The sequence below is a fragment of the Hyperoodon ampullatus genome (assembly GCF_949752795.1).
Source record: "Hyperoodon ampullatus genome assembly, chromosome: 16".
NCBI classification, from domain to species: domain Eukaryota; kingdom Metazoa; phylum Chordata; class Mammalia; order Artiodactyla; family Ziphiidae; genus Hyperoodon; species Hyperoodon ampullatus.
The window spans coordinates 60,170,157-60,314,335 of record NC_136929.1 but is presented as its reverse complement, the minus strand read 5'-3'; the positions used below and the strand labels follow the sequence as shown (position 1 = coordinate 60,314,335).

General features: G+C 39.5%; 1 protein-coding gene across 1 annotated transcript; it reads left to right on the top strand.

The window, feature by feature from the left end:
- Positions 1 to 48,787: 48,787 nt before the first annotated feature.
- KPNA3 (karyopherin subunit alpha 3) lies at positions 48,788 to 135,333 on the top strand (the record flags this gene model as incomplete). The annotated part of the gene is made up of 17 exons (XM_079721687.1): positions 48,788 to 48,856; positions 95,718 to 95,762; positions 107,663 to 107,752; positions 107,945 to 107,974; positions 108,062 to 108,114; positions 108,253 to 108,348; positions 111,604 to 111,689; positions 113,700 to 113,786; positions 114,152 to 114,321; positions 115,722 to 115,766; positions 128,679 to 128,810; positions 129,743 to 129,871; positions 132,116 to 132,220; positions 132,319 to 132,390; positions 132,550 to 132,712; positions 134,737 to 134,831; positions 135,235 to 135,333. The coding sequence occupies 17 exons, from the start codon at positions 48,788 to 48,790 to the stop codon at positions 135,331 to 135,333; spliced, it is 1,566 nt and encodes a 521-aa protein (XP_079577813.1).
- Between the last annotated feature and the right edge of the window lie 8,846 nt (positions 135,334 to 144,179).

The following is a 144,179-nucleotide window of genomic DNA, read 5'->3' as shown; positions in this document are numbered from 1 at the left end:
CCGGTGCACAGCACTGCATCTGTCCTTTTCTTTCTCCTAGAAACCTGCCCCTCACCCACACATCCCGTACTCTGTGCTGGTCCTTCCTCCGTCCTGGTCCTTCCTCCAGTGAAATAGAGCTCCATGCTCGCTCGCTCTCCACTGCTCTAATCCAAACCACTTTCTTTTGTCTAACTTCAACTTGCGTCTAATCCCTGGGAGAGCTTTTCTTAAAACTCAGATTGCAGGGCCCCACCCCCAGAGTTTCTGATTCAGTGGGTCTGGGATGGGGCCTGAGAATGAGCATTTCTGATGCTGCTGGAGTCCACACTTTGACAATCAAATAACTGTAATAGCCTCCACATGCCACTGAACTTCCCTCCAGTCCTTTCTCTGCATAGCAGTCCGAGAGATCTTTGCAAAATCTCAGTTGGATCATATCACTTCCTTGCTGTCTTAGTCTGTTCAGGCTACTATAACAAAATACCATAGACTGGGTTGCGTATAAACAACAGAAATTTATTTCTCACAATTCTCAAGACTGAGAAATTCACGATCGAGGTGCCAGCAGATTCTGTGTCTAGTAAGGGCCCACTCCGTTGCTCACAGATGGCTGTCTTTTCTCTTGTCCTCACATGGTGGAAGGGGCGAGGAAGCTCTTTTGTAAGGGCACTAATCCCATTAATGAGGGTGGCGCCTCATCACCTCCCAAGGGCCCCACCTCCCAGTACTGTCACATTAAGTGTTAGGATTTCCACATACAAATCTAGGGGGGACACAAACATTTGGTCTATAGCACTTGTCTGAAACCCTTCATGGCTTCTCATTGCACTTAGAAAGGGAACTGTGTCTGTCTTGTATCCCTTTGTGCTGGCACAAAGCTCCTTCAAAGTTCATGCCACCCTCCGATTGCCTTCATCTACAACCTCCTTGTTCCTTAAGGACTTGAGTACTGAGCTCACTATCTTCATTTTCACCAACCACTTCTGTCACTATGTGGGGAATGATCCATCTCACACTTTGGCCTCTGCGTTCCTGACCTCACCTTGAGTGATCTGTAGCTTTCCATCCTGGGGCTCATATGCTTGACCTTGTCGTCACTTCTAAGTCCCAATTTGAAGCCCCTCATTTCTTTTTTTTTTTTTAACATCTTTATCAGAGTATAATTGCTTTACAATGTTGTGTTAGTTTCTGCTGTATAACAAAGTGAATCAGCTATACGTATACATATATCCCCATATCCCCTCCCTCTTGCGTCTCCCTCCCACCCTCCCTCTCCCACCCCTCTAGCTGGACACAAAGCACCGAGCTGATTTCCCTGTACTATGCGGCTGCTTCCCACTAGCTCTCTATTTTACATTTGGTAGTGTATATACGTCCATGCCACTCTTTCACTTCGTCCCAGTTTACCCTTCCCGCTCCCCATCTCCTCAAGTCCATTCTGTATGTCTGGTCTTTATTCTTGTCCTGCCCCTAGGTTCATCAGAACCATTTTTTTTTTAAGATTCCATATATGTGTTAGCATACAGTATTTGTTTTTCTCTTTCTGACTTCCTTCACTCTGTATGACAGACTCTACATCCATCCACCTCACTACAAATAACTCAGTTTCATTTCTTTTTATGGCTGAGTAGTATTCCATTGTATATATGTACCACATCTTCTTTATCCATTCATCTGTCAATGGACACTTAGGTTGTGAAGCCCCTCACTTCTGACCACCTCTTCCTCTCCTTCTGGCTTATTGGTTCTAACGCTCGCATCCCAGCAATTCTCTGACGTCATCAAGGCCCATGATTCATTGGCCTTATCATTTTTTCATCACCCATCATAGCTTAGGTTAAATGGCATATTTTTAAAAGCACTTCCTTGTAAATACCACTAACTCTCAGCTGTCCCCTACTCTATTCCTATACCCAATCACCCAAAAAAGAACACCAGCTGGGGTGAGTGTTCTCACTTTAATTCATGGCTACAGACCATAAAAGTCCCTACATACTGCCCACAAATACTATATATTTCCCTTCCTACTTAAGCGGTGGTCCTGGACCAACGGCACAGACATCACCAGGGAGTTTTTGCACATGCAGAAGCTCAGACCCCACCCAGACCTACTGAATCAGGATCTGCATTTTCACAAAGTCCCCAGGTAATTAATTTCCGCATTAAATGTTCAGAAGCGCTGTCCTAGTGGTTTGCTTTCTGGATCACCAGAAATTCATTCATCATCTTTCTCTTTCTCCTCAAACCTTCTGACTCCCTGTGGCCCGTCACTCAGCCTCACACTTCATTGAGAATCCCAGAAGCAGTCATACTGAATTCATCTTCCCATCACATCTTCAACCTGCTTCCACATCCCATCTTCCCTCCCATTACAATGAGAGAAGGGTCCCAGCTCTGCTGGAGGCCATTGCCCTTCATTAGCCACTGGATTTCATCCGTCTCTCTCCTCCATCCCTGAATCATGAGATGCTCCTTGGCTACTGGACATGTTCTAGTTCCAGCTTAAAAGACTCTTCCCTGATCCCACATCCCACTCCTACTGCCCACTTTTTGGCTTCCCAGCAAATCACCCAGGTCCCCTTTCCTCCAGTATTCTCATGGCTCACTCTCTCTCTTTATTTAGGTCTTTGCTCAAATGTCGCTTCAGTGGAGAGACCTTCTCTGACCACCCTTTATAAAATCACACACACACACACACGCACACACACGCACACACACACACTCACTCTTTAATTATTTTTATAATGCTTATCTCCACCTGGTATGTTTTCTATTTCTTTGGTGTTGGTCTCCCCACACTGGAATGTAAGCTCCAGGGAGCAGGGTCTTTTTCTGTTTTGTCTGTGGCCGTCTCCCTAGGGCCTGACAGTCACTCTTGTTGCATAAATAAGGTCTAGGCTGGAGTGCCGCATGCCAGGAAGAGACAGAGGTTACCAAGAAGGGCCCTGGAAGGCCAAGACCTCAGAGACCCCTTCATTTGATAAGAGGTGATGGGACAAATAATATGTCTTTTTCATTCTTCATCGCTTTCTTAGGGTTCATTTATTGCAAGGATATAGAAATGTACTTGTCATGTCAAGTGAAAAAGAGGGAGACAGTTCTTATAAGATAAGCAGAGTCTCACTGAATCCCAGTGGGGAGTTCAGAGGGGCCTCAGCAAATGGAAGGTCAGCAGATGGCCTCCAGTGATTCATTCTCCCCTCCCTGTATTCCTGCCCTGGTGCACAGGCCCCCTACACTGAACAGGCCTGACCTGTGAGTAACCAACAGGATTGTGGAAAAAACAGTGTATGTGTGGCTTCTGAAGTTAGATCATAAAAGACACTGTCTTAGGTCACTTGCCCCAGGGGAAGCCAGCTGCCATCTCCCGAGGACACTCAGGAGTTCCCGGGAGAGGTCCACTTGGGGAGGAACAAAGGCCTCCCGTCCACTACTTGCCAACCTCGAGAGCAGCCCCCTTGGAAGTGGACCCTCCAGTCCTCCTCAAGCCTCTCTTGTCTCTGCCACTCCTTTCTCTGCTCTCCTGCTTTCTGTGGCCAAATACTCTGTTGTCCGTACCATTCTCCCACTTCTCTCTGCAGATGACCTTTTCTGCTTACCTTTTAACATACAAATGGCAAAACATCGTTGCCAGTTGTTGGTCTACATCATGGGGCCAACTTTTTTCTGTAAAGGGCCAGGTAGTAAATAATTAGGCTTTGCAGGTCCTGTGCTTTCTGTTGCAACTCTTCAACTTGACTCTGCCTTTGTAGTGCACAAACAGCCATGGACAATACCGAAGTGAATGGGTGTGGCCGTGTGCTAATAAAATTTTATTTACAAAGTCAGGCAGTGAGCTGTATTTGACTCCACAGTCATGGATTGCCTACCTCTGGGTCTTCAGGACATTGCAGCTCCAGGGCCCAGTACCATCTGATGGGCTACGTCTGAGGCTGGTGTCCACTGTTGGCAAATCAATTTTGGCCAGATAGCCGCAGTGAGACCTGATGGGTTAAGGGAGGAGCAGGGGCAAATTTTCCAAGAAAGAAATGGTGCTGATCAGGAAATAATGTGCATCTTTAGCACAACGACATTCAGTCAGTTCATTAGTGTTAATTGAGCAAGCATTAACTGACCATCTACATTGCCCTGAGCACTTTGACAGGATCTTAGGAATATAAAGATGAGTGATAACATGTTTCCCAATAATAGCCATTATGTATCTCATGATCAAATGTGCCAGGCTTGCCATTAAGTACTTTATACACATCGTCTCATATAACTGTCAAAGCAATACTATGAGGAAATTGAAGTTCAGAGAGGTTAAGTAACTTGTTTAAGGCTGTACAGTAACAGGGAACCAAGCCACCTCTGACTATAAAAGCCAGGGCTCTTAAACCTTATGACTCCTGCTATTCAGTGCTGCCTCTCAAGTTCCTTAAGAATTCTTGCCCTCTGAAGAGCTCATAGTTGCCTTAGACTTTTTTTTGGGGGGGGGGGGTAAATTCTCTATTTTTTTGTAAATTAGTTTTGAACCCTTTTTGCTGTTGATAAGACCAGTTATGTAATTATGGCCTCGACTGTTAATAGAGTGACTCTACAATTAAAAATGACATTGGAGGAAGCCCTGTTCGCTGGACAGAGCCCGCACCTGGCCAGCTTCCTGGCATTCTGATTTGTGGGCCACTTATAGCCTGGCAGTCATTGTGGTCCGCAGCTGCCATGGCTTATCACAAAGGCACATTTAGGATTATTGTTGAGGAGGCTGGGGATTCCGCCCCAGTTAGTTTCTCTTTGTCTCTCTAAACTCTCAGAAATTACAACATGAATAAACATAGTCCATTTGCATTATTTTTCAGCAAATTAGAAATCAAATTGCAGTGAACTAAATACGTAATTTCTCAGAAGAGGCTCCCTATTCTTCTAATCATGAAACATTTACTGTTTTTTACATTGCTTTTTCAAGGAGCCAGTTAGACACATTAAATTTTAAATCTTGGAGATTTACATCACTGTTTTTCTCTTCAGGTTCAAATCCACATTAATAATATCTACCAAGAAAAAAAAAAAAAACAGTAACCCAGAACACCATTATGTTTGTATTAACACCATTTTTGTTTCATAATTCTGAAGTTACAAATCAATAATAAATGATTATACTATATTGTTAAATTTTTTTAGATTTGACAGTGTAATCGTGGTTGTTACAAAACCAGAGGATTTATCTTGGAGACACTGTGGTAGATTGAAAAACCTGGCCACAGTACTTTGCAGTTCCTCCCATCAAGGGAAGACATCCACTTTCCCACCGCGTGTGTCTGGGCTGACGTTTTGATTTGTTTAGACTGATGGAATGAAGTGGAAGTGATGCCATGTGAGTTCGGAAGCCCAGACCTCCAGGGGTCTCATAGTTTCCACTTACATCCTCTTAAAATGCTGCCATTGCCACGAAACGAAGCCAGACTTTTGCATGATGAGAGATGACATGGAGAGAGAGCCACCACTGACAAGCCAGCACCAAGACCCCTGACAGTGAGGGAGGCCATCCTAGACCTGCCCACCCCACTCAAGCCACTAGATGACCACAGCTGCATGAATCACCCAGGGGAGACCATTAGAAGAATCACCCAGCTGAGCCCAGCCTAAATTGAAGAAGTGTGAGCAAATAAATCGTTGTTATAGGCCACTATGTTTTGGGGTGGCTTGTTATAACGGTGATGAATAACTGATACAGGCAAACATACTGAAATATTTATGGATAAAATGATATATTGTCTTGGATTGACTTAAAAACCATCTGATGGTAGGGAAAAGTTGGTGGAGGTATGTTTGAAGAAGATTGGCTGTCAGTTAATAATTGTTGAAGCTAGATGATAGATGTGTAGGGGAATTCACTACTCTATTCTCTCTCCCTTTAAAATTTTTAAATTTTCGGATATGTTTGAAGTTTTCCTGATAAAAAGTTTTTTTTAAATGAGTCAGTATTGTAATATTGTGAACCAAGTGGAAAATTACCTATCTAGTATGGTATAACTTACACTTTAATGTTGAATATTAGAAGACTTCATGTCTGGTCTCATAAAACAAAAATTAGAATCAAAACCAAAGAAATCAGGCTAAGAGGAAATATGGTGCAAAGAAAGGGCAGAAAACTTAGGCTGTTGGTTCTTGAGCCATCAGAGGCTGAATGAGTGCTATAAATGTGCATGGCTACCAAGTTTTAAAATGAAATGTTAGGAAAGAAGCATCGATCCGAACTCTTTTTCAGTCACCTGTGAGTCAGACTCTATGCTGAGTACTGGAGTTGTAACAGAGAGCTCATCCCGACCTTCTTGTCTGCCCTTGGACACACTGTAATCTCTTTAGCCCAGAGGTGGGAAACTCAATGCCAACGGCCTGGTCAGGTATGTACACAAGTGAGGTGGCTACAAGGGGGACGCTATGGCAGTGGGCAGCATGTGCTGGATGAGGACCAGGGAAACACCTACAAAGGTCACTGCAGCAGAGGGAGCTGGTTCTCCCACTAGCATCTCTCCTGTCTCACAAGAGACTTTTTATCTAGGCACCGGGCAGCCCGAAATAAAGACTGCATCTTCAGCCTCCTTTATGGCTGGGTGTGGCCATGGGATTGAGATTTGGACAGTGGTTGTAAAAATAATATGTGTGACTCCCAGGTTATGCCCTTTAAAGAGAAGTGTCACATCCCCTCCTTCTTCTCTCCCTTCAGCGCACTGCTGAGACAGAGTAGACATACAGACAATCATAACTGCCCCCAGGATGGCGGCTGGGCCACTCTGTGAATTTGGGGAGCCTTAAACATCTTTGCCTTTGTGGACCCCTTCCTCCATAAAAAAGTATTAAAAGTTATATTTTACAACTGCATCGATATAATGGCACATGTAATCCAGGCTGGATTCATTTTTATATATTCATTATTATAATACTCATGTTTTTCTTCTGATTCTAAACCAAATTAAAATTAAACATTTTTATGGACCCCTAAAAATATCACAGGACTTGGGCACTGCCTGCTGTGCCACCCAATGGGTAAGTCAGCCCTGGATGGTGGAGCAGTTAGAGAGAAGAGCCAGGGTCCTGGGGAGGGCCACGCCAGACAGGACCCTCCCAGAAAAGAGAATAAACATCTGCCTTTTAAAAATCAAAGTTATTAGGGGCCTCGCTGGCATCCATCTGAACCTGTATGTCTACTAATTGAACCCCGTTACTGGAGGCCCAGGAGGCTCCCTAAAGGAACTGACATCATGAAGGATGCGTAGGAATTGGCCAAGTGAATGGGAGAGGGTGAGGGAGGGCATTTCAGGCAAGAAAACAATTTGAGCAAAGGTTGGGAGGAGAAAAAGTGGAAGGAACTAAAGGATTTCATTATGGCTGGAGTTTAGGGTGCAAGGGTGTGTGTATGAGAGAGAGTGCTGAGTGCTTGGGTCCTTTGGTCTGTTCTTGGGGCCACCTCTGTGTTTGGACATGCCCTCTCATCTCCTTATCTCCAGTGCCTACTGGAGCCAGTGGAACATGAGTGACCAGGCGTCCACAGACAGGGGCTGTGTCCAAGAGGAGAGCATGTGTTCAGTTTAAGGGGCCACCACTAGCCAGCTTCTGCCATTGTCACATGAGATTGCAGGCCCAGGGTTGAAAGAGTTTCCACTTATCTAAAGAAACCAGAAATTTGATTTTGCTTGCAAAACTCCTGACTTATAAATGTAGGCCATTAACTAGGATTACAAACAAACAAACACTGTTTATGCCCGTCGGGATCCTGGGCTGATAGCTGGCACCCTCATGCCCTTCTGTGAGGCATCACCCTTTTCCCTCCTCAGTCTCCAGTGGGGGCAGTCCTTCAATGAAAGCATTTGGAATTGCGGGACAAGGCTGGATATGGAATCTTTAAAAGGCTAAAACAACCTTTTTCAAATGCTGTGACTCAGTTGGGGTTAGTACCACTGTTGATTCTTTTTTTTTTCCCCCTATTCTCTCCTTTTCATTTTTTTTTCCAATTTTTTTATTGTGGCAAAATCACATGTAACATAAATATACCATCTTAACCATTTTAAAGTGTACAGTTCAGTGGTGTTAAGTACATTCACACTGCTGTGCAGCCATCACCACCAGCGTCTCCAGAACTCTTTATATCTTGTAAAACTGAAAGTCTTACCCATTAAACAATTCCTCATTGCTCTCTCCCCCCAACCCCTGGCAACCACCATCTACTTTCTGTCTCTATGATTTTGACAACTCTAAGTAGTGCATGTAAGTGGAATCCTACAGTGTGCATTTTTCTGATTTGTTATTTCACTTAGCATAGTGTCCTCAAGGTTCACGCATGTTGTGGCATTTTACAGAATTTCCTTCCTTTTTAAGACTGAATAATATTCCATTGTATGTATATACCACGTTTTGCTTATACACTGATTCATCAATGGACTCTGGGGTTGCTTCTGTGTGTTAGCTGTTGTGAATAATGCTGCTCTGAACATGAGGGTACAAATACCTCTATTAGACCCTGCTTTCGGTACTTTTGGATATATACTCAGAAATTAAATTGCTGGATCATAGGGATTTATTTTTAATTTTGTGAGGTACTCCAAACTGTTTTCCACAGCAGCAGTACCATTTTAAATTCCTATCAACGTTGCACACGTGTTTCAATTACTCCACGTCTCCAGCAATTTTTTCTTGACTATAGCCATCCTAATGGGTGTGAAGTGGTACCTCATTGTAGTTTTGATTTGCATTTCCCTAATGACTAGTGATGTTGAGCATCTGTTCATGTGCTTCTTGGCCATTTGTATGCCTTCTATAGAGAAATGTCTATTCATGTCGTTTGCCCATTTTAAAATCAGGTTTTTGTTGTTATTGTTGAATTTCAGTTCTCTGTACACTCTGGATATTAATCCCTTATTAAACATATGATTGAGTTTAGTTTGTTCTTTTTCTAGGCCCTTAAGTTTTAAAGTTAGGCTGTTGGTTTGAGAGCTGCCTTGTTTTTAACGTAAGCTCTTATAAATTTCCCCCATATCACTGCTGGTGCCATGTCCCATAAGTTTTGGTACATTGTGGTTTAGTTTACATTTGTCTCTAAGTATAATTTTCCTTGTGATTTCTTATTGATCCATTAGTGTTTAAAAATGTTGTTTAATTTCAACGAATTTGTGAATTTTCCAATTTTCCTTCTCTGCTATTGATTTTTAACTGTACTCCATTCTGATCATAGAAGACACTTTGTATAATATTTGTCTTTGAAAATCTATGTGTGGGTGTCTAACATATGATCTATTCTGAAAAATGTCCCACATGCCCTTGAGAGGAATATGTATTCTGTTGTTGTTGGATGAATTGTATGTCTGTTAGGTCTAGTTCACTTACTGTTTTTTAACTCTTCCATATCCTCAGTTATCTTCTGTCTAGTTGTTCTATCCATTATTGAGAGTGAGGTACTGAAGTCTTCAACTATTGTCATAGAACCTGTTGCTCCCTTCACTTCTATCAGTTTTTGCTTCATATATTTTGATGGCCAGTCATTAGTATGTAAATGTTTATATTATTTTATCTTGATATATTGAAAGCTTTATTAATATACAATGTCATTCTTTGTCTCTTTTAACCTTTTAAAATTTAAAGTATATTTTTTCTGATATTAGTATAGCCACCCCTGCTTTCTTTTGGTTATTTGCATGGAATATCTTTTTCCACCTTGTCACCTTCAATATATTTATGTCTTTGGATCTAAAGTGAGTCTCTTGTAGATAACATATAGTTGGATCATGCTTTTTTTTTTTTTTTGCGGTACGTGGGCCTCTCACTGTTGTGGCCTCTCCCGTTGCAGAGCACAGGCTCCGGATGCGCAGGCTCAGTGGCCATAGCTCACGGGCCTAGCCGCTCTGCGGCATGTGGGATCCTCCCGGACTCGGGCACGAACCTGTGTCCCCTGCATCGGCAGGCAGACTCTCAACCACTGCGCCACCAGGGAAGTCCTGCTTTTTTTTTTTTTTTTTTTAATTTATTTATTTTTGGCTGTGTTGGGTCTTTGTTGCTGTACGCGGGCTTTCTCTAGTTGCGGCGAGTGGGGTCTACTCTTTGTTGCAGTGCACGGGCTTCTCATTGCGGTGGCTTCTCTTGTTGTGGAGCACGGGCTCTAGGTGTGCAGGCTTCAGTGGTTGTGGCACGTGGGCTCAGTAGTTGTGGCTTGCGGGCTCTAGAGCGCAGGCTCAGTAGTTGTGGCGCACGGGCTTAGTTGCTCCGTGGCATGTGGGATCTTCGGACCAGGGCTCGAACCCATGTCCCCTGCATTGGCAGGTGGATTCTTAACCACTGCGCCACCAGGGAAGCCCCAAAATACCATATTAATGTTAGATATTAATAATAAAGGACACTAGGCACAGGTCATGTGGGAGCTCCTTGTACTATCTTTAGAATATTTCTGTAAATCTGAAACAGTTCCAAATTTTAAAAATTAAATATAAGGGCTGCTCAAGTGTAAAACTGTGTATCAGTTAGTTCTACAGGCATTTATTGAATGCCCTGTCTAGGCAGACCTGGGCTATAGGATCTGAAAACACAACAGATTCCTGTCCTCAGTAAACACACAGCCTGGTATGATGCAGGTATGTACCAATAAATACCAAATATGCAGTAATAGAAATATATACAAGGCACAAAACAATTTAGAGGAGGGAGTGATTGAATCAGAAGGAGAAAAATGTTACCCAAATAGGATTTGAGAAATGCATATGATTTTGCTTGAAAGATACGAGAGAAGAGGGACTTCCCTTGAGGGTCCAGTGGTTAAGACTTCGTGCTTCCACTGCAGGGGGTATGGGTTCAATCCCTGGTCCCTGCTGCATGGTGCAGCCAAAAAAAAAAAAAAAAAAAAAAAGGGTAAGAGAAGGGATATTGTCATCTAAGACTTGAACACTGAGAGGACAAGCATTCGACCTATATATACCTGAACATAAAAATGAATACACTTAAGTCCTCTCAGAGATCTGTAGCATACTGATCTCTGGTGCTCTAGTCCTAGAGTCAAAGTGGCTGGATTGAGATCATCTCTCCATCTCATACTGTTTGTGTATATCAGATGCATCTCCCAGCCTCACTTGTCTCTTCAGCCTCTTGTTTTGCCTCAGCTGCCATACATGGCCCACACAAGTCTACCACCTGCTACATAACTAGAGTTATGGTTTCTCCCACCATTTCCAGGCTTTGATAAAGTACCAACCCACAAAGCTAGGATCTAGCTTCCCCAGTGACTGCTAAAGAGGCCAGGTGACACCCCAGAAGTGTGGGGTTATTGACTCCCCATGGGGCAAATTTGAGTCAGTAGGAGAAAGACAGGGGAGAGCTGACAGCAAATGCTCTCCTCTTGTCCTTCCACTGGACCCTTTGCATTGTGGTTTTTCCATGCAGCCAGTGTGGAGGTCATTCCAGGAGCCCAAGCAGCTGCTCCTGCTGCAAGACAAGTTGAATTGCTTCATGGCTCATGGTAAAGTAGTAGCCAGTGTGGTAACACATCACCTGGCATTTGCTTCTCGACTTTCTCTGCCTCACTTCTCTTTCCCCCCACTCTCGTTGCCCTGGAATTGTACCTCCCAAGAGCATTAGCTCTTGGCCTTGACTTACTTAGATTCTGTGTTTTTCATAGGAAATTTCAGCAAGTTATAGTTTCTCTGGGCCTCAGTTTCCTCATCTGTAAAATGGAAGAAATAATAGTACCTACCTCATAGGGATAAAATGAAATAATTCACGAAAAGCACTTAGGTCAGTATTTAGCATATGGTAAGCACTTGATAGATCTGAGCTATTGTTATCTAGAGCAAGCCCTCAGTTTTGCAGCTGTGGTTTATGAGGATCAGAGAGCTTGAGTAACCTGCCCAGAATCACTCAGTGATGAAAAGCAGAATTAGGATGAGAACCTAAAGTGGTGTACTTCTTATACCTGAGTGGACTCAAGAACATAATGCTGAATATTAATGTTTACACACTAAACAACTAATTGACTTTATATTAATGAGCAGGTCTTGACCTTAGGTTACTGTCTCAACAGGAGCACAACAGACACATCAAGGTGTAGCATCCAGAGCCCTTCATCCAGGCATGCTCAAAAAGAGATCAGTATAATTTCAGGGAAACTGGGAAGGTTGTTACCCTCTAGAATCTTTTCTCATTCATTGTTTGCTACCTAAAATTCTACCTTCAGTATTTTTTTTCCAAAAGGTCTTGACTCCTGTTTATGCAAATTTAATAAGAAAAAATGGTACATTGAAGTTTTTAATCTAATAGTTATCTAGCACAACTGTTTATACATAGAAGGTCTTATGGAATAAATATTACTGAGTTAACAAATTTGTAAGAGTGCCTGTTTATACCCTGGTGAATATGTCATATAATGATGGTCCCATGGAGGATGGCTTATAAGAGATGAAGAGGCTCCAGAGTACTGAGAAATAGAGATTGAGGGAGATTTAGGAGGTACTATCAATGAAAAGGTGAAGATGGGTAAGCTGAGGGCCTGAAAATTAATGTTACTCTATAAATGTTTTCCTAGTGACAATAGCATAATTTTCTATTGCAGTACAGCTCTTCTAGATGTTATAGATGTCCAGGAAAAAGGAAAAGGAACTTCAGAGGTAGACTTTCCAACATGAGGAAACTCCCCACAGTACAGGAAGGGAGCAGGAAGGCACATGAAGAGGCAGTGACAGACCAAAAGCAGAAGCAATAGATAACTCAGTTCTGCTAACTGCTGCCAAGGAGGAAAAACAACAACAACAACAAAAAATCAATGATGAGTGGATATAATTTGGACAAATTGCAAAAGAACACAACATTTGGAGGCAGAGGCTTTGGGGGATTTTGGGTAAAGGACTTATTCTCCTGAATACCAAGTTAAAATAAGGATGATGATGATGATACAATCCTTAGCTTATTGGGTTACATGGATTCAAATCACCATCCTAATTTTTCTCGTCATCAGTCTCCAGTTTAGATATTGGAAACTCACTTTCCTTTCAAGTGTCCTTTTTCTTGGGATACCCTTTGCTGAAGTTTGTGTAGGACTCCTACTTGTTCCAACCGCAGGGCTGGCTCTGTGGGTCAGGATGATGCAGACCACTGAGGATGCCCACCTTCCAGCAGAGGGCTAGAAGCATGTGGCCAATAACTGGACACTGTTTTCATGTTATCTGATAAAAAATAGAAGGACACGTGATTGAGTAAATAAATGGGGGAGAGGAGACAAACTTCCCATGTAGAAATCCAAATAATCTATGTAGATACTCCACCCTCAAGAATGTGGAACATGGACTTCCCTCGCGGTCCAGTAGTTAAGACTTCGCCTTCCAATGCAGGGGGTGTGGGTTCAATGCCTGGTCAGGGAGCTAAGATCCCACATGCCTTGTGGCCAAAACAAAAAAACATAAAACAGAAGCAATATTGTAACAAATTCAATAAAGACTTTAAAATGGTCCACATCAAAAACAAAAAACAATGTGGAACATAACTCCCCACTCCTAAGTGTGGGCTGTGCATAGGGACTTTCTTCCAAAGAGTACAGTATGGAAAGGAGGGGGGATAGGGAGAGTAACTTTATTGTGGAGACACCTGACAAACAGCACCTCAGCCAGATGACCAAGGACAGCATCAGTAGTCAAAAATCATGTAGATAGTATGTACCCTTGATGTGATGTGATGAAAATAGCACTTTGCACCTGTGATCTTATTCCCCCAAACTCATAACCCCAGTCTAATTACAAGAAAAAAATCAGACAAATCCCATTAGAGAGCCATTCTACAAAATACCTGACCAGTATTTCTCAGTACTTTCCAATGTCATCAAAAATCAGGAAAGTCTAAGAAACTGTTACAGCCAAGAGGAGCCTAAGGAGACACGATGACTAAATGTAATGTGGTATTCTAGACAGAATCCTGGAACAGAAAAAGGACATTAAGCAAAAACTAAGGAAATATGAATAAAGTATAAACGTTAGTTAATAATAATATACCAATATTGGTTCATTAAATGTAACAAATGTGCCATATTATGTGAGATGTTAGTCACAGGGCAAACCAGATGGGAGTTATATGGGAAGTCTGTACTATGTTTGTAGTTTTTCTGTAAATCTAAAACTGCCTAAAAAATAAAGGTTATTTTAAAAGTTTAAAAACAGGGACTTGCCTGCTGGCGCAGTGGTTAAGAATCCACCTGCCAATGCAGGGGACATGGGTTCGAGCCCTGGTCCGGGAAGATCCCACATGGCACGGAGCAACTAAGCCCATGTGCCACAACTACTGAGCCCGCATGCCACAACTACTGAGCCTGTGCTCTAGAGCCTGCAAGCCACACCTACTGAGCCCATGTGCCACAACTACTGAAGCCTGCGCGCCTAGAGCCCATGCTCCGCAACAAGAGAAGCCACCGCAGGGAGAAGCCCACGCACTGCAAGGAAGAGTATCTCCTGCTCACCACGGCTAGAGAAAGCCCGCGTGCAGCAACGAAGACCCAATGGAGCCAAAAATAAATAATAAATAAAATTTTAAAAAAAGAAAGAAGAGAAACAGAACAAGTCAAAAAGAAAGAGATGTCCCAGTACAATATACAATTAATTGACAAATAAATTATAGGGATTATAGTTCTGAAAGTTCAGTGGAGGGAGAGAGAGCACTTCAGGCTAGACTTGCCAAGGAATATGTTATGGAAACAGTGGGTAAAAGACTGACAAGCTTCTGCTATTCAGACTAGTTCTAAGTAATTTGATTCTTTTTAAGCAGAGTAATTAGAGGGAGGGAGGAGAAATAGAAAGTCCCATAAAGGAACTTTTGAAGCCTTTCAACATTTACTCTAACCCCTTAGCATCAACTCCTCCCTAAATGGTATATGTGTCAGGATTTGCAGCGTTAATAATTGCAAGTAACTTGTATGTAAAGGATATGAGTAACTTACATTTCCGTTCCAAAGGCAGGGAATGCAGTTGTTACATTAGAGCTGCTCTGCCACACTCACAGTATCTTGCTATTACCAACTAATGCCAAAAGAATGGTTTTGTAATAAAATGATAGATGTATTCTTAAAAAAAAAACAAGATGTTTACAAATATAAATTGAACCAATTTATTTTATGAGTAATTGTAATATCTTGATTAACTGATGAATTGTTCTTTAAGTCCAAAGTAAGTAAAGTAAATAAACTTTAATATTATTAATACTAGTGAGTAATATATAAGTACTGACTTTACTGTAGAAATCTTAAGGTCAGGCTTTGAATGCAAAGGTAAGTTCCTTGTTTGTATTCTTTCTTAAAAAATTTTTTTATTTAAAAAAAAAAAGTAAAAAACCCTTGGCCAAGCCTCTATCTAGATTTCCCACAAGCAGAAGAAGCAGAGCAATAGCTACTTCTTCAAACAGCAATTAGTAATGAGGTAATTCAGGATAATGGAAGGAGACAACATATGAAGCCGCATGAGGCTTGGCATATCTTTTGTTTTGTTTTTTGTTTTGGGGGGGATTTTTTGGCATATCGTTGTACCTGCAGTGCCTAGCATAATATTCAGCTCTCCTGGTTCAACCCTAATCTTTTTTACCCTTTCTTCTCAATCTCTTTTACTGCCTGCTCTTCCATCTGCTCAATTAGGAATCAAAAGTGATATGGAAGAGATACAGAGAACTATAAGAAAATCTGTGTAACACTCCAGCAATATATTTGAAAATATAGAGAAAAATCAATGGCTTCCTAGTGAACTATAACTTACCAAAATTGATCCCCCCCAAAATAAGAAAATCTACACCAATCAAAACTCGTGGAAGAGATTAGAGGAGTGATTTCAATCTAACCTTTGAGAAAGCAGTGGGCCAGTAGACCTGGGTTCTATCTACCATTTGATGCAGTGTTACTGCAAGTAGCCAGTGATGAAATTGTTACTGTCCTGTAAAGAGATAAGGAGCTTATGCCAGAACATACATCAACATACTACTTGTCAAGAAAGTCTTGCTAAAAACAAACAACTGATTTTATTAATGGTGTCCTGAAATGACCCCTTTGAATTGAGTAAGTCAACCCAGGAAATATCAGAGAAGAGAACCTCTGGAGCAAAATGAACGTTTTGTATATTGGGATATATATTTTCAAATGAATATAGGCATATTCATTTGAATATTAAATGTGTTAAGGCCTTGTTATATTCTAAGCTGATGAGATTGGTATATACAGCAGTTTTGTACTTTGTATTGATGTTGTTGTAGGTTGGGGGGTAAAGGTAGTTTTTAAGAACAACTTTCATCTAGCCACTCAGAATTAAGCACTATTAGTATTTTGGGATATATACTTTGAGAAAATTCTCACATGTAAATGTACATGAGCCGACATGAGGCAGGGTTATTCTCCCCCAAATTAAATACTACACAAACTATTTTGCAATATGCTTTTTTCACTTAAAAATGTGAAAGACCTCCCATATCAGTTATAGATATACATTATTTATAATAATTGAATTATATTCTATTGGTTGGATGTATCATAATTTAAAAATCAGTTCCATGTCAATAATTTGAATGTCTTGGTTATTTTATTTTATTTTTTTTGGACCGCACAGCTCGGCATGCGGGATCTTACTTCCCCGCAACCAGGGATCGAATCTGTGCCCCGTGGAGTGGAAGCACAGAGTCTTAACCACTGGACCACCAGGGAAGTCCCTTAAACTTTTACATATTATAAATAGCATAGTGGAGAACATCCATTATGACCGTTCCAGTACCCCCCTCCTCATTAACTCTTCTAGAACTGTTGCAATGGCTTCATAAATAATATCATTTTGTCTGGCACACAAAAAAATAGGCTGAACTATAAACTGTACATTTAGTGACAAAGTTGATTTGCATTTTTGTGCCTGCAGATCACGTTTTGGGTAGCACTGCTTTAACAAAAAGATAATTGATGTGTTGTTTAAACTACAGTTAACCCTTGAACAACACGGGTTTGAACTGCAACTAAGAGTGGGGTGCAGTTATAGGTGGATTTTTAAAAATAAATTCATACTGTATTACATGATTCAAGGTTGCTTAAATCTGTGGATGCAGAACCGCGGATTTCAAACGACTGACGTGGGACTTGAGCAACCGTGGATTTTGGTAACCATGGTGGGTCCTGGAACCAATTCTCCCGAAGATTCCCAGGGATCAGGTATCCTTATTCCAGGCCATAGGGGAAAAAAAAAACTAAAAGTCTCTAAAACATGTATGAGGTTACCATAATCTTAAAATCCAATCAATATACTAACCCCCCCACCCCTGAAAAAAAGAAGCAGGAAAGGAAGGAAGAGAAGACCTCTAGGCGCGGGAGACCTAGCAGGAAACAAGGCAGAGGTCGGGCTCTGTAGCAGATCGATTGCATTCTAGAGGAGGGGGATTGGCTGTAACATGGAAACAAAACACTGACAAATGCTAAGAAGATAAAGTAGAGCAATGTGGTGGAGAGTTCCAGGGGTGGGGGAAATCTGCTTTAACTGCTGTAACAGACCTTTTTTTTTTTTTCTGCAAATCGACCCCCGTCTCTCTTTCCCTTGATCAATCCACAGCTTAGCACTTACCTCTCAGATTGTCACTGAGACCCTTTTGTTATCAGAAAACTGGGTTTACCTCTTGGTGGGTGTTGAGCCAATAGACACAACCAAGCCAAAGAGCAGGAGAGGGAAGGATTTATTACTTGCAGCGAGGAAGGAGAACACTTTCCCAACACTGCCTCCCCAACCGCAAAATTGCAGAAGTTTTAAGCTAAGGGTACGTGCATATTCAGGAGGGAGCTTGAGCAGAGAATTCAGCATAGAATTGGGGCAAAGGTTGACAGAGTCCAAGCTTTAGTTGATTGATTTGGAAGGGTCAACATCATTCCATCCCCCACCTGGGTGGGGGCCTTAATTCTTGCAGAACTTGAAGATTTATTGTTATGTATATTCCTTGAACCAGGACCCTGCCCCAAGGCTGCACTATTGTTTCCTTATTTGTTCATCCCCTCCCTTAAGATCATTAATTACTGAGACTTGTTCAAGGGCAAGCATTGTGGCCAGGCTTAGATCACAAAATGGCTTAGGCCAAAATGGGCTCTCTTATGTCAAGAAAACCATTCCTGCTTCTGTTTTTCCGGGGAGCCCCCCTAACCTAGCCTACACTTTAGCTTTATCCCTCTTCCCATCACATGATAGTTGCTAAAAAAAGATGCTGATTAAGTTGCACAAAGGGGGCTTCCCTGGTGGCACAGTGGTTAAGAATCCACCTCCCAATGCAGGGGTCACGGGTTCGAGCCCTGGCCCAGGAAGATCCCACATGCCGCGGAGCAACTAAGCCCGGGTGCCACAACTACTGAGCCTGTGCTCTGGAGCCCATGTGCCACAACTACTGAGCCCGTGAGCCTAGAACCCGTGCTCTGCAACACAAGAAGCCACTGCAATGAGAAGCCCGTGCACCACAACAAAGAGTAGCCCTCGTTCACCACAACTAGAGAAAACCCGCACACAGCAACAAAGACCCAACGCAGCCATAAATAAATAAATAAATAAATGTATATTTTTTAAAAAAAGTTGCACAAAGGCTCTCATCTGATTATAAGACTGAAGCAGTCATTAGTGTCTCCCTTTACCAAGGAGGACACTGGTTCAATTTGCCCAGAGTTGTTGGACTAATAATAGAGTTGGGATGCTAACCTGGGTCTTTCCCACTCAGTAACCCCATCCAGGTCACTAGAAATGCTGTTGATAGGAGGGGTAAATTGAAGGGCAATCCATAAACCATCAGTGATTTGGTTTTAACTAATATCTTTCCCTCCTTTTCTCTTTACCTCTCTTTCTCCACTCAAAGCTAATGGACAGCTTGGTTTTAACACGATTAAAGCAATTCTAAAACGAACAACCAGAAAGTAACAACTAGATTGAGGTTACTTCCCAGAATAAGATTTTATTTGGATTAACTCCCAAATTCAGGCTGACCTGACGCTGTGGGTCAGCCCCAGGATATTTCCCAAAGAATAAACCAAGTTCCTCTCTATTTCCCACTCCTCACCAAGATGGCAAGTACTGGAGATGAGATGTCACAGACTTGGGGATCTAAAACCTCCAACTCCTCCTCTCTTTGCCTGGGCTCTGAACCTCTGTGCATTCTCCCCATTCCCCTTCAGGAAAAGACAAACAGCCTTTTTTGAAGATGTGCACGAAGTTGACACAACCCTTCAAGACTGCAGAGGAGACTCCTTGGACAATCTTCAGACCTGGAGGTAACTGCCCTAGGCTTTCTAAATCAGCTCTTTCTCACCTCTATAATGGTATCACAGCTAGGGTGTAGTTTCCTAAGTGTCTGAGAGCTTAAGTACTTCACAAGTTCTTTCAAGTGCAACTGTCTCTGGGTGTGTGTTGACACCTTTTCCACTCTCCTTATCCCAAGCCTGCCCCCAACTTTAAAACCTTTCCCTAGGAGATCAATGTATCCCTCTAAAAGCACTCCCTTCTTCAATTCTCAACTACAAGTCCCCCTTGGAAGGCCAAGATCAATCAATCACATGAATAGTATTGATTTCCTAAGTGCTTTCTTTAGTTTTTTTTAAATTAGTTTTTGAATAGATGATTTGTGTACGTTCTAATAATTGCAAAACAACAAAAAGGTATATAGTGAAATATGTCTCCTTTCTCTATACCAATCTGTCACAGATTCAGAAAAGTTCTGTGCCCTCCTTTTTTTTCCCTTTATTTCTTTTACACAAATGGTAACATAATAAATACTCTGTTTCTCACCTAATATGACTAGGGGATGGGTCCACATCCATTCAGGTAGATTTGTCTAAAGGTTTTTGTGGCTCGAAATAATTGCATTTTCTGGATCGACTTGTTACCAAACAAAGTTCGTGTCCCCAGGGCACAGTGAGGCCAAATAAACCAAAACATCTGAGTTTGGAGCAGAGAAAGGTTTATTTCAGGGCCAAGCAAGAACAGGTGGCTCATGCTCAAAAACCCTGAACCTCCTGATGGTTTTGGGGGAAAAGTTTTTATAGGCAGAGTTTGGGGTGAGAGCTGCAGGGTGTATGGCTTTCTTCTCTTTTTTTTTTTGGTATTTATTTATTTGGCTGCATTGGGTCTTAGTTGTGGCACACAGGATGGATCTTCATTGCGGCACATGGATTTCTCTCTAGTTGTGGTTGTGGTGTGCAGGCTCTAGAGAAGATGGGCTCAGTAGTTGCCGAACATGGGCTCTAGAGCACACGGGCTTAGTTGCCCCGCAGCATGTGGGATCTTAGTTCCCCAACCAGGAATCAAACCCGCATTCCCTGCATTGGAAGGTGGATTCTTAAACACTGGGCCACCAGGGAAGTCCCTGTATGATTTTCTAATGATTGGCTAGTGGTGAGGCAACAGGGCTGTGCTCCAGGAATTGTGCTCAGCATCAAGTTACCATCCTCCACTGGGATGGGGCCTTAGTTCTTGCAGGAGAACTCAAAGATATTGTTACATAAGTTCCTTGAGGAGGAACCAGGACTCTGCCCCAAGGCTGCAGTATTGTTTCTTGACCGTTCCTCCCTTGTTTCTGCATCCCCTCCTTTCCCTGACTAGCAACTGTTTGAACCTACCCTTTGGAACTCAGGCACAGATAGGATTTGTACCTGGGAGCCCAACAGGGTCCTGCTTGGTTTCAGACTAGGAAACTGAGGTCAGGGACTCTTCCCAAACGTGACTTCATATATTGCACTGTCTTGCATTAGATTTGTGGGTGATACCTTAAGGGCAAAAATGTTTGATTAGCAACCATATAATCAATTTTTTGATTATAAGAGGCTCAAGGAGATAGCTCTGGTGAAGGAATATGCTCTCCTTGTATTTGACATGAAACATTAGGCTGAGTGTCAGGGTCCCCTCGTCCCCCCTCCCTACCTCCTTATAGTTTTGGAGGCTATAGGTACTTACGCCCAAGGCAAAGGGCCAGGTGGGGAATTAAATGTGTTCCACTAAAGGAGAGATTTGTCTCAATCTTACCTGTATCAAAGTGATCATGGTTTTCAATTTTATTTTTTTTTAATTTTATATTTTTTTGGCTGTGCAGGGCGTGTGGGATCTTAGTTCCCCCCCCCATCAGGGGTTAAACCCATGCCCCCTGCTGTGGAAGCTCAACGTCTTAACCACTGGACCACCAGGGAAGTCCCCATCATTGTTTTCAATTATCATGAATTTCCTTTAAGCTATTGACCTTTGTGTTCCCTGCGGAGAGGCTGAGGCAGTCAAAGGTTGGGGAAAAGTGGGGTGGAATGAAGATGTGAGGGGGAGGGCTCCCTGGTAGGAAGGCTGGTAGGAAGGCTAGTTCTGACGTGAAATAGGATGGGAAAGTGGGGGGAAGTGGATATTAGGTGCAGGCAGATTCCAGGTAGGGTGGCTAGGCGCCCCCACCCCACCCCCACCCCCACCCCCCTCCCTCCCTCCCCCCACCCCCCTCCCTCCCTCCCCCCCACCCCCCTCTCCCTCCCTCCCCCTCTCCCTCCCTCCCCCTCCCCCTCCCCCTCCCCCTCCCCCCTCTCCCTCCCTCCCTCCCCCCCACCCCTCCCTCCCTCCCTCCCTCCCACCCCTCCCTCCCTCCCTCCCCCTCTCCCTCCCCCTCTCCCTCCCTCCCTCCCCCTCCCCCTCCCCCCTCCCCCTCCCCCTCCCCCTCCCCCTCCCCCTCCCTCCTCCCCCCTCCCCCTCCCCCACCCCCTCCCCTCCCCCACCCCCGCAGGTACTGCCACGCCTCCACTTTTTTTTTTTTTTTTGCGTTAAGTGGGCCTCTCCTGTTTCGGAGAACAGGCTCCGCGGCCATGGCTCACGGGCCCAGCCGCTCCGCGGCATGTGGGATCTTCCCGGACCAGGGCACGAACCCGCGACCCCTGCATCGGCAGGCGGACTCAACCACTGCGCCACCAGGGAAGCCCACGCCTCCACTTTTAAGGCAGCCCATTCGACCTCACCTATCTGCTCTGAAGCTGCCCTACCTCCCCTTAACACCCAGGTGAGGGGAGCGTCTCCCCTGGAGTGGTGTTTCCCAGGAACCAAAAACATTTCTCTAACCCTGCCTAAGGGGATGCTCTGGTTTTCCAATGTCTGAGATGGCTTGAGTGTTACCCTGAAGATCAGAAACACCAGGCTGCATGCTCCCCACTCCGGTCCAGGTAGGATTGGGCCATATCATTGCCCTCCATCCAGTAAAATGTACCTGGAAAAACCTTGTCATATTGTTTACGATTTACTTTAAGATAAATCAGCATGGGGAGTGGGGTATGTATTTGTGTGCTGGTTTTGATTTATCCCCTAGGGATGGTTATTTTTTTGGCTGTGTTGGGTCTTCGTTGCTGTGCGCGGGCTTTCTCTAGTTGCAACGAGCAGGGGCTATTCTTCCTTGCGGTGCACGGTCTTCTCATCGTTGTGGCTTCTAGTGTTGCAGAGCATGGGCTCTAAGCGCGCGGGCTTCAGTAGCTGTGGCTTGCGGGCTCTGGAGTGCAGGCTCAGTAGTTGTGGTGCACGGGCTTAGTTGATCCGCAGCATGTGGGATCTTCCCGGACCAGGGATCGAACCCGTGTCCCCTACGTTGGCAGGCGGATTCTTAACCGCTGTGCCACCAGGGAAGCCCCAGTTACTATCTTTAATCCAGTGGTCATTTTACTTGACCCATCAGCAGCATTTAAGGCAGTTGCTCACTCCGTCCTCCTTGGAACAGTTTCAGAACAATATGTTCTCCACAGTTTCTGGCCGCCTTCCAGGACAATTTCTCAGCCTCCTTTGCTGGTTCCTCCTCTTCCCCCGGACCTCAAAGTACCCAAAGATCAATCCTGAAACTTTGTCTCCATTCTGTCTCCTCTCTTCTTGTTGTCTCAAGGGTTTAAGTGCCATCTCTGCACTGATGACTCCCAAGTTTATCTACCCAGGCAGGACCTCGCCTCTGAACTTGAAACCCTTCTATCTAATTGCCCAGTTGACAGCTCCAATATCTCACTGGTCTGTCAAAACCAACAGGATTTGTCCCTCAAAACCTGCTTCTCTCATTTTCTTCCCCATTTTGGTAAATGGCAACACCACTCTAAAAGTTTTGGTTTTGGCCCAAAACCCCCCAGACAAATAAAAACAAAATAACACAACCCTGGAGAGTTGTCCTTGACTTCTGTCTTTCACACCTCCTGTCTTACTCAGCTTAAAAACCACAGTCCTTACACTGGCCCATGAGGCTAACAATTGTGTGTGTGACTGAATTTAGTCCTGTTTCCAGACTTGGTGAAATAAGGGCGCAGGGTGAGCTTACATTCCCCACAGACCTCTCATTTTTGGAGGCTACAAATGTTTGCCAAAAGTGTCTAATAACTGAAAGACTGGATGGGCTAAGATCAGTCACAATAGCCTTATTTCCTTGCAATTAATTTCTTTTTTAAAAATTTTTTTGAAAAGAAATTTATTTATTTATTGTTTATTTATTTTTGGCTGTGTTGGGTCTTCATTGCTGCGCACAGGCTTTCTCTAGTTGTGGCAAGTGGTGGCTTCTCTTGTTGTGGAGCACGGGCTCTAAGCACGGAGGCTTCAGTAGTTGTGGCACATAGGCTCAGTAGTTGTGGCTTGCAGGCTCTAAAGCACAGGCTCAGTAGTTGTGGCACTTGGGCTTAGTAGCTCCTTGGCATGTGGGATCTTCCCGGACCAAGGATAGAACTCGTGTCCCCTGAATTGGTAGGTGAATTTTTAACCACTGCGCCACCAGGGATGTCTTGTAATTCATTTCTTTCTTTCTTTTTTTAATTAATTAATTAATTAATTAGGTTACACCGGGCCTTAGTTGTGGCACACGGGCTCAGTAGTTGTGGCACATGGGCTTAGTTGCTCCACGGCATGTGGGATCTTCCCAGACCAGGGCTTGAACCCGTGCCCTCTGCATTGGCAGGCAGATTCTTTATCCACTGGGCCACCAGGGAAGTCCTGCAATTCATTTCTTCAACAGCTATTTAATAAGCAGCTACTCTGTGCCAGACCCTGTTCTAGATGCCAGGGATACAGCTCTGAACAAAACAGACAAAAGTCTCTGCCCTTTTGGACTGTTCATTCTAGTGAGTAAATGGATGGTAGACAAAATAGCAACAAGTAAGTTACGTAGTATTGTGCTGGGAGAAAGCTCAGGCAGGGGAGAGGGGTGAAGAATATTGGAAAGGGCAGGGGGTCCGTGTTCTGTGTTGGATGAGGTGTTCAGGATGGTCTCACTGAGCAGGCAGCATTTGAATAAAGACCTGAAGGACACAAGGAGTGAGCAGCGGTGTTGGGAGGAGTGCGTGACAGGCATGGGGAACAGCAAGGGCAGTGACGTGACCCTCAGCAGGAGTTGCCTGCTCTGTTCCTTTTAGTGGCACAGTGAGCAAGGACGAGAGCGTGCTCGGAGTGAAGTCAATGAGGGTAGTAGGAGGAGATGAAGCAGAAGCGGGGCCAGTCTGGCTCTGGCCACTGAAAAGGCCTACTCACATGGCAATGCCAGGAGCAAGAAATACCCCTGGCACCCATCCTGTTTCACCTGTGGTCCCTCAATTCAATTGTGGTCACTAAAGGGAACCAGGGCTTCTGTGGATAATCACTGATTCCAGAGTTAGGGCAAGAAATGAACATTTTGTCATACTAGAAAACAAGGAAGCTTTCAGAGATGACTGTGTTATGTACCAAAGACTCAAGTCAGGAGCCAATGTAAAGAGACTCTCAATGTTCAAAGATGGAATAATTTGAGCTTCTCCAATGGATTGAAATTCATCAAATATATTAAAATCCATGAGTTTATAATTATACCAGAAAAAAAAACCTCCTCATAGGTCACCTTTACAGGTTGCTAGGGAACCAACTCATCACTCTAAAAACTGGTTTAAAAAGGGAAAGAATTGAGCATTTGTCTTGTCTTTTCTATATGAACTGTATCTCAGGATAGCTGAATTGTTGTTAAGGAAAAGTTCTTGTTTCAGAAGCTTTCCAGCTTGCAGATGAAGGAAGAATTGCAGAATTAGAATACCATACTTTTCTAATCCCTAAAGAAATAATAGATCTAAACAATGATCGTCAATGGCTATTTTTTTCAATGTAGATTGATTGATTGATTGATTGATTGATTTAGTTGCACCAGGTCTTAGTTGCAGCAGGCATGCTCCTTAGTTGCAGCTCGTGGGCTCCTTAGTTGTGGCATGCATGTGGGATCTAGTTCCCTGACCAGGGATCGAACCCAGGCCCCCTGCATTGGGAGCATAGAGCCTTAACCACTGCACCACCAGGGAAGTCCCATCAATGGCTATTAAAAACTATCAGGGGAAAAGCTTATGGGGTACTTTTAAATGAATGGATCAGGCTGGCAATGCCTGAGTTCACTGATCAATCCTAGCATCACAGAAGAGGAGACAATCAGACATCATGTGATGCTGATGTGATGCAGTAGGAGCTTTACAGCAGCAGCTATGAAGTACCCTTGTCAAAAAATGGAACCTGAACTAATCAAGATCTAACCAATACCTTTCAGGAAATACAGGGCTCGGGGAAACATGTTGAATGATGCCACAGGGATGCAGTCAGGAAAATGCAGAATGTGGGAAACTACAGAACAGATAATCCAGTTTCTCCAACAAATAAATTAAAAAGGAAAAAGAAAAAAAGGCAGGGGACCCTGTAAGTTAAAAAAGATGAAGAAGATATATTTACTGCAATGTATGGACCATAAAATACTAATTTTAAAAAACTGTTAATAAATAATGAGAAATTTGGAACATTTGAACACTGACTATTTGATAATATACCTTTTTAAGGTATGATAATGACATTATGGTTATGTTTTTTTTAAGAGTCCTTATCTTTTAGAGACACAATACTAAAATACGTATGGATGAAGTGATGTGAAATCTGGGACTAATTTCAAAATAATCCAGTTAGGTGGAGGGAAATAGGATTTCCACATGTTAATAATTGTTGAGGCTTGGCAGTTGTCCATTACACTATTTTCTCTGTTTTGTACTGTTTGAAATGTTCCATAATATAAAGTATATTGAAAGGGGGCGGGGTGGGGGACCATGTACAGAGGAGTCATAAAGAAAGACTTTCCATGACAAATGGGAATAATAATCCCTATTTTCCAACTGCAGGGCCAACAAATAAGTTATTTTTCAGTATAGTTTCTCCTTTAGTAACCAGTAACTTAGAGTAGACCCTAAAGAACTATTTCAGAGAAGATATGCCTCCTTTTGTGGACGAAAGGGCTTAAGAGTCAGTCCTTTTGTTTTGGAATGTGATTAGTTGCAGTGTGGGTAGCATTTTCAGGTTCCTCAGCAATAACAGGGCCAACGCTTGGCTGGAGGATGAAACCAGGAAAGAGACGTGGAGTACTCTGCAGCACCCTCCTGCTGCCCCTCTCAGTTCTTCTGCTGCGTTTGTACTGCGCTGCCACTCCCAGGAGCAGGGCTACTGTGGAAGGCCGGGCAGGCTGTGCACTGCACAACTCCAGGGAACTACAGAGCCTGTGTTAATGACGCCGTCTGCACTTCTGCAGCATGGCAGCTTCTGTCAGGAGCCTGGTCACCTCATGTCATCTCTGAGTTTAGACTCCTTAGTCCTAACTAGGGCTATTTCCTCAGGACCCTTCCTTTAGTCTCTGCTAAGGTCAATGGGTAATAATGGCGTAAATCATATTAGCTCTTTAAAATTGGTATTTCTCTGGTATTTCTACGAAAATCTTTTTTCCAGTGACAAAATCCCCATGTGTATTCATCAGGATAAGCTGACAAACAACTCCCAGATCTCAGTAATTTAACAAAGTTAAGGTTTATTTCTTGCTTCTATCACAGTCCAATATAGTGGTAGGAGAGAAAGGGGACCTGGCCTCTTGCTCTTTCAAGCTCCATCCATCCAGGGCCTCTGTCATCATCTCCAAAGTCCTTCACTGGGTCTGCTGCAAGGGAAGAAAGAGCATGAAAAGCCTTCTCCATCTGAATGGCCTCTGACCGGAGGCCACCATACAACCTTCACTCACATTCCATCAGCGAGAACAAGTTGAGGAGCAGAGTGCCAAGGAGGCAATGCTGATGCTTGGGAATAACCAGCTAGTCTCAGCCACACTATGTGAGGTAGCAAAGCCTTACTGCAGTTACATTAAGAAGCCTGTACTACAGAATACTGTAGAGTCCCTGGCCCCTCAGAGAGGTGAGGGAGAGGGAGATTTCTGGTGGGACACCTTCCTGATGCTTTTAAAACTTCATGTAGCTACATTCCTTAAGCCACCTGCCAGGTGATAATTGCTTTCAGGACAGGAAAATTTGGAAGAGGAATTATTCAGTTATATCCCTTTTACTAGCTGGAGGCCCAGGAGGTTTTAATTTGAGAGAGGGAATCCATGATGTGCTTCAAAGATTTGGTGATTCCCTGGAGACCATAAGTAAAGCCTTTGGTTGCAGGGTTTTTTGGGGGGTTTGGGGAGAAGGACCATAGTTTGGCACATAGAAGGCATTCATTAAATATTCCTTCTAAAAACTCAAAGAGGGCTCTGTATTACTCAGTGTTCTCCAGAGAAACAGAACCATTAGGATGTATAGATACAGAAATTTATTTTAAGGAACTGGCTTACGCGAGTCCAGAACCTTCAGGGTGAGCTGGCAGGCTAGAGACCCAAGAAGAGTTGATACCATAGTTCAAGTCCAAAGGCTGTTGGGCTGGAGAATTCCTTCATGCTCAGGGGAGGTCACTTTTGTTCTATTCAGGCCTTCAGCTGATTGGATGAGACCCACCCACACTACCGAGGCAATCTGCTTGACTCAAAGTCCACTTATTTAAATATTAATCTCATCCAAAAACACCTTCATAGAAACATCCAGAATAATGTTTGACCACATATCTGGGCGCTATGACTCAGCCAAGTTTAGGCATAAAATGAACCATCACAGGGTCCTTGAACCAAACAAAGGGTAGAGGTCAGGAACTACGGTTCTAAGAAATTTCCACCATTCTTCTTCCTTCCCTCTGGTCAGGCTTCAGTGCTCACCCCAGGTTCTGTGCCTAGCCCTAGAATAGGTTACTTATTTTGGCGGCATGTAGAAAATCCACCTAACAATTCCCTTCTAGTGGCTTCCTCCTGTTCCACATTAAAAGAATTGGCTCAGGAATTCCCAATTAAGCTTTAGAAAATGTTAAATAATGTTAAAGAAAGCATTACTTGGGATTTCCCTGGCAGTCCAGTGATTAAGCCTCCGTGCTTCCACTGCAGGGGGCACAGCTTCCATCCCTGGATGGGGAACAAAGATCCCGCATGCCACGTGGTCCAGCCAAAAAATAAAATAAAAAAAAGAAAAGAAAACATTACTTTTCTCCTGGGGAAAAAAAAAGTTATGACAAAACCTCCAGAAATATTGCTTAAGGAAAACACTTTAGCTTTCCCACCCTGTATATGTCAATGATAGTATGTCAGTGGCTACGGTATATATTTTTAATGCTTATATCTTACATCCCTGCTTCTAGTTAGTCATTGTTTGAATAAATCCTCCAGCAAAATGAAGTACCTCAAAATCACAGATTATTATTATTATTATTTGTGTGTGTGTGTGTGGTATGCGGGCCTCTCACTGTTGTGGCCTTTCCCGTTGCAGAGCACAGGCTCCGGACGCGCAGGCTCAGCGGCCATGGCTCACGGGCCCAGCCGCTCCGCGGCATGTGGGATCTTCCCGGACCAGGGCACGAACGCACATCCCCTGCATCGGCCGGCGGACTCTCAACCACTGCGCCACCAGGGAAGCCCCAGATTATTTTTTATTCCTTTGCAATTCTCTACAGTGTTGAAAATGCTACTGGCACAGGCAGGAACACCGATTAACGGGTGGTGTCGTCACGTTCTGTTTTATTTGACTCCACTCATGTTAAACCACCAGCTAGCCCTGGTAATAAAAATAGCCCAGATTTATCTTTCAGGATTATCACCCAACTTTGACATCTCTACCATGCTTCCACAGAAAGAGCTTCACATAAAGAAAACTGAGGCAGGTTTGGGAGAAGAATCATCTTACTTTGTGGCTATTTCTTACCATAGGTAAAGTCTGGTGATTTAATGCAGATATTTTCTCCCATCCTTCTCAACCTAACTTAAATTTCATCTGAAAGAGTCCAGTAGGTTCTGTCTGCAGGAAAAGGGCTCTTTCTGCCCCTGATTCTGCAATGGCCCCTACTTGTGCTGTAATGCAGTATGGCTGAGACCTCTGTTCCTTGACCTGGGAAAGAAAGGATGTTCTGTTTTGTAAAGTGCTGAGGGACGTAGATGGGTCAACACTGCTCTATTAATATAAAATGAGATTATTCACCAGCTGTTCTTTCACTGCTTTCAGCAGAGCCACTGAAACAGTTGCAAAATAGCAAAGGGTTCCAGATGGGAGCGGCCATTGTTCAAAATTCAGACAACCCAGTGGGCACGTCAGGTAATGGGCTTTGCGCCTGACTGGTGCAGAAATTCAGTAATACATCACGGGTTTTGCGTGATGGGTCTGTGCCATTGGGAAACCACAGCACCCTCCTTTTCCTTCCCACTGGCTTCTTTTTCCCCATTATTTTCCCCTTTTTCTTGTATGACCATAGATCTCCCTAAAAATCTGTTTGAGAGGAGTTACTAGATAAAGTAAAAACAAACCCAGTTAAGGAGATAGTAAATGTTGTTTTGACATAAACTTTGTCTTTTAGAGCCCATGATATGACCTACTATGTGTTTGATTTTCATACACTCATAGAACATCATCCAAGATGGGAGGGAGAATGCCAGGGAAAGGGATCTATCTGGAGCAGTGCACTCCTCAAGCTTCATGTGCACACGAAATAAGTGGCCATCCTGTGAAAATGCAGATTCTGATTCAGTAGGTCTGGAGAGGGACCTGAGAATCTACATTTCTGAAAAGCAGTCAGGGGATGGACAGCTCTTTGAGTGTCAAGGGTCTTGATTCGGTGTTTTTCCCATTCACATTTTGCAGCAAATCTTGCCCAAGATTTAGAAAATACAATCCAAAGAGGTGATCAAGGTGGCAAAATTGTTCTCCTTAAAACTAAATTCCTGGGACTTCCCTGGTGGTGCAATGTTAAGAATCTGCCTCCCAATGCAGGGGACACGGGTTCGATCCCTGGTCCGGGAAGATCCCACATGTCCACGGAGCAACTAAGCCCGTGCACCACAACTGCTGAGCCTGTGTGCCACGACTACTGAAGCCCGCGTGCCTAGATCCTGTGTGCCGCAACAAGAGAAGCCACCACAATGAGAAGCCCGCACACCGCAACGAAGAGTAGCCTCTGCTCGCCACAACTAGAGAAAGCCCTGCGCAGCAATGAAGACCCAACGCAGCCAAAAATAAATAAATAAAAAATTTTTAAAACTGAATTCCTTAATAAATACTTTGTTACAGAAATACATGTGAGAATAGAGCATCATACAGTATCCATTTTTTAAAAAAATGGTTCTCCTCCCCTTTCTACTGATGGATCATTCAACCTTGATTGTCACTTTTGTTGATTTTCTACTGAAGTGTAAGTACGGGATACCTATTCTCTCTTTGGATACAGTTTACTAACCTAAAACTACCTTTCCCACGAAATAATGTGTTTTTTGAGAATGAATTTCCTAGATAGCATCTTGATCGTGTGACAGGAAAGGTCGGAATCTGGCTCTGCCAATTAGGAACTGAGAGACTTTGGACAAATTGCTTAACCTCTCTGATCCTTAGTTTCTGCACCTAAAAGAATAAGTGAGGAGGGGAATTAAAAAATTAAAAAGAACATTTTTTAAGTGGGAAAATAGGACTATCTACCTCACAGGATTATTGTAAGCTTTAAAGCAAGATAATGTATTCAAATTACTTACTACATTACATGGAGTAAGTACATAAGCCACGTGAAGTGTTCCATAAACTGAGCTTCAAAACAAACAAAACCCTGAAGTTTACATTTAGAATTGCTAAAATGTTTTCCTGTAAACCATTTTGGAAGGAAATCTTTCCAAAACATTTCTTACCCCCTACCTTGTGTACAGTGTATTCTGAATCTAATTTAGCTCTTTCCTCATGACTCAGGGTCCTTGTTGTGAACATGAGTGACTGCACTGTCCTGGAACACAGGCATGACCTCAGTCAGGGCGATGATGATCTTGGTCTTTCTAACATCCACCCTCCTGCCCCTTCCCCGACTAGCACTCCCTCAGCCCTCTGTTCATACTTCCACAATAGCTCTTACCACACAGAGGCCAAAATTATGTTTACCCAGTTTTTTGGCCTCAGACCCCCTTTCTTGGGGCAGAGGCCAGGTCCTCAGTAAATGCTATTGAATGAAGATCTCCCCAGGCGCCACTTAAAGGGTTGGGTGTCAGGAACTCAGAAGCATGCCTTGTGTTCATTCAGACTCTTTAAAATGCCTCCATGTTCTCAGCAAAGTGCTAAAAGCACTGCTCTATTTTATTTTTTAAAGATAGCCAAAGACAGAAATTACATTCCTCTTTAGAATCTTGTAATGGTTTTTAATTATTGCAGGGCCAAGAAGTTATTTATCCTTCTGGTACATTTTAAACCCATTCATTTTTCATTCTTTGTTCTTCTTTCACTGGCAGTAAGGTCATTGAAGCCAGGCAGCCCTGGATTCAAAATGGATCTAAAATGTGGTAGTTGTTTGACTCTGGGCAAGTCACTTCAAGACTCTGCTGCTCAGTTTCTAAATCTGTACAATGGGGTAATAACAGTCTGCAGAATTGCTGTGTATATGGAGATGACAGTAAAGGTATTTCCAGAAGTCCTCTTGGGGAGGCATTTTAACATCCTCTGCTTTGATAATCCCACTAGGGTTAAGGGCAGGGGTGGGACTCTAAAGATCCTCCCTGAGTAATACTAGATGGCGATGAACTAGACTTCCAGGGAGCATGGCCTGTTAACAGTCAGGCATTTTACTTTGCAGAGCACAGAAGTGAGCAGGATACCAAGCTGCTTTGTATGGCCAGGACTAGTGGATCACTTCTCAACAACCATTCTCTCCCCACACTTTGTCCTTGTTGCCAGAACCCACTTTCCAACTCTAGAGGCTAAAACCACCAATTAGTTACTACAGCCTGTAACCCAACCCTGGTGGATGAGTTTAAAGATAAATCTTCTGAGATATTTCTGGGAAACATTTTCCTTCCTGATTTAGGGTGGGAGGTAGGGGACATGAAGAGAAATGCTCCTCTTTCTATCTTTAGATGTAGTTATCTGCAGATATAATTCCTGGAGCTATGGCAGCCATCTTGTGACCGTGAGGGACAACTCTGAGGATTAAAAATCTACCTGCTGTGGATGGCAAAGGGAAAAGGCAGAAAGCACCTGGGTTGGGCGGTTGATGACATTGTTATGCCTCTGAATTAACCAAACCTGGAAATGATACCTCCAGCAATAATAAACCTTATTGTTTAAGTGATATTTAAGCTATATTTATATTACATATTCTGTTACCTGTTACTTTATTATACATTCAGCATAAAATTGAGGTGGCTGAGCCCTGGAGGTGGGAGAAAAAGGAGGAGACCTGCTGGTAGCACAGCAGGAGAGGTGGTCAGAGAAAAGCCACTTCTGTTGAGGATTTTGACTTCTGTTGGATGCGCAGTGTAGAACTCTGTTCCACTCCTTTAGGGATGCATCAGTAAATTTCACATTGCTTTCAAATACTTTTGGTGCTAATGGATTGTATGAGGGACTTGAAGAAGGGTTGAAATCTACATCAAGAATGGTGCTTGATGGGGAATTCCCTGGAGGTCCAGGGGTTAAGACTTGGTGCTTTCATTGCCGGGGCCCTGGGTTTGAGGGAACTAGGATCCTGCAGGCCCAGCGGCACAGCCAAAAAAAAAAAAAAAAATGTGCCTGATGAAAACAGAGACACACCTGGAAATAGCAGTACTTCTAGGTTACGTAAGGATTAGAGATCCTATCTGTCAAACATCTAGAATGATGCCTAGAATTTAGGACATATGCGATAAGTTATAGATGTTATTATTACCTTATATTACCAGTATTTTTTTTTTTTTTTGGTCTCGCCTCATGGCTTGTGGGATCTTAGTTCCCTGACCAGGGATTGAACCCAGGCCCTCGACGGTGAAAGTGGGAGTCCTAACCACTGGACCACCAGGGAATTCCCACCAGTATTATTATCTCAGCTCTTGATTTGCATCCAGAAAGGAGGCAGAAATTAGATGCTTATGGGTGGGGCTGTACTTGGGGGCACACCCAGTAGTAGGCTTTGAGAAGAAGCTCTGTGACAAAGGCTGTATGAAGACAAAAAGGAGCCAAGCATTGCTGGCAGGAGCCCTGGCAGGTGGGCAGGGAAGTCCAGCAGAGCTACTGTGACCCTACAGATGGGGCAAAAAGCTGGATCCAGAGACTGGAGGGAGAGGGAAATGGGGAGTTACTGCTCAAAGGGCATAAAGTTTCAGTTATGCAAGATGAAGAAGTTTGGGAGACCTGTTCACAGCAAGGGCATATAACACTACTGTACTGTAAACTTAAAAATGGTTAAGATGACAAATTTCATGTTACGTGTTTCTTACTACAGTTAAAAAAATAGGGAGGATCCCAGCTACTAGAACTAAGGCCTACAGTCAGAACAGGCTCAACAGAAGCTTGAGAATTGTTTGGACAGAGGCTTCCTGAATTTCCCAATGAGAAAATTACTGGAGATAGCCTCATCCACCAGAGGAAAGACAGCAGAAGCAAGAACTACAATTCTGCAGCCTGTGGGAGGAAAACCACATTCACAAAAAGAGAGACAAAATGAAAAGGCAGAGAACGTTGTACCAGATGAAGGAACAAGATAAAACCCCAGAAAAAACAACTAAATGAAGTGGAGATAGGCAACCTTCCAGAAAAAGAATTGAGAATAATGATAGTGAAGATGATCCAGGACCTCAGAAAAAGAATGGAGGCAAAGATCGAGAAGATGCAAGAAATGTTTAACAAAGACCTAGAAGAATTAAAGAAGGAATCAATAGCAGAATAACTGAGGCAGAAGAATGGATAACTGACCTGGAAGACAGAATGGTGGAATTCACTGTCATGGAACAGAATTAAAAAAAAAGAATGAAAAGAAATGAAGACAGCCTAAGAGACCTCTGGGACAACATTAAACACACCAACATTCACATTATAGGGGTCCCAGAAGGAGAAGAGAGAGAGAAAAGACCCGAGAAAATATTTGAAGAGATTATAGTCGAAAACTTCCCTAACATGGGAAAGGAAATAGCCACCCAAGTCCAGGAAGTGCAGAGAGTCCCAGGCAGGATAAACCCAAGGAGAAACATGCCAAGACAAATGGTAATCAAATTGACAAAAATTAAAGACAAAGAAAAATTATTGAAAGCAGCAAGGGAAAAATGACAAATAATATACAAGGGAACTCCCATAAGGTTAACAGCTGATTTCTCAGCAGAAACTCTACAAGCCAGAAGGGAGTGGCATGATATATTTAATGTGATGAAAGGGAAGAACCTACAACCAAGATTACTCTACCTGGCAAGGATCTCATTCAGATTTGATGGAGAAATCAAAAGCTTTACAGACAAGCAAAAACTAAGAGAATTCAGCACCACCAAATCAGCTCTACAACAAATGCTAAAGAAACTTCTCTAAGTGGGAAACACAAAAGAAGAAAAGGGCCTACAAAAACAAATCCATAACAATTAAGAAAATGGTAATAGGAACATACATATCATTAATTACCTTAAACGTGAATGGATTAAATGCTCCAACCAAAAGACACAGGCTCGCTGAATGGATACAAAAACAAGTCCCATCTATATGCTATCTACAAGAGACCCACTTCAGACCTCGGGACACATACAGACTGAAAGTGAGGGGATGGAAAAAGATATTCCATGCAAATGGAAATCAAAAGAAAGCTGGAGTAACAATACTCATATCACATAAAATAGACTTTAAGGAATGTTACAAGAGACAAGGAAGGACACTACATAATGTTCAAGGGATCAATCCAAGAAGAAGATATAACAATTATAAATATATATGCACCCAACACAGGAGCACCTCAATACATAAGGCAACTGCTAACAATTGTAAAAGAGGAAATCGACAGTAACACAATAATAGTGGGGGACTTTAACACCTCACACCAATGGACAGATCATCCAGACAGAAAATTAAAAAGGAAACAAAAGCTTTAAATGACACCATAGACTAGATAGATTTAATGGATGTTTATAGGACATTCCATCCAAAAACAGCAGATTACACTTTCCTCTCAAGTGCACATGGAACATTCTCAGAATAGATCACATCTTGGGTCACAAATAAAGCCTCAGTAAATTTAAGAAAATTGAAAGCATATCAAGCATCTTTTCCGACCACAATGCTGTGAGATTAGAAATCAATTAAAGGGAAAAAACCGTAAAAAACACAAACACATGGAGGCTGAACAATATGTTACTAAATAACCAAGAGATCACTGAAGAATCAAAGAGGAAATAAAAAAATACTTAGAGACAAATTACAATGAAAACATAATGATCCAAAATCTATGGGATGCAGCAAAAGCAGTTCTAAGAGGGAAGTTTATAGCAATACAAGCCTACGTCAAGAAACAAGAAAAATCTCAAATAAACAATCTAACCTTACACCTAAAAGAACTAGAGAAAGAAGGACAAACAAAACCCAAAGTTAGTAGAAGGAAAGAAATCATAAAGATCAGAGCAGAAATAAATGAAATAGAAATAAAGAAAACAATAGCAAAGATCAATAAAATTAAAAACTGGTTCTTTTAGAAGATGAACAAAATTGATAAACCATTAGCCAGACTCATCAAGAAAAAGAGGGAGAGGACTCGAATTAATAAAATTAGAAATGAAAAAGGAGAAATTACAACGGACACCACAGAAATACAAAGCATCATTAGAGACTACTACAAGCAACTCTATGCCAATAAAATGGACAACCTGGAAGAAATGGACAAATTCTTAGAAAGGTATAACCTTCCAAGACTGAGCCAGGAAGAAATAGAAGATATGAACAGACCAATCACAAGTAATGAAATTGAAATGGTGATTAAAAATCTTCCAACAAACAAAAGTCCAGGGCCAGATGGCTTCACAGGTGAATTCTATCAAACATTTAAAGAAGAGCTAACACCCATCCTTCTCAAACTCTTCCAAAAAATTGCAGAGGAAGGAACACTCCCAAACTCATTTTATGAGGCCACCATCACCCTGATACCAAAACCAGACAAAGATACTACAAAAAAAGAAAATTACAGACCAATATCACTGATGAATATAGATGCAAAAATCCTCAACAAAATACTAGCAAACAGATTCCAACAACACGTTAAAAGGATCATACACCATGATCAAGTGGGATTTATCCCAGGGATGTAAGGATTCTTCAGTATATGCAAGTCAATCAATGTGATGCACCATATTAACAAACTGAAGAATAAAAACCATATGATCATCTCGATTGATGCAGAAAAAGCTTTTGACAAAATTCAACACCGATTTATGATAAAAACTCTCCAGAAAGTGGGCATAGAGGGAACCTACTTCAACACAATAAAGGCCATATATAACAAACCCACAGCAAACATCATTCCCAATGGTGAAAAACTGAAAAAATTTCCTCTAAGATCAGGAACAAGACAAGGATGTCCACTCTCGCCACTATTATTCAACATAGTATTGGAAGTCCTAGCCACGGCAATCAGAGAAGAAAAAGAAATAAGAGGAATACAAACAGGAAAAGAAGAAGTAAAACTGTCACTGTTTGCAGATGACATGGTACTATACACAGAGAATCCTAAAGATGTCACCGGAAAACTATTAGAGCTAATCAATGAATGTGGTAAAGTTGCAGGATACAAAATTAATGTACAGTAATCTCTTGCATTCCTATACACTAACAGTGAAAGGTCAGAAAGAGAAATTAAGGAAACAAACGCCTTCACCATTGCAACAAAAAGAATAAAATACCTAGGAATATACCTACCTAAGGAGGTAAAAGACCTGTATTCAGAGAACTGTAAGACACTAAAGAAAGAAATCAAAGATGACAAAAACAGATGGAGAGATATACAATGTTGGTGGATTGGAAGAATCAGTATTGTGAAAATGACTATACTACCCAAAGCAATCTACAGATTCAGTGCAATCCCTATCAAATTACCATTGGCATTTTTTACGGAACTAGAACAAAAAAACCTTAAAATTTGTGTGGAGTCACAAAAGACTCCGAATAGCCAAAGCAGTCCTGAGGGGAAAAAAAGGAGTTGGAGGAATCAGACTCCCTGACTTCAGACTATGCTACAAGGCTACAGTAATCAAGATAGTATGGTACTGGCACAAAAGCAGAAATAATATAGATCAATGGAACAGGATAGAAATCCCAGAGATAAACCCACACACCTATGGTCAGTTAATCTATGACAAAGGAGGCAGGGATATACAATGGAGAAAAGACAGTCTCTTCAATAAGTGGTGCCAGGAAAACTGGACAGCTACATGTAAAAGAATGAAATTAGAACACTCCCTAACACCACACACAAAAATAAACTCAAGAAGGATTAGAGACCTAAATGTAAGACTGGACACTATAAAACTCTTAGAGGAAAGCATAGGAAGAACACTCTTTGACATAAATCACAGCAAGATCTTTTTTGATCCACCTCCTAGAGTAATGGAAATAAAAACAAAAATAAGCAAATGGGACCTAATGAAACTTAAAAGCTTTTGCACAGCAAAGGAAACTACAAACAAGACGAAAAGACAGCCCTCAAATGGGAGAAAATATTTGCAGACAAATCAGCGGACAAAGGATTAATCTCCGAAATATATAAACAACTCATGCAGCTCAATATTAAAAAAACAAACAACCCAATCCAAAAATGGGTAGAAGACATAAATAGACATTTCTCCAAAGAAGACATACAGATGGCCAAGAAGCACATGAAAAGCTGCTCAACATCACTAATTATTAGAAATATGCAAATCAAAACTACAATGAGGTATCACCTCACACTGGTTAGAATGGGCATCATCAGAAAATCTACAAATAACAAATGCTGGAGAGGGTGTGGAGAAAAGGGAACCCTCTTGCACTGTTGGTGGGAATGTCAATTGATACAGCCACTATGGAGAACAGTATGGAGGTTCCTTAAAAAACTAAAAATAGAATTACCATATGACCCAGCAATCCCACTACTGGTCATATACCCAGAGAAAACCATAATTCAGAAAGACACATGCACCCCAATGTTCATTGCAGCACTATTTACAATAGCCACGTCATGGAAGCAACCTAAATTCCTGTTGACAGATGAATGGATAAAGATGTGGTACATATATACAGTGGAATATTACTCAGCCATAAAAAGGAATGAAATTGGGTCCCTTGTAGAGATGTGGATGGATCTAGAGACTGTCATAGAGAGTGAAGTAAGTCAGAAAGAGAAAAACAAATATCATATATTAACACATATATGTGGAACCTAGAAAAATGGTATAGATGAACCAGTTTGCAGGGCAGAAATAGAGACACAGATGTAGAGAACAAACATATGGACACCAAGAGGGGAAATGGCGGGGCGGGGGTGGTGGTGGTGTGATGAATTGGGAGATTGGGATTGACATATATACACTAATATGTATAAAATAGATAACTAATAAGAACCTGATGTATAAAAAATAAATAAAATTCAAAAATTCAAAAAAAAAATAAAGAAAATTACTGGTTCCAGAGCTCAAGTTGAGGCTTACCCTCAACCTGCCATGTAGAAGTCAAGTTGCTTCAGGAGCGGTATAATACTTTAAGACTCCGTGCTTCCACTGTAGGGGATGTGGTTTCCATTGCTGGTCGAGGAGCTAAGTTCCCGTGTGCTGCGTGATGAGGCCAAAAAAATAAAAATAAGAATAAAAAAGAAAGAGTGGTATAATACTATGTGTGTATGTGTGTGGGTATGTATACATATAAAATTTCCTCCTCTCTGTGCTTGTATGTGTGCAGGTATGTATCTCCTTACCTTACTTAACCTCTCAGAAGGGCCTTGGGTGTCAACCTAATTTATCCTGATGGCTATGAGGAGCCTTCAAAGCAAGGGACTTGCTTTGGTCAATGGGATGTGAAAGGACATAGCACAGACACCATTTGAACTGAGGCTTTAAGGGCTATTGTGCATGTTTCCACCTATTTTCTTGCTCTTTGCTGTTCTGGCACAGGAATGGCATGTCTCAAATAAGAGCTACTCCTGCAGCCTTGGTCCCAGAATGTGAAAACACACGGAGCAGAAGCACAGCCTTCACCAATATGGCGGCAGACATGATAGCAGAATAAGGAGCACTGGTTGTTGCAAGCCACTGGGAGTCAGGGAGTCATTTGTTAGTTTGCTAAAGCTGACTAATACATCTGGAGAATCACCTATTGCCAACACACAGAAGCAGGAAAAATAATAAATCGTTGTTTTCAGCCACTGCATTTTAGGATCCTTGTAAGGCAAAAATAGATAACTGGAGCATCCTGTAAAGAAGTGATGCCAGCTTAATCCCAGGTAGGGTAGAAAAAGAAGATAAATTTGAGAAATATTAAAAGGGTATATTTGAAGTCTTTCAATCACTAATGATAGAACTCAAGCAAAAAATGGAATCTATTGGCTAAAGGCATGGAAAATGTTTGAGGACTCAAATGATGTCACAAGGTTGTTTCTCTCCATCTCTTGACTCTACCTTCCCTTGGTTGGGTTGGTACCCTGGACTCAGAACAGTGGATTCCAGCAACCTTGGGTACAGCATCTCCAGGCTCATGTCTTTCAAGGTTCAAGTTCAGTTTTCTACTGAGCTTCTTTTCTGGTCCTGCCCACAAAAGCCTGAGATCCACTCTGAATAGACTGGCTGAGGTCATAGCCCACCTCTGAGACAACCCCTATGGCTGGGGGGAGATGGCAGTGGCTGCAGAAGAGGATATGTATTGGTTATTGGGTCTTTCTTTTTTTTCTTCCTTTGGCCGCATTGCAAGGCTTGTGGGATCTTAGTTTCCTGACCAGGGATTGAACCCGGGGCCCTCAGCAGTGAGAGCACAGAGTCCTAACCACTGGACCACCAGGGAGTTCCCAGTTATGGGTCTTTCTGTTGAAACTCAACCAGGTTTTTTGAAATGAAAGTTTATTCAGTTATATAACTTAAAAAAGAGAGAGAGAGAAAATTTCATGAACTATTCCAACTTCAGGTGCAGTTTGATTTAGAGCCAAAACAATGTGACCAGGATTCACCTCTTGACTTTTAAAAATTACTGCCAGCTGAGATACTCTTCCTATTGAGGATTTTGAAAACCAAGGAGAATTGCGCTTGGTGAATAGACTACAATCAAGTGTTTGGGGTTTGGGGCTTCCCTGGTGGCACAGTGGTTAAGAATCTACCTACCAATGCAGGGGACAAAGGTTCAAGCCCTGGTCCAGGAAGATCCCACATGCTGTGGAATAACTAAGCCCAGTGCACCACAACTACCGAGCCTGCGCTCTAGGGCCCGCAAGCCACAACTACTGAGCCCACGCGCCACAACTACTGAAGCCCGTGTGCTCTAGGGCCCGTGCTCTGCAACAGGAGAAGCCACTGCAATAAGAAGCCCACACACCGCAACAAAGAGTAGCCCCTGCTCGCCGCAACTAGAGAAAGCCCACGTGCAGCAACAAAAACCCAAAGCAGCCACAAAAAAAAAAAAAAAGTTCTGGGTTCTTCTTTTTAATTGGTTTCTGCAAACATCCATAGCTATAAAATATCAGTCTTTTTTTTTTTTTTTTTTTGCGGTACGCGGGCCTCTCACTGTTGTGGCCTCTCCCGTTGCGGAGCACAGGCTCCGGATGCACAGGCTCAGTGGCCATAGCTCACGGGCCTAGCCGCTCCGTGGCATGTGGGATCCTCCGGGACTGGGGCATGAACCCATGCCCCCTGCATCTGCAGGCGGACTCTCAACCACTGCACTACAAGGGAGGCCCCAAGATATCAGTCTTGATGTATGATCATAGGTTTGTGAGTAGTAAGGAATTGTTCTTTGTTTAAGTTCATTATTGTTCCAGCTGCCCACAGAGGCAAGAGTGTAAAATGAATCCAGATACCCAAGCTTAGATCCTGGCTCTCACACTGATTAACTGTGTGACCTAGGGCAAGTCATTTTAACTACTCTGTGCCTCAGTGGATCCATCCGTAAAACAGGAAATGGTATTATCTACCTACCTTGTAGGATTGTTAATAATAAGTGTGAATCACTTAGAACAGTGCTTAGAACATGTTAAGTACTCAATTATTCTCATTTCTACAGTAAACAAATGGCTACTAATGAAGACAGGTTTTCAGAATTATGGCTATTTCAAATGGCAGGGCTTGGCTTGGTTCAGGTTTTGCTTTGGCAGTTAGTGACTGGAACTGTATCTGCTCATACTGTGGGTCAGAAAACATTCTTATGGTATTTTTCTATGTATTTTCAGTGTATTCTTTTGTCCCAGCCATGTTCCCATCAGTCACTGGGCTATAATCTTCTAAGAGAGATGACTGCCTTCATTGGGCTTCTTTGATATGAAAGAAAACCTGAGCAAAGCTCAACTAAATTCTAAGGAGAAACAAACTAAAGTTTTCTTTAATTAGAATATTTTGCAATCCAGCTTTGAATAGTAAGGACAGAGTATTGTCCTCTCTCTTTTTATCACCTCATTGCATAATCTTGCTTCTCCATTTTATTTTTCTTTGAGAAGCTTAGAAAAACCGAAATTTCCAAATGAGTGTGACGTTAGCAGTTCATATGTTGAGATGTAAGTTACCCATAGCTTCTCTTGGTTATTTTTGTTTGGGTTGTTTTGTGATTGATTGAACAATTGTCCTATGAGTCTGGAATTATCTTGGCTCTGGCTGATCGCATTCCTATCTGTAATGTGTCCCTCTGTGAGAGTGGCAGGGATTAAGCTCTGTGGGCACATTATCCACAGCTCGCTCTTTCAGTTTGGGATGCTGTTATACAAGGCTCCAGATTGATCTGAAAGTGGGGAGAGTGGGAGGGGCTGGAGAGATGCCGAGATAAGTTGAAGTACTTTCAAAAGTCCTGGAGTGGGGCTTCCCTGGTGGTGCAGTGGTTGAGAGTCCGCCTGCTGATGCAGGGAACACGGGTTTGTGCCCCGGTCCCGGAGGATCCCACATGCTGCGGAGCGGCTAGGCCCGTGAGCCATGGCCGCTGAGCCTGCGTGTCCGGAGCCTGTGCTCCGCAACGGGAGAGGCCACAACAGTGAGAGGCCCGCGTATCACACACACACAAAAAAAGTCCTGGAGTGTGCAACTAGCATGGGTTTTATCTCCAAGCTAAAGGGTGGTGGGGAGGGGGGAGTGTGAATTTTGCCTCACTGCTCTGCAAGCCAGACTTAGATCACCAATAGACATCCTGTTCAAATGCAGACATTTGCTGGACATGTTCCTGAATTAAATTTTAGGGATGGTTTGGGAATCAGAAATCTCCTGGGTCAATTTATGGGTTTAAACAGCTACCCACACCTTAGGTTTCTCCAGGGCAATTCAACTTGTTGTTTTCCTATAGAAGTTTGATGTCATAAATGAAGAAACAAACATATGTGTATCCGGGGATTTCCATGGCAGTCCAGTGGTTAAGACTCCACGCTTCCACTGTAGGGGACACCGCAGGTTCCATCCCTGGTCTGGGAACTAAGATCTGGCATGCCGTGTGGCACGGCCAAAAATTTAAAAACAAACAGACAAAAGTATCCTATGATGTTTTTAATTTTTTAAATCTTTTTGAATAGCCAGCAAGATTTATTGAGTACTCATGGTATGAAGAAAATATTGGTGTTGAATATTTGAGTCTCAAAAGCTTGAATTTTTGATCCCTAAGCATTAATAATAATAATAGCTTTATTAAGCAATTAAAATGTGCTGGGCATTAACTGACTACTTTACAGGTGTAGGTATTTCTGGCTCTACTTTATAATGTAAATAACTGAAGCTTTGAAAGTTTAAGAACTTCCTGTGGTCACAAATCTAGTAAAGGTTGGGAATTAAACACAGGCCTGTCAGTTGCTAAATCTGTGTTCTTTCTAAGGCAGTGCTGTCTCATGGAACTTTCTGTGATTATGTTCTATATCTCTGTGGTCCAATATGGTAGACACAGTATTGGTGGCTAATGAACACTTGAAATGACACTTGTGTGACTGAGGAAATCAGTTTTAAGTTTTATTTAATTTTAATTAAATTTAATAGCCGCATGTGGCTAGTGGTTGCACAGCTGTAGGACATCACACTGCCTGGTCTATAAACACTCAGGCTACCGTGATTTCATGCGTAGTGGATCTAGATATCGAAGAGAGCAAATGTGAACAAGTAGTTGGAGAAAAAGATAACCTTTCATCCAAATCAAAGTCATTTAAATTATAGATTTTAAAGGAAGGTAGACCTCAAAAGGCTCACAAAATTTAGGTAGGGAAAACTTCTTTTGGCAAGCTTCTATTGTATATTTTACTTAGGGATTATTAATATATTGACAATGTTGATTATAAGGGACATAGCAACTTGAAAACAGGAAAAAAGTTGTGCCTAGAACTATAGTCTTACTGCAAGATTCAGTTCTCTAGGCGTTTTCCAATCTAGGAAATCACGAATAACCCAAGTAGTAAGGACAGAAGAGTGTGTTTACAATCAAACTAATTAACCAAGCTTTTTTGATTTCTATTTTCAGGCGTCTCCTGCCTCCAGTTATCCTGTTTTCCGTGAATGGTTTAGAGCTGAATATTTACAAACTGGAGCCTTTACTGCTCAATATTAATAAACAGACTAGGCCTCCTACGAAGGGTGATACACAAATGAAACATAGGTGCCTACTTAATAGAAGTCTACATGATAGTCCCTTTTTTGTCTGACCTCTGGATTTACGGTTTGTCTGGATAGGTTCCAGCTCTGCTGACTTGATTGTAAAATCTCTTTTCACTAGAGACTAACCTTTCACACTTCTTTAATTCTTTCCTTGGTAACCAGTCTACCTAGACTTTTTTTTTTTTCTAACAATTGACTATAGCTTCAGTGTCCTGTGGAAACCCTTTCATTTATACTCGATGAAGGTAGTGTCTCCATGTGTTCTGGGCCAGAACAAGGCACATGGCTCTCAGATGCAAGGGTCCTGCAGGAGACAGGTAAGCTGGCCAGACCCTGCAGATGCCCCAGCTCCAGGCTGTGGAACTACTCCTGTCCCCATCTCTCTGTGCATCTACACTCAGAAAAACAAATTACCAATGTGGGCCCTGGAATCAAATTGCCTAGGCCCTGTTTCCTCGTGACCATGAAAGAGTTACTTGACATTTTTTGATCTGACCATGGGGAAGGAGTCCATTCATTCACTTGTTAATTCATTTATTCATTCAGAAAATGCATGAGATCCAGTTATTCTCAGCTGGGGAATACAAATATTACAAGCCATTTTAAGGGTTTCCAGGTGAGTGAGAGAGACAAGACTCAACACAAGTTGCAGCAATATGGAACAGTAGGTGAGTTCTTCTGAGGATCAGAGAAAGATATGGGTCCTGGTTGGAAAGAGAAATAACTAGGATGAACATAGCAATTTCAAAGCACTTCTGCACGCATTTTAGAACTTCTCACGAAAACCGACGATTCAGAATCCTCATTTGTAGATGAGAAGATGATTCAGGGAAGGTAAAGTGACTTGCCTGGCTTGCTCTGGTAGGAAGTCCGCCCTACGGTCTGAGTTTTCAGATTCTGAAGTTCTCTCCACTGTACCATGCTGGGAAAGCTTCAGGGAGAAGGTGACCTCTCAGGCTGAGTCTTTAAAGAGGGACCAAATTTGACAGGCAGAGATAGGCCAGGGCCTTCTAGGTAAGTGGAAAAGCAAAGATGTGAAAGCTTGAAAGATTAAGACATACTTGGGAAAGGGTGAGTAGAACATGTTAGCTGAAGCATAAGCTATGTGTAGGGGAGTCAGAAGAGAGAAAAGTGTACTGCAGTATGACTGCATCACACGTGGTCTTAACCCCTACGCTGAGGAGTTGAGAAATGATTTGACAATCACAGAGGGAGAAGAGTGTACTGAATACTGGGAGAAGAGGTAAAATCAGGAAGATCTGGGAAGTGAGTCAGACTGTTGTGGAGAGGAGGGGGGAGGCAGGGGAACCTGTTAGGAGTTATTGGGGGAGGAAGAGCTGGATTCAAGAAGTATTGAATGGTGAACTGACATGGTGACTGGGTGAGGGAGTTGAAAAAGGCAGGGAGTAAAGACGGTTGTTAGCAGGAGTCCCTGAAAGAATGTTTATGCCATGAGCAGAGTTGGTGGATTTGCAGAAGGAGTTGCCCTAGGGGGAGAATCCTGAGCTCCTTCTTGGATCTGTTGTGTTTGTGTTGCCTTCTGTGAATTGTCACCTGACTGTCCACTGGGAAGGTGGGTAGTGAGTCAGAGGAAGAAGAAAAGTCTGACTGACTGCCCAGGCAGAGGGGCCTTCCTTCCTGTCTCTGGTCTGCTCCCCACCCCCCTGCTCTTTAATGTAAGTGCCTGATGAATACAATGTTTGGTAGATGGTGGACACTCAAAGTACGTTTGGAAAAGAAATCCATTTGAAAGTTGTCAGAAGTTTTGGGACAAAGGCAAAGACTAGAGTGAGGGAAAAGCCACTAGAGTGGCTAATGGTGACAAGCCCCAAATGTGAGTCACTGGAGACAGTCACTTCCAAGAGATGAAGGACTTTGGAAGGCCTGGTGGGGTTTCAAGTGGTAGAAACCTGGTCCAGTTAAGAATGTGGAGGGACTCTGGAGTCAGGGTACTAAATGTGTGGATGTGGAAGTCACCAGAAATAATGGCAAAGAGTAAAACTGACTAAGTTAGAGCTGGGCAAGAAGGGACCCTGCTCTGGACCCTGCCCTCCCCTTTTTTTTTTTTGCTGCGCTGCGCAGCTTGTGGGATCTTAGTTCCCCAACCAGAGATTGAACGCAGGCCCTTGGCAATGAAAGCTCGGAGTCCTAACCACTGGACCGCCAAGGAATTCACGACCCTGCCCTTTAGAGGACCTAACTCTGGCTCTCTTCTGCTACACTCCTCCCCATGGGAAGTCCATGGAGCCAAGGGGTCATGCTCACTGGAACCTGTGCTCCTAGACGTAGCTCTGGGTACCAGGGCTCTGGGATTCCCTGTTCAAACGGCCAAGCCTGCTTCCAGGGCTTCTTCCCAGGCTTCTTTTCTGGGTCTGTTTTCCTGGGGGCACATGATGCCACAGTTTTGCACACTTTAGGCCTGAGCAGTGGCCAAAGGGCATCTCTTGAGGAGGGTAGGGGGATGTGAATAGAGCTTTGGGGGTGAGTGGGGTGGAGCCAGGACAGGGAAGAGAAGGGGAACAAAAAGTGGGCTGGGGGCTGGCTTCCATCCTTCTTTGCACGGTCACATTCTGAAGCAGAAGTCCAAGAAGTCAAGAAATTTAAAGTCAAACCCAGACTTCCAGGTTGTAAAGGAAGCGCATTTGTCAATGTCAAAGATTAGAATATACTTTGAGTTTGTAAGCTTGATTTATAACTTTTAAATTTTAGATATGTGACATGTAGACCTCTATTTGGGATCTTGCCCTCACACATTAGGAATCAGCAGGATCTTATAAGGATCTTATAAGGATCTTCATGCTGTGAGCCTTGACACCCATAACACGTTTGGGGTGATAACCTGTTTTATTGTCTGTCTACTCTGATAGATATGAAGCTGTGTGGAGGCAGGATACCAGGCTGCCTTGTTTACAAATATATCCCAGTGTTAGTACAACGACTAACCCATGATAAGTGCTCACTAAGTATGTCTAAAATTCTAAAATGGTAACTTACATGATTGGTGATAGCAAGTGGGTGAAGAGAAGAGGTACAAAGGGATAAAATAATCTGAAAAGAGAAGTTCTTGCTAAATTGTAATGGAGATTGAGCAACAGTCTGGAAGTTTCTCTTCAGTCAATCAGGAGGAGTGGCAAACATGCAACTTCTATCGCCTTAAGAACTAGAGTTGAAGTAATCTATTTATTCATTCTAAGCTTTAGGTGTTTTTTCTCCCCAGCAACTGAGTGTTTGGACCAGGATCACACAATGTGAGGGCTTGGAGTTCTTAAGTGACTGATTCCCTAAAGTCCAGTAAAAAATATAAATCGACATTTAAAAATGAAGAAAAAAGAACCCAGCTTTTTGGTTTCCCTTGAAAAATGGGACCTTTGTCAAGACCGGCCCACAGTCCAATATGGCAACAATGGTCTGAAGCCTTTAAATGAGCCTGTGTTTATCAACAAGCCACCACCCACCACTCACAAAAGTGGCCCAGACATAGCCAGGCCAGCAAAGGCCTCTTAATTCATGACCCCTGGACCTTGGGCTCTCTAAGTCCCCTTTGCTTTGAAAGAATATCTTCTTCAATCTCTTCATGGTTATATTTCTCCCAACCTTTGAATGACCTCAGTGTCATTTGAACTGTATTATAACATCGCTTGTATCTGCCAGAGATTCTGAAACTAAATTATTTCACATACATTCAGAGAAGCCCACCTGCTCCAGAAAGCAACTAGTAGCGTTATGGATCCAAATTTCCCGTGATCATTCCTACGATGACCCTAAAAGGAGATGCTAGACTGGAGAGTCTGCGGATCAGGGCTTGACTACTTCCTGAAGGCTGAGAAGATTATGTGTGGTGGCAGAACGGAGGTATTGAGGGCACATAAATGCAGGAACTGCCAGAGTGGAGGCTGCAGAACGGGGCTTGGGAGGATGATGAAGAAACAGACGCTAGAGCGCTAATCTGTTCAAGTATTTATTATTCACGACGTGCCAGGCACTGTATTAACAGAGGGCTTCAGCAGTAAACCTACCAATGTCCCTACTTTAACTGAGCTAATTCCGATGCAGTAAAGCCAGGTAACACACACACATAAACACATATATCACATACATACATATGTACATGTCAGGTGGAAATAAATGCTAATTATAAAACCAAAGCAGAGCAAGGGAACAGCGAATGAGGGTGGCTGCTATTTCAAGAGACTCCCCCCACCCCCCAACCCCGACCCAAAGAAGCAAGGGAACAAAGCACGAACCGTGGATTCGTTTCTAATTTTCTAGGCTACGGGGAGAGAGGTGCGTCTCCCAGGAAGCCCCGCCCCCTCCCTCAATGGGGCGCAAAGTACCAACTCCGGGGGAGCTCCTCCCACCCCACCCCGCCCAGAGGCGGCCTTGGGGGCGGAGTCTCGCGCCCAGGCGCTCAAAGCGCAGCCCGCAGAAAGCCGCGCGCTTAGGGTTCCCGGCATTCTCCTGGTTCTGTCAAGGCCGGGAGAATTATCCCCTCCGAAGAATGGCATGCTGGGAGCTGTAGTTTCCTGCCGCAGCTCTGCGTCTCGGGGGCAGTAAAAGCGGCTAAGTCTGGCTCCATTTCTGGCGCATGACTTGCAGCTCCGAGGGGTTGTGGGGAGTCCTTGCTGGGGGGCGGGGGTGGGCGGGGGTCATCCCGAGAACCATCGGGCACATCCAGTCGGCTAGCATCCAGGCCGGAGGCCGCCTGCGTCACGTGACTCAAGGCTCTCCAGGCTCCCGCGGTTCCTCAGCGCTGTTCCCGCCCCGCCCCTCCCGCCTGTCCGCCTGAGCCTCCCCCGGCGCTGCTGCCACCTCGCGCTCGGAGGCGTCACAGAACGTGCTCTTCTCTCCCCCTCCCCCTCCCTTCCCTCCGGCCCTCCCCCACCTCCCCCTCCCGCGCCGAGACTCGCCGCCGCAGCCGCCGGAGTAGCCGCCGCCGGAGCAGCGCGCAGCCATGGCCGAGAACCCCGGCTTGGAGAACCACCGCATCAAGAGCTTTAAGAATAAGGGCCGAGATGTAGAGGTGAGTGTGCTTCCGCGGCTGGGGCCCGCCCGGCTCGCCAGCCTGGCCGCGCCGGCCCTGAGGCGGCAGGGAGGGGCGGGGGGCCGGCGCCGGGCTGGTTCTTGCCGGCTCGCGGTGGGTCGGAGTTGGCCGCCGCCTCTCGTCATCGCGGCTAGGGGCTGGGCGGAGCGGGCGGCGGGACGCGGGCCGGGCTGCAGCCGCCCCCCGGAGCTGCCGGCGCAGAGACCTGGAAATACCGGGGTTTTCGGCCCCGTCACGCGGGCGCGGCCTGCTGTCGGCGAGGAAGAGGTGTGGAGCTGAGGCGGGGTCCGCGGGTCGGGGCCTCGCGGGCCGGGGATGCTGCCGCCCGGGTCTGTCGACCGCCTTACCGAGGGGGCGGCCGCGGCTCACGCCCGCTCCCCATGCAGCCTTGCCCGGCGCAGCCCCCTCAGTGCCTCCCGCGCTGCCGCACATGGAGCCTCGACTCTGCCGGTCCCCGCGCCTACCTTCTGCGAGCCGGGCCCAGGCGGGCGGTGGCGGCCCGCAGAGGGGGGTGGGGACCAGCCGGGTAACTGACTTGTCGGAGGGTGGTGGATGGGGGAGGGTAGGATGCGCCAGGACCGTTTTCTAATATTCCGGTGCGGTTCTCTGGAGCAGTCGTGCTGAGCTTTTCCAGCTCATACTCTCCTTACTGCTGGCATTTGGAGCAAGCTGAAGGTGGACAATAGTTTACCATCTATTGTGTGGAGGCTTTGGAAGAGACGTTGTTCTGACCTCCGCGCACAGGACCTGTTTTCTGAGCCTTTTCTTGTAGTGGGGGTGTGCATAGGGTGATCATTTCTTTGACACGTTTTACTGAAATAAATTGGATATATACGTTCATACGGCCTTGTATATATTTCTTGCTCCAAACTGGTAGAATTTCCAAATGATTGCAAAACTGTAAACAGTCATTGCGGTTACTCTGTTGCTACTCAGCATGTTGCCATTGTCTCATTAAGGTGACATTAGCAGGTACTATTTGCAAACTCGGCTTATCCAGGCAGCGCTAGAGGTCTCTCTGCAGCTACCAAAAGCAGTGTAGTTTAATGCACAAACTTCACTGGGACTCTCACCTCTGGATTTGTTAGGGGGAAAGTGTTCCAAGTCCACAGCCTCCTCTTCTAATACTAGGTGACATGATTTGCAGTTTTGTCATTCTTGCTAAGGGGCCATTGTGACTAAGAAGTGTGCATTTTATCCTGTCATAAAGAGAGAAGGTGGTGAGGGAAAATAATGCCAGTCAGCGTTCTGTTTTGTAGAAAAATAGAGAAAACACCGGCCATTTTTTGGAGCTATAAAATTACACACCAATTAGGAAATACTATGGAATTCCCATTTGATTGAGACAAATAAAGTTCATCTACCTCTGTCCTGGTCATGGTTAAATTTCTTTTGTGAGAAATATTGACACTTAGAAGCAAAAGTGAAACCTAGGAATAGCAACAAGAAATTTTGGAACTGCCTCTTGTTATTGGTCCACTTGATGATAGGACTTAAGTTTGAATATTGCTCATCAGTAATTGTTCTTGAAGCTAACCCCTATTATAAAACAAAAGTTAATGTAGTTTGAAAAAATACCTGTATTGTTTGTACAGAAGAACTAATTAACATTCTTTCCTCTCTTGGATACTGGTACAGGTTTTTGTCTTATTTTTTACCCCTATTGTTTCTGGTGGCTCAGTGATACCTAGTAAGGACTTCTGTACATAATAGGCACACAGTAAATATCTGCTGATAATCAGAATGTAACCAGTGACTTCTGGATGCATGCTTGCTAAGCCTTTCAGCCTGAAAATATTGGTGACATTACAATTCCCAGGATTCAGGAGGGTAACTAAGGCATGAAATAGCAGACATTCAAATGGTAGTTCCGTGTGTCAGACACTATACTAAGAGCTTCATGATACCTCTTTTAATCCTGTGACAACTTTATGAGCTAGGTGTAACATTATCAGCACTTTACAGGAGGAAAGTACTTTAGACGAGGAAACTCAAGACTGTGTGTACAGCCTGCACAAGGTCATGGAGTGGGTATGAGCATTCATTCATTCATTGTCTATTGGGTATCTAACATTGTTCAGTCTGTACCTCAAGGAGTTTACCTTTACAGTTCTGTAGGAGTGTAGGAAAGTAAACTGATAATTACAATGCAGTACATCAATAAGTGTATTCTGAGAATGCATGAGAAGATCCTGACTTGGAGCTGAACAGTCAAGGGAGATATTCTGGTTGATTCCTAGTGGATGAATGGGAGTGAGCTGACCCTGAATGAAAGAAAGTTGGCCTGGGAGAGGGAGAGAGCAAGGAAGGGGGCATTCCAGACATCAGGGAGTGGTAATTGAAGAGTCCTGGGGATGTAGGACTCTTCAGTTACTGCTGTAGTAGGATTGCTGAGAGAGAGGGATGCTAGAAATGTGACTAAAGGATGAACTGGGATCAAATCTGATCAAGTGACTTTATTGTAGAATTTGGTGTAACTGAGACTAGACACCATATCTAGTTTAGTCTTATCCATTTTAGAAACTATATGACACTAGAAACTTATGTTGCAGCTTAGCTCTGTGACTAAATAGCAGTGATTATCAGGCTATTTCAAAAACAGTGAGATGTACTTTGATGAGATAACATTCCTACTTTTTCACACATAGGATAGATAAAAGATAAAACATAAATTATATAGCCAGCTGATACACAAATAAGATGCTAGGCGCAAGAATAAAATACATATTTTCTAAAGAAAATAAAAGTGTGGGGTTATGCTAGGGAATTGTGAGTAGGGAGAGGGTTCAGGAAGAAAGTAGTTTCATAGTCATTCAGTTGGGAATAGCTTCATAGAAGAAAGGTTGGTGAATTTTATAGAAAGTATGGACTAAACTTGAACAGGGCACGTGAGAAATTAGTGAATAAAGATCCAGGTGAAAAAGAAGAGATTAGATTAAGGAGTGAAGAGGTGAGACTTCCAGGTGGCTTGTGGTGGTCTGAGAATATTTTTGTGGCAAAGAATTGCTTGGAAACTTCTTGATATAGAGATCTGAAGGAATTTATTCTAGAGTAGAGTTAGGAGGTGTAACATGATTACAGGAATGGAAAAAGGTGACTGGCAGTAATATCTAGAATTAATTCTGGAGGAATGGTACTGTTATCCCATATGTAAAGAGGAATTTTCCCAAAAATTGAGATCGGGGATGGTCCTAACATGGAATGAGGATTTGAACCTCCTCCTCTTCCGTTCTCTTCCTCTTCTGTGTGAAGCTCACAGGAGAGAAAAGGGATAACGCTTATCGTGAGGTTTATAGATGGAGGTAGGGGAGGGAGTAATTATCATGGACAGCAGTTCAAGGCTTGGGTAGGGTGAATGGATTTTGTAGCTACAACTAGGAAATACATAGTTCCATTTAGTAAATACTTAAAAATCAAACATGCAGGTAACTGCCAGCCAGGTCAAGTTTTTCTTGCTCCTGTACACTTCAAAGATATGACATTTTCATCAGTGACAACAAATAATTATTTGAAAATTCTTAACACTTACTGAATGTTTACAGTCAACCTGTACCAAGTACTTTATATGGATTATTTATCTAGTCTTCACAGTCCTATAAAGTATGTATGTATTATTATCCACATTTACTTCCAAAGAAACTTGAAGCCTGCAGTTCTTAAGTTACTAGCCCCAAGTCCTAGGGTGGTTTAAGTGGCAGAGCCTAGACTTAAAGTGAAGCCGCATGACACTAAAGCCAGAACTCTTGCTCACTATGCTTTACTGTCTCTTCACTGAGTGGAGCCTAAGACTTGACTTGTATGGATGCACATCTGAAGGTTAATGAATGGGGAAAATATTTAATAAATCTTGCCTATATCAGGGAAATTCCTATTTTTATATTTTAAAATCTTGCAAATAAAAACTTTTGACATCCTATTTATCATTTGATTTATTTACTTTCTATTTTTTCACTTTTGCAAAGTTTCCTTATTAGTAAGAAGCCAGTTCATCAGTTTCACTGAAAAATAAGAACCCATATCTTTGGCCTTAACACTTAAACTTCAGGCTTCAATTTCTAATACTAGGGATAAATAAATATCTTCTCATTTGTAAATTCATCTAGCACTACCAAACTTGCTTCTCTCTCTGGAACCTTTGTTGGTAAGAAATACTACCTAACTGTTCAAGCTTCAAACCTTATCCTTGACTTTGACTCCCTTCTTCCCTTCCTTCACTTTTCTGTGTTAGTCATCTGATGAGCCCTCATATTTTTACCTTTGTTACCAACCTTACCACCCTGCCCTAGTTTAGGCCCCTATCACTGTCTCCTATACAGGTGTGATAGTGCACCTGGTTTCCCTGTATCTTCCCTCCCCAGTGAACTTATGGATTGATCTTTCTGAAATCTTCTTGTGTTACTTCCCTGGCAAATCATCCCATTGCATTCAGGATAAAATTAAAAGTCCTTAGCATGCCCCACATAATTTCATAAAAAGGTCTGCCTTTTCTACCTCACCTACCGCTTTTCCTTATATTTCCTATATATTTTGTATTGCTATCGATGATAAAGTACTTGAGATGGGGCTGTAACCAATACGTTTCCTTCCCATGCCTTTATATATGCTGTTCTCCTGAATGCCTTCTTTTGCTGTCTGTTTGGTGGGGCTCACTCTGGCAAACTCCTTCTTCACTCATACTCTTTCATATATCTCTGGAACACCAAGATTGCAATTCTGCCATACCATGTCATTATAGTTCAAAAAAACCTTCAGAGGGCTTCCCTGGTGGCGCAGTGGTTGAGAGTCCACCTGCTGATGCAGGGGACACGGGTTCGTGCCCCGGTCTGGGAAGATCCCACATGCCACGGAGCGGCTGGGCCCGTGAGCCATGGCCGCTGAACCTGCGCGTCTGGAGCCTGTGCTCTGCAACGGGAGAGGCCACAGCAGTGAGAGGCCCGCGTACCCCCCCCCCCAAAAAAAAAAACTTCAGAAATTCTCCACAGGGCCTTTCCTGACTAATAACATACTTATTTACAATCAGTCCCTATTTTTTCCCTTCTCTCTGTGCTTTTTTCTAAGTGAGTTTTCCTTTACCTCTTTGGGATAGATTGCTGTAATGTACAACAAATTCTGTGTGTATATTGCAGCTGTTAAAGTATGTGGTCTCTGTCAAGAAGCCCACTCATGGTAGGGACCTTGGGTCATTTAGTGACCAGTATATAAAATTTAATAAATACTCTTTAAAAGAGACTAGATAATGTACTTGGGAGTGAAAGGTACAGTATTATTCTAAAATATTAATAATTTCTTTTGTTATTGACTTTATGGCATTGATACCATTGCCTACAGCCCTCCTTTGACAGTCTGTTCTGCTATAATGTATTTATGTAACATAAACTAATTCTTGCTTGAATGATAAAGAGGAATGATGTTAGTTCATGCAGAATTCATGTTGGTTGATACTTGATTTTTACCAGCACATTAACTGTTTAGCCCTCCCAAGTAGCAGCAGTTGAACACAAGTAGTTGAAGTACAGAAACAGTTGAAAATAGCAAGCCCAGGAGTATGCCTCTTGGCTCCAATTAACCATATGTTCTGTCTTAAAGGTGCTTATTGCTCCAACTATCTTGATATATTTCCCTCTTTCTTCCTAATTTTGCAGAACATGAAGTTTTTCAGGAATCTATACGTCATATAGCAGGTACACTTATAATTATCTTTTCTCAAATTCACTATCTGGACATATAATCTTTCCTGGTCCTTCTCCCTCATTGATTACTCTTTTTTGTTGGCTTTGCTGGCTCTTCTTTCTTCCCATTGATTATAGGCATGCCTTGGGATTCTGTCCACAACTCACTTCTTTATTGGCTTTTTCTTGCCCATATTAGCAGTTCCCTTAGTTTTAACGGTCATTTCAGTCTGGGGAACTTAAATCTGTTTTAATCATCTGCTGGAAATTAATCACATGAGCATCACATCAGCTTCTCAAGCTGAAAGTGTTTAAAGCCTTTGTTTTTTCTTTTTTCTGTTTATGGCATCATCACTCTCACTGTGACCTGAACTTGAAATTTGAGAGGTATCTTGGACTCCTTCCTCATCTTCCACATTCAGTCAGATGCCAGTCATGTAGCTTGAATCTCTGTGCTGTCTCTGGATTTGGGCCCTGCCTCTCTATTCCACTGCCTCCAGCCTACTTTCAGCCTTATTACTTATCATCTAGCAGTTTAAAAGTTGCCTCCAAAGTGGTGTTCTTCCCCCAGTTCATGAGATTTTTTAGTGAGCCTGATACCTGGTTATTTTTCCAGGTTCTGTGTCTGTCCCCCACCCCCCATCTCCACACCTTTAAGCTCTAGCAACAACACTGAACTTCTTATATGCTTATACATAATCTGGAATCCGGCCCTCCCCTGCTTGCCAATTCTGTTTCTATTCTCAGGGCTATCCTGCTGACTGGAATATCCTTCCCTGCCTCCTGTTGCATGGTTAATTCCTACCCCTCTTAAATACTCACCTCTGGATTTAGCTCTGAGAAATCTTTCTGAATCTCCCCTCACCGCCCCCCAGGTTGTTAGGAACCTTTCTTCCCTCACTGTGGTTAGATAATATATTTTTATTATGTTTTATCTGTTTCTCCTATATGTACCTCCATTACCTAGTTCTTAGTACAGTGGCTAGAACAAAATAAGCACTAAAATATTTCTTAAATAAGTACCTTCATTGTAAGTATCACCAGCACAATAATTTTCTTAAAGTATGCTTTTTAACTGAAACTTCTACTCTTTCAGTGCCTTTTTTTTTTTTTTTTTTACTGCTTCCCAAATCAAGTCCAAACTTTTTATTATGATAGGTAAAATATTGGGAGATTAAGACACATTCATAGAGAAATAATTTTTAAAATTTTCTTATATGTCAATCATGACAATTTACTCCTGAAGACTTAACATACTTCTCTAAAAAATAAGAGTGCATTCTTAAATAAATACCACATCACCCTGACACAATCATTTCCTAATAACAGCTAATGTAATCCACATTTAAATTTTCCCAGTTGTCCTTTAATTTTTTTTTTTTTTAACATTTGGTTGTTAGAACCATGATTACACAAGATCTGATCACATTTGGTTATATTTCTTAAGTCTCCTTTAAGAGACTCTTCCCACCATGGTTTTTTTTTTAACATCTTTATTGGAGTATAATTGCTTTACATTGTTGTGTTAGTTTCTGCTGTATAACAAAGTGAATCAGCTATATGTATACATATATCCCCATATCCCCTCCCTCTTGCATCTTCCTCCCACCCTCTCTATCACACCCCCCTAGGTGGTCACAAAGCACCGAGCTGATCTCCCTGTGCTATGTGGACCCTTCCCACTAGCTATCTATTTTACATTTGGTAGTGTATATATGTCCATGCCACTCTCTCACTTTGTCCCAGCTTACCCTTCCCCCTCCCCATGTCCTCGAGTCCATTCTCTACATCTGTGTCTTATTCCTGTCCTGCCCCTAGGTTCATGAGAACCTTTTTTTTTTTTTTTTTTTTTAGATTCCATATATATGTGTTAGCATACAGTATTTTTCTCTTTTCTGACTTTCTTCACTCTGTAATGACAGACTCTGGGTCCATCCACCTCACTACAAGTAACTTAATTTCGTTTCTTTTTATGGCTGAGTAATATTCCATTGTATATATGTGCCACATCTTTCTTCTTTATCCATTCATCTGTCGATGGACACCTAGGTTGCTTCCATGTCCTGGCTATTGTAAATAGTGCTGCAGTGAACACTGTGGTACATGACTCTTTTTGAATTATGGTTTTCTCAGGATACATGCCCAGTACTGGGATTGCTGGGTCATATGGTAGTTCTGTTTTTAGTTTTTTAAGGAACCTCCCTACTGTTCTCCACAGTGGCTGTATCAGTTTACATTCCCACCAAAAGTGCAAGAGGGTTCCCTTTTTTCCACACCCTCTCCAGCATTTATTGTTTGTAGATTTTTTTTTGAATTTTATTTTATTTATTTTTTATACAGCAGGTTCTTATTACTTATCTATTTTATACATATTAGTGCATATATGTCAATCCCAATCTCCCAGTTCATCCCACCACCACCACCACCACCACCCCAACCCCTGCCACTTTCCCCCCTTGGTGTCCATACGTTTGTTCTCTACATCTGTGTCTCTATTTCTGCCCTGCAAACCGGTTCATCTGTACCATCTTCTAGATTGTTTGTAGATTTTTTGATGATGGCCATTCTGACTGGTGTGGGGTGATTGTAGTTTTGATTTGCATTTCTCTAATGATAAGTGATGTTGAGCATCCTTTCATGTGTTTGTTGGCAGTCTGTATATCTTCTTTGGAGAAATGTCTATTTAGATTTTCTGCCCATTTTTGTATTGGGTTGTTTGTTTTTTTGATATTGAGCTGCATGAGCTGCTTATATGTTTTTCAGATTAACCCTTTGTTGGTTGCTTTGTTTACAAATATTTTCTCCCATTCTGAGGGTTGTCTTTTCATCTTGTTTATGGTTTCCTTTGCTGTACAAAAGCTTTTAAGTTTCATTAGGTTCCATTTGTTTATTTTTGTTTTTATTTCCATTTCTCTAGGACCCCCATGTTTTTTATTGTGGTAAAATATACATAATATAAAATTTACCATTTTAACCTTTTAAGTGTACCGTTCTGTGGCATTAAATACATGCACATCATTGTGTAACCATTCCCACTATCCATCTCCAGAACTTTTTCATCTTCCCCAACTGAAACTCTGTCCCCATTAAACTAACTACATTTCCACTCTCCCCAGCCCCTGGCAACCTCTCTTCTTTCTGTCTTTATGAATTTGACTCTTCTAGGAACATCACTTAAGTAGAATCATACAATGTTTCTCCTTTTGTGACTGACTTATTTCACTTAGCATAATATCTTCAAGGTTCATCCATGTTGCAGTGTGTGTCCGAATTTCCTTCCTTTTTATGACTGAATAATATTCCATTGTATGGATATACCACATTTTGCTTATCCATTTATCCACTGATGGATCCTTGGGTTGCTTCCTCCTTTCTGCTGTTTTTCCCCACCATTTAAAAAATGCCATTAATTTAGTGAAGAAGAAATCAGGTCAGTTTCCTTATATTAAGTCAAACCGCATGAAATGGCCATTTTTGAGGTTCAAAACAGCCAAATACCAGCAGTTTCATATGATTCAACCTATCAGACTGTCCTAATTACTGGATATGTCTTTCTCTTTGTAGTGTTGCTTAACTAGTTCCTCCTATTTCTTACGACCCTCTGAATTTTCTGTAAACTGGAGGTTAGTTTGAAAGGCTTAATTATCTTTAGTTTAAGTATTTTTGATTTAAAAAAACCTTCAATTGGTGATGCTGTGTGCTTCAGGATATATCCCAATATTGATGTTAGACTGATCAGGCGGTTCAGATGATAAAGAGTAGTTTAATGTCATGATGTCAGAGTTATCATATTTGGTGAAATGAATTTTAGTTGTTTGGGTGAAATATGATAAAGACTTGAATAACATTTGAAGTGAAAAAGTCACCTGACTTCTTGGGATCCAGTAAAGGAGTTAGAAAATGTATCTAGAAAATCTAACTTCAAAGTCAGTGATATTTTCTTTCCGTGACTGACAGCATTCCTAAGTTGACTTTTTGTTTTCTTAGCATAAGGTTTGGCTATATTCTCATTTCCAAGTCTCTATTCCTTTACCTTCAAAGTAGAGCAGTATTAAATATGTAAGGAGGATGTAGCTATACTTCGTCATTTTGCCATTAAAAACTTTGCCACAGCTTAGGATACGAACATTAACAATTAAAACATGGTAAAATGAATCATGACTATATTAACTTGGAATTAATCATTCTGAACTGTTGAGTTTTCTGGGTTATAAGTTTATTTGTTTACATACCAAATTTTCTTTTATTTTGAAATGTCAGTGTTTCTAAAAATGTCCTATGCATGTCTCTGCCTTCTTAAGTAGAATATAATTTAGTTATTTTCTTGGTTCTTGAGAATCATCGTTATGCATATGGCTATTACTTTTTGCTCTTATATAAGTGATGCCTTCAAGTTCTTAGATTTGTCAGAATTTTGGCCTTAATTTCTGTGCTTATGGAGTTTTTGCTCTTCATAATTTTTTTTGCCTGTCATTCCCTTGCTCTTAGTCTGTCAGCTTTTTCTTTGATATTGTCAGCATGTTTACCTGTAGTAGCTCCTTTCTTCCCTTTTAGTTTGTTGCTTCATATACAGTTTTTATCCTAGTGACTTAGATAACAGATTTATTAAACACTTATGTAGCATTTGCTATGTGCCAGGGAGGCATTGTTAATTCCAAAGACTGTAAATACGAATAATGCTGTCCTTGCTCTAGGGAAGTTCAGTTTGGTAGGAGAGACCGATATCTAAGCATATGCTTAATGTGCAGTATGATAAGTTCTCTGATATAGGTACATAATTTGCAAAGTACTATGAGAGCATGTAGAAAGGGAGTGACTATATCTGGGGAAATTGAGTAAGGTTACACAAAAGATCACCCTTGAGCTAGGTCTTGAAGGAGGAGTTTGCCAAGACAGAAAGAAAAATAACATGAATAACAGTGACTAAATCATGGAATGTTGAAAGCATAGCATGTTCTAGCAACAGTTGATATGGTGATCTTTTATCTGTTCCCCTTTCTTTTGGAAACAGCATTCTGATTTCGCCTTTGGAAGCTACTCCTCTTCCATTGGATACCTCTTGGTGGAATTTTTAATCTAAATGCTCCTGCTTTTTTTGGTTAATTAAAGTGCTTCACTTTTTCTGGATGGTACAAAATAGGCCCATCAGATGCTGTCCCCTGGCATTTAAATCTTGAATGAGCTGATACTGGGACCTAAGTGATTCATCCTGGCAGAAGTACTGTGAAGAAATCTTCCATTAATTCCTGCCACCTAGGTCTTTGGAGTTGCTTTCCTCCTGATTTTTTCATAGATCTGATTCTTTAGATTTTCCTTTGGTTCTTTGAATTGTGCTGTATTTTTCCAGTAATTCTCCTGTCTCCCCGCTTCCCCTTGTATCTTAAATTAACTCAGATCTGTTTTTTATTGTTTGCAACATATCTCTAATTTAAGGTGATGACTGTCCTGGTTTGGTTAGGACTGAGGGAGTTCTCAGGACACAGGACTTTTCAGTGTTCAGACCAGGAAAGTCCTGGGCAAACCTTAACAGATTGGGTACTCTAACTGAAACAGTTCGGAGTAAGGATAACAAGTTTTGGCATCCAAACGTTGTTCAAATGGAAATATTCAGTATGCAGCTGAAAATAATGTGTGCAGAACTAGCTTGCTTCAGTTATTTTACTCAGAAGTTATCTGAATTCTGAACTAAGTGTGGGGGATAAAACAATGAAAATAATGATAATCAGTGATTATCAATATCAATAATCAATGATTGTTGAGCACTTACTGTGTACAAGGTACTCTGCTTATAAGAATAATCTTAAATAATCCTTACGAAATTGCCATTATACAGATGAAGAAAATGAGTTAAGTAATTTGCTTAACAATTTATTGACTGGAGATGTATTAATACATCTTTTGTTACCCTAACTTTATCAACTGGAGATGTACCAATACCTTTTTAGAGAGTGATACGATTAACATCACCATGCAAAGTTTTTAGAACTTAAAATTCATCAAGGTTTCATTATACAACTTAATGGTTGTTGTTATCATTCACATTTTGCTCCATTAGGTTTTTGTTCCAACCTTGTGTATATTATAAATGCAATGTACCATAAAATTTTAAAAAATGACGCATTGTGAAATTTTGAGTGAAGAAGAATTTTTCAGCTGAATTTTATGCAGGTACTTTCTCTGATTGTCCGAGCAGCATAATACTGGTGTCTCAGAAGATGATAGTTCTTCAGAGTATAGTTCTGATTCAGACATGTGAATATTAGATGAAAAAAAGGCAAAAAACCTTAGTTATTGATTCTGATATGGAAATTGAAAATGAAACTCATGGTGCTGGAGAATGCTCCTTTGCTTCTACCGAAGAGTGGATTGAAGACGACATTTCACGAAAATTAGAAGACTTTATAGGCGTGTCAGGTGTAGCTTTTTTTTTTTTTTTTTTTTGCGGTACGTGGGCCTCTCACTGTTGTGGCCTCTCCCGTTGCGGAGCACAGGCTCCGGACGCGCAGGCTCAGTGGCCATGGCTCGTGGGCCCAGCCGCTCTGCGGCGTGTGGGATCTTCCCGGACCAGGGCATGAACCCGTGTCCCCTGCATCGGCAGGCGGACTCTCAACCTCTGCGCCACCTGGGAAGCCCCTAGGTGTAGCTATTGAATGTAATAACCCACAAAGTGTTAGTGAAATAGCAGAATTAATTTTTGGTAATGACTTTGTTGAGTTGGTCACTTCCCAAACAAACGTGTATCACCAACAGAATGAAAAATCATATAAAAAGTATGATAAGGCTTTACAATGAACTGATGTAACCAATAGTGAAATGAAGAAGTTTCTTGGATTAATAACTTTGATGGGACAGATAAAGTCACACTGGAAAGAATATCCCGACTGGTCCCTTACTTGAAACACCTATGTTTCCAAAGATTATGACGAGAAGAAGGTTCAAACAAATAATGACATTTCTTCACTTGAACAATAACTCGGAAACTCCTCTTCCTGCAGACAGAATTACAAAAGTTAAGCCTCTTTTGGATTATTTTCTACCAAAATTTCAATCGATTTATATCCCCAAACAAGAGCTATCACTTGAGGAGGCAATGATAAAGTGGAGAGGATGACTCAGATTCGAAGCCTGTAATGCTGGAAAACTTACAAAATGTGGAATTTTGGTCAGGGTGGTTAGCGAAAGTGAAACTGGATATATATGCAACCTTGAGATTTACACAGGTGAAGGAAAGAAACTGCAAGAAACAGTATTGTCGATCCTACAACCTTATCGCGGTTCATGGCACCATATTTACCAAGACAGTTATTACAATAGTATGTCCACATCTGAAATATTGTTGAAAAATAAAATCAGAGTTTGTAGACTATAAAAGAGAATTGTGGTCTTCCAAACCAGTTAAAGGAGAAATCTAAAAATCTACAGAGGGGAGAAATGACATTCTTACGGAAGGGAGAAGTGATTCTTCTTATATGGAAAGATGAGGCTAGTCTGCATGGTGACAACTATTCCTGATGCCTCCGTAGCATCTACAGGAAAGGAAGACAGGAGGACTGGCCATCAGATAACTAAGCCCACTTCTATATTAGGTATAATAAATGTATGAAAGGAGTTGATCAATCTGATCAATACCTGGCAAACTTCAATATCCTCCAGAAAACTCGAAAATGGTATAAGAAAGTGGGTTTCTATCTGAGCAATTGCGGTTTATTCAATGCATTTAAAATTTATTGTAGCCTTAATGCACAGAATAAAGTGACTTACAAGCAATTTTTGTTAGCAATAGCTAGAGAATGGGTAACTGACCATTCTGGTGAATGTAGTGGTAGTCCCACACCTGGTCCTTCTTGTGGCATTTCTAAAAGAACCCCCCACTGGGACTTGCCTGGCGGTGCAGTGGATGGGACTCCTGCTCCCAATGCAGGGGACCTGGGTTCGATCCCTGGTCAGGGAACTAGATCCCACATGCATGCTGCAACTAAGTTCGCATGCCACAACTAAGGAGCCCTGGAGCCACAACTAAGGAGCCCACGTGCTGCGACTAAGGAGCCAACGCAACCAAATAAATACGTAAGTAAATATTTAAAAATAAATAAAGAAATAAATACAAAAGAGCCCCCTACAAAGATCCACCTTGTCGACTATCAGGTAAAATAAAAGAACATATTTTAGAGGAAATAATATCCCCAGGACTAAAAAAAAAAAATGCCGTCAGAAAGTGTAGAGTCTGTTCTTCCAGGGGAAAGTGCAGTGAAACACAGTATGTTTGTAATAGATGTTCTGTTCCCCTGCACAGAGGTGCCTGCTCTACTGCCTATCACACTCTAACAAAGTATTAGAATGCTTTAGTAAGACATGTACAAAGTTGTTGCAAAAAGTTGTTTACAAAGTTGCAAAAAAAAGTTGTTGAGGGCTTCCTGGTGGCGCAGTAGTTGAGAGTCCACCTGCCGATGCAGGGGACGCGGGTTCGTGCCCCGGTCCCGTAAGATCCCACATGCCACGGAGTGGCTGGGCCTGTGAGCCGTGGCTGCCGAGCCTGCGCGTATGGAGCCTGTGCTCTGCAACGGGAGAGGCCACAGCAGTGAGAGGCCCGTGTACTGCAAAAAAAAAAAAAAAAAAAAAAAAGTTGTTGATATTTACTCAAACATGGGTGTTTCAGTATTCACTTAACAAATTGCTGGCCTCAGGAGTTAGTTTCTGCAAAAATACCCTGGTCAATAATTTGTTAAGAACATATAGCCAGGAAGAGGCGAAACTGGCATTCAGTCCTAGATTTCCTACTTTAAAATCCTGTGCCCTGAATAACCATTCTCCTACTTTGCCTCAGGGTCGCTGCTCAAGGAAGACTAGTCTGGAAATGATGTAAAAGCAAACAAATAATTACTATAATGGAATTATGTAGAGAGTACAGTGGGCACATAGGGAAAGAGCGTGGGTGAATCAGAAAAGGCTTCATGGAGATGATTGTGCCTAAGCTGAAGCTAGAAAAATGTGTAGTTATTTCTTTGGTAGTAAATCTTGGGTGGGCCTGGAAGTAAGAGACAGCATCATATGCTCTGGGGAACTAAATTCATTCAGTATTTCTTACAGGTGGAGTGATTAGAAAGTTGGAAAAGATAGGCTGGGGCCAGATTGTGAACAAGCTTTACTGTGGGGAAAAGTTTAAATCGGGAAGTGGGTTTTGTGCATTGAGAACTATTGCTTTGGTTGTACTGTAGGAGATACACTGGTGAGGGTGGGAAGAAAGCTTGGGAGGAACAGTTAGAAAACTCTCAGGGGTCTTAGAGATGGATGGTCTGACTAATAGCACTGGCATTGGGGGCCAACAAAGGCAGGAAGTTATCAGAACTATTTACTTCGTATGTTTTACCTTCTAGAACAGAGGTTAGCAAACTTTCTCTGTAAAGAGTCATAATATTTTAGGCTTTGAGGGCTGTACTGTTTATGTCACAACTGTTCCACTCTGCTGTGAGCATGAAAGCAGCAAAAGACAATAGGGAAACAAAGCTTATTTACAAAATCAAGTGGAGGGCTGGATTTGGCTCACAGCCCCTATTTTGCCTACCTCTGTTCTAGGATGATGTGGCCAGTGGTGAAGGTTTGGAAAATAGTTTAAACAGTGATTAGAGCATTTAAGAGAATATAGATAAGGGCTCGTAGGGGTAAGAAGAAAAGAGGACTAGGAGGAAAGAACCCCAGAAACCACATCATTTTAGAGGACTAGTGAGTGCCACTGAAGAATGAGTCTGTAGGAAGCTTACAGCAAAGAGTCGCATCAGAACTTTAGGGGAGGGCCTCCCTGGTGGCGCAGTGGTTGAGAGTCCGCCTGCCGATGCAGGGGATACGGGTTCGTGCCCCGGTCTGGGAGGATCCCATATGCCGCGGAGCGGCTGGGCCCGTGAGCCATGGCTGCTGAGCCTGCGCATCCGGAGCCTGTGCTCCGCAACGGGAGAGGCCACAACAGTGAGAGGCCCGCGTACCACAAAAAAAAAAAAAAAAAAAAAAAAAAAAAAAAAAAAAAAAAAAAAAAAGAACTTTAGGGGAGGAACTTCCCTGGTGGTGCAGTGGTTGGGAGTCCGCCTGCCAATGCAGGGGACACGGGTTCAAGCCCTGGTCCAGGAAGATCCCACATGCTGCGGAGCAACTAAGCTCGGCACCACGACTACTGAGCCTGTGCACCTAGAGCCCGTGCTCCGCAACAAGAGAAGCCACTGCAATGAGAAGCCTGCGCACCACAACGAAGAGTAGCCCCCCGCTCGCCTCAACTAGAGAAAGCCCGCGTGCAGCAATGAAGACCCAATGCAGCCAAAAAATAATAATAATTAAAAAATTAAAGAAAATAAAATTTAAAAAAGAACTTTAGGGGAAAAGAGTTTCCTGAAAAAGGGATAACAGTTGCAGCATTAAATGCTGCAGAGGAGAGGTATGATGAGGACCTGAAATAAGCCGTTCATTGTGGTTGGGGGCTGGTGATTAAATGGAAAACTCAGAGAGTGGTGGAGGCTGGGAGCTAGGTTATAATAGGGTGAGGAGTGAGTCAGAGTTGAGGTAGTAGATGGAACCAGTCAGTAGAAACTCAGTTTAAAAATTTGGTACTCATGGGAAGGAGGGACCACACGTTAGCTTGAGGAGGAAGTATGCTTAAAAGAATTATTTTTGTTGTTTCTCAGTTGTTGAGAAGTATGGGATCGACTACTGTTTGTGAAGAAACTGGAGCAAAACAGACTTAAGGACCTGGCTAGAAAAGGAATAAATGATTGAGCCTGGAATACTGGGGAGCTGTTACGGATGTGAAGTAAGAGATATATGTTGTGGTTAGGTTTTGAAGGGGTCTCAGTTGGAAAGGACTTGGAAGAAATAGAGATAGAAGTAAGGATGGGCTGCAGTAGGGTATGGAAACTGGAACAGATCATGCCTGATGGCCTCTATTTTCTCTGACAAAGTTATCTCCAGAGAATAAAGAGTCTAAGAGAGGTAATACTTGAAGAAAAGGTGTTTGGGGGAATGCAAAATATCTAGGAATGAAGGCCTAGCTGAGATAAGTACAGCCATCCCTTGGTATTGGCGGGGAATTGGTTCCAGGAGCCCCCTTGGATACCAAAATCTGTGGATGCTCAAGTCCCTTTAAAAATGATGTATGTAATACAATGAATACAGTTGGCCTTTAGAATCCAAGCAGACTGACAGTACTATATTGTTATTTTGGTAATGGTTTTGAACAGTTTTCAGTTCATTGCATCAGATTTAGCTATGAAAGCATCATGGATTATAGTTAGAATTGTTAAGCCAAGTATAAAGTGTAGAAATCATACGCACTTGAATCATTAAAAAATTGAACTAGCAAGATGCAGAACTTTAGTCCAAACCCTTTTTCTCACAGATGGTGGAAACCGAGGGCATAGAGAAATAATGAATATTGTCCACTCACCTAGTTGATAACCAGGTTTTCTGATTCTAGTACTTGGGTAACACAGCACACTTAAAAAGAAAAGCAATATTTTAGAAAACTTTGAAACATACAGTAGTAGAATAATACATGGAACTCCTGTATACCATTTTAAAACAGTTATAATTTTTGGCCAGTCTTGTTTCATTTCTATTCCTACCCACTGTTACCCTTCCCTGGAATATTTTGAAGCAAATTCCAGATATCCTGTTTTATATATCAATATTTTAACATGTATGTCTAAAAGGTAAGTCTGATTCTGACACTAATTCCAGTGTGTGGATTTTTTTCCCCACACCAAGCAATTCTCCGACACCAGCTGGGTTTCCTACAGTTCAGCTAAATTCTGATGCCACCTACCTGGAGATAGCGTCAGATTCCATGGGTTAAGGGTTCAGTCCTACAAGACTGCTCCCCACCCCCACCCCTGCCTGCCTTTGATCAACTGGCCATAAACCTCCTTGTGTTGAGTTACTTTGGCTCACAGAACCCAGAGAAACATTTTGCTTACTAGATTATCAGTTTATTATGAAAAGATACAACTCAGAAACAGCCAAATGGAAGAGGTGCATAGGGCAAGGTATGGGGGAAAGGAGCAGACCTTTCATGTTCCCTCAGAGCGCACCAGTCTCCAGCATCTCCGTGTATTCACCAACCTGGAAGCTGTCCAGACCCTGACCTTCCGAGTTTTCTTTCTTTTTTTTTTTTGCGGTATGCGGGCCTCTCACTGTTGTGGCCTCTCCCGTTGCGGAGCACAGGCTCCTGACGCGCAGGCTCAGCGGCCATGGCTCACGGGCCCAGCTGCTCCGCGGCATGTGGGATCTTCCCAGACCAGGGCACGAACCCGTGTCCCCTGCATCGGCAGGCGGACTCTCAACCACTGCGCCACGAGGGAAGCCCCCGAGTTTTTATGGAGGCATGATTGAATAAACTGTGGGCCATTGGTGGTGGAACTCAATCTCTAGCCCCTCTACCCTCCCCCGAGTTTGGGGGGTGGGGCTAAAAGTTCCAACCCTCTCATCACAGGTCTGGCATCCAGACCCCAACCTTAGGTTACCCGAGATGATCCCAAAGTTGCCTCATTAACATAACAAAAGACACCTTCACTGTGCTCTACACTTAGGAAATCCCAAGAGTTTTAGGAGCTCTATACCAGGAACAGTGGACAAACACCAACTGTATATTTCATATTATAAATCACAATATTATAGTCAGACATATGATATTATTATACTTAAACAAAAAACCCGGACCAGTATTTGTCATGTCGTTAAATACCCAGTTAAAAACACACTTTTGATATGAAATTTCAAAGTAAAAATACCCATTATTATACCGCACATTTATAGACCAAAAGGAACCTTCTTGGTCAGTTGTTTGGGGTTGGGATGTGACATAGGAAATTAATAAATATTTTTAATAATTTTTTCCTCTCTCCAACTAAGAAGAGAAGAAGTAAAAGAATAATCCTGTCTCTCTCAAAATAGTTGATGATAACAGGTAGTTAATTTGTAACTTCCAAAGATGGTATACAAATTATTATAGAATGAGGAGACTTTATGGAAATAAAGCCTTTTTGAAATGAAGATGAGTAATAAATGCTATACATTGTAAGAAAGATGTTAAAACACTTTGTGTCTCTGAAACAGCTTGATGTATTCCAGTTTATTATACCTTGACTGTAAAAATACACACAACAAAAAGTTTTCTTATTAAATGTAGAAGCGTTAAATTATAGAGACAAAGTGGGACAGCAATGAATTTGTGTTATAGACCCTTCCTTTGTTGAAATAGTGTATACTCTTTCTTTGCATTCCCTATCTTAGAATTGCGAAGGGTAAATATCCAGTTTTCCAAACATCTTTGTGATGTTTTCAGAGGGTATTCAGGTAGACACTGTAGTGATTTTTCTTTATTTAAGATAACAGTAGAGAGACAGAGGTAGAAAGCTGAACAGAGTATGGAGGAAGGTAGCTGGACAGACATGGAAATAATTAGATTGTGTAGTACATCTACATGTTCCTCTCAGAATTCAAATGTGCAAGAAAAAAGTAGGTAGCATGAAAAGGATGATCATGTTAACTAAGTACTGGGCTATATATAGACGGTAGAGATGCATACGTAGATGATAAACAACCTAGCAGCTAGATGTTACACGATATTAATCTGTGTAGCAGAGAGCCATGGACTATACAGGTAGTATCTTTGTAAATTTGAACTAATTTTGTTAATTTGAATCTAGTTCCATGAATATCATATATATGTATCTTGGTTTTGGAATAATGTATAATTAAGAACATTTATTGAGGCTTTTTTTCTTTTTAAACTTTGTAAAAATTTTTCATAACTTTAGCAACTGGTGTTTTAAACAAAAACACAGGAAGTAGATAGAATATTTGGGGAATGGTGCTGCATGACATTAATTTGTGTACTAATTCATATTAGTTAATTATTCACTTCTTACTTATACTTCTATTTATTCTACTTACTATTAAAAATTAAATATTTTAAAGGGGAAGAGAAGATGAAAATACAAATCATGATTCTAAATAAGAAAAATTTAACATTCAGATATATTCACAAATTTTGGGGAGAAGGGTTATAAACTGGTAATTCCTAGTTAAGGTCCTCATACTGTTTAATGATAAAATGCAGATTTATTCTTGTATGAGAATAAATTCTCATTGCCTGAAATCCTTCGGTAGAAGTGACAGTGATTTAAAATGCTTCCTTATTCCCCTTGGACAATTTAAAGTTACTGTTACGGACTGTGGCTGGTAGCAGCAGTGTTTTCAGTTTTGTGCTGGATTCTGGCAACATTGTTTTTGATTGGAATAAAGGAATTGATACTTGGATGTTAGAGTTCTATAATGGTTGGACATTTTCTTTTGTTTTCTAAGTTTTGTGAACGTGGGGCTAATGCAAACTAACGTTTTTGTGTATCCTTTGAAACTTTGGGAAAGTGGAATATTTGAGAGTGTTGAGCTAAATCAAATTTTGGAATAGAGAGGGAGAAAGTACATGGTCTGTACAATGATTATGGTAAAGTTCAAACAGCATTGTCGGTGAACATGACTCAGCGCAACTTCAGATTTAACATTAGTTGTTCAAACTACCTTTTTTTTGTTATTGTGGAGTAGAGGGAAATAAAAATGAATGAAACAAGATCTCTGCCTTCAAGGGGTATTTAATCTAACAAATAAATACAGCTATAGGTAACTATAAGACAGATTGTGATTGTTTAATAAAAGTAAAGGTGGTTTGGGAACATAGAGCAGGGACAGGCCTTAAAGATTTGACAGAGCTTTGTAGTGGAGATGACATGAACTGGGAGCGTTTCATGGTTTGAACAAGAATTGTAGGTTAGATATATGTATAGCAGAAGCAATTTTTTTATTAAGCTAATTTCTTGATGACAGTGTATCGATGACCTTCCCTCTGGTTTGCTGCAGTGACCCAGAGCATTAGCACGAGGGTCTGTTAGATCAGTGTTTCTCATCTCATGTGTTGCCCTAGGGGTGGCCAGCCAGGGATCTGGGTGGTGGAGCCCTTGTGGTCTTGTCCCTTAATCTCAGTGTGCTGTACCAATATTTGTGTGTGTGTATTGTGCGTGCGCTATGATGTGAAAGAGGCTGGGAAGCGCTATTTCAGATGACTTCATACTTCTCTTCTGGTAATAAGTTCTTTAGTATATTGTTTAGCTTTTGTGAAAAACAGCTAGAATATTTTCATAATAAGAACACATTCTGGATAAATTGTATTAGGTACCAGTGCAGACAGAATCTTCTAGTAAACCAGACATTAGCTCCATGCAGTGATTAGGGGGCCCTACCAGGTTTTTTAATTCTCAGATTTCTATTTGTGAACATGATGGCATTAAGTGAGGATATGATGTTTGTGGTCATGGCTACACTTTAAATATAATGTGACCAAAATATTCCTCTGTATGCTTTTCTTCTGGTAAACATAGTAGGTACTGGACCTATTTCTGAGAAAACTATACTCCTCTCAGCAGAACAGGTACTTGGGAGGAAGGGAAGTTGGGCAAATTTGCTTACAGTAGGAACAGCCTTGAAAGGAAGTCCAAAGGCCCCTCCCAGCAAGAGGCAGAAAAGGGAGAAGCAGAAGACAAACTTAGTTTATAAGTTCTGAGTTTATAACGCAGAAGAAACCAGGCATCTGGACACCCAGGCCTAGGTGTTACAGGAGTGCCCTAGTTGTGAATGCTGCCAACTGTTGAATTCAGGATATAGCTGTAGATTGGGGGGGCTAGTATGGCTTGAAATACCACCACCACCCCCACCGCCGTTGTACTGAAGAGGAGAAATAGGAGTCCCAGCTTTCTTCTATCAGTGAAGGGGACTAAGATGGTGGTAGCAAAGGGATAGTTTTGGTGCTACAGACTTTCGGAATATGGTTACTTTTTGTTTGTTTGTTGTGGTTTTTGTTAGTGAAGTAGAAGATATCTGGTGTCTTGGTACTATAGGATCTTAAGGAAGGACTCAGCACCTTCCTACACTTCTTTTTCAGTTCCTCTGCCTAGTAAACTTCAGTAATGTCATTTTGGCTATATAAAAGTACTGTAAATAAAATCACTTTGTATAAAGTAAATAAGCACAGCATTAAGTAAGTGTCATATAAACATTATTGTAAGTTTTATTTATTTATAACACTGTTATGGGTTAGTTATTGATGGCTTATAAATTTTTTGAATTACAGGGAATATTTATCAACTGCTACAGTGGTGATAAGAAACACAGATCCAGTGCACAATATAGTATTACTAGGAGAAAAAAATTAGACTGTTATTGGTAATTATATATTATAGAAAAGTAAATCTTTGAAGCAATTTAATTTAGGAAGGGTTTTAAATAATTTGAGTACTTCTCAGTAATGAACTGATTTTAAATTACAGGGGTAATACACATATTGATAATATAAATTCAAAGGAGAAAATGACACATGTCACCCACACCTGCCACCTCTCTTCCTGCAAGTAACAACTGCTTATAATAAACTTTGCTTAGGTATATTTATCCATTTTAAGTGTTTAGCTTGACGAGTTTTGACAAATAATTACTCCCTTGTAATCACCATCACAATCAAGATGTAGAATATTTCTGTCCCCCTCAAAAGTTCCCCCATGTCCCTTTAAAAAAATTAATTAATTAATTAATTAATTAATTTTTGGCTGCGTTGGGTCTTCATTGCTGCACGCCAGCTTTCTCTAGTTGCGTCGAGCGCGGGCTACCCTTCATTCTGGTGCGCAGGCTTCTCATCGCGGTAGCTTGTTGCAGAGCATGGGCTCTAGGCGTGCGGGCTTCAGTAGTTGTGGCACACGAGCTCAGTTGCTCTGTGGCATGTGGGATCTTCCCGGACCAGGGCTTGAACCCGTGTCTCCTTCATTGGCAGGTGGATTCCTAAACCACTGTGCCATCAGGGAAGCCCCCACCATGTCCCTTGGCAGTCAGTCCTCCTTTCCCCCCAGCTGCAGGCAAATACTAGTTTGCTTTCCATCATTATAGACTAGTTTGCCTTTTCAACAGTTTTATATAATGTAATCACAATACATACTCTTTTGTGTCTGGCTTTTTTGTTTGTTTAATATAACATTAATATCATTTTGTAAATCAAACTTCTTCTCAAGTGCGACTTAATACTGAGATATTGGGCTGGCCAAAAAGTTCGTTCGTTTTTTCTGTCTGCTGTTACAGAAAAACCTGAACGAACTTTTTGGCCTACCCAACATCTTTGTATTCCAAAATGCTAAAGGATGGTTTTCCTTCATTTCACACAACACTCCCCAATTCTTCTCTTAACGTCTCTGCCAGATGATCATCAAGTTTCTCCCATCAATGAGGGTCTCACAACCACAAGAGGCACTCATTTTGACAGTTCCAAATGATTTATAGTCCCTTTATGGATAAAACTAATACACAGTCTCTTCGACATAAAATTCTTTCCCCACAACTTCCTCCTGCCATTTCCAAATACTATACTCTGGATTCTCACATCATGAATCGGTTTTAATATCTACAAGGCAATTCCAAAAACACCTTTAAAAAATAAAAATAAATCAAGCGGGTAATTAAAAAAAAAACTAACAAACAAAAAACTATTGTTTTGTTTACTTGGAGTTAATTCTTTTAAATTGCCGACCCATATTCCATTGTATGAATATATCAAATTTGTTTATCCATTCACTTGTTATTGGATATTTGGGTTCTTTCTAGTTTTGCACACTTATGAGTAAAACTGCTATGGTATTTGTTTACAAGTCTGTGTGTGTGTGTTTTCTTTGGATAAAAACCTGGGAGTAACTAAAATGGCTTGGTTATATGGTAAGTATGTCTTTAAATTTATAGGAAACTTTGAAACTCTTTTCCAAAGTGGTTGTAGTATTTTACATTCATATCAGCAGTATGTGAGTTCCAGTTGCTCCACATCCTCACCAGTATTGGCAGTCCTTTAAATTGTTGTCATTTTAGTGAGTGTATAGTGGTGTCTTGTTATGGTTTTAATTTGCATTTTTCTCCTTTGTTTCCTTCTGAAATTTGTTAGTTTCACCTGTTACATTTAGGTTTATAATTCATTTTGAATTAATATTTGATATACTCTTAGATAGGGGTTGATGTTTTTCCAGCACTCATTGAATAACTTTGGTACTTTTGTTAAAAATCAGTTGATCGTATAGGTATGGATCTATTTCTGAACTCCATTAAGTTTTATTGATCTGTGTGTCTATCCTTATGCCATTACCTCACTGTCTATTGCTGGAACTTTATAGTAAGTCTTGAAATCAGCTGATGTAAATCTTCTAACTTTGTTCCTCCTTTCAAGATTGTTTTGGCTACATAACAGACATCTGTATATCATTCATGCAACAGCAGCAGAATACACATTCTTCTCAAGTTCACATGGAATATTCTACAGGATAGATCATGTTACATTAGGCCATAAAAGAAGTCTTAATAAATAAAAATAAATATTAAAATCATACTAAATATGTTCTCTGACCACAGTGGAATAAAATTAGAAATTAATAACAAAGAAACTTGGAAAATTCACAAATAATGTGGAAATTGAATAACACATTCTGAATAACCAGTGGGTCAAATAAATCGCAAGGGAATTAGAAAACACTTTGAAATGAATGAAAATTAAAACAACATATCAGAATTTACTGGATGAAGCTAAAACAGTACTCAGGAAAATTTATAGCTGTAAATACTTACATTAAAATAAAAGTATAGGGACTTTCCTCGTGGCGCAGTGGTTAAGAATCCGCCTACCAATGCAGGGGACATGGGTTCGATCCCTGGTCCCGGAAGATCCCATACATGCTGCGGAGCAACTAAACCTGTGTGCCACAACTACTGAGCCTGTGTGCCTAGAGCCTGTGCTCCGCAACAAGCCACTGCAATGAGAAGCCCGCACACAGCAGCGAAGAGTAGCCCCCACTCGCCGCAACTAGAGAAAGCCCACGCACAGAGACGCAGACCCAACGCAGCCAAACATAAATAATAAATGAATAAATAAAAATAATAAATTAAAACAAGTATAACTGAAATGAAATAGAAGAGAAAAACAATAGAGAAAATCAGTGAAACCAAAAGTTGTTTCTTTGAAAGTATCAACAAAATTCACAAACCTTTAGCTAGACTGATGAAAAAATTACCTTACAGAAATAAAACGGATACTAAGAGAATACTGTGAACAATTATAAGCAAGCAAATTACATAACCTAGATGAATTGGAAAAATTTCTAGAAAGATACGTGCTACCAAACTGACTCAAGAGGAGATAGAAAATCTGAATAGACTTTGTAGCAAGTAAAGAGATTGAATTCATAATCATAAAACTTCCCACAAAGAAAAGCCCAGGACCAGAGGCTTCACTGGTGAATTCTACTAAATGTGGTATATCCATTCAATGGAATATTATTCAGCAACAAAAACAAGTACTGAAATATGCTACAACATGGATGAATCTCAAAATCATTATGCTAAGTAAAGAAGCCAAACCAAGAAAAGGCCCACATATTATGATTCCATTTATATGAAATGGCCAGGCAGTCAGATCCATAGATACAGAAAGTAGATTTGTGATTGCCAAGGGATATAGAGTAGGGGTATGGGGAATGAATAATAAAGGGTATGTGGTTTTTTTTGTGGTAGGAAAATGTTGATGGTTGCGCAACTCTAAATATATTGAAACCCACTGAACTTACATTTCAAAGGTAAATTTTATAATATGTGAATTATATCTGAATAAAGCTGTTACTAAAGAAAAAGGCAAATTATGCTTAATACTAGCACAAATTACCTTACTTAATGAAGGCATTCAGAATGGAAAAGTGTATGTAATAAGATTAACATGGAGTTCTGTCTTCCAGTAATGCTGCAGTACCTTAGAGTTATTGAACAACTATAAACTCTGGACAAAATATATTAAAATTTTCACTTAAAGGTACTGGAGAGTGATCAAAAGCAGGCAGAAACTGGAGGCGAGCCGGGTAAAACATAACCATCTGATGAAATTTGTGAGTTAGTGGGTTTTAGTATGAGGGTCACTCTATAATTGTCCCACTTCTTGGTGCAGAATACTACAGCCTTATTGGCTCGAAGTATAAGAGTACAGAGTTCCAGGCTGACAAAACAGCCAGAAATCCTGGAAGATCAGGAGCTATAAAGAGAGTGAGGCCTAAAATTTGCATGTAAGATCTGCCCAAATGCTTGGCAATCTGCTGTATTATGCATGCACTTGTGTGCACACGTGCACACACACACGCACACACACATGCACAAATGCTGGGCCATTTAGTTTAAGTTGAGTAGTAGAACATTAATTCTATATAGATTGTTTAAAGTTAAAGATTCAAATTGTAATCCCTAGTGAGAAAACTAATAAAAAAATAAAAAGGCAAACCTAAAAGGCTAGTAGAGCAATCAAACAGAATACTAAAAAAAAATTGATTAACCTAAAAGAAGGCAGGCAAGTGGGAATAGAGAAACAGACAAAAAATAGATGAGACAATAGAAAACAAAAATAGGGCAACAAATGCCTAATTTCAGCCACATCAATAATTACATTAAATATAAATGAACTAAAGTACTCTAATTAAAAGGCAGAAATTGTCAGACTGGATTAAGAAGCAAGACCCAACTATATACTGCCCACAGTAGCTGCATTTTATTTTATTTTAATTTATTTATTTTTTGGCTCTGTTCAGTCTTCATTGCCATGTGCGGGCTTTCTCTAGTTTCGGTGAGCGAGGGCTACTATTTGTTGCGTGCACAGGCTTCTCATTGTGGTGGCTTCTCTTGTTGTGGAGCAGGGCTCTAGGCACGTGGGCTTCAGTAGTTGTGGCTTGTGGGCTCTAGAGCACGGGCTCAGTAATTGTGGCTTGTGGGCTTAGTTGTTCCGTGGCATGTGGGATCTTTCCGGACCAGGGCTCCACCTCATGTCCCCTGCATTGGCAGGCAGATTCTTAACCACTGTGCCACCAGGGAAGTCCCAATAGCTGCATTTTAAATATAAAGGTACAAATAGCTTGAAAGTAGAAAGATGAAAAATGATAATAGAGGTATGTACATTTTGGACCTTGATTTAGGTTATATATAAGGTAGATGTGTTTGCTTTTGGTACTCACATTGATATTTGATGAATTACTAAAGCATAAATTTGAATGAATGGCTTATATAGGTACACCTACTTTGTAGAGTAAATAACAAATCGTATTTCGTAGACATCATGAAGGACCAGTTATTGCAAGTACTTTCACTGTACTGTCCCAGGGAGATAGATCATGGTATCTTCATTTCTTAAATAAGGAATCTGGAGTTCAGAGAGTGAAGTGCTCAAGCACATTAAGTAATGTGCTCAAGATCACATAACTAGTGGCACAACCATTCAGGTACTCCTTCCGTTGCATCACCCTTGTAGCTTTAATACCTTAAAAAGGTACATAGAAGTATGGTTTTTTAATAGTTTAAGTCATATTCACTAAGGCTTATTTTTTAAGCCTTTGCTCTTTGAGGTATAATTAACATACAATAAACTGCACATATTTAAAGTACACGTTTGATAAGCTTTGACATATATATTCTCATGAATGCATCACCACAGTTAAGATATTGAATATATTCATAATGTGTAACAATTCTCCTTTCTTTATTTTGGGTAGCATTCTTGCATTAAATTATTTCCTGGTGTTGCTCTAAAATTTTAAATTCTTTGAAACATAAAGACCTATCTTCTCGTCCTGTCTTTCCAGCCCTCTTGTGTTAATCAGGAGAACTTATGTTTTAAAGGAATCCCATTGCAAAGTTATCTGTAAAGTGAAAAATCTCCTCCGTTTTTTAAAATGCTAGCTGAGTACTGGCGCAAAAGCAGAAATATAGATCAGTGGAACAGGATAGAAAGTCCAGAGATAAACCCATGCATATATGGTCACCTTATACTTTGATAAAGGAGGCAAGAATATACAATGGAGAAAAGACAGCCTCTTCAATAAGTGGTGCTGGGAAAACTGGACAGCTACATGTAAAAGAATGAAATTAGAACACTCCCTAACACCATACACAAAAATAAACTCAAAATGAATTAAAGACCTAAATGTAAAGCCAGACACTATAAAACTCTTAGAGGAAAACATAGAATACTCTACGACATAAGTCACAGCAAGATCCTTTTTGACCCACCTCCTAGAGAAATGGAAATAAAAACAAAAATAAACAAATGGGACCTAATGAAAATTAAAAGCTTTTGCACAGCAAAGGAAACGATAAACAAGACAAACAGACAACCCTCAGAATGGGAGAAAATATTTGCAAACAAAGCAACTGACAAAGGATTAATCTCCAAAATATACAAGCAGCTCATGCAGCTCAATATCAAAAAAACAAACAACCCAATCCGAAAATGGGCAGAAGACCTAAATAGACATTTCTCCAAAGAAGATATACAGACTGCCAACAAACACATGAAAGGATGCCAAACTCACTAATCGTTAGAGAAATGCAAATCAAAACTACAATGAGGTATCACCTCACAGCGGTCAGAATGGCCGTCATCAAAAACTCTACAAACGGGCTTCCCTGGTGGCACAGGGGTTGAGAGTCCTCCTGCTGATGCAGGGGACATGGGTTCGTGCCCTGGTCCCGGAAGATCCCACATACCGCGGAGTGGCTGGGCCAGTGAGCCATGGCCGCTGAGCCTGCGCGTCCGGAGCCTGTGCTCCATGACGGGAGAGGCCACAGCAGTGAGAGGCCCACGTACCGCAAAAAAAAAAAAAAAAAAATCTACAAACAGTAAATGCTGGAGAGACTGTGGAGAAAAGGGAACCCTCTTGCACTGTCGGTGGAAATGTAAACTGATACAGCAACTCTGGAGAAGAGTATGGAGGTTCCTTAAAAAGCTAAAAATAGAACTACCTTATGACCCAGCAATCCAACTACTTGGTATATACCCTGAGAAAATCATAATTCAAAAAGAGTCAGGTACCACAATGTTCATTGCAGCACTATTTACAATAGCCAGGACATGGAAGCAATCTAAGTGTCCATCGACAGATGAATGGATAAAGAAGATGTGGCACATATATACAATGGAATGTTATCAGCCATAAAAAGAAATGAAATTGAGTTATTTGTACTGAGGTGAATAGACCTAGATTCTGTCATACAGAGTGAAGTAAGTCAGAAAAGAGAAAAATACTGTCTGCTAACTCATATATATGGAATCTAAAAAAAAAAAATGGTTCTGAAGAACCTAGGGGCAGGACAGGAATAAAGACCCAGACGTAGAGAATGGACTTAAGGACATGGGGAGGGGGAAGGGTAAGCTGAGATGAAGTGAGAGAGTGGCATTGACATATATACACTACCAAATGTAAAATAGATAGCTAGTGGGAAGCAGCTGCATAGCACAGGGAGATCGACTCCGTGCTTTGTGACCACCTAGAGGGGTGGGATAGGCAGGGTGGGAGGGAGACGCAAGAGGGAAGGGGATATGGAGATATATGTATACGTATAGCTGATTCACTTTGTTAATACAGCAGCAACTAACACAACAATGTAAAGCAGTCATACTCCAATAAAGATGTTGGAAAAAAAAGTTAACCATAAATTCCAAAAAATTAAAAAAATAGAATAAAATGCTAGCCGACATCTAAGACTATGGATACAGTGAAATTTTGTCTGCAATGGAATTGGAATAGATTTTTTTTGAGCAGTTGAAATAAGTTTCACCTTTTTGATATTAGGTGTACAGTTAAACTTCTCCATCCCCTGCTATATTTTTTAAACTGTAGCTAGCAGACCAGTGGAATTTGGTAGAGAAGGTGTGAAGTTCCCTACTCATTCTTAAATATCCATACTAGACAAGACCTTTTTGATCAAAATGATGCTCATCTTGTGCTTCCCTGGTGACGCAGTGGTTAAGAATCCACCTGCCAATGCAGGTGACATGGGTTTGAGCCCTGGTCCAGGAAGATCCCCCATGCTGTGGAGCAACTAAGCCCATGCGCCACAACTGCTGAGCCTGTGCTCTAGAGCCCATGAGCCACAACTGCTGAGCCCATGCGCCTCAAGCCTGTGCTCCGCAACAAGAAAAGCCACTACAATGAGAAGAAGCCCATGCAGTGCAATGAAGAGTAGCCCCCACTCACTGCAACTAGAGAAAGCCCACGTGCAGCAACATATACCTAACACAGCCAAAAATAAATAAATTTACAAATAAAAAAATTAAAAACAAAATGATGCTTATCTTTCAGATATGATACCATTCAAATAGCAAATTTAATATAATTTAATGTTCTGATATTTAGATTCTAAGTTTGCTGCCCTTTTTTTTTTGAGAGAGAGAGCAGTGTTGGTACGTTTCAAGCTCATAAACTCTTGAGTCTTTGTGGGGGGAAATCGCTTAAGAAAAATGTCTTCTCTGGGAAATTTTGCTAATCCTCTCAGGCAGACCTATGTAGTTGGTACTTCCTGTGATCACACACAGTGTAACCCATATTTAAAGGATAAGAAAAGATTAAAGAACAAACCGTAGCCATCAGTGCGCTAAGCTGGAGTATGTATTTTAGTGAGATGAAATATGTGTCAAGACTTCCCTGGTGGCACAGTGGTTAAGAATCCACCTGCCAATGCAGGGGACACGAGTTCGAACCCTGGTCTGGGAAGATCCCACATGGCGCGCAGCACCGAAGCCCGCGCGCCACAACTACTAAGCCTGCACTCTAAAGCCCGTGTGTCCCAACTACTGAAGCCCACGCGCCTAGAGCCCGTGCTCTGCAACAGAGACCACTGCAGTGAGAAGCCTGCACACCACAATGAAGAGTAACTCTCGCTCGCTGCAACTAGAGAAAGCCAACGCAAACACCCAATACAAATAAATAAACAAACAAATAAATAAATAAAATATGTATCAGAATTTATGGCTCCTATGCAGCTAGGAAGCCCTTTTCAGTCTACATTCAGCTTGGAAGTTGTTCTCAATATACACGCAAGGAGCTATTAATAGCCTTCTACCATGGAGATGATTTAATGTTCTGGTATTTAAATTCTGTGTTGTTTGCTTTTTAATTACTATTACAGAAAGACTAAGTATTTCAAATTTTGAGCAGTCCCTCTAGCACAGGAAAAGGACAGGGAAGTCCTTTTACCCCAAGTTCATGATGCAAAATCATACAACGCTTGAAAAAGTAACTCTATTATAGGGCTTCCCTGGTGGCGCAGTGGTTGAGAGTCTGCCTGCCAATGCAGGGGACACGGGTTCGTGCCCCAGTCCGGGAAGATCTCACATGCCACGGAGCGGCTGGGCCCGTGAGCCATGACCGCTGAGCCTGCACATCCGGAGCCTGTGGTCCACAATGGGAGAGGCCACAACAGTGAGAGGCCCGCGTACCGCAAAAAAAAAAAAAAAAAAAAAAAAAAAAAGAAACCCACAGAATGCAGGAAAGTATTTGCAAATCATGTCTGATACGGGACTTGTATCTACAGTATATAAAAGACTCTTAAAACTCAATAATAAAAGGCCAACCCAATTCAAAAATGGGCAGTAGACTTGGATAGACATTTCTCCAAAAAAAATATACAGATGGCCAATAAGCACATGAAAAGATGCTAAATATCATTGGTCACAATGAGATGCCACTTCATGAAACCCACTAGGATGGCTAAAATAATAACAGTAATAACACATGTTGGTGAGAATGTGGCAAAACGAAAACCCTCATCATTGTTGGTGGGATTGTAAAATGGTATAACCACTTTGGAAAACAGTTTGGCAGCCTCAGAAGGTTAAACATTGAGTTACAGTATGATGCAGCAATTCCATTCCCAGTTGTGTACCCCAAAGAAATAAAAATATTTCTCCACAAAACTTATTCATGATAGTAAAAAAGTAGAAATAATCCAAATGTCTCTCAGCTAATGAGTGGGTAAATGTGGTATATCCTTACAATGGAGTATTATTCAGCAACAAAAGGAATGTAGTACTGATAAAAGGTAACAACATGAATGAACCTTGAAAACGTTGTTATGCTAAGTGGAGAAACCAGTTACAAAAAAACATATAATGTATGATTCTATTTATATGACTGTCCAGAAGAGGCAAATCTTTAGAGACAAAAAGTAGATTATTGTTGCATAGGACTGAAGTGGGAGTTGGGTAGAATGGGGAGGTGACTGCTAAAGGAAATAAGGTTTCTTTTTGTAGTGATGAAAATACTCTAGGGACTTCCCTGGTGGTCCAGTGGTTAAGACTCTCCGCTTCCATTGCAGGGGAGGTTGAGGTTTTTTTTTTTTTTTTTTTTTTTCTCTTGCAACATTTAGCAAGCCCAGCTTTTGGAGTGAGACTTGAAGTGACCCAAGGTTAGCTTTTTGCCAGGGCAACAAGATTGAAATACAAGGGGCAAAGGTGTTGAAGTATGAGGACTATGTAAGAATGAAGCAAAAACAGGAAGGGGTTAATAAATTGGGAGAAAGTCAAGGAGCTAAGAGACTAAAGTAATCTTTGTGGATCTAGGTCAGTCTGTCAAATGGCTAATTAATGGGAAATTGTTTAATGCCTTGATTGGATGTAGGGAGAGTTTTGCCACTAGGGTCAGAGATTCTTCAAATTAGAGAACATTGTACATAGTGTTTAAGGGAAAGTCTGGCCATTTCATATTAAAATGTTGACCGTTCCAGAGTTTTTGAATGAAATGTAAAACATCCAAAATTTATCCTGATTGGACTGGCAGATCTCTGGCTGGTTCTTGATGAAAGGATTGCTGGAAATTTAGAAAAAAAGAAGAACCTGTACCTGGCCAGCCTGTTGAACTGGGCTGTTTGAAGTATTGTTGAAGACACCAGGGATGTGGTCAGAGCTTGGTTTGGAGAGGAAAACTAAGCCAGCTGCTAGTCACTAGTGATTATAAGGGCACTGGTGACAGAAATGAGAATGGGCACAAGGTGATATGGTTAAATGGTATAAACCTTTTCCACAGCTGGGTGGAAGCAGTGGTCTTGAAATGGTATGGAGATAGATGCAACATTGATGCTGACACATGTGGAATATGGAAGCATCATTAATGATGATGAAGATAGCTAATATTCTTTGAGGACTTTCTGTGCCATGCACTGTTCCCATTATAAACATTTAACATGAATTTGACTCATTTGTCGCAATAATCCTATGAGGCACTGTTATCATTTCATAGAGAAAGAAGCTGAGGTAGAGAGACCAGTAACATTCCCAGAGTGTCATCAGCTTTGCGCGTGGGGGAGCCAGAATTTAACCCTAGACTGCCAACTCCAGAGCAAACGTTTCTAACCACTGTATTGTGCCATTCATTGTAGGATAGTGCACTCATGTAATTTGTACAATATGTATTCAGTGTGTGTTGAATAATTTACATTAAACCTTAGAAGAAAATTGTTCAATATAATTTTGGATGCTTTCTAATTTAATGATAATTTTGTTGGATATTTTATGGAAGAAAATATAACCTAGAGCAGTGATTAAGAGTGTGGTTCCTTGGGCCAGCAGCATCAACATCAGTATCGTCTGGGATCTTTTTTATTTTATTTATTTATTGATTGATTGATTTTTGGCTACGTTGGGTCTTCGTTGCTATGCGCGGGCTTTTGGGCTTTCTCTAGTTGCGGCGAGCGGGGGCTACTCTTCGTTGCAGTACGCGGGCTTCTCATTGTGGTGGCTTCTTTTGTTGCGAAACACGGGCTCTAGGCACGTGGGCTTCAATAGTTGTGGCACACGGGCTCAGTAGTTGTGGCGCACGAGCTTAGTTGCTCCACAGCATGTGGGATCTTCCCAGACCAGGGCTCGAGCCTGAATCCCCTGCATTGGCAGGTGGATTCTTAACCACTGCACCACCAAGGAAGTCCTCATCTCGGATCTTGTTTGAAACAAATTCTTAACCCTTACCCCAGACCTGTTGCTGAGAAATCTGGGAATGGAGCCCAGCAGTGTGTGTTTTAACAAAGCCAGTTTATTCTGATGCAGGCTAAAAATTTGAGAACTACTAACCCAGAGCAAAGTGTAGTATGAGAAGGTGAATGAGAGTTTGAATTAGACTGGAGTGATACTGAGATTGTCAGTGTTTTCTGGATCACATTCTTAGGACTGAAATCTGATGGGGAATTATTAGCATTAGTTTACACTCTGCATGTCTCCAGTTTGGTGTGTTGATGCTACTGGTCACAAGTGAGATGGGAGGCAAAATGTCAGTGGATCACAACTGTTGACAACTCAAATGCATGGTTGTATATCAGTAGTGCTATTTTCTTTCCTTTAAACATTTAAAAAATTTTGTAACATTTGATATACAAAAATAGATAATGTAGATATAAGTTTTGAAGCAATAATAAAAGAAATATCCATGAATCCAGTACTCAATTTGAGAACTAGAACAAAAGCTATCTCTCTGATTCCCACCCCTAGCTTCCTACCAGAAGTAACCCACGCCTAAGTAGGGACATTCTTGTTCAATTCTCCTGTCGCTGTACTGGCCATGGCAGGGCTGGGGGACTTGTACCCTGGGGGTTGGGCCTCTGTGTTGTAGTGAAAGTGCATGTATGACTCCAGAGCCAGAGCATGTATGATTTAATTCCACATATAAAAGAAAAAAAAAGTAAGCCACTGTCATAAATGTAAATCATTACTTTGCTTTTCCAGATTTACCATATATGTCTGTATCCTGAAATAACATAGCATTTAATTTTGCTTGCTTGTTTTTTTATATGAAATATTCATACTGTATTTATAACAGGAAAAGATAAAAAAATTTTTTTTAACATTTCTGGATTCATTTGTGTAGCTGTAGTTCATTCATCCTCATTGCTGAGCAATTATTGTCTCACAATTCATTTGTTTTCTTTTTAATGAACATTTGAGTTGTTTTCAAAATTTTTTGCTATTACAAACCAATGATGCCAGAAACCACTTATATATAGCTCATGATGAGTATATTTAGGAGTTTCTGTAGGATTTATACCTTGGAGTAGAATTGTTGTGTACTTGGGTATTTTTCATCTTTACTATATTTTGCCAGATTTTCTCCCCAAAATGGTTGTACCAACTGACATCTCACCAATTGCTCTACATCTTTATGAACACTCGGTGATGTTATACCTACTAATGTTTTGGCAATCTTGAGTGCAGAATGGTGGCTCACCGTGGTCTTAATTTGTATCTTCCTGAGTAATGAGGTTGACCGCCTTTTCATGTTGGCTATTATTGTTTTATCTTCTTTGAAATGCCTTTTCTTGTCTTTCTTCTGTCTTTTCCCAGTGATGTATGAGTACTTTGTATATTCCGGGTATTTATTAATTATTGTTCACGCTTCTAGTATTCTTCCGGTTTGGTTTCTTTTTTCACTTTCTGTGTGGCATCTTTCAAAGAACAGAAATTCTAAATTTTAATGAAGTTATTCTTCCGGTTTTAGCATTTTTGTATTCTGCTTAAGAAATCTTTCTCCACTTAGGGATCGTAAAGATATTTTTCTTTAAAAACTCACTGTTGCTTTTATAAATTTTCAAACCATCTAGAGTTGACTTTTCTGTATGGTGGTATAGTAGGTATCTAGTTTCTTTTTTTCCCCCACATGGGTAATTATTTGGCTCAGACCATTTATTGAACGGCCGGCCTGTCTTTTTCCCAGTGGTCTGCAATGCCATCTCTGTCATATCAAGTGTCCATGTATGTTTGGGTTTATTTGAGGGATATCTTCTATTGGTGAATTTATTTTCTACTCTAATCTGTATGTACTTTATAATATATCTTTAAAAGTTTGCAATTTTTAAAATTACAGCTAAACATAATTAATAGTAGTAACTTAGTATTAAATATCCAGTGTTCAGATTTCCCCAGCTGTCTTTTATATATAACACACATGCACACGTGCTAATGTATGTATAAATCACATTATAGTTTGTTTGGATCAGTATCCAGATAAGGTCCATGTATTGTGATTGGTTGATATATCTTTTAAATCTCTGTCAATCTGTAGGTTCCTACTCCATTTCCCAAGCCACTCCCCCTTCCCCTTTTGCCTTGTTGCTTGTTGTTGTTAGTGCAACCTCATGATGTTTAGTATGTCCTGTTCTTTTTATTTCCTGTAAGTTGGTTGTTAAACGTAAAGGCTTTGTACCCACCCTTCCTTCCTTCCTTCCTCGCTCCCTCCCTTCCCCAAGACTGATTTGTATGTGGTATTATATACTATAAAAAAACCAAACATTTTGAGATATAATTCACATACGTTTTCATATCTGCTCAATATGCTTATTTTTAGCGTATTCATACTAAATATGAGTTGTGCAGCCATCACCATATACAATTTTAGAATATTTTCATTACCACAAAAAGGAATGTTATGTCCTTTAGGAGTCCTTCCCCATTCCCTCCTCCCCCGCAACTAATCTTCCTTCCTTCCTCCCTCCCTTCCTTCCATGCAGCTAGGCATGTGGAATCAGGGATCAAACCTGTGCACCCTGCAGTGGAAGCGTGGAGCCCTAACCACTGGACCGCCAGGGAATTCCTTAATCTACTTTCTATCTCTATAGATTTGTCTATTCAGGACATTTATATAAATGGAATCATATAATATGTAGCCTTTTGTGACTGACTTCTTTCATTTAGCATAATGTTTTCAAGGTTCTTGCATGTTATTAGTATACGTGAGTACTTCATTCCTTTCTATTGCCGAATGATTTTCCATTGTATGGATATACCACATTATATGTATCTATTCATCAGTCGATGGACATTTATTTCCACTTTTTGGCTATTGTGGATAGAGTTGCTATGAACATTCATGTACAAGTTATTGTGCAGGCATATGTTTTCATATCTCTTGGGTATATACTAGGAGTAGAGTTGCTAAACCATGTGGTGACTCAATGTTTAACCTTTTGAGGAACACCCAGACTGTTTTTCACTGGCTACACCATTTTGCAATCCCACCAGCAGTGTATGAGAGTTCCAGTTTCTCCACATTCTCACCAGTACTTAGCTGTCTTCTTTATTTTATCCATTTTAATGGGTGTGTCGTGATTTTGATTTCTGTTTCTCTGATTGCTAATTATGTTGAACATCTTTTCATGTGCTTATTGACCATTTGTTTATCTTCTTTGGAGAACTGTCTATTCAGATCCTTTGTTCATTTTAAAGTTGTATTGTCTTATTATTGAATGGTAAGGGTCCATTTATGTCGTCTAGATACAAGTCCCTTATCAGATACATGATTTGCAAATCTTTTCTCATTCCATGGGTTGGCTTTTCACTTTTATGGGTAACATATAATTTTTATTAGGTGGGACATAATGTTGGGTTCTTTTTGTGATATTAGCAACCATTGATGAACATTGCCTAGATCCATTAATTTGTTAACTGTTGTAAAGTGGTGGTATTTAAATTCTACAACTCCTTCTTTATAAGAATTCTGAGTTTGAAGTTAATGTTCCGTCAGCACGTGGAAGATTATCATTTCACTGCCCTGGGGCTTCCATTGCTTTTCAGAAGTCAGCTTTGTCATAAATGCTTTGAAACATGAATGAACCAGTTGGTGGCAAATTTAGTTTTTATTGTCCCAGAGCTATTGTTTTGTATCACCACTTGACAGGCCAATTTTATATCCTTATATAATCTTCTACTTCCTTCTCCCCAAGTAAAATTTTTACATTTGCTTCAATTAGTGTATTTAGAAAAACAGACTGGGTAGCCCAAGGAACAAGTATATAAATATCTGTATTGTAGAGAATTTTAAAAACAGGCTTATTTAGGTATAGTTTATATATAGTATAATTTGCTCATTGTTAGTATAAAATTTGAATTTTAGTAAATTTTTCAGTTGTGCAGCCATCACCAAAATCCAGTTTTAGAATACTTCCATCACCCCAAAAAGTTCCTTCCTGTCCTTTTCTGAAATTATTTATTTATTTTTGTTATAGAGAGTCTTAACCTGGAGTTGACAGAGGCTTTCTGATGGCTCTAAAACTACATGAAATTATATGTAAACAATATGTTCTATAGGGCCTGTGTTTTTAAAAGGGCAAAATTTTAATAAAGTGTCAATTATACAAATGCAGGCTTCTCTTGTCTTTAGGGTTGACTGGGGATATACAAATTACTATGTTGAAAAGTTGCATAGAAAAATATGACTATGCTACCAACTGGATGCACATTTAGGTTCATAATTTTTTTTTAATTTTTATGGATTGCTTTTTCTTAAAGTTTAATTTTGTCATACACATATATAATTCATTTTCATACGGTTCTAAAGTCAAATGTAGCCTAGTTTCCTTGAGCTCTCTACCTTATTTCCTCCCTATTCCCATATATTTATGTGTAAAATAGTTCTATGCAATCTATTTTATGTATTTCTTTCAGTATTATTATTATTTTTTTTTTAGAGAAGGCTTTGGGTCTTTTTTTTTTTTTAATTAATTTTTGGCTGCGTTGGGTCTTTGTTGCTCCACGCGGGCTTTCTCTAGTTGTGGCAAGCGGGGGCTACTCTTCGTTGCGGCACATGGCCTTCTCATTGCGGTGGCTTCTCTTGTTGCAGAGCATGGGCTCTAGGCACGTGGGCTTCAGTACTTTGGCACATGGGCTCAGTAGTTGTGGCTCGTGGGCTCTAGAGTACAGGCTCAGTAGTTGTGGCACACGGGCTTAGTTGCTCTACGGCATGTGGGATCTTCCCAGGCCAGGGCTTGAACCCGTGTCCCGTGCATTGGCAGGTGGATTCTAAACCACTCCGCCACCAGGGAATCCCTTTCAGTATGTTTTTTGATATTTTAGAAGGTTTATATTTTTGTTATGGTGGTTAGTTAGCTTTATTTAGTCTCTTCTCTTTTAGTTATTATCTACTGCTTCCCTGTTTTGTGCATTTTGGAAATTGGTAGTGACCTCTTCTTCCCCTCCTCCTCAGCATCTGACGTAAAATATATCCTTTTTTTAGAAAGGTTTTTTTTAAAAAAAAGGTTTGCTTGTTTATTTATTTATTTATTTTTATGGCTGTGCTGCACAGCTTGTGGGACCAGGGATTGAACCGTGCCCTCGGCAGTGAAAGCACTGAGTCCTAAACCACTGGACCGCCAGGGAGTTCCCTTTAAAAGTTTCTAAAAATTGACCTTTATTTTGAGATAATTGTAGAGTCACATGCAATTGTAAAACACAATACAGAGAGACCCTTTACTCAGTGCCCCCAATGGTAACATCTTGCAGCGTTATAGTAAAATACTGATATTTATACAGTCAAGGTATAAAACATTTCCATCACCACAGGGATCTCTCATGTTGCCATTTTATAGCCATGCTCACTTCCTCCCATCCTGCCCTCTCCTCAGCCCCTGGCAACCACTAATCTCTTCTTCATTTCTATAATTTTGTTACTCCAAGAATGTTATATAAATGGAATCATATGGTATATAACCTTTTGGCATTGGCTTTTTTTCTCTTAGCATAATTCCCTGGAGATTCATCCAAGCTGTCGCTTGTATCAATAGTTTATTCCTTTTTCTTGTTGGATAGCATTCCGTGGTATGGATGTACCACAGTTTCTTTAAACTGCGAAGAATGTCTGGGTTCCAGGTTTGGGTTATTATGAATAAAGCTTCTATAAACATTTGTGTACAGGTTTCTTGTGAACATAAATTTTCATTTCTCTGGAATAAATGTTCAGTAGTTGCTAAGTCCAATGTATTTGCACGTTTAGTTTTTTAAGAAATGATTTTCCAGGTATTGTTTTACATTCCCACCAGCAATGTACGAGTTTCTCCACATCTTCCCCAGCATTTGTGTTGTCTCAGTTATTTAATTTAGCTGTTCTGATAGGTGTGTAGTAATAACTCATTTTGGTTTTAATTTGCATTTCCCTAATGGCTAATAATATTGAACATCTTTTCATATACTTATTTGCCATCTGTATCTCCTCTGATGAAACGTCTCTTCATTTCTTTGGCCTGTTTTCTAATTTAATTGATTGTGTATTCTAATTTTGAGTAAGAGTTCTCTGTATATTCCAGATACCAGTCCTTTATCATATATATGTGGTTTGCAGATTTTTTTTTTCTGTCTCTAGCTTGTCTTTTCATCCTCTCCACATGGAAGCTTCCTCAGAGCAAAATGTTAACATTTTGATGAGGTCCAGTTTACCAGTTATTCCTTTTGCGGATCATGCTTTTAGGGTCAAGTACTCTTTGCCTAGTTCTAGATCCTAAAGTTTCTTTCTTAATTTTCTTCTAAAAAATTATAGTTTTACTTTTAAACATGATTCATTTTGTTTTATTTTTTGTGTAAGGTATGAGTCTTAAGTTGAGGTTCATATATTTGTCTATCAATATCTACCTGAACAGCACCATTTGTTGAAGAGTCTTAACTTTCCTCCATTGAATTGCTTTCATACCTTTGTCAAAAGTCAGCTGAGCATACTTGTGTAGGTCTGTTTTGTGTTCTCTGTTCTATTCCATTGATCAGTGTATGTATTTCTTCACCAATATCACACAAGTGTTTATTACTATAGCTATATAATAAATCTTGAAGTTAGATAGACTGATTCCTCCCACTTTTTTTTTCTCAAAATTGTTTTAGCTATTCTAATTACTTTGGCTTTCTGTATAAACTTTAGTATTACTGGGATTTGAAAGCAATTATGCTAAGTCTGTATATCATTGTGAGGAGAATTGACATCAAGTTGAGTCTACCAATCCATGAACACAGTGTGTCTCTCCATTTTTTTTTTAGATTCTTGAATTCCTTCATCAGTGTTGTATCATTTTCAACATCTATATCCTGTACATGTATTGTTAGGTTCGTACCTAAGTATTTATTTTTTTGAGAGATTATTAATGATATTGTTTGTATTTTTAATTTTGATGCCCATGTGTTCATTGCTAGTATATTGCTGGAGGAATCAGACTCCCTGCCTTCAGACTATACTACAAAGCTAAAGTAATGAAAACAGTATGGTACTGGCACAAAAACAGAAATATAGATCAATGAACAGGATAGAAAGCCCAGAAATGAACCCACACACCTATGGTCAATTAATCTATGACAAAGGAGGCAAAAATATACAATGGAGTAAAGACAGTCTCTTCAATAAGTGGTGCTAGGATTTCCCTGGTGGTCCAGTGGGTAAGTCTCCGCTCTCCCAATGCAGGGGGCCCGCGTTTGATCCCTGGTCGGGGAACTAGATCCCACATGCATGCCGCAACTAAGAGTCTGCATGCCACAACTAAAGATGCACGCCACAACGAAGATGCTGTGTGCTGCAACTAAGACTCAGCACAGCCAAAATAAATAAATAAATATTTTTTAAAAAGTGGTGCTGGGAAAACTGGACAGCTACATATAAAAGAATGAAATTAGAACATTCTCTGTGTTTTTAGTTTTTATTCCCATGTGTTCATTGCTAGTATATAGACATACAAATTGATTTTTATATTTTTATCTTGTATCCTGTGACCTTGTTGGACTCACTTATCAGATCTACCATATGTGTGTGTGTATATGTATCTGACGTCCAGAGGCATCTGTCTTGTCTTGTCTTTTCTCTTCTCTTTTCTTTCTTCTTTTCTTTTTCTTTTTTTTGAAATCCATTAGTCTTTCTAATATATCATGGTATTGGTTTTTCTGGGTTGATTTCCCAGGTACATTGTGTGCTTTTTCAGTATTTTATTTCAAGTCTTTTAGTTTCAGGATATTTTTCCATTTAATTATTATCTTTATTGGCACTTTAATTCTAATAATTTTCACCTTCATTTCTTTTTGATTAAAATTTTAGTTCTTTGCACATTCTGTATCTCTTAAGCATTACCTGTTGTGTTGTGTTACTGTTCTTGGTTAGGTTTCTGAAATATTTTTTTATTTTATTTCAAATTCTTTCCTGATTTCTAGTACCTCATTACTGAGTTTTTCTAATTCTGTTTATAATGTTCTTTCACATCTTCTTTCATTCTCTAGGATATAATTTTTACATGTTTTGTTGGTACAGCTTTTTGGTAGTCTTTTAATGCATCATTCTGCTCCTTGTGTCTTATGGCATAGAATTTGACCGCAATCCTTTTATATTGTACACTTTATAATAGGTTTTCCTGAACTCTTTGGAGTGAGTGGGGAGTCAGGATAGCTTTGCTAGCTTTACCACTCTAGAACCCCTTCTTCTGTTTTTTTTTTAAGTGATTAAATTTTAAAATATATATATATTTATATATCTTCCTATTTTCTGAGATCTGGCTCTTGTTTCACAAACCACTTTTATCTGGATCTTCTCTTTACTTTTCCCCAATTGCGCATGTCTTTTTTTTTTTTTTTTTTTTTTTTTTGTGGTATGCGGGCCTCTCACTGTTGTGGCCTCTCCCGTTGCGGAGCACAGGCTCTGGATGCGCAGGCTCAGCAGCCATGGCTCACGGGCCCAGCCGCTCCGCGGCATATGGGATCCTCCCAGACCGGGGCACGAACCCGTATCCCCTGCATCGGCAGGCGGACTCTCAACCACTGCGCCACCAGGGAGGCCCGCGCATGTCTTGATCACTTAGAATTCTTCTTTTGTTTGTTTGTTTATAAATTTATTTATTCATTTAATTTTTGGCTGCATTGGGTCTTCGCTGCTGCACGTGGGTTTTCTCTAGTTGCTGAGAGCGGGGGCTACTCTTTGTTGCGGTGAGCGGGCTTTTCGCTGCGGCGGCTTCTCTTGTTGCGGAGCATGGGCTCTAGGCGCGCGGGCTTCAGTAGTTGTGGCTCGTGGGTGCTACAGCACAGGCTCAGTAATTTTGGCGCACGGGCTTACTTGCTCCGTGGCATGTGGAATCTTCTAGGACCAGGGCTCGAACCCATGTGCCCTGCATTGGCAGGCAGATTCTTAACCCCTGCGCCACCAGGGAAGCCCAGATCACTTGGAATTCTTTTCCCGGAAATTTCTTTTCAGTTATAGGGCTTTTTCCAGGTAGGGGGACTTAGCCCCTTGTTTTTGAGTCTACTCTCGTCATATTTTACAGTGCTAGCATGTGCAGAAGATCCCTTCCATTTGCAGTTATTCTCAAATTGCCTTTCTAAACTCTAACGATTCATGATTTGGGGTTCTCCTCCCCTCAAGTCCTTCAGTTATCCAGTTACTTTTGCTCTTCTGTTTCCTTCTGCAGATATGCAGAAGGCCCATGTGAGTCCTATAGTTGGTGATTTAACCAGATCCTTCTTGTATTTGAGAATTTGTGGGGTTACCTTGTTACCCAATCTTGTAGATTTTATCCATGGGGTTTTGGTTTGGCTGTCCGGGTAACTTTTTTTTTTGGCCGTGTGGCATGTGGGATCTTATTTCCCCTACCAGGGATTGAACCTGCACTCCCTGCATTGGAAGCAAGAGTCTTAACTGCTAGACCGCCAGGGAAGTCCCATCAAGAGGTTTTATTCAAGAGAATGGCAACACAGGTTTGCATTAAAAAAAAGAATGATCTGGGGCTTCCCTGGTGGCGCAGTGGTTGAGGGTCCGCCTGCCGATGCAGGGGACACGGGTTCGTGCCCCGGTCTGGGAGGATCCCGCATGCCGCGGAGCGGCTGGGCCCGTGGGCCATGGCCGCTGGGCCTGCGCGTCCGGAGCCTGTGCTCCGCGATGGGAGAGGCCACAGCAGTGAGAGGCCCGCGTACCGCAAAAAAAAAAAAAAAAAAAAAAAAAAAAGAATGATCTGGCTGCATTGTGGAAAACTGATTCAGTGCATAGAAGGAGACTAGTTAGGAGACTAGTAGTGATCCAGGTGACATGTGACATGATGGTGGCTTAGTCTAGGATAGTGGCAGTAAAGCTAGAAGGTTTGAATATTATTTTGGTGACTCCACTGGATGTTAGAGAATGAGAGAGTGAGTAGACATGGATGATCTCCGAGGATGGGGGTTCTTGCAACAGTTTGGATGGTTACACTGTTTCCTAATATTAGGAATATTCATGGAATTGTAGGGGGTGTTTTTTTTGGGAGGGGAAGATGGGGGAGCAGGTGTGATATTTATAAGCAGCTGAGTTTGAGGCCTTAAAATGATCTGTCCTCTAATCCTAAACATACACACGTGCACACATATTTTAATTCTTCAGCGAGCCTTTTCCTGACCCTCTGATCATGTCTCCTTCTGATATAGAACTTTATTATTTACTTTCCTATCTTAACTTTTAACACACTCATGTTACTGCTTATTATTACCATCTTTTCCCCTAGAACAGCTGCTGGCAAACTTTTTCTTAAAAGGAAAGATAGTAAATATTGTAGGCTTTGTGGGCCAAGAGACAAAAATTAAGTTAATGTAGACACAATATCATTTATAATGTAACCACTTAAAAATATGTGAACTATTCCTCTGGGGCCCTGCAAAAATAGACAGCTTGCCAGAATTGGCCCATAGGCTGCAGTTTGCTCACCACTGTACTAGACTGTAATTGCTATACTTGCCTTCTAGTTGCAGGCATATTGCCCTGGAGCATTTTGGTTGAATTTAGTAAATTTTTATCAAATGAGTGAATATTATACTTACAGATTTGAAGCCCAGGCGAGAGAGCTGAATAAAGATAGATATTTGGGAGTGGTCTTCAAACAGTAATTGAAGACATAAGAGTAGATGAGATCACTTGGGAAGAATGTAAGGGAGGAGAGGCCCTAAGAAGAAGCCTTTTTCTGTAACTTAAACAGAGAGGCGAATGAGTGATGACTAACTCAAAGGTACTTGTATCATAAATGGTAGTCAGTACCTGTTGCTAACTGACCTAAGCCATTTGGCCATTTACACTCATAGGTTCTTTTGGATGAATAGGAGGCCTTTAACTATATAGACAGGTGAGGGCAATAGGTGGTTTTCCTTAGAAATTTTACTATCAGTGAGTTACGTTATTTTTTTTTCTTTTTTTTTCTTTCTTTTTGGCCACTCTGTGCGGCTTGTGGTATCTTAATTCCCCAACCAGGGATTGAACCCAGGCCCTTAGTAATGAAAGTGCTGAGTCCTAACCACTGGACCGCCAGGGAATTCCCAGTGAGTTATAATAAAATAATAAAACAAGCCTTAGACAGAATTTGCTACCCATACAAACATGTATTAGCAAGCAGTCACAAAAAGTCATATAGCTTGTTTTATAGGTTTAGCTCATTTAGACTCTACTACCTTGTAATAAAACTTCAACCCTAAGCACATACCAGAAAGATCTGACTAGGATTAGCAGACAGAATCCTCCAAGATGGGGTGGGACACAGGATCAAAAGGAAGCTTAGACTCAGAAACTTCTCTGAAGACAGATTGCAGGGCTTGTCAGATTCTTAAACCGCAAACAGGTAAAAATCAAGACACTTGTACAGTGTTTCCAGTTAATCCGTATATCTTGAAGAATTCCAGTTCAGCAATATAAAATTATTTCCAACATCTCTTATGCTAATTAACAAACACATGTCTAAATTCAGATGTTGATATTCAAAACACTTACTAATTGGGAGCTAACCTCTGATTTGGGCACTTCACATGCTAACTAACCCCCTGTGAAGTGTGGATTCCTAATTTAGAGTACTTCAGAAGTTAACTCATCACTTCTATCCAAGCTGAAGTAGTACTTTAATGGAAATTACAGTGTAGCAGTAACTTGATCATATTTTGGAGGGGATAGGCTGCCTGGGTCTTTTTGTTGTGTACTATCTTATAACAATTTGTAAACAATTAAATGTAGTAGTTATTGCAATGAAAATACTTTTTCTTCTCAGCTCTAGTAACAATTGGGTTAGATGTTTATACAGGCAAATTTTGACAATTGGTGCAATTCTAATCTTCAAGTGAATAAAGACAGCTTTCTTTACAGAGTGATCAAATAACACTTCATTAATATTGATATTTGATTGCTCAGTATTTATTACAGTTTGTATGATTAATTTATACATAAAGCATTCTCTGTATTGATAGTGTTGAAGCCTAAATGCAGAAACATATTAAATATAGAATTCGATTCAGGGCTCTTTCTTTGTACTGTTGAACCCTATTAGTGATAATAGTTTTATCAGTGCATCATTCCATCACATTAAATAAATGTTATTAATTTGAATTTTGTTTGGCAGTTTTGTTTATATTTAATATATATCTATATTTAAGCACGAGTTTATATCTAGGTTAATATTTCAATATATTTAACAAAGTTTGTAATTTGGGTTCCATGGGATATTTTTTCCCTGCAAAGAGATTAATTTATCACTGCAGTTTAAGGAAACTTGACAGAGGTACCATAACAAAAGACTCATTAAATAAAATAATAGCATACTGCATCTAGCAGTATATATTAATAATAATAATATACCATGACATATAACCTTTATTCTGAAAATGTAACCATTTATCATATTTGTATGTGTAATAAAGTAATCCATTATATCACTATGTCAAGGGGAAAAGGGATATCTAGTCATTTCACTAATTCCTGTTAAGACATTCCTGATAGAGCCTCTTAGTAAATTGTAGAAGGATACTTCTTTATCTTTTGATACAAAATATCTATCCCAAATTTATTTTCATTTTTATGTGATTTTAAGGCCATGACAATGAGGCATTTACTTTTTTTAAACATGAATCGTTTGCAATAGAATACGTTAGTTGCAAGCATCAAAAATCAGCTCTGGCTGACTTAAGAGCAAAACCATAATTTATTAGAAGAATATGAGGTGGTTCAAAGAATGAGTTAATGAACACCAGGTAACTAGGAACACAGCAAGTTCAGGATATAGGCATGGTTCACTACCTTGTCCAAATGCTTCCTTTGGAAATTAATGTGCTTTTTTTTTCTTTCTTTCCATTTTGCTCTAGGTTTAGAGTTATAGGGGAGAGTTCTGCTGGCTGAGTTTAAGCTCATGCCCTGTTTTTGCTAGGAGAAAGTGAGATGCTTTAATAGATGGTTCCATCAAGACTGTACACAATGGAGAGTATATAATTCCCCATAGAAACCTGGGTGCAGTTAGGAAACGGGGATGGATCCTAGGCAGCCAAGCTCTACCTCCCACTCCCCACAAAACTAACCAACAGATATCCAGTAAAATAGACAGGAGTTTTGGCTTTTTAACCTCCTGTAGTTCATCATTTAAAGTCTAAAACGGATTAATCCTTAATCTTTAAAAATAGAATCTTAAACAAATTTAAATCTTAAATGTCAGAGGCCTTAATTTATGTACTAGCAGTATCAATATTTAGATACTTATAAAATTTTTGTTTTTCTTTTTAGACAATGCGAAGACACAGAAATGAAGTGACAGTTGAACTGCGAAAGGTAAGAGTGATTTGTGTTTAATAAAAAATAATTAGATTTTTTCTGATGTTAAAATTTTGTATAACTTGAATAATGAAAATACTATGGCAAATTAGTGGCCATCCCTAAAACTACACAGCATAAAAATATATCATTAAATAATTTATAATGGTATACATTTATAGAAGCTTCCATTTATTGAGTTACCAGGCACTGTGTGAAGTACTTTACCACTGTCATTGGAATTCTCACAACATCTGATGAAGTTACTATTGTTTTTTCTTAATAACCTCTTTCTGTGTGGGCTATGTGCTAGACAGAATTCCTCCACCTTCCTCATGTAAAAGTTACATGTCCTTGTTAAAGACACTTTAGAAAAATAAAGTAGAATAATCTTGTATCTTACCAATTGAATGCAACTATTGTTAAAATTTATTTTCTTTTCTTCCATTATTTTTGAATTACCTTCATTAGATCGTGTTTTCATGCAAGCAGATTTTATTTTAAGCAAATTTTAATTACCAGTTAACAGTACACATAATAAATTCTGTCTATATACATGTACATAAAAAAATAGATTTGAAACTTATTTCTAAATCTTTGTGTTTGTCTTAGAGTAGATTTTCTTGATCTAACTCACTCCTAAAACTCATATATTAAATTATCATCTTGAAACTTTTCAGTTTTAGAGAGAAAGAAGGTCTTGATTCTGAGAGTACACACTCTCTCACTGAGTCACTAGAATCAAATGGACCTGTGCATTTATTTACTCAATAAGTATTATCATACCCACTTTGTATTATTAATTTTTACTCAGCATCGATGTTATGCTCCTTGGTATAGTATATAGTTCCTGAGATCCATTCTCTTGTACCCCCTCTGCTGCATTTTTTATTAAATTTGAAAAATACTTGCTAATCCCATGTTCTTTCAACTCCTGAACTTCATGGATACTTACAGATTAACATCAGTGCAAGTTTTTTCAGCTCCTTGGGTCATTTGGACCAGAGAAGTGAACTAAACCTTAGCTTAATAAAGTAAGGTGAGCTCCTTGCCAGTCATAACACTTTGGACTTAGCTTATTTTTCTTTACTTTTTAACTTTTTATTAACATATCACACACCTACAGAAAAGTCAACACAACTTAAGTGTACAGCTTGATGAATTTTCACAAAGTGAACACATCTGTGTAAACAGCTCCTAGATCAAGAAAGAAACACTACCTGTATCCCAAGGCCCCTTCACAGTTTCTGCTTTCCCCCAAAGGCAACCATTATCCTGATTTCTAATATTATAGATTATTTTACATATTTTGCATATTTTGAACTTTATATAAATAGAATGGTGTGTATCCTTTGTATCTGGTTTTTCATTCATCATGTAAAGATCATTCTCTGTAATAGAGCTGATAGGAATAAAATTGGAATTAAGTAATTATTCATTTGTTGTTATCTCTTCACATTACACCAGCTCTCCCCAGATGTGAACCTTCACTTTCCCTTAACTTTTCATGCTTGGAATACAATTCTGAAACTTCTGTATTGGTCTTAGTATTACTCAGAATCCTCTCCTGTTTTAAGCTTTTTCACCCTTCTGATATGCTTATAAATCTAAGCTATTCACTTATATTTATATTTGGTGATTTGTTCCTTTTATAGTTGTACTGCCCTCTGTATTTAATTTATAGAATTAAAATTTCTTGCTTATCAGAGTACATCTTTTTAAATATTCACCTTGGTTTCTTTAGAGACCGCTTTCTTATCTCTCCTTTTTTTTTCCGTCTGGATAACATTATTTCCTTTCCAATTACTATGATTAATTCCTGAAAAATCCTTGTAGGAGGATCAAAATGAAATTAACTGAAGAAATCTCAAGCAGTTCCTTATTTCACATTTCAGAATTCCCTAAGTAAGCAGCAGAAAGTGACCCTTTCCTGAAACAAAGCCTATACTTCAAAGCTTAATTGATTTTGATATAATTCTCCAGAGGTGTGTAGAGCCCTTCAAAAGAAGATTCCTCCACTCTTTATGGTCAGAGTGTCTGCCTCTGATTTCAGCCTTGCTGTCTCTATTGCTCCATTGAGGAGACAGCCACAGCATTGTTATTACTGACATTGAGATTCTTGAAAATACAAGAACGAGAACTAGTTCCCAGTTTCTTAGATGAGCTCTACACACTTCTGTTAGATGGTAAGCTTCTAAAGTGAAGGTAGTAACCACGCTCCCTGACCCAGCCCCGACCCCCCACCCCAGTACTCCCAGATCTCTCTCCTAGCCCATCCCAAAATGCCCAGTCAAATTCTGGACATGTAGTTGGTACTCATTACATGCGCATGTTCAAGAATTTAATTGAATTATGATATCTTAAATTTTTACTTAAATTTAAATCATTTATTGAAGCTTTAAGAAAAACACTTTAGATATAGAACAGTGCTCAGAAGCACTGATCTGTGACAAGTCAGGGAGCTTGTGTCAAAATGTTAAACAAGACACTGCTTCCTTTACCACGGAAGTCTTTCTGCCTAAATAAATGAATAATGGAACTAAATGGTGTATTTATTTTCACAGTTGATTACTAACACAAGTTCCTTATCTTGCAGCAAACTTACAACAAATAGTTTGAGGACATTTAGCCAGTGACCATACTTTGAATAACACTGATACTGATCTATAAAAATTGAGGGTGAAATCTAGTTATTAATATGTAGTGCTTTACTGGCCTCAGACTCTTTTTGTTTGAACTCTTTTGTTTTCTTTTGTCTCCTTGATCTCTTGCATTCTTATTTAATTAGGCCCTTATGCATCAACATTTACACAGAAGTCTGTATTTCTGTTTTATATCATGTTGTAAACAGAGTTACATAGGAATTAAGTAACTTGCGTAAAGTCACACAGCTGAAAAATGGCAGAGCTGAGCTTCTAACCGTTATGCTATAATGCCTCTCAATGTGTAAATGTTTAAGTGAATAATGCCTTATAAATTGAAAATTGATCTAAAACCTGTCACTGGCATTTATAACTTTGGCACATTGTATTAAACTTGATATAATCTTCTCTTGGTGATTGATCAGTCAGATATGCCATAGTACTTTACTGTCATTAGATCTGGGATCGGGGCAGGTTGAGTTGTTACATAAAGAAAAACACCACCAAAATGCCCATTGGACTGATCAGATCCAGTACTTGTTTTAGTTGTCTGACTTAAGTAAAATATCTCTTTTTAAAAATAGCCTAAATTCCCCATATTAACAAGCTAAAGAGGAAGCGTCATATGATCATATCAATTGACGCTGAAAAAGCATTTGACACCCCATTCCTGATAAAACTCAACAAATTAGACATAGAAGGGGATTACCTGGACTTGATAAACAGCATCTACAACAAAACCCATAACTAACATCATACTTAATGGTGAAAGACTAAATGCTTTCCCCCTAAGATCTGGGAGCAAGACATGGATGTCCATTCTCACCACTCTTATTTATTGTAGTGCTGGAAGTTCTAGCCAGTGCTGTAAGTCAAAAAAAAGAAATAAAAGACATAATTTGGAACAGAAGAAATAAAACTCTCCCTATTTCTAGATGACATGATTATCTATGTAAAAAATGCTGAAGCATCTAGAAAAAAAGTTTCTAGAACTAATAAGTGAGTTTGCAAGGCCACAGAAAACAAGATCACACATAAAAGTTAATCACTTATTTATGCTAACAATGAGCTCTCAGAAACCAAAATTAAAAGCACAGTGCCATTTATAAGCACTCCAAAGAACATAAAATACCTTGATATACATTCAGAAAACATGTATAGGATCTGTATGCTGAATATTATAAAATGCTGATGAAAGAAATCAAATAAGACTTAAGTAAATGGAGAGGCATATACTGTGGTCATTGACTTAGTAAAGATGCCTGTTCTCAAATTTATCTCTTGTTTTCAAACTCTCTCCAAGGTTTTTTTGTAGACATAGACAAGCTTATTCTAAAACGTACATGGAAAGGCACAAGCTCTAGAAGAGCTAAAATAATCCTGATAAAGAGTAAAATAGGAACAGTTGCTCTACCCAATATTAAGGTTACTAGAATAGCTACAGTAATGAATACTGTGTGGTATTGGCAGAAGGATAGACATCAGTGGAACAGAGATAGAACCCAGAGATCAACCCATACAAAAACACCCAACTAATTTTTGGCAGAGCTGCAAAACTAATTTAATGGATGAAGGATAGCGTTTTAAACAAATGGTACAGTACTAGAACAATTGGACATCCATAGGCAAAAAGAAAAGAAAAAGAACCTCAACCTAAATCTCACACCTTATACAAAAACACAAAATGGATCCTAGATGTAAAAGTAAAGCATAAAGCTTTTAGAAAAAAATTTGGAAGAAAATCATCAGGATCTAGAACCAGGCAAAGAGTTCTTATACTTCACCACAAAATCGTAATCCATAAAAGGAAAATCGGATGTTAACAAATTTAAAAATTTTGCTCTGTGAAAGCCCATGTGAATAGGATGAAAATACAAGCTTAGAGACTGGAAGAAAACCACATATCCATTACAGGACTGGTATCTACCATATGTAATGAACTCTTAAAGCTCAGTAGTAAAAAAAACCCCAAACAATCCAATTAGAAAATGGGCAAAAGTTATGAAGAGACATTTCATTAAGGGAGATATACCAAGAGCAATCATGATGCTGCTGCTGCTGATTAATGCATCATTAGCCATCAGGGAAATACGGACTAAGACAAACTAAAAGCATGTATCAGAGTGGCTAAAATAAAAAAATAGTGATAATGCCAGATGCTGGTGGGGATACAGAGAAACTGGATCACTCATACATTGCTGGTGGGAATGTAAAATGGTACAGACACTCTGGAAAACATGCAAACTACTGATAGAAGCAGCAGCTTGCATGAATTTCCAGAGAATTATGCTGGGCAAAAAAAGATTATATACTGTATGATTCCATTCATAGAATATTTTTGAAATGATAAAATTTTGGAAATGGAGGACAGATTAGTGGTTACTGCGGGTTGGTAGGGGCTGGGAGGTGAGAGGGCATTTTCTGGTTTTGGAACTGTTCAGTATCTTGACTATAATGGTGGATACAAGAACATATACAGGTGATATCTATGACATAAATCACAGCAAGATCCTTTTGGACCCACCTCCTAGACAAATGGAAATAAAAACAAAGATAAACAAATGGGACCTAATGAAACTTCAAAGCTTTTGCACAGCAAAGGAAACCATAAACAAGAGCAAAAGACAAGCCTCAGAATGGGAGAAAATATTTGCAAATGAAGCAACTGACAAAGGATTAATCTCCAAAATTTATAAGCAGCTCATGCAGCTCAATAGCAAAAAAACAAACAACCCAATCCAAAAATGGGCAGAAGACCTAAATAGGCATTTCTCCAAAGAAGATATACAGACTGCCAACACACACATGAAAGAATGCTCAACATCATTAATCATTAGAGAAATGCAAATCAAAACTACAATGAGATATCATCTCACACCAGTCAGAATGGCCATCATCAAGAAATCTAGAAACAATAAATGCTGGAGAGGGTGTGAAGAAAAGGGAACACTCTTGCACTGCTGGCGGGAATGTGAATTGGTACAGCCACTATGGAGAACAGTATGGAGGTTCCTTAAAAAACTACAAATAGAACTACCATATGACCCAGCAATCCCACTACTAGGCATATACCCTGAGAAAACCATAATTCAAAAAGAGACATGTACCAAAATGTTCATTGCAGCTCTATTCACAATAGCCCGGAGATGGAAACAACCTGTGTCCATCATCGGATGAATGGGTAAAGAAGATGTGGCACATATATACAATGGAATATTACTCAGCCATAAAAAGAAATGAAATTGAGCTATTTGTAATGAGGTGGATGGACCTAGAGTCTGTCATACAGAGTGAAGTAAGTCAGAAAGAGAAAGACAAATACTGTATGCTGACACATATATATGGAATTTAAGAAAAAAAAATGTCATGAAGAACATAGGGGTAAAACAGGAATAAAGACACAGACCTACTTGAGAATGGACTTGAGGATATGGGGAGGGGGAAGGGTAAGCTGTGACAAAGCGAAAGAGAGGCATGGACGTATATACACTACCAAGCGTAAGGTAGATAGCTAGTGGGAAGCAGCCGCAGAGCACAGGGAGGTCAGCTCGGTGCTTTGTGACCGCCTGGAGGGGTGGGATGGGGAGGGTGGGAGGGAGGGAGATGCATGAGGGAAGGGATGTGGGAACAGATGTATATGTATAACTGATTCACTTTGTTATAAAGCAGAAACTAATTAAAAAAAAGAACATATACAGGTGATAAAATTGTATAGAACTAAATACACATAAACACACATACAGTGAATGCAAGTAAGACAGAAAATCTGAATAAAATCAGTGGATTGTATCAATGACAGTGTCCTGGTTGTGAGGTTTTACTATAGTTTTGCAAAGTGTTACCGTTGGGGAAACCTGGGCAAAGTGTACGAGGGATTTCTGCATTATTTCTTACAACTGCATGCAGATTTACAATTATCTCAATAGAAGTTTTAATTAAAAAACCCTGAATTAGGGCTTCCCTGGTGGCGCAGTGGTTGAGAGTCCACCTGCCGATGCAGGGGACATGGGTTCGTGCCCCGGTCCGGGAAGATCCCACATGCCGCGGAGTGGCTGGGCCCGTGAGCCATGGCCGCTGAGCCTGCACGTCCGGAGCCTATGCTCCGCAACGGGAAAGGCCACAACAGTGAGAGGCCCACGTACCGCAAAAAAAAAAAACAACAACAAAAAACCCTGAATTAGTAAGTTAGAATCCATTTGAAAAGAAGAAAAGCAGCCATTTGTTAAGATCAGTTAAGTGATTCTGCAGGAACAATAATTTGTGTTAGGTTGTCAGATTTTTACCTGATTGATGAACAAGTAATGTTGTTTTTTTTCCTCCAATTTTCAGTTGAGGTATGACGCACTGATCAGAGTGCCCAAAATGTAAACATAATATATAAAACTCCTGGGTGAATATTCATGTAACCACCCAGGAGTAGTGTCACTTCATAAATGTTTATATTGAGGGGAAGATCTATCTTGTGAGCATTTTTTTCCTACCTCTTTAGAAGCATTTAGATGCAACCAGAGTTGGACTACATCTTAAAAAAAGCAAGCAGTAGAATATATTTAAGAAACAGTCTCTGTAGCCAGCACAGTCTCAGCTCTGCAGTCTCTGGGTTCAAATCTTAACTGATATTTCCGAGATATATAATTTAGTTTAGCCAGGTTCTCTTTGTCCCCATTTATTCATCTGTAAAATAAAGATTTAAGTTTTACAGGGCTGGCACTAGATAAAGATTTAAAACAATGAGGGTATTGCTGGGTAAAAACAAATTTAATTACTTATTTAAGTTTGAAGTGTGGCTGGTAAATAATTATCTGTCCTTCATCACATATGTAAGAAGTGACTGCTGACTTGTTCCACATATTTAGGTATAGGATTGCAAGCCACTTTTTCAAGATGGAATGAAAAAGAAGAATTTTATATAGAGATTAATAACGGAATTTGTTAAGTCAAAAAATATTAGTTCAAGTCATAAGAAATTGCCTGTAATTAAGCTTTTTGATCTACAAAGTGGCAATTCCATGTGGTTCAACCAAATGTCAGAAAACAGAAGATCTAAAAAGTATTAAATACATACATGGGATAATAGATTAACAATGGATTTCTAAAGGAACTTTAAAATGGATGTAATCTGTGTGTATGTGTTTGGAGATAAGGTGGGTGTTGAAACTACTCAGTTTCCATGTCCTCTGAGCTCCCCTCCCACTTGACAAAAGAAAAAGATACCTTTTATAGGTGCTGAATTTATAGTATAGTCTCTAAGAGGGTACAAATCTCTAGGTGACAAGCAAAAGGACAGTTTAAGTTACTGGTTTTGGTGACGCCTCCTTTAATGGTTAATCACATCACCAGAAACCTGCCCAGAGACTGATTATCTTAACTTGGGTTGTACATATTTTTTTGCTGAGAGTGAAGTATGACTTTCGTGCCCTAGGGTGCCCAAAATAGACTATGTTAGGATGTTTTCAGTTCAAATATGAAGGTTGTTACTTAATTTTTGATAAAAGAAACAACTTACTAAGAAGGTATAATAATACTAAACTTGTGTATGCCCAAATATATGTAAGCCAAAATCGACAAAATTACAAGGAGAAATTTGTCAAAGATATAATCATTGTGGGAGAACTTTTGTCAACAACAAACACACTAGTTAACAGGAGATAGAAAGGTGTAAATAGCTTAATATGTGAATATTATCTAATAAACACATATAAACCCCATGCATATTTGAAAATTGGTTTTGTGATAGTATAAAGCCATAGTTGCTACCCTGTGCAGTGAGGTACCATGGGACTCCATAGTGAATCAGAGGAATACCTTGGGATATTCTAAATTTTTGTGAGAAACACAGTGACACTTAACATTTCAGATACCACAGAATCATTAGATCTTGAAATAGTTCACAATTTAAACATTAGATTGCACTGTGTTTTTTTCAATCACACATTTTGTCTGAGTGAAATAAAATTATTTTCTTTTAACTTCGGTGTTTTTCCCCCCAAATTACTATTAAGTTGTTTGGACCTAACCACCTGATAAAGGAAACTGTGGGGTACTTCCTTTGGCCTACACTTAGGCCTATAGACTGAGAAACTTTGGGAAACTCTGGTATAAAGTAAATGTCAGCTAATTTCAGTGTTGTTCAGACTTTGTTCTCTGATCACAAAACAATTAAATGAGAAATCAGTGAATGAGATAGTTACAAAAACCTCATAATTGTGGGAAAAAAGTAAGCACTTCTAAATACCTTGGGCATCAAGAAATCCTAATGGAAATTAGTTAATACCAAGATATGAACAATAGGAAGATGCTACATGTCAGAACCTGTGCAATACAGTTGAAGTGTTAACTTTATAAGAGAAGTTTATAGCAAGTAGAGAATAAAAAAATAGGAATTTAAGGGACTCCCCTGGTGGCGCAGTGGTTAAGAATCCGCCTGCCAGTACAGGGGTACAGGTTCAAGCCCTGGTCCGGGAAGATCCCACATGCCGTGGAGCAACTAAGCCCGTGCACCACAGCTACTGAGCCTGTGTGCTACAACTGCTGAAGCCCGTGCGCCTAGAGCCTGTGCTCTGCAACAAGAGAAGCCGCTGCAATGAGAAGCCCACCCACTGCAATGAAGAGTAGCCTCCGCTCGACACAACTAGAGAAAGGCCGCACACAGCAACAAAGACCCAGTGCAGCCGGAAATAAATAAATAAAAAAAAAAAAAAAAAAAAAAGTACACCCATCACTCAGCACCCGGCTTCCTTGATTCTTAGCATTTTCCCATATTTGCCTTATTCTCACTTTCTCTCTGATATGTGTGTGTATGTGTGTGTGTGTATATATATATATGTGTATATATCTCTCTGTGTGTGTGTGTGTGTGTGTGTGTGTATATATATAGTGGTGTGGTGCCCCCTTACACCCTTAACACATCGTTAATACATCAGTTCATACACCTTTCAATGTAACCACAGTGTGTTTGTCAAGTTCACATAGATAAATTTCTACTATCCAATCCTTAGGCCCCGACTCATAGTTTGCTAGTTTTTCCCAATAATGTCCTTTATAAACCCAAGATCCAGTCCAGGATTAGACATTGCAGTTAGTTGTCACGTTTCTTAAGTCTCGTTCAATCCAGTAGTTCTTCAGTCTTTATCTTTTATGACTGTGTATTTGAAGAGTACAGACTGGTTTTTTAATAGAATGGCAGATCTGGGTTTGTCTGACTTTTCTCAGGTGGTTGTTATTACTACTACTACCACTACTACTATTGTTATTATTTTGGTCGGGAGTACCACCAAGGTGATATTGTTTTCTTGGTACATCAGACCAGAAGGCATACCATGTTGATTTTTCCTTTACTCTTTTTTTTTTTAATGTATTTGAAAATTTTTTTCTTTTTAATTTTTATTGGCGTGTACTTGATTTTGTGTTAGTTTCAGGTGTACAGCAAAGTGAACCAGCTATACATATACATATATCCACTCTTTTAGATTCTTTCCCATATAGGCCATTACAGGGTATTGAGTAGAGTTCCCTGTGTTATACAGATTCTTCCTTTACTCTTTTTTTTTTAATGTCACCTTTAAAACAAAAGATTATTTATTTATTTATTTATTGTTTGGCTGCATTGGGTCTTTGTTGCTGCACGCGGGCTTTCTCTAGTTGCGGCGAGCGGGAGCTACTCTTTGTTGTGGTGCGCAGGCTCTTGTTATGGTGGCTTCTCTTGTTGTGGAGCACGGGCTCTAGGCGCACAGGCTTCAGTAGTTATAGCACGCAGGCTTAGCAGTTGTAGCTCGTGGGCTCTAGAGTGCAGGCTCAGTAGTTGTGGCGCACGGGCTTAGTTGCTCCGCGGCATGTGGGATCTTCCCGGACCAGGGCTTGAACCCGTGTCCCCTGCATTGGCAGGCAGATTCTTAACCATTGTGCCACCAGGGAAGCCCTCTTCCTTTTCTCTTGATGATAACCTTTGCCACTTGGTCAAGATGCTGTCTGCCAAGTTTTTCCTCTATAAATTAATAAGTATTTTGTGGGGAGCCACTTGGGACTATAAAATGTGAATGCATGGATTTTCATATTTGTGAGTTGCATTAATTTTAAAGTAATGTAGAATTAATTACTTGAGTAGTTACTAAAGAAGTATGCTGTGATATAATTTGAAGTTGGTAATCTCTTAAGGGTTAACATATACATAAGCATCTGTTTAAACATGCTTACTTGTACATAGCACACAAGTAGATGTCATGCAGATAAGCCAGTAAGCTTCAGATGTCTATTTCTAGTTTTAATTTTCTATTTGATCTGAATTTTAACCTCTGTCAATATCTCATCAATAGCTTTCTATTGTAATCAAACACTTCTGTAAATATTGTTTTGAAGACTAGAAGGTCTTGAAATTTTTAATTGAAAAGAATCTTAGATATCATTTAGTCTTTTATCTAATTTATTTTGACTTAATCCTGTAGACAAACTAAAATCTTAGAGGAAATTTTGTTTAATCTATATATTATGTAAAATGGCACAGGTTGCCATTACAAACAGTTGAAATCCCATAAAATGTAGAAGTATTGTGCTGTTGCAAAAGCCAGATAGGAGACTTCCCTCACGGTCCAGTGGTTAACACTCTGCACTTCCACTGCAGGGGGCACAGGTTCAATCCCTGACTGGGGAACTAAGATCCCACATGCTGTGCTGTGCAGCCAAAGAAAAAAAAGAAAAAGAAAGGTTAAGATGATTAAAAAAACAAAAAAGAAAAGCCAGATAACAAGAGTTTAAATCTGAGATTATAGCAAATAGATAGCATTTATGCTAATGAATTCCCATTCCCCCCCACTCCCAACAAACATACAAACCTTAACATTTGAGAAGTAAACTCTTTTTCATTAAGCTGACTTCTTAATAAATTGCTTCAGGCAACCATTAGCATTAGCAGTAAGTTGAAGAAAGCTAGCCTACTAGTTGAAATATATTTGCTAGACTTTTATAATAATAATAATTTAAATTTAAAAATTTAAATCTTCATTACAGATTAGGAGGCACAGTATTGGTCAAAACAGTTGGTGCTTAGTAAATTTTGTGTCTGTGTGTATGAATGCTGGCCTTTAAACCAGTTAATTTTGTTATCAAATCCAGAATGTGGCCTGTCATTGGTTTGCAGTATACACATTTAATTCATATTATCCTTATGTAGAGATTTTGTGTTTGTTTCATAGTTGCCTGATAAAGTTGAAATAATTTTAGTGGATTTTTCATTAACAGCAGCCTTCACGACTTCTTAGCTATTTAATGGTTGTCTTTCAGAACAAAAGAGATGAACACTTACTGAAAAAAAGAAATGTTCCCCAAGAAGAAAGTTTAGAAGATTCAGATGTTGATGCTGATTTTAAAGCAGTAAGTTACCTTGTTCTTATAAGGTGTTTTAAAAGTAATTTTATAATAACCAGAGAACTTCATTCTCAATCTAAGACCAGTTTTACAATGATAATTAAGGTATATTAACTCTTATCTTTAGTAAATAGATTATTCAATAAATGTAATTTTGCTATTAAACTCTTTGCTGAACTATCTTTTTTTCTTTTTAAGCAAAATGTAACACTAGAAGCTATATTGCAGGTATGTTATTAATTTAATATTTTCATTTTGAAGTATTTTGAAATTGATTTTTTTTTTAATTTCTGAAATTTACATTTGGTGTTGCAGAATGCCACAAGTGATAACCCAGTGGTCCAGTTGAGTGCTGTCCAGGCTGCAAGGTAACTACTGATTTGTCCAGAGAGAGAAATAGGTGTCATGCCTAGGGTGTTTTAGCTCATAGTCTAGAAGTAGTACATTGTTATTTCTGTACATATTTGAAAATTATAGCAGTTAATTTCTTATATTTCTTTTTCTAGAAAGCTATTATCCAGTGACAGAAATCCACCAATTGATGACCTAATAAAATCTGGGATTTTACCAATTCTAGTGAAATGTCTAGAAAGGGATGATAAGTAAGTATGGATTTGACTCCCTGTTCACTTTTTTCAGCTAACTGAAAATTTGTGATTATTATTTAACCAATGGGTTCCATTTGGTTTTGCATTTATCACATTTGTCATGTATTTTAATGTAATTTTCTTATTCTGTGATCATACTCAGTAGACCTAAAGTGCTTCTCTTTTTAGTTTATGAAGTGTGTGTATATTTTCTAGGAAAATTTTAGCGTCTGTTTATTGTCTATTCTAACTTATCTCAAATATTTATAGTCTTTATTAGTTAGTTGGTTTTTTTAAAGTAATATTTTAAAACAACCCAAATAGTGTTTGAGTCACTCTTTGCTTATGAGTCTATATATAGATTAACCTCATGACTTGAGTCAACATGAATGGTTTCCAGAACTGAGTAGCTCTTTCTTACCCTGGGAATATTCCAGCTGATCTGCTGATACTCTGAGAAGTCTTTAACAGAACTCCAACCATGAGTGGTTGTTTATCATCATGGTTTTTATTTGTGGTAAATTAAAAATAAGAGGGCAGATTATAATTTTCCAGAATAGAAAGGGAAAAATACCACTTGGTATCTTTTGAGGTACTGGCCCCATTTCTGTTAGTGTTTAGAGAGATCTCGGTGTGCTATATCTTAAACTTCATCAGTTTGAGTTAAGTGGGGAGAATGTAAGTTTCAACTCCAAAATACATTAAAACAAAGGCTAATTTTGCGTTTAAGGGGCGTTTAGACTTGGGATATTTTGCTAAGTGTTGTCTGTGAGATTTTCAGGTGACTAGATAAAAAGGTGATATATAAATGTTTCTACTAAGGGTTTTCATTATTTAAAAATACTTCCTTCTGCTTTGATTATGTGCCACAACCATCCCTCCAAAAGCCCTTAACACTTTTTTAATACTATTATATATATTTTCTATAACAAGATTTATTTAAGTAAAAATAAGTTTTATTTCAATTGTTAAACAAAAATTCTATTTACCTCTACTTTTAAGGCCCTCTTTTTGTTCTTGATTTGCTTTTCTTTCTTCTTCTTCTTCTCCTTCTCCTTCCTCTCCTTTTTTTTTACTTTTTGGTCTTTGGCATGGGCTCATTTGTGTGGGTGTATCTGTGAAATACAGCATATATACAGAAGAATATGCTAAAATGTATGCAGACCTGTGTAACTACCACCCAAAGTAAAAATAGAAAACTACCACCAGTCAGTGGTCTCGATCTGACTTGATGAATTTGTCATGGGAAATTGTGTCATAATATAAAAGACCCATAGACTTTGGAGCCAAAAAGAACTTGGTTTAAATCCAGGGTTTGTTGCTGACCAAAACCCAAGTAGCATTTGAGCCTCAAATACCTCATCAATAAAATTTAGGTGGTTGTGAGGAATGAAAATAATATAAACAAAACACTATACAATATCAAGCATATAATACATGTTCATTTATTATTTACTTATTGCACTCATTATTTATTTTTTCTCTGTCTTCTCTTTTTTTCAAATGACATCTTAGAAGACTTTCTCTAGCTTTTTAATTGTATTTTTTACATCTTTGTGTTTTCTCATTTAAGGCCCTCACTGTCAGTATTTTGCCAAACCACCTAGCCTAGTTTAATAATCCTTTCTTCTTCTAGTCTGAGACAACATAAACTCTCTCATCATCTTTGATCTTGTCATCCCTTTATTTCTCCTCAGCCTCGATACCCTCTTATTTCTTGCCTTTTGCCAAAGTTCATCATGTAGTTCTTGTCTGCTCCTTCATTTTCTCATCTGTTCCATCTTTTTAACCTCACTGCTTGCTATATCACTGACATTTATTCTCCTTAAAACCTTTTCCTTCTCCGATCTCTCTAACCTTTTGATATTAACAACCTCACTCTCTTTCATTGATATTTACAGAGTTTCTTCTAAGTCCCTAACCTTTGGCTCCCCTTGGTTTTTGCTCACTACCACCCCCTCCTACCTCGGTATTCTATTTAAAAGAATGTGTGTTTTTCAGCTATCTATCCTAACTTAATGTAGATAATTTCTTAACAGATTTTTCCTACATTGGACTTTAACCTTTTTAATCTATTCTGCATGGACTCCCAACAGTATTTTTTTTACTTCACTTTTCAGTAACACTCTATACTTAGTATGTCTATAGAATAAATTCCAAGTTCTGAAGCCTTGAGATTTGAGTCCTACTCCCCATACCACACACATAAACTTAGGTAACCTACCCTTCCAGTTTCATCCCATGTTACATTTTTGCACACCTTCTTGGCTTTAGCTCTCTTGATCCCTTCGTAGTCATCTGTACACATCATGATCATCCCACCCATGATACTTTTATTTGTATTTCCAGCTGTCAGTGCCTTTCTTTCTTTATCCCTCTTTGAAAATCTAGTTCAGTTTTCCCTTTCTTTGTGAGGTCTTCCATCACCATTCCAAATTATAATGATCTCATCCTTTCAGCAAAATTATGTAGCCTTGTAATAACTCTGGTATGTAAAGCAGATGGTGTAGTGGAATCAGAGCTTTAAGACCTGTCTAGAGGTTGTGGCAGTGATTCAACTGAGATGATGAGGGCTTCAGCTAACGCAGTGATATTAGGGGTGGTGCTATAAATATAAGAAATATTTAAGAGGTAAAATTGATATGACCCTATTGATTAGATGTCTGTGGGAGAGGAAGGAGTCAAGGAAAATAATGACTGGCCAAAAGTTGCAACTACCGGACTTCCCTGGTGGTGCAGTGGTTAAGAATCCGCCTGCCAATGCAGGGGACACGGGTTCAAGCCCTGGAAGATCCCACATGCTGCGGAGCAACTAAGCCCGTGCACCACAGCTACTGAGCCTGCGCTGTAGAGCCTGCGAGCCACAACTACTGAGCCTGTGTGCCACAACAGCTGAAGCCTGAGCGCCTAGAGCCTGTGATCCATAACAAGAGAAGCCACGGCAATGAGAAGCCTGCGCACCACAGCAAAGAGCAGCCCCCGCTCACTGCACCTAGAGAAAGCCCATGCACAGCAACGAAGACCCAACGCAGCCAAAAAAACAAAACAAAAAAACAAAAAAAAATGTTGCAACTACCAATGGACGTAAAGAAGTAAGTTTATATTGACTGACTTTGAGAGCAAATGAGACATTCAGGTGGAGATAGCCAACAGGCAGTTGGACATAATAAGACAAAATTCAAGGACAAGGTAAAGGATAACCATATAATATGCAGGTCATAAATGTAAATGGTAGTTATGTGTCTAAAGATTTTTTATTGTTTTTTACAGTCCTTCATTACAGTTTGAAGCTGCGTGGGCATTAACTAATATAGCATCAGGAACTTCTGCACAGACTCAAGCTGTTGTACAGTCTAGTAAGTAAATTAGTTAATTTAATTCCTTACTTGCTGGACCCTTTTTTTTTTTTTTAAAGGGAAAGAAGTGGTGTTTTATTGTAAAGACAGTTTTATTTAAAAATTGTGAATATTATAAGTTACTTATGATAGTTGATATCTTTCCTATAGCTGTCATTAATCTATCATTGAATAATTTTAATTGTGGTTACTAAAAAGTGAAGAGTTTTATCTTTTTGGGTCAAGACCATCTCCTAATAATAGGGTTTAAATTTTCTATTCCTAATGTCTCCAAGGTGCTGAGTAACTTATGTCTTTTAGCTTGTAACATATATTTTTAAAATTTTGCTTACCTCAAGATGGGCTAACTATTATTAGCATGTTGACCCAAACTGTCAAAAGCTCTTTGAAAAAAACTGGATGTCACCAGGTAGTCCTAAAGTGTGGCACACTTAACTGACTTCAGGTGGTACTTAAGGTGATTCTAAGTAGTAAATGATATAGCAATAAGTTACATTGAATCAAGTAGTGAGAATACTATTTTCTTTCACTTTTGTTTTAGATATTTCAGTAAAAGAGAAGATTTCTAGGTAGATGTTAGATGCAACAAAAAGGGAACAGCAGATTTTAGACTAGGGCTTTCAATAGAGACTAGTAGGTACAATTAAATAACAGTGTTTTGTTTTCATTTTTAATTTTTTGGTTATCTTCTATGTGTGGTGATTGATACTTGTATTCTATTTACAGAAGTGATGAATAAAATTAGTTAAAATACAAATGTGAGTCAATTCAAACCCTCATACATTGCTGGTGAGAATGTAAAATAGTGCAGCCTCTTTGGAAAACAGTTTATTAAAAGGTTAATCATAGAGTTACCATATGACCCAGCAGTTCCCCTACTACATGGAACCAAGATATGAAACCATGTGCACAGAAAGACTTGTACAGAAATGATTGCAGCAGCATTACTCATATTATTCATAATAGCCCCAAAATGGAAATAACCCCAGTATCCATTAGCTGATGAGTAGATAAACAAAATGTGGTATACCATTGAATACTATTCAGCAATAAAAAAAACCGAAATACTTATACATGTTATAAGATGGATAAACCTCAAAAACATTATTCTAAGTGAAAGAATCCAAACAAAAAACTACATATTATACAAGTTCATTTATATGACATGTCCAGAAAAGTAAAGTCTGTAGAGACAGAAAACAGTTAATGGTTGCTTAGGGCTGGGGGAGAGGGTAGTAGGACTTCTCTGGGTATGGGATTTGGGGGTGATAGAAATATTGTAAAATTAGATTGTGGTGATGACGACACAACTCTGTATAAATACTAAAACCATTGAATTGTACACTTAAACAGATAAATTATATTGCATATAAATTATGTCTCGATAAAGCTATTAAAAGTGTGAGTCTGTTTTAATTTAAATGTTAAATAAATAATACAGGTAGTGCAGAGATACAGCTAAAAATCCTAGAGGTAGTGCACAATTGACTGAAATTTAAGAAAAAGTGATCTAGCTTATGCTTAGTTTCTACAGGTAATAAATATGATACCAGTGTTTTGGAATTTGAGTTAACACATAAGTTATATAAGGAGTAAGGATTATAATGATAAATTACCTTGAAATATAGGGTAGGCCTGACATGGGGATAATCATTTCTTTAGTTAATCCCATGTCAGCAATTGGATCATATTGACTAAAGTATTATATTCTAAGGTTACATGTTCAGGGTAGAAATTTTTTTTAATGAATTATAGGAAAAATTTTATGCTGCTGTTTTCTTTTAATTAATAATATAATAGCAACTTCTAGACACTGTCAATAGGTTTGTTACTTGAATACTACTAGGGGAAAACACTAAAATTTATTATATTTAGGGTAAAGATATTTGCCACATTTATTCATTCAGTGAATTATCATTGGGCAACTATAGTGTGCCAAACTCTGTATACAGGCTGAAATCTATGACTCCAGCATTTTGCAGTGTAAATATTAGTTTTTCTTTATTATAGATGCCGTACCTCTTTTTCTAAGACTTCTCCATTCACCACATCAGAATGTTTGTGAACAAGCAGTATGGGCTTTGGGAAACATTATAGGTATGTTGAATTTAGGTTTGAAAAGACTCCAATTAAGTATCTTAATTAACTTTTTTCCTACATTGGCATAGCCATTACACACTATGTTTCCTCTAATTTTAATGTGGGTTGACTACCTTCTTGTTTCATAAATACTAACTTAAGATTGTACCTCTTTGAAATGGATATGCAATTTGCTATCAGGATTGGTAGGTTAAATTTGTGTTCCCTAATCAAAATCTGGAGAGATAGCAACACTTGATGCCCTTGACTAATGGTGAGGAAACATAGAACATCAGCGTCCCAACATGAGCCATTGCATACATTTCAGACTTTCTCATCCTGAATGTAATTTTTTTTTTTAAATACAATTTTCATTTCTGTAGGTGATGGTCCTCAATGTAGAGATTATGTCATATCACTGGGAGTTGTCAAACCTCTTCTGTCCTTCATCAATCCCTCCATTCCCATCACCTTCCTTCGGAACGTCACATGGGTCATTGTCAATCTCTGCAGGAATAAGGATCCCCCACCGCCTATGGAGACAGTTCAGGAGGTAAATGAAGAAATGCAAAGGCCAGATGGTATATTTTCCCTATGTTTATGCCTTAGATTTTCATGCACAGGGAATGAAATAATGTATATACTGATTTCATTGCAGGTATGAGATATTTAAGTAACGTATCATACTTAATTTTGACTCCTGTGAAATAAAAGTTGAGACTCTATGGCAGCTGAGTGAATGTCAGTCCACCCTAATTCAAGCAGAAAAATACAAAAGAAGAAAAAATCTCAGTTTTATTACTACATTGCATTGTTGGTTTAACACTAAAAAAATACGGGATTGCTACAGATAAAACTGGTCTACTTATGTGCAAATGTTCTTGAGTGAATTTGCATTAAGTCCAATTGAAATTTCCCTTGATTCCTGACAAAATTAGTACTCTTAATATGTGGCATGCTTTGTGTTAAATCTGCTAATTAAAGCAAAGTAAAATCTTTGCTGTTTACATATAATTTGTAAATGGATCTGAGTATTTTAAGTTTTAAAAAATTCTGTGTAACCTTTAATCACTTGACTGTGCAGAGAAATGTTGACTGTGAATCTTTAATCTTTGTAACTGATATCCTTTACAATCTTCTGCCACCTCTTGGCCTTATGGAAGGGGTACTTAGTGATTCTCCCTGCTACTGCCCCCTCCCTCCCAGTTTTAAAAGAAGATCTGTAATGCCTGAATTCAACAAACTTTATACTTCATACTGGTCATAGTTTTCTTGACTAAATCTGAGGTCAAAAACTTTAATTTGACTCAAGTAGCTAAATAAAATCTTATTTTTACTTTAAGCAGGTAAGTGAGACAATGACATCAGTTTTAAGAGTAGCTTTTTCATTTTTTTAATAATGCACTAGTTTTTCTTTTTAATATTTTATTTATTTATTTATGGCTGTGTCAGATCTTAGTTGTGGCATGCGGGCTCTTCGTTGCAGCACGTGGGCTCTGTAGTTGTGGTGCACGGGCTCAGTAGTTGCAGCGTGTGGGCTTAGTTGCCCTGTGGCATGTGGGATCTTAGTTCCTCGACCAAGGATCGAACCCACGTCCCCTGCATTGGAAGGCGGATTCTTAAAATAGCTATACTACATACTTGCATCTCCATTCTTTCAAGTTGACATATGTCATAAAGAAGGTTATTGAAAACAAATGTTTTTCCTTTAAGGTACATTAATCTCTGCCAGACTTACTTGAATATTGCAGTTAGACATCTGAAATATTTTTTTGGTTTTTCAGATTGAATTTATCATATTTTTATTTTCCTAATAGAGATTCAAACAAACTTAATGTTGTTTTTCTTGCCCTGCAAATAGTATTCACTGCTTTTTTTAATCACAGTTATTCATTTTTACAAAGACATCTTCATCAACTCTAGTATTATTTATTGTTTGTCTTCTTTCCTCAGATTTTGCCAGCATTATGTGTCCTCATATACCATACGGACATAAACGTAAGTAAAGCAGAAGTTTAGATTTGGGATTTTGCTCTGGATGGGACTGAAAGGGTCTTTATTATTTTTTTTTAAAAGGGTTATTTATTCTTATGCTTTTAATAAGTGTCAGCATGTATCTTATTAAGTTGTCAAGCTTCCACAATGTATGTGGTTTTCAGAAACAGGATTAAAGTTAAATTAAGTTTGTATCTTACATCATTCAGATAGCAAAAATGCTAACTTTAGAGAAATGATCACATATGTAGTTAATTTAGTTATTTGTATCATAATAGTGTTTTAAAGTATTAATATTTATAAAGTGGTAAAAGCTTTATAAAGCTTCTTCATATTTTCTAAAAATCTCATTTGATTCTTAAAATAGGTAGGCTAGATACTATTGTCCCCATTTTACAGAGTAAGAAACTGGACCTCAGGGAAACATTAAGTGACTTATCCAAAGTTGCAGAGCTTGTAAGGGTCACAGTCGGTATTTAAAACTGAGATCTTCTGATGACAGATGGTGTTTACTTTCTATGAAAGCACACGAATGCCCATGCTACAACCTTCTGAGATACAGTATTGAAGGATATCAAGTATAGTTTTATTTTTATTTTTTTAACATCTTTATTGGAGTATAATTGCTTTACAGTGGTGTGTTAATTTCTGCTTTATAAAAAAGTGAATCAGCTATACCTATACATATGTCCCCATATCTCCTCCCTCTTGCGTCTCCCTCCCACCCTCCCTATCCCACCCCTCTAGGTGGTCACAAAGCACCAAGCTGATCTCCCTGTGCTATGTGGCTGCTTTCCACTCACTATCTATTTTACATTTGGTAGTGTATATATGTCTATGCCACTCTCTCACTTCGTTAAAATATGGAACGCTTCACGAATTTGCGTGTCACCCTTGTGCAGGGGCCATGCTAATCTTCTCTGTATCGTTCACCCTTGTGCAGGGGCCATGCTAATCTTCGCTGTATCGTTCACCCTTGTGCAGGGGCCATGCTAATCTTCGCTGTATCGTTCACCCTTGTGCAGGGGCCATGCTAATCTTCGCTGTATCGTTCACCCTTGTGCAGGGGCCATGCTAATCTTCTCTGTATCGTTCCAATTTTAGTATATGTGCTGCTGAAACGAGCACTCAAGTATAGTTTTAAATGCAAAGGCATCTTTACATGATTTGTTCATTACATGAGATTTCGTTAAGCAATTACTATGTATATGCCGGCAAATTTTTTATCAGGCAGGCTGAAAATTCTCCTGAATGTAGCAAGGCTAAAAGTTAAATTCTTCCACAGAGTAAAACAATGGATAGGGCTTCCCTGGTGGCGCAGTGGTTGAGAGTCCACCTGCCGATGCAGGGGACACGGGTTCGTGCCCCGGTCCGGGAAGATCCCACATGCCGCGGAGCGGCTGGGCCCGTGAGCCATGGCCGCTGAGCCTGCGCGTCCGGAGCCTGTGCTCCACAATGCGAGAGGCCACAACGGTGAGAGGCCTGCGTACCGCAAAAAAAAAAAAACCAAATAAATAAATAAATAAATAAATAAATTTCAGTTAAATTTCAGTGAATTTAGAACTGATTCTGGTGTTGATCTAGCATTAATTTGGCTTCTGATGTTCCAACTAAGATCTCTTTCTGATTTGTTGTATGTTTGTGTTTTTATAATCCTATTTTTGTTTATACACACACACGTAATATGTATGTATGTGGGTGTCAGAATTATGTGTGATTTATCATTGGGATGAAGAAAATGCATCTTTGCTAACATTTCTCAAGAGGCAATGTATAGTTCCTGTATAAATATTGAACTGCACGTTTCACTAGTTAATTTTAGGACTTTAAGTTCTTAGGAGGGTGTCTTTTAAAGGTAACTAAAGTAACTTTTTATTTGTGAAGTGTTAGCCTGAACTGTCATAAAAATTAAGTGAAAACTGTTTAGTTATATACTGTCCTGTTTTCAAAATGGATGTAAAAGTGACTTAGCAACAGACATAAGATAATAAATATCTTAAAAGAAAGGGGGAGGAGGTAAACTTTTTATAAATGTATTTGTTGTTATTGAATGCTAAATTTAGTCCTAAGCTCTCTGAAAGCCAAAATTAAAAGGCAAATAAGCAAAATATCTGATATTTCCATCAAGACATTTCCCCTAGGACATTATGGAATTGATTATAGGCAAATAAAAGCTTCCACCACCTATTGGTCTTGTTTATTTGAAAGCCAGAGGTATTAAAGTGATGAAGTACTGTAGTTATAAGTATGTTTATCGAGTTTAACAGACACAGGTTGTTCCACTTAAGCCAGAATTGCACAGAGAATTATAGGCACAGAGATGAAGAAGACATAGAGGCCCTGCTCTCTAAGACCTCAACATTAGTAGCAGGTAAAAAGAGTGAATGGAATGAACTTTTGTCAGTTACTTGCTATACTAAATCTGTTTCTATAATCTCCTTTTATCTTACCAGCACCCTTATGAGATAAGTTTTGTTCTCTTATTTTACAAGTAAGGAGATTGAAACGAAACTTAGTCAAGTAAAATAACCTAACTAAGGTCATACAGTGGATAAAAGCCGTGGCTGAGAATTGAAGCCAAGTCTAAGGCCTATGCTCTTTCATACCATGGTCACATAAGCACACAATATGTGTACAAACAAACAAGAAAAGAAAAGTAAAACAGAGGAATGACCAAAATGCTAGGATTATGAAAGCACATATTCTCTCTGGCAACCAGAAAGCTTCATTGAGGAAGTAACATTTGAAATAAGCATTATAAGGAGATGGTGGTGGAAGTGGTGATAGAAGTGAAAAAGAAGATTATGTTAATAGTTAGCATTTATTAAGGGTTTTAAAGTGTGCCAGGCACTGTTTTAAGTACTTTTCATATGTTTACTCATTTATTCCTTATAAAAATCATATGCGATTGGTAACTGTAATTATCTCCATCTTACAAACAAGGTAAAAAGAAAACAGATAGTTAAGTAATTTGTCTAAAGTCATACAACTAGGATAAGAAGGATTTTGTCAAGTTGAAAAGGTCATTTCGGGTATATGAGGAGCAATAATAAGGAATCAAGAGAACACATGGAGGGTGTGGAGAATACAGGTGGTTAGTAAACCAACACGTTTGCTGGGGAGTTAAGTTTCAGGGTTTTGAATGCTGTTTTAAGGAATTTGGGCTTATCTTGTAATCAGTGCAGAGTCATTGAAGATTTTCAAATAGAGGAGTGGTATGCTCATGTCCGTTATAGTCAGATAACTTGGAAGAGGCAAGGAGGGTCTGGAATGGGGAAAGTTTGAGTGTAGGCTGGCCTATTTTACTATCATAATAGCTTTAAGGAAGTTGATGAAGGTATGAACCCGAAGCTAATGGTTAGGAGAGAGAAAGTGAGTTACAACTTCAAGAAGAAAGGATCAAAGAGAAGGAGAAGTAAAAATTACTTTGGTTTCTAATTTGGCAATCTAAAATGGATAATAATGCCATGAACCATCAGGAGTCAAACAAACGGATGAGACTGGGAGAGGAAGATGATGAGTTTATTGTAGGACAGACACATTCGTTCTGATTTATTTGTTGTTCCTCCGTAGTAATGTTTCTAGGAAGGAAAAGGCCATACATCTTTGAGGTTTTTCAGTACTTAAGAGATTCATGAAAATATGGACATGGAGTAAGGTTCAGAAAAGGGCTAAAAATTGAATTCTGAGGAATTCTCTGCATTTGAGCAGTGGTAACAAGGGAAAAGGAACCAGCCAAGGAGTTTTTTAAAGTAGAGAGATGGAAGCATAAATTGTGAAGCAAAGAGTGGGGAAAAAATAAGGCAGAGATTTAGCAGGTTCTAGATCATACAGAGTCTTGTATACCACCTTAGGATTCATGTATCCTCTTAATGTAGCTGAGAGGGAGCTACATTTTGGATTTGATAATTTATACCAATTATGAGTGGAGTGTAGATTTTAGAGGAAAGTGGAGTTGTGAAGACAGATTGGTGTTGATTTTGTGGTATGAATGAGAGAAAATGAGGACCAGAACCAGAGCTTAGACATTAGGAATAAAAAGACAAGGGAGGACTGTAGAAATGTTTAGATGATAAATTTGCTGGTTTTGATATGGGTGAGTGAAGAGAGGAGTCAGGGATAGTACCCAACTTTCTAACTTGGGTCTTAGGGTAGGACACGACAGAAAAGAAGAATAGCAGCAAGGAGAGGTATAAAACAGCAGGACAGACTTCATTTATGAGACAGTCACTAGTGAGACTGCTGGAGAAGCTGTGTTAGGGTGTGGAGAGAATTAGGTGGTTTATGGACATTCATATGCCTTTGTGACATTAGAAGAATCACTAAATATTGACCCCCGAGGACTAGAGAAGAAATCTGGACTGATTCAGGTCAGTCTGTGTTCATTTGCTTTCTAGTTATTGTGCTTCTTAAAGTTAAGGTGCAATTGCAGTGATTCTGTAGCATTTGGTTTTCCTGTCCTTTCTGAAGTTGTTCATCCATGGCTTGACATGCCCAGATAATTTTGAGTATTATCTAACTTTTGATACAAATCTACTGCTGTTACAAATGAAGTTAATCAGTCGTAGCAGATTGGTTATGTGCTGAGACTTGATGGTTAGTGACACTTGATGATATGTCAGGGGTCCCTGAGACCACCTTCAGGTTCAGTGATTTGCTAGAAGGAATCACTGAGAAGCTTTTACACTCATGCTTGTAATTTATAGCAAAAGGGTACAGATTTGTTTAGGGAAAACTCAGTCTTTTCCTTCTTGTATAGGGAAAAACCCAGTTCTTCCCTACGGTGCATATCTCTCCTGTGTGTCTCCTTCACTACTCGTACAGAACACTTCACTACTCATACTTCTTGTCACCAAATGTGTTGAGCAGGGCTGGAGGATTCCCCACAACAACAGGCAAGTCTCTCTGACCCACTAGGTGTCCTACAATTTAATTCAGTTCCTACACTACCCAGAAATAGTGTCGGATCCCACAGGTTAAGGACTCAGTCCCACATGATGGCCACCTCTTCCCCCAGCCCACAGGCACACTTCAGATGCCCGTCACAAAGTCACAAGCCCTGTGCTTCTGACCACCCAGCTATAGGTTAGAGGTTTCAAAGACCCCTTCCTTGGGTTCTATTATTTGCTAGAGCAGCTCAAAGATCTCAGGGAAACAGTTACATTTACTAGTTCATTAAAGGATATGATAAAAGATACAGATGAACAGCCAGATGAAGAGATACATAGAGCGAGATCTGGGAGGGTCCTATCCCTGTGAAGTTGGGGTATGTCAGCCTCCTGGTGTGGGTGTGTTCGCCAGCCGGGAAGCTTTTCACACCCCCTACTGTTGGGATTTTATGGAGGTTTCCAAAGGTAGGCATGATCAGTTGTTAACTCTGCTTCTAGCCCCTCTGCACTCTCCGGAGCGTGAGGAGCAGGGCTGAAATTTCCACACTTCTAATCATGGCTCGGTCTTTCCGGTGACCAGCCTTCGTCCAGGAGCCCTCCAGGAGGCCGTCCAGAGTCACCTCATTAGAGCAAGAGATGCTTCTAGTGCTCTTATCGCTTAGGACATTACAAGGGTGTCAAGGATGGGGTCAAAGACCAGATATTGGAACAAGAGATGCTCTTAGTGTTCTTATCACTTAGGAATTTATAAGGTTTTAGAGCCCTGTGCTAGAAACTGGGGGCAGAGACTAGTATATTTCTTACCATTTCACAAGATTAAAATCAACAAAGGCTAAAGGTACATAGGGCAGAGTTTAGGAGGACCCAGGTGCAAGTTTCCAGTTGTCCTTTCCCAGTAGATTGGTAAGGACAATGCTTTATTCTCCCATGAACCATGTGTGGCGACACATATCAAGTATTACCAACCAGGAAGCTCCTGAACTTTGATGTGTCCAGGGTTTTTACTGGGGAGTCAGTCACATAGGCTGACTGACCTTAACTACTCAGTCTCTATCCCCTCCCAGGAGTCAGACTGATACAGTGTGGCCCAGGGTCTCAGGAATGCAATGTTATTAAGCAGGATAATCCCAGGGCTCAGAGGTTATCTTGAAGGAGTTGATCAAGGACCAGTCCTTTCTTTGGAATGTATAGGATTTGAGCACCCTGAGCTTACTCAGTTACCCTTTACTGCATATAAGGGTAAGTATACAGTTTTAACTTGGTTCAACTCTAGTTGTCTCTAAAGCATGTGTGATATTAACATTCCATAGACATTCTACAGACACCTACTAGGAAATGCTGTACATGTTAATAGCAGTTTTCGGTAAGGGTGCCTAACAGGACATTATTTGTTAGCATATTTACTGGAGGTGGTAAAAATTGGTAAAGCTCTTTGAGCTGAGTATATTATTGTTTGGAGACTTCGGATTGCTAGAGATTTTCCTTTGGTTCATAAGATACCAGTTTTCAAGAAGTTTGTTCAATACATTGACCCTTTGAGTTGCCTATCTTTTCCGTGTATATATGTGTCTCATACTGTGTGTCTAGAGATCAGCTTTCTAGCAGTCTTCAAGTACATGAATTATTGCTGAAGTAAAAAATTTTTAATGTTTCTAGCCCAGAAAAGCAGACATAGTGAAAAATAAAGTAGCTCAGGATTGCCGAAGACTTCACTGGCACATGATTAATCTGACTGTTAGCTGGAAGGAAAAGAGTACACTCACTGACTATTAGTGACTGTAAAAGCCAGGCATTTTACCATAGAAATCCAGAAAAAGGGAAAAACCAACAAAAAAGAATATTGGAGGAGGTGTAAAATAGCAGAAGCAGCTCAGATGGGAAAAGGCAGAAAAAGGTAAAATTACAAATGTCAAAGACATTGAGCAGCTGTTAGCCTGATTATGGACATGAGGAAAGCAAACTGATGAAAATAGAAAAAACTAGAATAGCCTGATAATCTTGTGCAGTGAATTTCAAAGTTTTAAAGCATTTTTAAAATGAGATTTTCAGTGAAGCCCCAATATATTATAAAACAAAATTAAAGAGAGACTAGAAGAGTCTTTACAGCTTCAGGGGGCCTGAGACCTAGCTATAGCTTACTTTCCCCCACCAGCCTTTGAGGTGGTGTAATGAAGATCTAACCAAAAACCATTAGTTGATCTCAGCTTAGAAATCTTAAATATTTCATTTTTCTAGGCTACTGTATATTAGAAAAGAATGGTTTTCTGCTAATAGTAGGGAGCTATAATGGGAAAAAGTTACCTTTCATTTAGCAGCTTCCTAAAACATCACAGGCCAAGGCAACCCAAGTATTGTTCTGCACAGTATTCCATTTTGTGGCTATGGTTTATTCAAACACACTATTTTGGGTAGGCATTTAGACTGTTTCTTGAATTTTGCAAATATGAATAATGTAGCAGGCAGTAATCCTGTGTGTTTTCATATTACTGGAGATAATATTTCAGGGTAAATTCCTAGAAGCAGATTGCTAGGTCAAAGAGTGAATGCATTATAATTTTTGTTATACACTGCCAAATTCCCTGCCTTAGGGGCTGTGCCATTTGCATCCCCAGCAGCAACATACAAAAGTGACTTTCTTCATGGCCTTGTCCATGTGTTGTCATTTAAAAATTTTTGCCACTCTATGAGAAACTGTATCTCTTTTATTTTTATTTATTTATTTTTTTGTGGGGTTGGGTACACGGGCCTCTCACTGTTGTGGCTTCTCTTGTTGTGGAGCACAGGCTCCGGACGCGCAGACTCAGTGGCCATGACTCACGGGCCCAGCCGCTCTGTGGCATGTGGGATCTTCCTGGACCGGGGCACAAACCCGTGTCCCCTGCATCGGCAGGCGGACTCTCAACCACTGCGCCACCAGGGAAGCCCTGTATCTCATTTTTAATATGTGTTTCACTTGTGAGTGAAGTTGACCTTGATTTCATATGTTGAAGAACCATTTTTACATGTTTGCAAATAGTCTGTTCATCTTTATTGCTCATTTTCCATCAGATTTTTGGTCTCTTTTCTTTGGCTTTTAAGAGCTCTTTATGTATTAAGGACATTAACTCTTTATTTGTGATATATTATACATATATAGCCAAATATTTTCCTAATTTGTCCTTTAGCTTTGATATATTTTGCCATGCAGTTTTCTCCTTTTTATGTAATCAGAGTTATCAGTCATTCCTTTTGTTGAATCTAGATTTTTTTCCTCAGTTATAGATTGTTTTATTTTTGGCGGTATGCGGGCCTCTCACTGCTGTGGCCTCTCCCGCTGCGGAGCACAGGCCCCGGACGCGCAGGCTCAGCGGCCATGGCTCACGGGCCCGGCCGCTCCACGGCATGTGGGATCCTCCCGGACCGGGGCACGAACCCGCATCCCCTGCATCAGCAGGCGGACTCTCAACTACTGCGCCACCAGGGAAGCCCTATAGATGTTTTATTATGTTAAGGAAATACCCGTAAAATCCCATTTTGAGTGTTGACATCAAGAATGAGTGTTGGAATTTTTCAGTGTCTATGGAGATGATTATATGATTTTCTCTGTAAGTCTATTAATATGACATATATTGATGTTCCTAAAATTGAACCATCCTTGCATTCCTTGAGAAATCCCACTTGATTATCATATATTATTTTCTTACTGTAGTATGGGGTCCTTTTCACTAATATTTTATTCAGAATTTTTACGTCTCTATTCACATAAGAGATATTGGTCTACAGTTTTTTATGCTATCTTTATTCAGTATTAATATTGTATTTATTGCATTTAAAAAGGTTAGGTATTAACATTATGCTTCATTTGTTTTCTATGCTCTGGAACAATTTATATAGCCTGGGGTCTATCTGATCTTTGAAGATTTGGTAGTTTCCCCCTTGAAACCTTTTGGGTCTTGATACTTGTGTGATTAGTCCCCTGATAATTTCCTCTGTTTTTGCTATTGAAATTGGCTTGTTTAAGCTCTCAATTTCTAGTGAGGTTAGTTTTTTGTAAACTACTGTCCTAGGAAATTATTCATTTCATCTAGGTTTTCAATTTTGCTTGCATTTAAGTATGCAAAGTAATCTTTATGATTTTTTTGTTTTAATCTACTGTTTCAAGAGTTATTTTCTTCATTATTTCTTATTTTGTACATTTGTGCTCCTCCTACCACTTCTCTAATTAAGTTAACTAGGACTTTTTTTCATTTTTTTTGAAGAACTAGGATTCTGATTTTTAATTAGATCTGTGGCTTTTCTGTTCTTTACTTCATTACTTTCTACTTTTGTACTTACTGTTTCTTTTTGCTTTCTTTTGGTTTGCTCTGTTCTTTTTTTTTGACCGTGTTGGGTCTTCATTGCTGCGCATGGGCTTTCTATAGTTGCGATGAGGGGGGGCTACTCTTCCTTGTGGTGCGTGGGCTTCTCATTGCAGTGGCTTCTCTTGTTGTGGAGCACGGTCTCTAGGTGCATGGGCCTCAGTAGTTGTGGCTCGTGGGCTTAGTAGTTGTGGCTTGCAGTCTCAGTAGCTGTGGCTCGAGGGCTCTAGAGCTCAGGCTCAGTAGTTGTGGCGCATGGGCTTAGTTGTTCTGCGGCATGTGGGATCTTTCCGGCCCAGGGCTTGAACTCGTGTCCCCTGCACTGTGCCACCAGGGAAGTCCCTGCTCTGTTCTTTTTCTAGCTTTTTATTTGGAATCTATTTTCATTCTTTTAAGTTCTGTTGTATACATTTTTAAGGCTATGAACTTGCCTTTGAACACTGCTTTAGGTAAATCCTATAGATTCTGATATGTGGTGTTTTCATTATAATTTTTTAGAAAATTTTTTCTGTTTTTTTTTTTTTAATCCAAGAGTTGTTTAATATAAGGCTCTTAAATTTCCATATGGTATTTTGGTATTTATTAATATCTAATTTTATTGCCTTATAATAGTTTTATAATATTTCTGCTTTATGTAATTGATGTTTTCTGTGGACCTAATAATATTTTTGTGCTCCATATGCAAGTTTATTATCTGTTATCAGGTTTAAATGTCAATGTATATTTATAAAATCTGTATTCTCACTTTTTATCTACTTGACTTCTCATACTGACAACAGTGTATGAAAAATCTTTTATCAGTATATTTTTATTTTTTTCTTGCATCTTTTTATTTTCTCCTTTGTAGTGGTATTTACAGGGTTACTTGGTGAATAGATGTTTTTAACAGTTACATATTCATTATAAATTGTGGGAAATAGCTTTACAAAGTAGCCTTCTTTATTCTTTTTAATACTTTGTAGAATGAATTCTACTGGTCTGCTAACAGGATTGGAGCCTCTGTTTTGTTATCATTTACTTGGTGTACCTTTGCTTGTCCCTTTATTTTTAGCCTTTTTAAATGACTGTTTTAGGAGTGTCTCTTGTATACAACATAGAATTGGGTTTTGTTTTAGGAGCCAATTTGAAAATCTTTTTCTTGTTACAGGTGAGTTAAGCCTGTTTCATATTGTTTGATATGTTTGGTTTCAATTCTGTCCTGTTATTTTGTGTTATAATTTCTGTGTGTTTTATTTTCTACTTAGTGTTCTTTCTTCTCTCTTTTAAAAATTTCTTTTGGTATTTAGGAATGTTTGTTTTTGTTCTAATGTTACCTTTATTCTTATACCTTTTATAATGGCTTTTGTTTTTTTACTGTCTGGTTTGATAGGTTTAAATGGTATTTTTTGACTCCTGTCTTTACCCATACATCAAGTGATGAGCTTATTTCTATTTTCTCTTTTCTCTCACCTCATTCTCCCATCTTTGAATCTAGGTTTGTGTCTTTTGCCCAATTTGGGAAGTTTTCCGTCATTATTTCTTCAGATATTTTTTTCAGCTTCACCTCTCTTTCTGGGACTCTACTGACATAAATGTTATTATATCTTTTGTTATCATTCTACAATTCCCTAAAGCTCTGTTCATTCTTTGCAGTCTTTTTTTTCCCACTCAATTGGATGATTTGTATTGATCTGTCTTTGAGTTAGTTGATTTTGTTTTTTCTTTTCTCCCTTCTACTATTGAGTCCTTCCAGTGAGTTTTAAATTTTGGTTACTGAGTTTATTAGTTTTAAAATCCATTTGGTTCTTCTTTATTTTCCCTTTTTCTTTGCTGAGACTTACTATATTTCATTTGTTTCAAATGTGTTCATAATTGCGTGCTGAAGTATTTTAATGACAGTTACTTTAAAATCCTGTCAGATAATTCCAATATCTGTGTCATCTCAGTGTTGGCATCTGTTGACTTTCTTTTCGTTTTTCAGTTGAGGTGATCCTGGTTCTTGATGTGATGAGTTATTTTCAGCTGTAGCCTGCATTTTGAGCATTATGTTATGAGACTCTGATTTCTATTTAAATCTTGCTCCCTGTTACTGCCAGACTTGGTAGTAGACAAGCTTCACTCACACACACAGCATCTGTAGACACCTTCCAGCAAGGAGGCTTTCCTTGTGGGGGTAGGATGGTACATGGGTGGAGTTCTCAGGCATACCTTCTGTCCTCCCATTTGTCAAGTGGAATATTTCAATTTTTCTGGTACATATAACATTTAAATTATTCTTCCACTCTTATCTTCACATTTGTGTTAGTCTTTGATCTACAGTGAAATATTTCTTCAGTTATCTCTTAGTTGAATGAAATTCAACCTCTGGGAAAGGTGTCAGCAAATTTTTCTGTAGAAGACAGATAGTAAATCTTGTAGGCTTTTGAGCCACATGGTCTCTGCCCCACTAAAGTGGAGTAGTTTTACTAGGATAAGTTACCTTTAAGCTCTTCACTCTGCTCTCCTCTGAAGTCTCACATAGCCTTAGGGCAGGAGGTCCAGACAAAAGGTAGAATTTAGTTTTTTCTCTTCTTACAGGTAATTTGAAATTTGTAGCATTCTCAGACTCCTAGTAATGTTGAAGGTGCAGGCTATATGTGGTTTTATTTGCTCTTGTTAATCCATATACTTTTTTTTTTTTTTTTTTTTTTTTTTTTTTTTTTGCGGTATGCGGGCCTCTCACTGTTGTGGCCTCTCCCGTTGCGGAGCACAGGCTCCGGACGCGCAGGCTCAGCGGCCATGGCTCACGGGCCCAGTCGCTCCGCGGCATGTGGGATTTCCCCGGACTGGGGCACGAACCCGTGTCCCCTGCATCGGCAGGCGGACTCTCAACCACTGCGCCACCAGGGAAGCCCCATATACTTTTTTGAAGATTACATGGAGAGATTTGAATTCAGGTGGCTGCTGTTATTTTAGAGCAACAAATGTCTTTAATATGAATATTCTAATAGGAAACATCTCTGGATTTCACATGAGATCAGGCCTGTGCTTACATTCCTCTGTGAAGACACCAAGGAAAACTACATATAAGCTCTTTGACTTTGAATGAGTCAACAAACCTGAGCCTGTTTTTTGTTTTTTATTATTTGCAAAATTAGATGGATGTAAGGCATGGTTTATACTGTGTGCTCTTCAATTGGGACATTTTTCAAGAGATTTACAAATAATTTTTTCCCCAAAGTTAAAATGCCAAGTCATTTCTTTTATGTTTACTTTAATAGTCTGAAAAATTACATTGCTAAACATGTTTAAAAACTACTAACATGGATAAATGATCTCTCTGGGCTCTTCTAAACTGGAAGCAGCATGATATATTGGTCTCATTCTATGTATAAAGTGTTTCCTTGTGATTATTGGGTATTTAGTTTGTGGGGGCAGGGAGAATTACTTTTCTGCCTGTTTTTAAATTTATCTACCTAATATATAGATATGGAAGTTGGGGTAGAAGTTGTCCCAGACTTCTGTGTCTCACTTTTGTGAAGAGTGGCCTGAGGTAGCCATTGAGAGAGTTTTATTTACTACGTAGTAGATGTATCAGCTTAGCAGATATTTTTGCTACCAAGCTAAAACAAAATTCAGTTACTTTTTATGTCACCATTCCATAAGTGTGTTATGTATCTCAAACCTTCAAACAAATACATTAAATGGTAATTCTTTTTTATTTCCTGAAGATTCTTGTGGATACTGTTTGGGCACTGTCATACCTGACAGATGGAGGTAATGAGCAGATACAGATGGTTATTGATTCAGGGGTTGTGCCATTTCTTGTGCCCCTTCTGAGCCACCAGGAAGTGAAAGTTCAAGTAAGTACTTAAACATTTTTTCTTACTTGTGTAAAGTTTGTATTTGCTATAACCAGTTAACTTGTACAACCAGGCTTCAGTTCTGTCTATAAGCACATTTCTTCAATATTTCTTGTGCTATTTTACTGAATCTGCTTTTGTTGATTTCTAAATCTTCATCTCATCCAGATTCTTTGCTGAGTTGCAGACTCATGTAGCCAATTGTCCTTGAGTCCTTAGACATATCCTCTAAGAACTCCATTGTCATTTCAACCAGACAAAAATGAACATACCATCTTCTCCCACAAACCTGCTCCTCTTCCTATATCCCCTTTCAGTGGACAGCATAGTCCAAGCTAGAAATCTTGATATTCCTCCTCTTGTCTCCCCTCCATTACAAAACCCTGTCAATCCTTATTATATAGCTTTCAAATCTGTTTTCTCCTTGTATCTAGAGCCACTGATTTAGTTCAAGATTTATTTTCTTTCCTCTGGATAATTGCAACAGCTTCCAAACTGCATTTTCTCCTCTCCCTCTCGTTTCTCCTCACTCTAATTAGGGGTACATGGCTGATAGATCTGTTCATCCCACTTCTGCCAAAGTGACTTTCTAGATAGAAATGTGTGCCCGTTAAAGGCCTTTATTAAAATCTTTCTGTGGTGCCAATTTACTAATAGGTAAAAATAGCTGTTAAAAAAGGACCTTTACAATTTTTACTTTAATATTTTTTCCAACTATTTTCCACACAATTTTTCTATATAGTTCCAGTTTTCATAAGACTGTTGCTTAAAGTTCAAAACTACTTTCCAGTTCTGTGAAATGATTTGTGTAAGAATGCAGTAAATTTTAATCATTCACCCTTTGCATTTTTACATTTTCTCAGTATTATAAAAAACATAGTATCAGTTTCATCATAAACAAATTTATAGAAAACATTTTATCCCCACCCCAGACAGCAGCACTCAGAGCGGTTGGCAACATAGTGACAGGTACCGACGAGCAGACCCAGGTTGTGCTCAACTGCGATGTCCTGTCACACTTCCCAAATCTCTTATCACACCCAAAAGAGAAGATAAATAAGGTAAGGCGTATAACAGCCTTGTCAGTGCATTTCTTTCTCTTTGTAGATCTCAATTTTGACTGCCTTCTTGTTTCTGTTTCTGTTCCTGTTTGCTTGTGATTCTCTTCAAAACCACTCTAGTTAAGATGAGAATTATTTCAAATCACCTCTGCAGTTATTTTGTTTCAGTTTTTAATTGCTTGCTATTAAGTGCTGCCATGATCATCACAGAATAAAATTATTTGTATATTAACCAATGTTTTTATTTCAGTAGATTGAGCAGTAGCAAATTAGTAGCCACTAGGTGAGAGTACATATAAAATTTTCCATTGGGTGGCCGGTATCTTTTTTTTTTTTTCTTTTTTTGCTGGTGTGTTTTATAAACACATAGATCATAGATCTATGATAGGTCTAGAAATAGATCATAGTTTAATCTCCCTATGAAATTAGATTGAACGAAAAACTGCAGTGCCTAAATTAAAGGATCATTAAAATTGCTTTTTTAAAAAAAAAGATTTTAAGCTTAAGATACAATCTTACTGTTAAATATGTACTTAAGTACTTCAGTCTTCATGTCTGGCTTATTTCACATTGCATGTTTTCAAGGTTCATCCATGTTGGAGCATGTATCAGAACTTCATTCCTTTTTATGGCTGAATAAATATTCCATTGTGCCTATATACCATATTTTGTTTATTCATCTATTTGTTGATGGATACTTGGATTGTTTCTACCTTTTGGCTACTATGAATAGTATTGCTGCTAGGAACATTGGTTTGAGTCCCTGCTTTTAGTTCCTTTGGGTATATATCTATGAGGAGAAGTGTCAAGTCATATGGTAATTGCATGTTCAAGTTTTTGAGGAACCACCAAGCTCTTTTCCATAGGAGCTGCACCATTTTACATTCCTACAAGCAATGTTATGAGGGATCCAGTTCCTTTTTTAAATTATTATTATAGCCACCCAGTACTGTGAAGTGGGGTCTCGTGATTTTGATTTGCATTTAATTTAATACAGTTTTATCTGCCTGAAATGCCACTATCCCTCAAACTAACAAAACTGATCATTTCTTCTTTGTCATAATTATATTTATATAGTTGCATGACTATAATTTGACAGTTGGATTCTTTTTAAATATTTATTTATTCATTCATTCATTCATTCATTCATTTTGTCTGCTCCGGGTCCCAGTTGTGGTATGTGGAATCTGAGTTTCCTGACCAGGTATTGAACCCAGGCCACAGCAGTGAAAGCGCCGAATCCTAATCACTAGACCACCAGGGTATTCTCCTACAATCTTTTCATTGTAGAGGAGGACGAAGATACACATTTGACACTAAACTTATAATAAACCTATTTGTTCGTGACATAAATCATTTAAGGTTACAATAAAATTTGTTATATAGACCATCCTAGACTAGTTAGAAGCTTAAGTTCTAAATATATCTTGCAAGTAAACAATTTTTTTAATTATTTATTTTCTTTATATTTTTGGCCGCACTGGGTCTTAGTTGTGGCACGTGGGATCTTTGTTGAGGCATGCGGGATCTTCCGTTGGGGTGCTCTGGCTTCTCTCTAGTTGTGGCATGCGGGTTTTCTCTATCTAGTTGTGGCGTGCGGGCTCCAGAGCATGTGGGCTCTATAGTTTTGTGGCACGCGTGCTCTCTCGTTGAGGCACGCAAGCTCAGTAGTTGTGGCGTGTGGGCTTAGTTGCCCCATGGCATTTGGGATCTTCCCAGACCAGGGATCGGACCCACGTCCCCTGCATTGGAAGGCAGATTCTTTACCACTGGACCACCAGAGAAGTCCCTGCAAGTAAATATTTTTACAATAAAATAATTCACCTTTCTTAGAAGTAGTTTTAACGCAAAGTATTAGGAAATTCAGTCTTCTATTTATTTCTATCATCTGTCTTTTAGAGGGAGCTCATGCACCAAAAATACAAGGTCCACGAGTAAAGACTTTTGTCTGTTTTTTTCACCGCCATATCACCATTGTCTAAAATAGTGCCTCCGGTATAGTCCTAGGTATCTATATTATCGAAGGTTATGCTAGGTTAATGGGCCCAGATATTATGGATAGAAGTTTCCTTATATGTTTAAAATGGGAGATTCTGTATAACCTAATCACTCTTAGATGTGTTTCCCTTAATGCAGCTGAGGTGACTTGTTCCTGTATATATAAACTACATTAAAATAAAAATATAAACACATTAAAGGTACAATTTTTCAAATAAAGTTGCCCTTTATTTTGTTCAATTATAGGAAGCAGTGTGGTTCCTTTCCAACATTACAGCAGGCAACCAGCAACAAGTTCAAGCTGTAATAGATGCTGGGTTAATCCCTATGATTATTCATCAACTTGCCAAGGTCAGTCATTGTTATGAGTTCATCATGTCTGTTAATATATTATAACCAAGACTGTTTGACCAAAAAATTCACTTTAACATTTCTTTTTTAACCTTCAGGGGGACTTTGGAACACAAAAAGAAGCTGCTTGGGCAATTAGCAACTTAACGATAAGTGGCAGAAAAGATCAAGTGAGTTTGGAAAAAAACTGTTAATAGTTGTTAATACTGGAAAGCATACTACTCTCTTAGGTTTAGGAGTTGTTGATTGTTTATTAGCACTGTACTGTGTTCTTTTGGGGGAAAAGATAATTATATTAATAAGAGTATCTCTTCTCTTCTGTTGTCTAGGTTGAGTACCTTGTACAGCAGAATGTAATACCACCATTCTGTAATTTACTGTCAGTAAAAGATTCTCAAGTTGTTCAGGTGGTTCTAGATGGTCTGAAAAACATTCTGATAATGGCTGGTGATGAAGCAAGCACAATAGCTGAAATAATAGAAGAATGCGGAGGTAAGAGGGTTGATTAAAGAAAAATAGTTGAGCACTGGAACTCTGAAACATTAGTTCCTTTAAAGACAGCTAATTAGAAAGAAAACTTAGGATATATTGCTATTAATATTAACATCATCCAAGGATGCTGCTATTCTTTGTTTGCTATATTAGTAGTCCAAGAAGACTTTCCAGAAAACAACCAGTTGTGAAAGTCACGCCATAACATTCCTAGAGATTGACAATGCTTTTCAGGAAACACAAATACTCCTCCTGAAGTCACATTGCATAAGAGCAAATTAAAAGCTCTGAAAACCACTATAATAGAGAAACTTACAGGCTTTGTTTAATCCAGCATTTCTCAAACTCCTTGACAGTAAAACACTTGTTTTCGTGTTATACCTATTATCATGTGATTCTGTGGACCTCACTTTGTGAAATATTATTCCATATATTGGAATAGGTTATGGAAAAGGTTAATGATTTCACAGTCATCTAGATATTTTGTTTCAGTCTTATGATTGCTAGAACTCCATGCTAGGGATATTACTACAGAAATTACTTTGAAATTTTAATAAGAAAGAACTGTGATTTGAAATACTATATCATTATTTTCTCTGTTAATGACATATGAAGCATATATTTTAAAATTCTGTTTTTAAAGGTGCCTGTTCAATGTGTACTAAATTGCTCAAACCTTAAATTAGCTTATCTTAATGTCATATTTTATTTTATACGTTTTGTTGACTTAATTTGTTCGATTATACTACCGAGTTAATTTTTTTAAGAGAAAACAAATGTGATAGCATCATAGAATGTTCACACTGGAAGTATTTTCTTAATAACAAGAAGAAAATATTCTGGAGATGTTAAGGAGTTTTGTCCACGGTCAGGAAGTAGTTAGTGATAGAAGCATAATTAAAAGCCAGATCTTCTTACTGTACTACTATTAATTCACTGTTTATTCTGTTTTAAGATGTTTTACTTTTTAAATAATTTGAAATGAACATTGTAGTCTGGTTCAGAACAACTTAACCCAGAAAGTTTGAGCTTGTTACTCCAGCTTTTTATCAAGATAGTTGCTTCTGTCTATGAGCTAAATACTTATAATTAGGATACATATTTACTTAGCATTTTATGATTTTATAAGGCACTCTACATCCATTATCTTTGACACCTATTTTCCCATTTTTCTGGTTTGAATATTACTATATAAAAAATGAAACTATTTCAAAATAACTTAGCAAAAAAGACATTTCAAGGAAGAATATTTATTACTAAGGATTTAATAGACTTATGTACATGATACATGGAGTAAATATATTGGGAATATAAATAAAGGCATTCTATAGTTACTTTTCTGAAAAAATATTTCCCAGATTCACTGTAGCTATAGGACGTAAGCACCCTATTCATTTTTTTTTTTTTAAGAAATTATTTCAGGGACTTCCCTGGTGGTCCAGTGGTTAAGACACTGTGCTTCCACTGCAGGGGGCATGGGTTCGATCCCTGATTGGGGAAGTTCCACATGCCCCATCATGCGGCCAAAAAAAAAAAAAGAAATTTACTTCAAAATTTAAAGTTTTATCTTATATTTATATCAATCATTAAGTAACATTTGGAAAACAAACAGAAGGATAAAAATTACTGTATGCAACAGTATGATTATATTAAAGGAGTCCTGGTGGGGGGGTGGCAGAGATCTTGGTTCTAGTTCTGTCACTAACTTGCCATGTAACCTGAAATAAATCCCCTTACATCTCTGTGCCACAGCTTCCTCATCTGTCAAATGGGGTATTTAGGTTTTTTTAAGCTGCCTACCTCAGGGACCAGGATACCTCTAGTGCTTCTAAAGAGGAAGAAATTAGTGGGATGCTGGCCCTCTAACCAGAGCAGCTCAGGGTTTTATCTGTATTTTAGATGAACTGTCATCTTTGGAGGGTGGTGGGAGGGTGTTCTGAGTTCTTTAGGATTTTCCATGATTACAATGAGCACAATTTTTATTAGTATGTGCCTAATTATTTTGACTATTTTATTTTTATCAGGTTTGGAGAAAATTGAAGTTTTACAGCAGCATGAAAATGAAGACATATATAAATTAGCATTTGAAATCATAGATCAGTATTTCTCTGGTGATGATGTAAGTATATATTAAAGTATGATGTGTCTACATGTACATTAAATTCTATACATAAAGTAAATTTTCTAAGAATTTTTCATGACTAAATTTATACTGTATTTCTGTCACCTTGTTGCTTTTGTAGTTTGTTAAATGGGAAGAAATGGTAATTATAGAAATGATGTATGTTCAGATAGGTAAAGTAAATCTACAGATACAGGAACTAAAGCATGGGGCAATTTTTAAATGTGTGTTCAATTTTTAATTGTTAGATTTCTTAATAACATTGTTGATTTACTTAAAATATTTTTTAGGTGACAAAAACATTGATATGGAATTCTCTCCTAAGAAGTAAAGCAATTCTGCTTACACTGTAATGTATAGTATCTTAACATAATAAAGACTTTTTTCTTGTTTATTATAGATTGATGAAGATCCTAGCCTCATTCCTGAAGCAACACAAGGAGGTACTTACAACTTTGACCCAACAGCCAACCTTCAAACAAAAGAATTTAATTTTTAAGTTCAATTGAGTGCAGCATCTTTCCCACATTCAATATGAAGCACCACCAGATGGCTACCAAATGACAAGAACAACAAATACAAAAGGCTCCAAAACATACATGCCTCTTTGTTTTGATGCTTCTAAAGCAAGCCATGTCTCAGTCACTTTGCAGTTGCCAAAAGTCACTATCCACATGGACTGTAAATGCATATGCATGATTTCCTAAACTGTTTTAGAATTCTCCTTAACAATCTCAACTACCCTATTTTTCCCTGTTCCCTGGTGCCACACGCTGACAACCGCAGTCTCCAGTTTAGAATATTCTGTAGTGGTGGCATGTCAGCTGCCCACTTGATATTCCTTTGGAAAATGGTGCGCTATGGATCAAGACACTTTGGTATGACACATACACATGTTGGAAGACTTTAAAGAGGTGCAGTCTGATCTGAGCCTCCATCATTGTCCTCCACAAACATATTTTCATACTCTTTATGTGGAAGAATAGATTTTAAAGTACAAGCCAAATGATTTTCATTGGTGGAACTGACACAAACAAAAAGTAACTTAAAAAAAAAGAAACTTGGTTATTGATTTAAACAGATAAGTTTTAAAAAACTGTACTTCATCTACCAGTAATTGATGTGTTTATTATCTGCCTCAGAAGCCAGGGTTGGAGGAAGAACTTTAGCTATGGATGGTAATGCTTTCGCCATTATACCTAATTTTTGAGAACAGCAAGCCCTATTTGACCACTCACTTCAGCCTGTGTGTTCCTGCTGTTTTGAAGTAATCAAATGCTGTGCATGGTATTTTACCTGAGCTGCAACCTGTTACGGACTTGAACTTCTGTTTAAGTTGAAAGCAAGAGTCCCTGACTATAAAGAAAAAAAATAAATAAATAAAAACAAAACCACAAAATTCTGAAGTACCCATTGGTGATATTAAAAAAGAAAATCTTGCTTTCAGCTTTCAGGAGTTAATATTTTTCGTTTTAAATTGATAAATTGGGTATGGTTGATTTATATTGGGTTTAAACTGTGGAGCTTTCATGTTTACTGTAATTTAGTCTTAAAATATTTTTTACTTAGTAACCAGTGCTTTTGATAATGTGGTTGGCAACAAAACAACAACTATTTAGAAGTATCATAAAACTTCATTCATTGATTATTGGAAAGTTCATTCAGATCCTACTCTAAAAGCATATTCACATATAAAAAGATTCAGACAAGGATCTGCATAGAGGAATAATCTGCAGTTATTTAACATAAACCTGATTTGCAGTGATCTTTAAGTAATTCTGCAAAATCTGGTATTGCTATGTAAAGTCATTGCTTTTGGTAAATTGTCTGACCCAGCTATTCATGATAGAATTTGAAATTTTGTAAACGAATAATTTGTGCTGTCACAGGAATGGTTTTGTTGCTATTGTTTACTGGGTATAATTTCCCAATGCATTGATGTGAAGGGATAGAAAATCTAAACTAATTTAGTTATCCGATGGGGGGGGTGTGTATTTACTGTGATGAAGATGAGACAGATGCCATCAGAGCTTTGTGAATCAGCGGGGGTGTTTTCACTGATAAACAACACATAGCAGGTGTGCATTCATTACAAATATATGTATCTGCCAAGGTGGAGCCACTTTAAAGAGTGAGTTTTGTCTTGTATCTAAAGTGGATACAAGAGTATGTTTAAACTGCAAGATTTTTACTTGCTAGAGAATCTGTTTTAATATAGTGGTTTGGCCTCTGATTATTTATAGGTTTTATAAATTTTAGAATCAATTTCTCTTTAAGGTGGCTCAGATTTTTCAACTCTTGTGCACATAAAATTGAGTTGAAGTTCATTGTGCCTTTTTTTCTTTATCCAAATTTTGAGTTAAAGCTTCATATGGTAACTGCATCCTGTTCAGTAGTCTAAATTTTTGAAACTGTGTGGTGTTCACTAAAAGTAGGAATAACAAAGTCAAAGCTAATTAAGGTCACAAACTTCGGTGAAACCCTTGAAGTCCAAATCTTCTCAATATTGTGAATTGTACCCCTTCCAGTTTACTTTCTTCTGGACTCTCCATACTTACTGACAGTTACCTTTTAAATTTTGCACACATTGAAATTAAATTGGGCCTCTACTGTGCCGATTCCTATTTCCTCTTGTGTTTTAAGTGCAAACTAACATAAGTGAACATTAGCATCAAGTAGTGCAGACATACGTATGCATTGGCTTGATCCAATTTGTTGTGACCTTATCAGTTTGGAAATGGAAATGCAAAATTTCGTAGGTAAAGGAAACTAAGTATATTGCTGCACTTTTAAGTTTTCAAAACAGTGTTGAAAAATTGCATTGTTTTTATTTTTTTTTAACTCAGTTAAAAAAGACTAAAACATTCTTTCAAAAGAGGCATCTAAATGTGTTCCTAATTTTGTATATGGGCTTAGGTTTTGTAACCAATAAAAAAGCTGCTATCAAATATGATAAAACATTGAAGAACTTATTTTTGAAAGTATCTTAATTTCCTTTTGCCTTCATCATCACATGGTGTTCTCTCTATGTATCTCAGGTTTAAATACCACAACTCATAGAAAGCCCATTTGAGATGATAGTGTAATTATGACTTTCATAAAACAAAAATTCAAGCTTTATTTAAGGCCTGTCTAATCCTTGAAAATAAGAACTTTGGAAGACAGTCATTGAAGTAAGGTTGAGGCTCTAAATGAAATCTTGGATTAATTGAAAGAACAAAGGAGGAGCCAAACCTTCTAGTATACAGGTATTTTTACTTTCATATAATGACACTTCAAAGTATTTCTGAAAGAACTCAGTATATAAGTAAATAAGTTACAATACTGCTATTTAATCTTGCCATAATTTACTTCAGAAGGGTTGTCCTTCTGAGGAGATTAATTAATTAATTATTGCAAGTAAAAATTTGTGAATCTCAGTTGTCTTACAGTGATGGTTATGAATTTTCTTAACTGTAGTTGAACTGGGGGTTTTAATTAAATCTATTTGGAGAAAGGGAGTATAATTTCTGTACATTAAGCTGTAAGTCTTAAGGCATATAGGCCAAGGAGTTCTCTCTTTTACCCACCACTCATTTGTCTAAAGTGTAAAAGGAACTCTTCATATAAATGTTGTACTTAGTTAAATAAGTGAAAAACTGGTAGAATGCTTCTCAAAAGCACAATATATAGTTGAGGTTCTATCTGTACATACCTATATACAGTTGACCCTGGAACAACATGGGTTTGAACTGCATGGGTCCACATATGTGTGGATTTTTTTCAATAGTAAATACTGTAGTACTACACGATCGGCAGTTGGTTGAATCCTCGGATGTGGCACCACTTACACAAAGGAACCGCTGTATGGACAAACTGTATGTGGGGCGCTGATTATAACTTACAGGCGGAGTTTCGACTATGTAGAGGGTCAGCCCCTCTAAGCCCTGCGTTGTTCAAAGGTCAACTATATAGGTGGGCTCAGTACTCTATAAAGAGGAAGTGTTTAGGAAAATGGATGTGGGACTGCAGCCTGTTCACATCCTTAGCCTCTTCATTTGCCCATGAAATTCCTCAACTAACTTTAACGTAAGTCGGGGTTTTTCAAACCCTTCAATATTGACATTTTAGGGAATTCCCTGGCCGTCCAGTGGTTAGGACTCCGCATTTTCACTGCTGTGGGCCCAGGTTTGATCCCTGGTCAGTGAACTAAGATACCGCAAGCTGCATAGTGCAGCCAAAAAAAAAAAAAAATTGACATTTTAGGCTAGATAATTCTTTGTTGTGGGAGGCTGTCCTGTGTATTGTAGGGTGCTTAGTGGCATCCTTAGGCTCTGCCCACTAGCTGTGGGTAGTACCTCTCCACCTTCCAGGCAGGACAACTAAAAATGTCTCAAGACACTGCCAAATGTTTCCTGGGGGCCAGAACTGCCCCAAGGTGTGAACCGTTGGCCTAAATCAATTCAGGTAGAAAACTTCTCCAAAGGAGAGAGCCTAAATCATGCCTTTTTGTTCTATGAATAGTGCCAGGCTTTTTTTCAGATACATAGGATTAAAAAATGAGACAAAAAATGTGCCTTTTCTTCATTCTCAGTTTTAGAAGAAAGCAGAGCTATACCTAACCACATTTCCCAAATCCCCTGTGGGTGGTGCTGAGCCCGTCTACTGCAAAGGACTTGGATAGGAATGGGAATGTGGAATAACTAGTTACCCTCTTAAATGTATCCTGTGTCTAAAAGAAGTGTGAAACAACCAAATGTGTTGATTGCTTTTTGTCTTCTCAGCACTGCCCTGTAGCAGTGTTTTTCAAACTTGTTTAGTTGAAGATATTGAAGTTCTCTGAGAAAGCTGGGGTTGGAGCAGAAAAATCACAGCATAGTTTGAAAAACACTTCTTTGAAGCATTATGAGAGAGTGGCCTCATCAGGAGACTTACAAGTTTATTAAAAATGATTAAAAGCAGGGGATCAGTGGCTGAGCAGAGCTATAAAGGATGTGTTCCCTGCAGGGAATTTCTTCTACAACATCCCTCTTCCCAACTCTGAAGAACTGCCTGCCATCCACCTTCTTGAGTAATTCCCTTTTTTAAAACTGTGGTCCCTGAAGAAAAATGGGACCTTGTGCCAAGTAATGTGTGAAGCTGCAAGAGAAGCCGGCCATCTTCACAGGACAGCCATTTTACTTGATGGTAAGGAAGACAGTTTTATGTACTATAAGCCTGCGTGTTAGAGAGTAAAGGACACATTTTGCATAATGTTTTAAAGATAAAATCAGGGTTTTTTTGAGGCAGGCCATTTTTATGGACACATTCCTACAGGACTAGGAGTCAGAAGAGTTTGAGAAGTAAATGGTGAGGCACTCACTCCAAGTGGGCCAGTTCTACTTGTGGAATAGCTTCAGTTGTGACCAAGTCTTTTCTTAATATTGAATAGAAGTCACCACTCTTTTTTTTTTTTTTTTTTTTTTGCTGTACGCGGGCCTCTCACTGTTGTGGCCTCTCCCGTTGCGGAGCACAGGCTCCAGACGCGCAGGCTCAGCGGCCATGGCTCTCGGGCCCAGCTGCTCCGCGGCACGTGGGATCTTCCCGGACCGGGCCACGAATCCGTGTCCCCTGCATCGGCAGGCGGACTCAACCACTGCGCCACCAGGGAAGCCCAACCACTGTTAAATGACCATCATTATAAATTAACTGTTTTCGATTCTGAGTAGACTTCTAGTTATTCCCAAATAGCAGAAGACACAGATCTGTTTTTATCAGCTTCCTTCCTCAACCTGAACACTCCATGCATTTTAGCCAACCTGCTTATAAAGTCCTTCCTGGACCTGGTTCCTGTCGGCTTCGCAAATTCCAAGGACCCCACGAATGGAGTGTGGTGTGGCTAGTTTCTGGGTACAATGGAACGGGAACATTCCATTATCTGGCCATTTAATTTTGTTAATGTGGAGGAGATTGTTTCAATTATTTTACAAGCTTCATCACAATTAAATTTATGATCAAGTAACAGCCTCAGTTCCCTTTGTTTTCAGCTCTCTTCTTCCCAGTACTTAGGCATTTACATTTTTAAAACCTAAATAAAAGAATTTATAAATTTCATTTTATTGATTTCAGCCCAGTTTTCTTCATAATAAGAAAAGATTCCATATCTATATGTATCCTTTCCATGCCTTCAGTCTTTTATAAGTAAATTTTGACTAAGCCTTTAGGAACATTCAAATATTTCTTGAGCATCCTATCTCCAGCCAGGTACTGTGCTAGGGCGCAGGGTCCACACACATGAATAAGAGTAAAACAGTTATGACAAATGTTAGAAAAAAAAGATACACAATGATACATAATAGAGGGAATCAGTCTCGTTAGGAAGGTGATAATCAGGCTGGCAGAGTTCTTACTAAGTGCCGGCCACTGGCTTGAGTGCTTGAGAAGTACCAACTCAGCCCTCAACAACTCTATGATGAAGGTTCTATTATCAGGCAGAGGAAGGTTAAGTTTGCCAAAAATTACACAGCTTATAGTGGTGAAGGAAAAGCAGAGTTAATAGAGCAGATTCACTGGAAACTCTTTTCTGGCAGAAGAAACAGTACATACAAAGTAGGAAGCAGCATGGGAGTCCAGGGAGGGAAAGAAAGTACAGCTGGAGCCAAGATGATAGTGGGGAGGAGGACTACCGGGGCAGGGGAGGGGCTGAAGAGACAGGCAGGTGCTATACCACATGCCTGTAAGTCATGTAAAGAAACTTTGGTGTTCTAAGAGCAATGGTAAATCATTATTAAGCAAGGGTGATGACAGGAGAATTGTGTTCAGTAACAATCATTGGCTGGTAAGGTAAGGACAGGAAATGTACTTTGGGTTTAGTGATGTGTAAGGTCGAAATAGTGTGAAGCCCTGAAGTAAGAGATGGTGAACAGTGGATGGGATCAAGAGATACTTGGCAGCTAAAACAGACAGGAGTAGGCGATGCTTACTGAAGTTTGGGGAGAGGGAAGTATCAAGGATGATTTCTGTGTTTCTGGGTTGCTGTAGCTGATGAATGTAAGTAGAGTAAGATAAGCAACACTGAGGGGGAGTTCCCTGGTGGTCCAGTGGTTAGGACTTGGTGCTTTCACTGCTATGGCTTGGGTTCAATCTCTGGTCGGGGAACTAAGACCCTGCAAGCCTTGAGGCGAGGCCAAAATACAAAAAGAAAAAAAAGGTAAGCAACACTGAGAGAGACTCAGACATAGGGAGTAGAGGGTGATGAATTCAGTTTGGATTGTGTTGAGTGGAGACATCCAAATGACGGTCAAGGAGGGCAACTGGAAATACTGGTCTGGGGCTCAGAGGAAGGGGCCGGGCTAGAGAGATTTGAATCCCCTATTTTGGTGATTATTAAAGCAGGAAGTGAGGGTGAGACTGCCTGGGTTCAGCATTTGGAGTGAGAACAGGGCTTAGGACTGAAGTTCCAGCATTCAAGGGGCATGTAGAGGAGGATGAGCTTGCAAAGGAAACAGAAGGTATGGTTAGGGAGGGGGGAAGAAAAGCTGTGTGTTTTCTCAGAAAACTGAGGGAAAAGAGATTTCAGTGCCCAGTGATGCTGTTGAGAGGTCAAGTAAGGTAAGGAAAGGAAATGTCCTTTGGTTAGTGATGCGGAGGTCACTGGTCACCTTAGTGAGAGCTGTATCACTGCAGTAATGAGGGTGGAAACTAGAGTAGGAAGGACTGAGGAAAGGGCAGAATATGAAGACAGTGAATCTAATCAGTTTCTTAGGCTTTTATTTTGCTCAGAAGGGGAACAGGGCAGGATAGTCGCTAAAGAGTGGTGTGGGGAAATTGATGGGGGAAATCCAGTTGAGAAAGACATTGAATATACAAGAGAAGAGCAGTCATCAATTTTCCAAGTTACAGGAGAGAATCCAAGGCATAGGTGGCAGGATTGGCCATACTCCTTCAGTCAGCAGTTATTTGAGAAACTAGTATATGTCAAACTCTGTAATAGGCGCCAGAGATACAGCAGTAACCAAGCCAGACACCTGGCCTTGTGGAGCTTATACTCTAGTGGCAAGAGACTAACATACATGTATAAATAAATAATTTCATCTAGTGTTAACTGCTATGTAAAAAATGATATGGAGTAACTAAGGGGGAAAGTTTTTGAATTTGTGTTCAATGCCAGAAATCATTTTTTAAATTGTATAAAATACACATAAAATTTCCCATCTTAAACATTTGCAAGTGTACAGTTCAATAGTGTTAAGTGTTTTTATATTGTTGTACAACCACACTCCAGAACTTTTTCATCTTGCAAAATTGAAACTCTATAGCCATTAAACAAGTCACCTTTTCTCCCTCCCCCTAGCCCCTGGCAAATACCATTCTGTATTTCTGTCTCTAGGAGTATGCCTACTTTAGGTGCTTCATATAAGGGGAATCATGCAGTATTTGTCTTTTTGTGACTGGCTTATTTCACATAGCATAATGCCCTCAAGGTTCATCCATGTTGTAGCATATCAGGATTCCCTTTTTATGGTTGAATAATATTCTATTATATGTACAAACCACATTTTAAAACAACAAATGACTTTTTAGCATAAGTACCCTAGTTATATGCTAGTATAAGTATATACTTAAAATTTCATTTTTTTAAAAAATCTGAAATTCAAATTTATCTGAGCATTCTATATTTTACCTGGCTACCCCAAATTGAAAACACATGCTTGATCAATAAGGGTTACAATCTTTTTTAACTCTGACTTCTTTCTCCAGTGCCAAGTCTTTAAGTAACAGAGGCCTATGGAAGGTAGAGGGAGAAGTTTAAAAGCAAACAAAAAGATGAGGAAAAAGTAGAGAGAAAAGGTTAACATGGTGATCGGAACAAAGGGGCACGTCACTCGAGGAGAGCTATACAGTCGTCCCTCGGTATCCACAGGACATTGATTCCAGAAGCCCCCGTGTGTACCAAAATCCTTGCACGTTCAAGTCCTATTAGTTGGCCCTTCCTATCCACAGATGCGAATCCTGCGAATATAGAGGGCCGACTGTAGTTGTCAATATATTAAGTATCCACTCACACTGCAGGGTCAAAAAGCAAAGGCCTTGGGGACACCCAATCATGGGCTCTGGTCTCGGCCCAGCCACTAAGCGTCCTTAGACAAATTAATGTCTGAGCCTCTTTTCACATTTGTAAAATAAGAAAACACTGAACTCCTAGGGTTGTTGTGAAGATAAGATACCACAGGTAAAAGCATCTAGTACTAAGCTGATGTGGCCTATTGCTCCTCTCCCCCATACTCTTTGCTTTTTGGATTAAAAATTTTTTTTAATTTATTTATTTTTGGCTGCGTTGGATCTTCGTTGCTGCGCGTGGGCTTTCTCTAGTTGCGGTGAGCGGGG